A 144,179-nucleotide genomic window follows, 5' to 3' on the forward strand; every position below is an offset into this window, starting at 1 on the left:
ACTCAAAGTGTCATTAAGCAAATTTACCAGGATCAAGGAGCAAATTTTAAAATCAGCATTTTGAAACCCAAACCATCTTCCTACTTTTTTTTTTTGTTAAGTCACAAAACCATCTTAGATCAGACTAGGGTTCTGAAAACAGTGAGTGTGAAGTTGGAGCATGAAACAAAATTCCCATGATAGATAGCACTGCTCCTGGATTGAGGCCACAAACAGTGTTTTCCTGTTCTAATAGTCAGTGAAAACTTTTGCCCAAGACCCATACATTTTGGGCTTCCCTGGGGGCTCAGCTGGTAAAGAATCCACCTGCAATGTGGGAGACCTGGGTTCGATCCCTGGGTTGGGAAGATCCCCTGGGAAAGGGAATGGCTACCCACTCCAGTATTCTGGCCTGGAGAATCCCATGGACTGTAGAGTCCATGGGGTCAAAAGACTCAGACAGGACTGAGCTACTTTCACTTTCACACTATGTTGGATTTTTTAGTATAGAGATAAAATAAAAGCTGTGCTGACCACCAGGCAAAAATTATTTCTAAGTGATATCCATTCAGCTATTTTTTCACACTTAAAAAAATAAAGGAATAGAATTATTTTAGATAAGATAAACTTTTTTAAGCCAAAGAGAACAGATAGTTTCTGTGCTTGCACCACTAGCATTCATAGCAAGGGTAGACTTGAGGGAGATTGATTAATATATATATATGTATACACTGATTAGTTTGTGTAACAGGCAGAATTTGAATAAAGATCACCACTGCCACACTGCCCAGAGGAACCAGTGTGCCTGACTGGAGTGCACCAGCTCTTTAGCAGGGTGCTTTAGTAGCACTTTTTTTTTCCATCGGATGTATGCACATATCAAGATATCAAAGATGATTAAATTACTAAAAAGCAGGCTTCTGATTCTGATTTTAAATTTAATTAGCTATTTTAATTAAAATAAATTAGCTTTTCTAAGGTTGTTCACCAGAACTACATAACAACATTGATATTAAAGGGGAGGAGCTTCTGCATTTCCTTTTTCACTGAAGGAAAATATTTTCAAGATTTTAAAAATGTTGGTAAAAATGTAAATCAGTTAAATTATAAATGACCAATCCAAGCAAGCTGACCATGGAAGATTATCATCCTTGCTCACTTATAAAATGCTTGCCTAATGATAAATAACTGTCAGGTATGTGAAAGAATAAAATTTAGGGTTCTGCTGGAGGCAAGGGAAAATTTTGAAAATAATAGTCCATGACAATGCACTTATGTGAGCTTATACGCCAGAGAAGAGTTTTCTATACAATGAAATACTTGACCAATGCAGAAGGCAGCTAGTATTAAAATAACTAGCAGAGATTCCTTGGTACACATACAATGAAAACAAAAAGACCCTGTAGAGATGTAAACAAGCTAAAAAATGACCTTGGCAAAGTATCTTCATCGATTTAAAAAATACCAAAAGCATGCAACTTAAAATTCCCTTCCTTCCACAAGAATTTACCCCAAAACCAAAACAAACAAGCAAGCAAGCAAACAAACAAACAAAAAAACCAAACAAAAACAGTTGGAACCATCTGTCTCTGTCAGTAGAAAACAATAATTGATACATTAGGTTCCAGGACAAATAAACCTTTAAAATACTAATATTGAAAAAATACAATTAAATTTTTATTAAAAAATACATACTCCTTACTCATTCTTTGTGTACATTTTGTTTTGTGCGAAAAAGAAGAAAAATAATAATAAAGTAGGAAAGGCATTAGACTACCTAATTATTTATACTGTATTTGGTAGAAGCATGTTTCAGTCAAACTTTGAACAAAAATAAGTTATTCTGTTTTCATTTGCTCCCGGACATCAGAAGGCAGGGTTTCAAACAGAGCGTCTTCTACAACTAAACCAGCTCGCTTCAAAGCCCGACAGTCACCCAGTTCAGGAGGGAGGATTTCAAAGTGATTGCCTTTAACATCTAAATAGGAAAGAAATAACAAATTTCCAATTTTGGGGGAAAGTACTGATAGGCTGTTTTTCCCAATCTTCAGGGTTTTCAGTTTCTTACAGAAGTAGAGTTCATCTGGAAGGCTCTCCACTTTGTTACAAGTGATGGAAAAATACTGTAAACTTTGTAGAACTCCGATCTCAGGTGGGATAAATCGAATGTCATTGTAGGACAAGTCCAGGTAACGGATTTTGTTGCATAGGAAGAGGTGGGAAGGCAGCACCTCGATTTTATTGTGACTGAAGGACAGACGCTCCAGGCTGGTGAGCTTCTTGATGTGCTCTGGGATGTAGGTGATGCTGTTATGCCACAGTTTTAGCACTGTCAGCTTCCTCAAGTGCTGGAAGCTAACGATCTCTTCTATGGATTTCAGATTATTTTCCTTGAGGTCCAGTTCCTGGAGGCTGAGCAGGCTGAATACGGCGTGGGGGATGCGCTCCAGGTCACAGTGGACCAGCTCCAGCTCCGTCAGATTGGTCATCTTCTTCAGGTTGTTGAGCATCACCAGCTTGGTGCCATCGTTGTGTATGCACATCTTCTGGAGATGGCTGGAAACATCAACCACTGCCTGTGGGATTTTGGAAACGTTGCTTTTGATCGAGAGAATTTTAAGGCTTTTGAGATCCCGCAGAGACTCCAGGGTGACATTTCTGGAAATATCGTGACTCAGAGAGCCAACCAGGTAGAGCTCCTCCAGGTTCCGGAGGCCATACATCCAGGGGGGCAGCTCCCTCATGTCATCAAACTTGACGCTCAAGACCTTGAGATTCTCCTTCAGGAAAGACAATGCCGCGCTGTGGATTTTGACTGAGCACTGGTGTAGAGAGAGCTCCTGGAGATTGTCTAGCTGCGCGATGGTGGCTGGTATCATGACGTTCTTAATGATTTCAAGTTTTAGGGACTGCAACTCTGTGATTTCAAAAACAGTGTCTGGAAGGCCAGAGAGCATGATGAGAGGCAGTTCCAAGCGGTTATGGGCATTTGTCTGCAGCTTCTGCCTCAGTTTATCTGGAGTCCACTCATTATTTAAGTTCAGCTGCTTCAATTTGTTTTCACTCACTTCGGATAGGAACACCGCGAATCTCTTCGAATACAGAGGGTCATACTGATCTATCATATGAAGCATAAAAGCAAAGTCATTTTTCACGTCTGGAATATCATCAATTCCAGTCTCCTGCCGGACATACTCAAAGGAGTACTCCTTCAGAGAGCGGTAGAACAGCCAGTACAGCGTATAAAGGCACGTCAGTCCGTAGATACTGACAAAGCACAGGTAGCAAAAGGAGAGCTTTGAAAACAAGTGCGCCATGGTGTGATTGCAAGAAAAGTTCTTATATCCAGTCATGTCCTGAATGTCAACATCACAGTCCACTGTGAACTGGACTTTGGAAACCAGGGCACTATTATATGCAATGATGATGAGGAATTTTATAACTTTAAGCACAGTCTGACGAACATACATGGCATAGAGTATATCACCTTCTTCTACGTGCAGCCGGAACTTCTTTACCTTCTCAAACAAAGCTTTTGCCTGCTCACCCTCCTTCTTATCCAGAGCCCCTGCAGTGGATTTGTCAACCACAAACTTCTCAGGAATTGACTTTAAAGACTGAGAGTTGACCAGACTGCCTTCTGGACCAGACTGGGTGGTGTTGGACCTGCTCATGTTGTTCTTCCTGTTGTCCTTCTCTTCTGAGTCCTCCCCAGAAACTTCAGATAAGGCTCGTGTGGTCCAAGGAGAGTCAAAGCACTTGCCCAGGATTGAGATGAAATGCTCTATTTTGGAGCTGGAGCCAGGGAACTTGAACCAAAAGTTGCTGCAGAGCATGAAGACCAGGGTATGAATGAGGACCAGGTATGGGAAATACTTGGCGTACCAGTGGAGGGCTCGCTCATAGCACATCTGGTTAATAAAGCTGTACTGCTGAAGGTCCAAATCTGTCTTCAGCCCTTTCATTTCCACAGTGACCGGGTTAGAAGGAGATGGTTTTGGTGGAGGCAGTGGGGTGGTACTGGCCACTGCTTGAGAGACGTTTGAAATGGAAGAGTGGTTCTGAGAAGGCTGTACTCTCTTCGGAAGGCAGATTATCTTGTCTTGCATAACCTGAAACACAGAAATAATATTTTCAAATTATATTACTCAAAGAGCTTTCATAATGTCGTTAGTGAGAAGGAAAGCAGCAATAACATCCAATAAATGTCCATTTCCTTTGCCTGGAGAATACAATGTTCAATTCCAGCACCGACATTTTTATTCTTAGCCCACAGGTTGGGAAAATGAAATGCATATCTTTGTTTGCCACATCTAACTCATGTCACAAAATGGAGCAGTTTTCTCAGGACATGGAACAGTTCATGACAAATATTTGAAGAACATTTCACGTATTTTACAAAAGTTTGCATTTCTTCTTTCACCGAAGCCTTGGGGAACCAGTCATTGGTCTGGGAAGTACATCCTCTTATCAGATTCAGTCTTGAACTGGATGGCTCCCAACATTATATTAGTTTCTGTATGAGAAATAAAAGGATTAAAAGGAGGAAATATGGGAGAAATTCCTGTCTTTATCATTTCCTCTTTTCTTTCTACCCATAACCTATGCATAGATGAATATGACTAGTTTTAAGAAAATGGGAATTTACTATGCTTTTATAAAAGCTATTTATTCAGAGAGAGATGAAAGACTATAGAAATGTTTGCGAGTAAAATAGTTATGTCTAAACTTGCTGCTTTTCACACAAAATATCACATCAACTTCTATTCCCCTACTAATGCTTCAGTTTGTTGAAAATCATATTAAGCCCTAATAAGTCCAGCAGTCTCATAAGATTGCAATTTCAGTAAGAGAGAACACTTTCTTCCCAAAGATGAGATAGGATGAGGCAAACTACACTTTGAATCAACCCGGAGGAATCATCTTCAGGAAGAAGAACACGTTAAGTATACACTGAGTCTATTACGAAGTGCACTGTTAACGGCATGAGGAATATGACCACGCGCTGTTGACGTGGGAGATACAGCCCCCTAGAGGGAAGCGTTGTACAAGGTTTGACAATGCAGTGGCGCGTCCAGCCCTTAGCTGAGTATCTGATATATAGGAGACCGCCAGTATGTATTTGCTGAGAAAGTGGATGAATCTAGAACTGACACCGATGCTAGTCCTTCCCATTCATAGTTCTGGGCGTGGATCTCTCCTAGGGATAAAGTTAATAAGAACAGTGATTACAGTGATGACAGCAACAAACTTACTGTTGTGTTTAATATGCATTTCTATTCCAAAAATGTCAAAGATATTACTTATTTTGTCACCTTAACCTGATGAGGCAGATTACTCTTTTTACCCCAGTTTCACAGATGAGACGAAAGCACAGAAAGGTTAGGCAACTTGCTTAATGTCATCCAGGTCCATCAGCCACCTGGACCCAGAACCCTGATTCTTATTTTATTTTATTGAGTTTCTAGGATTAAACCAAAAAGATCTCAATTTTACTTCATCCTAAGTAACAAATTACCTTTTATAAGTTATACATGTTTTAGGGGAAAAGCTTATCTCTTCCCATATCCTATGTGGATAACAATGAAAGAATGAGGTTAGGGGGAAGAGAGGAAGTTTTGTTTATAAAGATATATAAATGCTCTGTAGACTAGAAGATATACCAGGGGCTACCATTTACTATGGAAATCAGAAGAAGGCAGGGAAGAAAAATGTGACTGCATTCAGAGGGTTCCATGACTACAGTGGTGTAAGAATGTTTGAGAATGTCTTCAAACAAACATTTTAATCACTTACCTGTATCAGAGAAAAAAAGTGTTAAACATATCCATATTTGTGGGCTTATATATGTCTATGGGCTTCTCTGATGGCTTGGTTGGTAAAGAATCTGCCTGCAGTGAGGGAGAGCTGGGTTCGATACATGGGTTGGGAAGATCCCCTGGAGAAGGGAAAGGCTACCCACTCCAGTATTCTGGCCTGGAGAATTCCATGGACTGTATAGCTCATGGGGTTACAAAGAATTGGACACAACTGAGTGGCTTTCACTCACTCACATATGTCTATTTATAATTATAACCATAAAGTATTGCCAATCCATCAGCCAAATATTAGGAAGCTTATTTTTCCTTTAGGTTTAAAATAAATATAAAGTTTTCATTTTAATCTCATATTTCAATAGGGCATCCTTTATATTTCTTGGGGTCAAGCACTCTACCATGGAAACCCCTGGAACAGAAAATAGTAGGAGAAAGCCTATATGGATGTTAGAGTCTACCCTGCAGAAATATCAAACAGAAAAAGAAATTCAGTGGCTGGGGTCATGTTCTAGCTGTTTTCCAAATTGTAGTCTCATTTAATGCTCCAATTACCTATGAAGCTTCAATTATCTGGAGAAGGAAATGGTAACCCACTCCAGAATTCTTGCCTGGAAAATCCCATAGACAGAGGAGCCTGGTGGGCTACAGTTGATGAAGTTGCAAAAAATCGGACACAACTGAGCCATTGAACACATCTGTGAAGCAGGCAGAAGGTGGAGGCTAGAGACCAGTATGAACAGACATGTTTCCCCAGCACCTGCTCCAAGAGTGACACCTTTGAGCTGCCATGTTAATGCTGTTCTGTGCTCAGTCATGTCTGATTTATTGCAACCCCATGGACTATAGCCCACCAGCCTCCTCTGTGTATGGAATCTTCCTGGTAAGTATACTGGAGTGGGTTGCCATTTCTTTCACCAAGTATGTTAATATGACATTGTTAATGATGTAATGAAAACAGAGACGCATTGGTGTAAAGCAAGATCAGTCAGAAGGTAAAAAGGCAGGTAGGTACCTTCTGGAGGTTCTAGGTCCCTACCAAGCACCCAGATGGTCCCAGTACTGCCTCCTGCCCTGCCCTTCTCCAGACTGGCTCCTCACGGGGGCAGATGATTAACCTCTGAGCCTGGCTGCTGCAGAAGGTTTTAGGTTATGCTGGGCACCAGGGTGTCCAGCTGAGGGGCAAGTGTGGTCTGAACTCCTGCTTGCATCTCCCTGGCTCAGTTGTGTGCCCTCCTGCGATACCTCTTTATATTCAGGACAAACGCACTTGACTGACTAGCATGTGCCATGCTACAGAAGTAGGTCATTTTCTCCCCATTCTACAGAAGAACCCAACTAAGCTTCAGCGAACTTCAACAGCCCGCCAACCTTCACACAGCTATGAAAACAGCACCACTTCAGACAGTCTCCTCGTTTCTCCAAACTTCTGCTACGATGGCTTTAAGAGAACAGCCCAATGTAGGAAGGTAATATATAGATAAACTCTGGAAGTTCCTCTCAGCTTTCCGAGATCATATTTCTTTCAATCTTTCAAGATGTCATTTTAAAATGTGCTTATTTAAATCCCAGGAAGGTAAAGATAGTGATATCCTTTCCAGAAGCTGTTAACTAGTCAGAAATGAGCAGAGAGTAGAAAAAGATGCTGGAATTTAGTCACCAAGAAAAATAGTTGCTCATACTGCCAAGAGGACACATCACAAGAAGACTCCAGCAGGGATACAGCTCAGAGTTGAATTCCCAAAGATGTGATAGCAGGTTGTCTATCTGGCACTATGAGAAGGAAGAGGGCAGGCTGCAGGGCACTATGAGAAGGAAGAGGGCAGGCTGCAGAGCCCAAGAGAAAAGACTGTGGGGATTTAAACAGTGAAATAGCCATGGGAGAGAGGCAGGAAGTTACTTTCTATGATTAGTGTAAACACTCCAACACTGAGAAGAACTGAGAGAAGCATCAATGTTTTCAAAGGTACAGTAAAAGAAAAAGAAGACAGAAAGGCTTCCTTTAAAAAAGAAAAGGATAAAGGGTGTTTTGTGGGATATTTGTAAATAGAAGCTTGTAAGAACTTAAAAGATTTTGTTTCAACTTTTCTGCTGTTTTGAGAAGCTTGCCTAATTAAACCTATACCTCACTTCTCTTTACCTAATCCAGAAATTTAAAGATTAGAGTACAAAATAAGCCTTAAAGGAATTTTTTTTAAGGAACAATGATAGGGTTTCAGGCTGCAGTGCAGGACTAAGGAAGAATGCTTAAGGTAAGAGCAGGAAGAACGCCCCACCACCATATCCTGTTCTGCAGAACATCAAGGCTCAGACCATCACCACCAGCTTGTACCACACATGCGTCACACAGACGAGAAATCCAATGCTTTTCTTCTAAGGACAACTCTCAGACTGCCTCTGGAGGGGAAAAGCATCGAGACTAGAGCTACACCTACACAGTGTGTCTATGTAGGTGAAGGGTGAGAGAGAGGGGAAAGAAACGGGGTCAAGGGGAAGAGAAAAAAATTTAAAAAGCAAGATGAACAGACTCTGATCCAAGATATATGAAGGTAAGAAAGTTACCACCCTAAGAACAGATTTGAGAATAGTCATGTATGGATGTGAGAGTTGGACTGTGAAGAAAGCTGAGCACCAAAGAATTGATGCTTTTGAACTGTGGTGTTGGAGAAGACTCTTGAGAGTCCCTTGGACTGCAAGGAGGTCCAACCAGTCCATTCTGAAGGAGATCAGCCCTGGGTGTTCTTTGGAAGGAACGATGCTAAAGCTGAAACTCCAGTACTTTGGCCGCCTCATGTGAAGAGTTGACTCATTGGAAAAGACTCTGATGCTGGAAGGGATTGGGGGCAGGAGGAAAAGGGGATAACAAAGGATGAGATGGCTGGATGGCATCACTGACTCGATGGACGTGAGTTTGAGTGAACTCTGGGAATTGGTGATGGACAGGGAGGTCTGGCGTGCTGCAATTCATGGGGTCACAAAGAGTCGGACACGACTGAGTGACTGAACTGAACTGAATAATAATAATTATTGTTTGGCTGTGCAGCACAGTATCTTAGTCCCCCAGCCAGGAACCAAACCCATTTGCTCTGCGGTGGGAAGCCCTGAGTCTTAACGACTGGACCACCAGGGAAATTCTCAGAATAATTCTTGAATGAAATCATCTAAGTTAAAGCAAATACCTAAGTTAGTTTCAGAATAAGGACAAGCTGTACACAGAAGGGCATGAGTCACTGAGGGCAAAAGTGAGATGAAATCAGCAACAAAGATGGCTAAACCACCCATGCTATAGTGGGATGAATGGGGTTGGGGGGGCGGTGAATCAGCAGAGGAGAGGTAGAATCGAAGGAAACGGGTCAAGCAATGTGGTAGGAGGCCGCAGCGTATACTCATTATTTCCATTTGGAGATGTAAACACCCTTCACTCTTCCCTAAACCTTTGGTGAAATCTGTTACACACACAGACACACACACACACAGACACACACACACAGACACACACACACACACACCTCTGTATTATGAATGAACTGTAGAAATCACAGGCAAAAGGATTAAATAATTTTATGCTTAGATCAAAATTGAACAGATAAGGAGATTTTGCCTGGGATGCTAAACGTTTATAATCTAAATTGTTTCCATGGAAGCAGGAACTGGGACCATGAGAACCTAATTCTTCCAGGAGTCTGTTAGAATGCAGAGAGCTCATGGACTGGAATTTGATACAATATCCTCTATATCCTATGGAGCAGCTGACATCCAGGTAACAAAGTATATAAAATGTTCTTCAAGACTTTACAACTAAAGTTCCTAGAAGAATAAAAAATATACATGTAAAATCATTCCATCGCTGTCCCAATACCTGGATAATATTTCTGGAAAAGAAACACAAAGGTTGCAGTGATTGGAGAAATGGGCTCACTAAGAGCCAAATTCATGAATTCCCAGTTGCAAATTATTTTCAGATAACACAACAGCTGTTTTCGGAAAAAAATTGTAGGGTCAATGAAATAAACTGCATTTCCTGATTTTGCTTTCTACACAGTGTGTTTTTAAGAGAAACAAGGTAAAATTCGAACTTCCTTAAAAAATGAAGCAACCTATCTAAACTATGCCCTGGAATGCTGCTCTGAGCTAGAAAAAGAAATCAAATATTTAAAATCATAACTGCCAAATTTATACCAGCAAAGAGATACATTTTTACGTGGAATATGTACACACTCGATCACATATTGAAATATCTTGCATGGTCAATGTAAATTAGGACCTTTTAATAGTAACTTTCACAATTTTAAATTATTAATGTTCACCTACATCTTTGATTGTATTTTTGATGATGGTTATTTGATTCTCAGTCCCTTTGTTAGAATCATAACATCCATCATTACAATGTAAAAAAGTAAGATCTACTTAATTGAGGCAGTTTCCAGAAAAGCAGTGTAGTGAGAAGCAGCAGGGACCAGTGGTAATCTACTGAAGCAGTTCAACATGTGCTTGAATGAGACACCGAAGGGCTGAGATTCAAACCCAATCAAACAAAACCACTCAGCTTCAGAGAAACGGCTTGATAAAACAAAGACAGGGAAACATAAATAAGGGCCAGCTTATCTTCTACATGCAGGAGACATAAATGACATTGATGGGGGAGGTGTGGGACGTGTAGAACACAAGTGCTAACTAGTTTTGAGTGTGCCTCAGGAAAAGTCACTCCTAGTGAAGGGCCTGCTGTACGTCAGACATCATGTCAGAGATACCAAGAGCAATGCACCCTTCAAGGTTCCAAACAGGAGATAGGTGACTAAATCAGTAATGAGCGTTGTAAGTGCTCAAATTCATGCTTGTCTTTCACAATGAACTTTATAATCAACTTTATAGTCTAGATGCAAAAAAAAAAAAACCACCTTGGTGGTATTTTCATTGGGATTATATTACATTTATAAACTAAGAAGCACTGACATCTTTATGGTGTTGATTCTTCCTCTCCATGTGTGTGTTTCCACTTGGCTTAAGCTAATTTTGTATCTCCCAGGAGTGTTTCATATCTTTCCTCAAATAGATTTTGGGCATTTATTAAGTTATGCCTAAACATTTTATTTTTTGCTATTATAAATCTTTTTTTAAAAAGATGCATATTTAGCATAGAGGGGAGCGTACTCCCTTCACTTTCCCACTCCCCTGCCATTCCTTAGGAAGCCCTGATAAGTTTGGTGGGTACTCTATATCTGTGTATTGACAGCAAGACCTCTCAGGTGGAGCTAGTGGTAAAGACCCTCCCAATGCAGGAGACATTAAGAGACATGGGTTCGAACCCTCGGTCAAGAAGATCTCCTGGAGAAGGAAATGGAAACCAACCAACTCTAGTATTCTTGCCTGGAGAATCCTATGGCCAGAGGAGCCCGGCAAGCTACAGTTCATGGGGTCACAGAGTCAGACATGAGTGAAGCGACTTTGCACACACGACATATAAACATGTGGGATCTTCCTACATGCCTTGTTCTTGCCCCTTACATTTTTCACTTTCATAGGATGTCTTATAGACCCTAGCACACCCACATGTGGAGATCTACTTCATTCTAAGGGCTACATTACTACATGATGTGGGTGTGCTATAACTTATTAAACATATTCCAATGGTGATTGCATTCAGGCAAGTTTTAATTTAAAAACAGTGCCAGCCTCAGAAACTACATGCTGCCTGATTTTTTACATGACATTCTGTAACCAGGTCAGAGAACAGATCAGTGGTTGCCAGAGGTTCACTGCAAAGGTTCAGCACCCAGGAATTCCTCGGGGTGTTGAGATTCTTTCGTATCCTGTGTGGTGTTATAAGAATTTATGCATGTTCTAAAATTTAAAAATATACTTTGCTTTGATAAAGAGTGCATTTTTGAAAATGGAAGGTCTAAATACTATCTAATATTAATAGAGCTTCATCAGCTTTTTCCTGTTTTTTAATATCCTCCTTTAATCTCTATTTAGAAACTTTGTGATTTTGTTATCTTTTTTAGGTATCTGTTTTATGGACTTTTAAAAAAATCTAAATGAATCACCTCTTTCTTCTTACAAATGAATTTAATCTATTACATTTTTGTAGCTCACCTCACTCATATTTGGATATTTAGTGATATTTGGATTTACGTCCATATTTTTATTTTTGTGTATACCATTTCTTCCTCCTTCCTGCTTTCTGTTGCCCTGATAACATTCTCTGTATCTCCTATTTTCCATCCTGCCTCAGCTGGTTGGGAATGTGTAGATTAAATTTCTGTAGTGAAGGTTACATATAATTTCTTAGAATGTATACACTTAAAACTTTTCAGAATCCTTACCTCCTCTTCCAAGCATGTTTTAACTATCCATTGAACTATCCTGTTTTGTTTTTCCCAGAATCTGTTTTAGCTCTCCTTTGAAACACATAATATAAAAAAATAATCTATATTCATTGTGATTATCTACATATTTATTAAATCATGTGCTCACCCACTGTCTCAGATCCTTTATCTTCCCCCGAGTTCCTTTGCCTATGGGTTGAAGTGTATCCCTTAATAGTTCTTTTAATAAGGGCCTGTGGATAGAAAATTCATATGCCTCATACGTCTGAACATGTCTATATTGCTTTCACTCTTGAGTAATAATTTAGTAAATTATAAAATTCTGCATTGACAGTAATTTCCTTTCAGCACTTAAACATATTATTCCATTTTATTCTGGCCTCTTTTGCTGATGAGAAGCCTGCTGTCAGCTTGAGTTTGTTCTCTGAGGAGCAATCTCTCTTTCTCTAGGGTAGCTTTGAAGATTTTATCTTAATAAAAGATCTTTTACATTTTCACCTTAATTTTAAATGTATGTAGATGAACACTGCTCAATATTTGTAGCTAAGGACTTGACTTTCTTCAATTTTGGAAAACTTCAGGAAAGTCTCTTTAAATAATTGCTTCAAAAATTGCTTCATCATTTCTTCCATTTTTTCCTGCAATCCCTATCAGATATATGTTAGAGTCTCTCAACTGATTTTCCACAGGTGTGTCTGCACTTTTTAATTCACATCTCTCTGTGCTGGGCTCTGGGTAACTCGGAATCCTAATTCATTACTTCTTCTTGCAACTGAGTACAGTGTTATTCTTCTGCCTGTTGATATTTTAAATTTCAGCAGTTTTGTATTTCTATGGTTTCTAAATTTTTTATATTCATTTGATCTTATGACGTATCTACCTACTTTTTTATGTTTTATCTCCTTGACCACTCTAAATCTATTTTTTCTGCTTTTTATTTTTTTACACTTTAGTAAATATATTTAACTTTATTATTGTTGCAAAGCTTAGTTTCCTCTAGAGTGGAGTGAATCAATATTCCAACTGTCAATTTTGCTGAGAGACTTTCTTAGCATAGCTGTCTTCATGCGTTCTGGGCGGTAGGCTCATTCTGAGGAGACTTTTTCTCGCGCGAGCTCTTCTGTGGTTTCCTGCACCCAGCCTCCCAGTCCACCATTACGACTTGTCATGGTGTTTTGCTGCTCCGCTGTGATGTCAGGCTCTCACAGTTCCAGGCGGGCTGACTCAGTTCCTGGTTGGGAGGCACCCCAGATGCATGGTTTCCTCTGAAGCACCAGCTCTAGCAGTCAGTTAATCGCCATTCTTTTTAGCTTCCTCTTGGAAATGAGGGCCTTTGGCTACGGTGACCGGACTCCAGTCTCTTATCTTGCTTGGTGCATTTTTAGTTCCTTTACTGGCAGGAGCTGAACTCCTGGCCGCTACTGCCTACATTTGGATGAGAGCCCGGCTATTGCCTCAGCCCCACTCAGTATTCCATTTGTGCTCCACAGAACCGTTTATCTTGCTTTTAAGTCCATGTATGTGTTTTTAATATCTCTCTTTATCATGGCTTTATCGTGGCTATGCACATTGAACAGAGAGTGTTTTCAAGAATAACTCTTGCTTTACTATCTTTTCAGGAGAGGGAGGCAGTGTGTTGAAATTTAAAAAAAATATTAGTCTCATGACTATTATGAGCTTCCCCACTGGCTTAGTGGGTAAAGAATCCACCTGCAATGCAGGAAACAGCAGAGATGGGTTTAATTCCTGGGTCAGGAAGATTCCCCAGAGAAGGCAATGGCAACCCATGGAAATCCCATAGACAGAGGAGGTGTGGGGGTCACAGTCCAAAGGGTTGCAAAGAGTTGGAAATGACTGATGAGCAAGCTACCATTATGAATAAACAATATTGCTTGGGTAGTACCAAACAAGGTAAACTTACAACGTCAAATGCTTCTCCCACCAAGAAAAGTCTGGATTTCTTTATATACATCTCCCCTTAACACCATATGAGAGGTCTCATTTTCCTACAACTTTGCCAATTAAGTCCAGTACTCTTTTTCTATGAATTATAACTCCTAAATCATTTTTCTGGTTTAGACTTTAAATCATAGTTATGACTGTATTATCACTGAAAGAAGTGAGAAAACTTGCTGCATATGATAAATCAGCAGTCATCATTCCAGTATGCTAATGTGTGACTCAGGTATATTCTTTAGATGGTGGCCTGTTCTTTTAAAAGATGATGCTTTAACTTGGTTATGGCAAGTTGGACATGGACAGGTAGACTGCAGTCACAAAGTGACAGATGGGCCAACAGGAAGGTGATTAACTTTATCCTTTACCTTCCCTCCACTCTCCAGATACAACTGGTTCCAGAGGGTTAGACCCTGAAGACCAAGCAGATTTGTCCCCAGTCTGATAGAACAAGTTATCTCTGCTGATCTAAGAATGATCTAGTAAGAAACAGATCCCAAAGATCTATTCCCTGGGGCTTATTCAGAGATACTAAGGACAGGCTATCCTTTATTAACTAAAACTTACTGAAGATCTACTTTATGCTAACCATCATAGGAAAATCAAGGAGGCATAACCAATATTCCCTGTTCTAAAAGCACTTACATTCTTGTTGGAGAAACATAAACAGCCACATGAAAAGTCAAACAAGGGTGCACACAATGTTGTATACACATCAAGGGAATGACGTGGTAAGCGCAATAAGCTAAGGCTTGCAGCGGAGAAGGATTCATGGAGTCGGAGCAACTTCACTGGAGCCTCAGAGCTGCTGGACCTGGACAGGTTTAGGGGGGAAGATAAGGTCAGAACCCTGTGGGATCCAGAGATAGGAGGCAAAGGACTGCATTTGCAAAGAACAAGGGATAAGGTTAAAAAGATGGAACTTCCCTGGCAGTCCAGTGGTTAGGACTCTGTGCTTCTACTGGAGGGGGTAGGGGTTCAATCCCTGGTTGGGGAGCTAGGATCTCACATGCCTGTGTAACATGGCAAAAATAAATAAATAAATAAATAAATAAGATTTTTTAAAAAAAGATTAAAAAGACAGACTGTCGCCATCCTTCCTGAGGTAGACTCATTTCTCCTGGGCAAAAATGATGGTGATACAAGGGAAGGGAATTAACTTTCATGTCACTAAGTTATCAGTTAATGTACAAACTGCATTAATTATGTTCTCTCAGAAACACGCTAGGAGACAAAAGCATCTATCCTCAAGAGACGTAAGATTTACCCTCATCAGTGACAGGATTAACTCAGAATGCCAGAATTTGTTTCAAGGCCCACAGAATATTTTAAGAACCAAACATCTTATTGAGAAACAAAAGGAACTGAAAAAGGCATGGAAGATGGTTCTAAAAGGGTGAAGACTTAAACGCTTTAATTCTCAGCAAATGTCTTATTCATAAAGCTTGCTAGTCTCCACGCCCAATACATGTGAACTTGGGGGCAATCACCGTGGGGAACAAAAATAGACACGCATGAGCCACCACACACACGGCATCACTCTCACCAACACAAACAAGTCCTTGTCTCCAGGGGAAATGGAAAAGCAAGACTGCAAGGGTGTGGCATCATTTCCTGCCTGCTATGCACATGGTATCGTCCTTATTTAATGATGATGTTTAAAACTTATGTGATGGTCAGGAAATAACACCCTGTGTATAGAGGAAGTTTAGACCCAGAGTGTAAAGAGGGAAAGAAAGAGACAGAAAGAACAGTATAAAGAAAATTGCCAAATTTTAAGATGTTTATTAATAAACATAAGGACTGAGTAGAAAGTCTGTTTTTATTGGTTGCTTATTTCCTCAGTAGCAACAGGAAAAGGAGAGAAAAAAAATCATACCCTGGCACTTCTGAGGCATGGAATCGATGTCCTCGCAAAAAAAAATCTCAGGGATATTGGAGGGATGAACTGATTAAAACTTAGATTTTTGAGTTACTGAATTCTCTTGGTGGTAAGGTATAGCAATAATACACATGCTGTAGGATTCATCTGTACATGATTAAAAACTGGACGTCAAGCAGATCTTCTCTAGCGAAGTGTCATCAAAAATTTCTCTGAGGAACATCAAATGCCACTAGTCTGGTGTAAGAATTAAACTCTGAAAAGGTTAAAGCATAATTACCTGGGTCATTACTGTATAGAACAAAATTATACAGTTAATGGGAGCAGTTTTTTAAGTCTGGATTTTCCCTCTATTGCAGCACCTGTGGAAACATAGTCTAATTTTCTATTATCACTTTACCTTCTAGACCAGTAAAGATACAGATAAGCTCCATCCTATTGACATTGCTTGGTACAAAGTAAGTGCACAATAAACATGAGGTGACTAAACAAACACTGTGCCCTCTCCCCAGAGGAAAACAAACCACAACAGTGCCAAGTACACACATGTATAAAATCAGATGCCAGTGAACATCGGGAAAAACTGGCCTTCCAGCTCTCTTCGTCTGAGATGAAACAGCTCATTGCACACAACCTCCAAACTGCCAAGTGATGTCAGCCTAGTGATTCCTAAAGCCGGAGCAAAGTGCTGACTCATTGAAGATACACAAAGAGAGTGCCAGATTCGAGAGGCACTACCCATTCATTTAAATCCCAAGTAAAAAGAGAAACCAACACATCTACATTAGGGTCCTATCTGCATTTTGATATCTCGCTTTAATAGAAGCAATTCTCCTACCACTATGAATATACATACACTGACTTTTCGAGGTAAGGATGACTATACATACTGTGAATGTTAATCGTTTTTAACCCTGGTTAGCCTGAGACTTCCTAGTCATCAAGAATGTTTTCATTTCCTACATCTTGAATTTCAGTTGTATCTACATTGTTTTCATCCGTTTACTTTTGAGGAAAGCTTCTTTAGGACACACAAAAAAAGAAAAGAAAAATGAGGAAGTGGATAAAATTAAACACTGTTTTCTTTTTGCTTCATGGTATTTTCAGATAAGCCAAGTCAGTCAGCCAGTTCAGTTGCTCAGTCGTGTCTGACTCTTTGCAACCCCATGAACTGCAGCACGCCAGGCCTCCCTGACCATCATCAACTCCCAGAGTCCACCCAAGCCCATGTGCATTGAGTCGGTGATGCCATCCAATCATCTCATCCTCTGTCGTCCCCTTCTCCTCCCGCCCTCAATCTTTCCCAGCATCAGGGTCTTTTCCAATGAGTCAGTTCTTCGCATCAGGTGGCCAAATTACTGGAGTTTCAGCTTCAGCATCAGTCCTACCAATGAACACCCAGGACTGATCTCCTTTAGCATGGACTGGTTGGATCTCCTCGCAGTCCAAGGGACTTTCAAACACCACAGTTCAAAAGCATCAATTCTTCGGCACTCAGCTTTCTTTATAGTCCAAATCTCACATCCATAACATGACCACTGTAAAAACCATAGCCTTGACTAGATAGACCTTTGTTGACAAAGTAATGTCTCTGTTTTTTAATATGCTGTCTAGGTTGGTCATAACTTTTCTTCCAAGGAGTAAGTGTCTTTTAATTTCATGACTGCAATCACCACGTGCAGTGATTTTGGAGCCCAGAAAAATAAAATGAGCCTCTGTTTCCACTGTTTCCTCCACCTATTTGCCATGAAGTGATGGGACCGGATGCCATGATCTTAGTTTTCTGAATGTTGAGCTTTAAGCCAACTTTTTCACTCTCCTCTTTCACTTTCATCAAGAGTACAAATGTACAAATCTGTACAAAAAAGATCATGACCCAGATAATCATGATGGTGTGATCACTCACCTAGAGTCAGACATCCTGGAATATGAAGTCAAGTGGGCCATCACTACAAACAAAGCTAATGGAGGTGATGGAATTCCAGTGGAGCTATTTCAAATCCTGAAAGATGATGCTGTGAAAGTGCTGCACTCCAAATGCCAGCAAATTTGGAAAACTTACCAGTGGCTACAGGACTGGAAAAGGTCAGTTTTCATTCCAATCCCAAAGAAAGGCAATGCCAAAGAATGCTCAAACTACCTCACAATTGCACTCATCTCACACATTAGTAAAGTAATGCTCAAAATTTTCCAAGCCAGCCTTCAGCAATATGTGCACCATGAATTTCCAGATGTTCAAGCTGGTTTTAGAAAAGGCAGAGGAACCAGAGATCAAATTGCCAACATCTGTTGGATCATCAAAAAAGCAAGGGCATCTCAGAAAAATATCTATTTCTGCTTTATTGACTATGCCAAAGCTTTTGACTGTGTGGATCACAATAAACTGTGGAAAATTCTGGAAGAGGTGGGAATACCAGACCACCTGACCTGCCTCTTGAGAATCCTGTATGCAGGTCAGGAAGCAACATTTAGAACTGGACATGGAACAACAGACTAGTTCCAAATAGGAAAAGGAGTACGTCAAGGCTGTATACTGTCACCCTGCTTATTTAACTTATATGCAGAGTACATCATGAGAAACGCTGGGCTGGAGGAAGTAAAAGCTGGAATCAAGATTCCTGGAAGAAATATCAATAACTTCAGATAAGCCAAGTAGGCTAATGAATTATTTCATCTATCATGAGTTAAGTGGAAAGCATTCCACTTCAAGTCAAAACCATATGAGAAAATTCAGTGCATATACAAAAACTATGGATAAACAATAGGAACATACTGTTAGTGATTCATAACCAAGGCAATTTGTTTTTGTTGCTTAGAATTTTGAAATATTTAAAATTATGCTCTCGAAATAATGAAGAAAAAGCTCTTTCTGATACAATGCTCAGGGACTGAAATCTTAGTTCTCTGTTCAGCTGACTTATCTCTGGACATCCTGTAGTTCACTGACAAATTTGTGAGCAGGAGTTAAGATAGAAACTGGAAGAGTCCAAGGGAAACATAAATCTTCTGGACTATTCACACCAATGTACAAACAGCACAGAGATACAGAATTCTACCACTGGCACCAACCAAATAGACAAAGAAGTACTAAAAGACTCTTTTAAAAAGTGATAATTTATTTCAGAAACTTTCTATAGTAATCAAAGAATAATTTGTTCTACTATTCAGCAAATGAATGATGTCAATTGCCAGGCTGTGGGTCAATCCATGTGAAAGAAAAGATGGTATTATTTATAGGAGAGAACAGCTATATCTTGCTATGACATCACTAGGGCTACCCTGGTGGCTCAGATGGCAAAGATTCTGCTGAGACCCAGGTTCAATCCCTGGGACGGGAAGATCCCCTGGAGAAGGGAATGGCAACCCACTCTAGTATTTTTGCCTGGAGAATTTCATGGACAGAGGAGCCTGGGAGACTACAGTTCATGGGGTCTCAAAGAGCTGGACGTGCCCAACGACAAACACTTTAACTTACATGATATAGAAGGCTTGCAGGTAAGGCAAGAGTCATGCCAATCCTGAGTCATTCAGGTGTGATGGATGGTTGGAGAATTCTTTTTTCCAATCATTTTATGTTTTTTTGGAAGTCAAGCTATCTGGACTCCAGAAATACCATTAATTTGGTTCCACACATTCCAGGCGAATAGATCTTTTACCATATAAGGTGAATTTTAGCTGTGGATTTTTTTTTTTTCTTTTTTCCTAACTCATCTGATGGTTGATCTTTGGGCAGAACTCAAGACTCTACGTTCTTCCTCCTTTTCTAGGAGAAAGAGGGCTGGTAGAGATGGTAACATTAAAGGAAAAGGTATTGAACCTTGGTACTTAAGGGGTTGGGGGTTAAGGCTCTGAGTTTGAGCAGGGGCTCTCTCGGAATTTGTTTGTTTGGAGTCTCTCTTTAGAGCTTCTCATAGGAGTCATCACTCTGAAGTCTCTCTTATTCTGTGAAGTTGATGTGATAGGTGGGTCTGGAGCTGCCCCCCTCTTAGAAGTGGATTATACCCTGGAAGAGCCTGAGGGAGGATTGCTCAGACAAGCTCCTCCTCATCCAGTCTCTTCTTTGCCCAGCTTCCCCTTTTCTTGCTCCAGGGAGACAGAGATTAAAGTACAGGGAAAGAGGATAAAGGAGGCTTTCTGTGCTCTCCTACCCGCTTCTGGTTCAGCCTTCAGTGTTTAGCCAAAGGAAGTCCTTGTGACTTATCTGAGTTCTGGCCTAGCTCACTGGGAGAGTGACAGTGAGGTCTGGGGCCACAGTTTAGTTTTGATCAAATGTTCTTTTGTCTGTCTGTCCTTTGCCTGTATAGCTCCTGAAGATCCTTTGGAAGAGGGAAGCAGACAGCTGTGAGAGGGAAGATCTGGGCATTTGGACCTTGATCTTACACATCTTTCAATCTCTTTGCCAGAGACTCAACTAATCACACCTAAGACATCTAGAAATGCCAGATGAAGAGAAGGCTTTTGAAGTCTAGAGTTAGAGACCAAATATAACACATTTCTATTTTACCATTATGTTTCTCCCATCATCTGTGAAATGAAAATGATGCCAATGTTGCTCATTTAATGAAACTGGCTCAGAAAGGCCATGTGTTTTACCCAACATCATATGGCAGAGTCCCCATTTTTTTTGCTTGAAGCTCTGAGGAAAGCTTCAACTTTTCTCTTTAATTTTACTCGACCTAGCCGAAATTATAAAAATTAACCCAGATTTAAGATTTCCACGGAGCATATGAGGTTTCTTATAAGGTAAACTGATGACGCAGTTGATGGTCTGTTTATTAGACAAAAGATTGTGGCTGATACTACAGAATTTCTAAAGGTTTAAAATTAAGTAACTGACCAATACAAATGATGCACAGAAGTGATTCAGAAGAGGCTCTCTGCAACATCGTCTCCTCCTGCATTAGGCATTTCCCGAGTCCAGCTCCAACACTTTAGAAGCTTACATTAACATCCCAAAACATAAGCTAACACATTTGAATTTAAGATTACACAGCCTTAGTTTTAGGTATTGGTCCAAAGAATCTCGCCAGCTCTTAAGATTAATGTACCTTGAGTAGGGAGATACCAACTCAAATCTAAAGTAGCTAATTATAATACTGCCAGTTAGAATAGTTTACTTCTTAGGAAGCCTAAAGATTTTAACTTGCTATTACATAATAAGCAGTGATGTATACATTTCAAAGCCTCTATTTCTTTATTCTTAGAAATAAAATACTGTTACATCTAAAAAGTTGAAAGTCTTTATTTGCTAGACACTTCCACAGGACATTTATTAAATTTTATTTTGCCTTACAAGTTTTATTCTTTATAATACACCACAACACTTTTTTTTTTTTTTCAGGAATATAATTTAAACCATCCTAAACAGAATATGAAGAAACTTGATTTCCCCAGGTAGACATAACTACTCTTCCTCTTTGGCAGCTATTGCAATCTATGGTCATTACAATATGAACATGCACACATGCGCGCGCGTGTGCACACACGCACATGCACAAACACACACACACCAGCAATTATATTGTGTTTTAGAAAGATGTATTTGAGTGTCTATCTTTGCAACAGTTTAAACATCTTCAGGGCCAAGAGCAAGTTTTGTGTTATCAGAACTTAGCACAGTGCCTATAACACCGTATACTGAATAAACTGGCACAATAAATGAATGTGTTACTTTGCTTTCCAACTATTCCTTAAGCTTCTCAAGAGATGGAGCCTTAAATTATTTTTACTCCCAATAATATCTAACAGTGCTGGGAACCTAGTCAACATTCAGTAAATATGTACTGATTTACTTGCAGTTTCATAGCAAAAATGTGATTAAACAGCACACTTCTCCCTATTACCAAATTCGCTCAAATAGAAACCAGATATTAATTTGTCAAGGATGCTGTAAAAGAGATTTCTATACTGGATGAGAACTTGTACTAAATCACCTCTAAATTCTTTTCCAATTCTGAAATTCTATTACTTTTGTTTCTTTAAAAGAATTTCAACTAGTGCAAGACCTTCTTAGATTAGAATGACCTTTTTAGATTAAACCAATATCATGAAAATATCACCATTACTCAAAAACCACTAAATTTTAAATAAATTTTTTTTTTTAATCTCTGAAAGACTAAAGTATACTAAATAGTTAATGAACATAAGCAAGCCTTCAAAAGTTTGTTTGAAATCTGGTTGTTTAGAAAGAAGAAACCATTTTCCCACAACACAACAGGGAGGTTTTTAGACTCTCAAGGCAGCTTGTAAAATCTATTTCACGTGGACATGGTCAAGCACTAACACCATTACAAGACTCAGTCAGCACTCACAACGAGGCTTAGTTTGGGACGCCCTAAAAATATTTCTCCACCCAACATCCGTATGAGTGGACAGTCAGCTGTACAAGAAAGACCTGATTTTCACCATGGCATTCAATTTTATTCGAAAACAACCACAAATGGCCAAAACATAACAAATTCTTGGTTCAGTAAAAATATACTTCATTGGCTTCACTGCAGTGATTCTGTACCTTGCTCTTCCAAGGTGCCTCAGTGTCTACAGTTTCTTAAGCCTCTTTGCCATAAAAGCATGATTTTATTTTTTTTTACACAATTTTGGTTGTGATTTTCTAACACGTGAGGGCACATAATATACAAGTCAGGAATTGTTGATCTATTTTTAGCACATTTTTGCAGTACATCCTCAAAGAATTTTTTCTTTCAAGTTTATTGCTCAAGCTTAAGGGCCTGTCTCCTTTCTCCGGCACTGGGTTTATGATAATTGTTCTAGAGAGGATGCTCCTCGCATTCCTATCCAGTTCTGCAGAGGGCTGTGCTTAATCTCTGATACTCCTAAAGAAAGATTACTTGCTACTGGCTGCTTTTTCTACTTCTTTGCAGGGGAGATCTGATTTTTATCACCTCTCATTAATTATTCCACACAAAGCTTTCCTCCATCAGTTTATGATCCAGTTTTAAATTAAGAGTTTGTACAATTGTTTTTACTAAGACAGTTAATAAATTCTTAAAGCTGCTGAAGCACATTGATGCATTCACTCAACACACATTTCTTGTGTGTTAGGTCTAAGACATAATAGTGGGTACAAAGATGTACCAGTCACAGATCCTGCCTTTGAGCAACTTGAAGTCTTGAATGGGCAATGAGATATGTAGTATTTTCTTCTAAACACTGTGATTAGTTGTCAACAAAGAGGTAATACTAATTGCTTTGGGAGGTCATAAGGTCCCAAATTTTACATACTACAGGATTAAATTCTTTGTCTTAACTCCGACAAGTCTGAAGCTTAAATCTCAGGTGCCTGACATTTGTGGTAATGCCCCACTTAGGTCAAGACTGCTGTCAAGCCTCACACGGTGGATCCTAGCAAGGAAACAGTGGACGCACCACACTCGCCTGTGCCGTCTCTGTACCTGCCACACTGGCCTCGTGTTTCCTTTGCCTGGAATGTTCTTCTTCTGGATACCCCCATGCCTCCCCATCTCAGCTCCTTTGGTATTGTTCCAATGTTACTTTCTCAGAGTGGATTTCCTTGACCACCTTACTTAAAGTAGGGCCCCTGTCTCTCTCTCTCCTTACACTGCTTTTTTACAAAGCACTTAAAATACACCTGACATTGAATTTTAAATGTATCAGTTGATAGTTTTTTGGTAGGGCCTTGTCATTTTTATCCCTGCCTAAACTCACTGCCTAGAACTTGATCGTATGTAGAGGACAAACACCCACAGTTCTCGACACGTGGATTGTCCTTGTAGGTTCCCCTCTGCCCGGCCGTTCACTCTCTGCATGTGCATCTCCAGTAATGGGAGACTCCCAGCTGAACATGGTATTTTCAGAAAGAGCTTAACTTTTTGAAAGTTGGGTTTGTACTGAGCCAAAGCCTTCCTTCTAAAACGTCTGTTGTTGGTTCTATTTGGTGTCCTAGGACACATGAAATCAGTTTAGACCATTTACACTTTTCACATGGCAGCCCTATGAGTACCTGCTATCTTTTCTCATGATCTCATCAATTTTCTCAGCTTTAGGCTATGTGTACCTTCAACTAGGTCTCGTACAGGTTTTTGGTCTCTTTTTTCTACTGGTCACAGTCTCTTGAGTTATGGTGTAAAATACCCAGAAATTAGTACAGTATCTCGGTAGTTCAAAGGTCTCAGTCCCTTTTCAAGGCTGTTAAGGTGGCACCATGGGTAAAGAACCTGCCTGCCAATGCAGGAGACATAACAGACACAGGTTCGATTCCTACATTAGGAAGATCCCCTGGAGAACAAAACGGCAACCCACTCCAGTATTCTTGCCTGGAGAATCCCATGGACAGAGCAGTCTGGCAGGCTATGGTCCATGGAGTCACAAGGAGTCGGACACGACTGAAGCGACTTAGCACACAGATGCTCACCGTACATCAGCACACGGCAAAAATGTCTCATGCTTTCTTCCTCACTCATCCTGTCATTCCACAGAATGAACTCTGGTGAGTACTTACTTATCCAGGACCACTGCTGTCTTTCCTTCTGGGGACACATGAATGAACCTTACAGGTGAGGCCTGGTCTTACAAGGTTTCTATTCCCAACAATTAGAGATAATTCTTTCAGCTAGAGTTTTGCTCTTGAAACAATGGGATGCTACATCTTAAGAGTTAATGATGTACCCACTTGTGAAATTTAGAGTTAGGAAATTTCCTGCTTGTAAATAGAATATTTGCACAGAGATTTAGAAATTTACAGTTGGGAAAGGAATAAGAATTAGATGGAGCTTCTGACCCATCTTCTATAAAGGAAATCTGAAGAAATTAGTTTATATAGTCAAGGTGTTTTGTCATGTGTGTGGTGGGCAAGGGAACCCTCAGGGGCAGAGGGCTGAACTTTCCTTAGTCCTCCAAGCACAGTATTTTATCAGCTCCTGCAAAGTCCCTCCCTCCCCATCTCCTCTTCCTCCTCTCTTTTCTTTCCTTTTATCAGCTTACACCATTCTATTCCCCTTCACCACCGCAAGTGAGCACTCTTCATATACATTTTTATATATGTTCACCAAGTTTCTCAAAAAAAACTAACTAGAATATTCTTAATATTGCTTTGAATTTATAAACTAATTTTTGAGGACTGAACATCTTTGTAATGTCAAATTTGTGCCATCCAAAAACACAGTGTCTTTCCATTAAAATTGTCTTATAAGTCATTTATGAGGCATATCAAAGCTATTAGTGAAGTTCTTGTGTAGTCTTGATTAGCTTAATTTCTAGATACTTAATAGCTTTCATTGCCACTGTGAGTGGGATCTTATATTTTGTTAAATCTTTCAGTTGACATGTATCTTTCTAGTTGGGAGTGTTTAAATTAAAGTAAATACAAAACAATAATACTAGATTTAAAAAATACTATAGGAAGGCCAGATGTTCCAAAACAATAAGAACTGTAAAATAAAAATAACAAAAGTGCAGGATTTTACAAAGAAAAACAGTAGCATGGGGACAAAAGAATAGCACACATTATGTAGGTTAAATATAAGATTCCAGATATAATGTAGGAACTTACAAGCCCTGCAATTAAAATGTAGTGCCAAGTGTTAGCCTAATCCTTCGCACCAAGACCCTGCGAAGGCCGAGAAGATCTGGACATGCTCAGGGTTCTCAGTGAAATGGGAAACAGGGGTTTTGGGGAGGAACCAAGCGAGGGAAGAGGAGGAGTGAATCTGCTTGCCTGACATATGAAGGATGGAGGAGGGTCTCCAAATCAAAGCTCCAAATCAAAGCTCCTTGTATTAGAAATACAAGGTTATCTCCCTCCATCTCATGATAAACCTGCTTAACAGAGATTTTTAAACACAGACTTTGGTGATTTACAACATAGGATCTACAAGAGACTGGGATTGAACCTGGGTCTCCTGCATTGCAGGCAGGTTCTTTACCAACTGAGCCACTCGGGAAGTCCTAACAAGAGACTAAATATAAGTAAATCTCAGTTGCTTCACAGAAGAAAAAATTCAGTACTCTTGTCTGTGCTTTGTTATCTGAGGGAAAGATGTATTATTAAACAATCAATAGGCAACAAAGTCACAACAATCCATAACAGTGAAATAAAAGGAAACGCTCCCCATTCACTGAGTGGCACTGGGCGGCACCAGATGGTCTAAGAAAAGCATTTAGATTCATGTCCTGTGTTAAACCCAAGAGAAGGAGGTGAAAGGCACTCATATATTATTCTTGTGGTCAGGAATTCACTGCACATTAAGTTGTCAAGGTGATAGATGACAAGAAATAAAGTTCTAGGGAAGAAAAAGTATCAGTTTGAATAAACCATCATAACAAGGAAATCCTAACTAAGGCATATTTTTGTTACCAGATGTAACAGGGATTTTTGAAACAGTGTTTCTCTCACAGCATCTACCACCATGATCAGATGAGAAAGGCTGCTCTTTAAAATTATTTTCACCATCAAATGACTTTTGTTTTATAGTCCACAAAGAGTGAAGTAGAATGGTGACGTGTTGTGGGTACACAGAAACTTAATAAAACATATCTTAGATGAGGTCTTCATTTTAAGCCTCCCCACTGGTACTATCTGCTGTTATATTAGGATTCTGAATTTCACTTTAAACAATAGGCTAGTCTAAGGGAGAATTTCTGAGTCTCCATCTGCAAATTCAGATTTGGCAAAGGAGAAATCTACTAGAGATCCTGGGTAGTATGGAACAAAGGGTTAGGGGAGAGAGGCAGAAGCAAGGATTCAGGGCGCGTAATCACACAATTCTGGGGACTTCCCTGGTGGTCCAGTGGTTAAGATTCCAAGCTCCCAATGCAGGGGGCCTGGGTTCAATCCCAGTTTTCATGCTGCAACAAAAGATCTCACACATAGTAACCAAGATCCCATGTGCTGCAACTAACCCCCCCGCACAGCCAAATAAATTTTTTTAAAAAATGAACTACTCCGAAGTCACTAATTTTTACCACCTGTGCTTTCCAGTGACCTGCCTATGGGTACTTTCAGTTGAAGGCCGTTTGCCATGGAGTCGGTGCTGATGTTCTAAATCAGAGCAGTTGAGTACTGAGCAAAACAAGTGAGGATCAGCGCCAACCAGCAAGCTCCGACGCCCCAAACTCTTCTCGGTGTGACTCAGCTGGACAGTTTGCTCCTGGCCATTGGCTTGGTCTATGAGGACTTTTTTGTAGGTGATTTCAAGTTATTGAAATCATTCTCTTGGCTTTTTTCCCCTCTAATTCAGAAAGCAGGAAATGTCTTTCCTGTGTAGCAGTCACAGAGCAGTCCCCTAGGGTTTCTAGGGGGCTTATCTTCCAGTTCCTGTTGCTGGTTTCTAACTGCTAACTCTATATTTGGTAACGGCTTGACCATGGGCTGTTTTGGATTTGGTCATAATAAGATAACCTGGAGTCATGGAGCAGAGATCTAAGGCAATCTTATTTTTCCAGGAAGCAGCGTGTTGACCTTTCAGGATTTCGTCTATTTTATTGAATGTGAGTATTTGAATAGTATTGTTTATAGCACAAGGTTGGGTGTTTGTGCTATTGGTCCTTGAGGGTGTGTGGCTGTACAGAAATAGGATACATACACTCTCCTGGTTTACAATGAGTTTATATTTGTTTGTTATGTGGACTGATACAATCTAAGGAATGCTCTTTATGCGTGCTCTTAGTCCATAGCAGCCTTGAAAATAGTCACTTGCTCAGAAATGAATAAATATTTGTCAGATGAGTAAGACAAATGTTGATTTTGATCCCTTCACATCGCTAGGCAAGAATCAACACACCATTGACAAGACAATATCTTCCTCCTTTCCCCAGTCTTTTCAAAGCTGCATAGTGTTAAAGCTATATGCATACCATCTCTTTTGGGATAAAGAGAGAATTATATACATTACCATGTGTAAGATAGCTAGCTAGTGGGACGCTGCTGTATAACACAGGCAGCCCAGGCTGGTGCTCTGAGATGACCTAGAACGGTGGGATGGGGGTGGGGTGGGAGGGAGGCTCAAGAGGGAGAGGATACATACATACATATATATATATATATATATATATATATATATAACATATATATATATGACTGATTCACATTTTTGCATGGCAGTCATCAACACAACACTGTAAAGCAATTATCCTCCAACTTAAAAAATAAATTAGTTTAAAAAATAAAGTGAAAGGGTAACTGTATAATGATTAAAAAAAAAGAGATAATGAACTATTGTTCGCTATTGGAAGAGGCCGTTTATAAAATAGTAAAAAAACTGCTCGAATCCTATTTTACCACCAATGAGTACTCTTCTAACCCTGCTGAGATTTTGCTTTGCTGTGTTTTCAAATCCCAAGAGTTATCTTGTTTTATAAACATGATCAGAATGAATGACTGCACTTTCATTGCACAAAGGGAAAATCAAGGCATAAAAACATATTGTGATTATTGTAAGATCCCCTTAGAAACGGGAAAGGATTTTGAGCTTCAAAGAGAACCTTTTGTTTATGAATTTATCAGTCATTAAACAGGATTATCACAGCAGAGCTAAAAGAAGAGCTTAAATTCTCCCCCTTGGGAACATTACTTTCATTTGCAGCATGAATACTGGGTGGTTTTACTTTCTTTAGTAATTTGTATTGTATTTCTCGTCTCTTTAATGTTCACTATAGGTTAGAAGTTATTTGTTAATAGTAGGTGTACAGTGAATAATCTTTTAGAGAACCTAAGCTGTAATTCAGAAAAAAACCAATCTTGTTATAACTTTCTATTTTCTCTTTCAGTCATCTTGCACTTATTTTTATACTTAAAATTCTGTTTTACAAGTCAAAATTTGGCCATTACAATTTGCAACTGTAATGATTCCATAATATCCCACCCATAGCAGGGTACACAGGAGTGAAAGTTACATGGTGGAGAACTGACCTGAGATCTGAACCCTGGCTGCATCTCTCTTGGCTTTGGGACATCACCTAACCTTTCAGATGAGAATTCTCATCTGAAGATGGGACTGATCTACCTCCCAAGGGTCCTTATAGGAGCTAAACAAAATGCATACAGATTCTGTCACAGGCTCCTTACCAGTGTCACTCAATGGGAGTGCTATTAGCATCCTGGATTCTGTGGGAATGCCCCACCCAGAGCAGGAAGCCCCTGAAAAGGCTATGAGTATGCAGGTTCTGGATTTACTCTGACTTTGATGCCTTATGTTCCCAAGGAGCCAACAACTCTTGTAACTTAGTAGATAGATATTTCCTGTGTCAAGGGACATGCCCAGTTACAGGTGTCACCAGAATCACAGAAATCCCATCTGTGTCTTCCTACCAGGCATTTTTATCATTCTCTGAGCCCAGATGTAGTTGACCAATCAGCAGCCGTTGATGCCATAAGCAATGTTGCCTAGAAACACAATTAACGTTCTACTGTATCAGGCACATTCTACTGTATCAGGCTCAGGGAAACTGAGATAGAAAGCTGAGAAAGCCAAATGCCAGTTTCTCCTGTAGAAGGGGCAGGCACTGTGACTGCTTGGTTCACCGTGTCTTTTGCTTCATCTGTTCCCTCTGATAGGACGGCTCCTCCCCGGATATCTGGATTAGGCTGCTCTCGCACTGACTTCAGTTCCTTCTTCACAAGTCACCTCCCTGGCGAGGGCACCCTGTTTGAGAACCGCAAGTGCTAATCTCAGCTGCTGGGATTTCCTACCATTCTTGTATGCTTTATTTTCTTTTCCATTGTTCTTATTACCTTCTAACATGTATATTGATGCTGCTGTTCCGTCGCTCAGTCGTGTCTGACTTTTTGCGACCCCATGAACTGCAGCATGCCAGGCTTCCCTGTCCTTCACCATCTCCTGGAGTTAGCGCAAACTCATGTCCGTTAAGTCAGTGATGCCATTCAACCATCTCATCCTATGTCACCCCTTTCTCCTCTCACCCTCAGTCTTTTCCAGCATCAGGGTCTTTTCCAGTGAATCAGCATATAACTGACTGATTTTGCTTATTTTTTTTCCCCATAGAACTTAAATTTTATAAGGCTAGGAGATTTGTCTTTTATTTTTATCTCCTGCATTGACAATGCCTGGCCTGTACAAGTGTCTGTCATACAGTAGGTTCTTCAACAACGAACTGTTTTATTTATGAATGAATTTATGCCCTTTCTTTCAAACTCTAGTTTTTCACTGGCATCATTTTATTGGTATGGGGAGGAGGCCGAAATATTTTCAGCCTGCAAATAAAATGCAGCCTGGTGTTAGGGATTAGGATACGGACTTGGGGCCAAACTGTTTGGATTTCAACAAGGGTTTCGTCAGTCACCTTGGAAGTTTTCCTAATCTCTTGGTGCCTTAGTTTTGCATCTATAAATGGGGATAATAATAAAACATCCAGGGTTGGTATGAGGATGAAATGATTTAAAACATATGTAAAGTGTTCAGAAGAGTGTCTGACATGTAGGAAGCACTGTGCTTAGACATTTAGTCATGTTCGACCCTTTGCGACCCTATGGGCTGTAGCCCATCTTTCTCCATGGGATTTCCCAGATGAGAATACTTCAGTGGGTTGCCATTGCCTTCTCCGGGATCTTCCTGACCCAGGGACTAAACCTGCGTCTCCTGCATTGCAGGTGGATTCTTTACCACTGCACCCACCTGGGAAGCCCCAGGAAGCACTAGATGTTAACTATTATTGAAATCAACAACAAAAAGGTCTTTATTTCTGCACCACTTCCAGCTACTTTCCTCTTTCCTGACTTTTCCTCTCAGATGATCTATCAATACATGAAAGTTCCATCTACCCCACAGCCTTTAACTTCCATTCAGTTTTCCAACCACTTGCACTAAGGTTTCTAAAGGCCTAGTTTTTCTAAAGGCTGTTTTTTTTTTGTTTTTGTTTTTGTTTTTTATGATTGAAGGATTTTTATTTATTTTTTTTATTTTTTTTATTTTTTTAATTTTAAAATCTTTAATTCTTACATGTGTTCCCAAACATGAACCCCCCTCCCACCTCCCTCCCCATAACATCTCTGTGGGTCAGGCTGTTTTTCTGTCCTCAGCCTGTGAGTTAGTTGAACCACCTGCCTTCACTGACCACACCTGAGCCTCTCCTCTCTCCTGGTTTGCACCTGTCCTTAGGGCTGCCTTTTCCAGAGGTGCCTCAGTTTCCATCACTCACTTTCTACCACCATTCCTGACGTTACCTTACCAAGCACATCCTCCTGGTCTGACTCCATTCCCAGGCGCTGCTTCAACTCTCACACTGAAGACACCCAAAGGGTGCCAGCCCTACAAACTGTCTCCCAGAGGCGGCATGTCCTTTTCTCACATCCATGACTTAGAGCTTTCTTTCTTCTTCCTAGCACTTTCTTTCCTCTTCCTAGCACTTTCTTTATTGCCAGCTCCCTCTTCCTGACTGGTCCTCAAGTTTTAATATTGCAACCATTTCTCTGGTTCCCCTCCTTTGCACTCAAAGCTCTTCAGAAGCCTCTATCACAACCTGTTCTGACCTCTTGTTTAGTTTCCCTCTAGAAACGAACTGCTTATGGCCACAAAGGATAGTGCCTGACACATAGATATGCAAAAAAAAATCTAGATTCAACATATGAATGTACAGTATCTATATAGAATAAATTATGATTCAGTTACATTTTAATTCAGAACTAAAGCACTGGGTGTGAAAACATCTCATCAAAATGTCAGTTCTTTCAGAAAATCTTAGGAGTAAAAATAAGAGATAAAGAAAAAAGCTTGATATTAACAATGTAAATGGCACTGTTGGTATCTATGCTATATTTTACTGTAAAGCCAACTTTGGAAGATAAAGGACTCCCTTTGATATTCATGACATCAAATATTACCTGACTACACTCAACTGCTGTTTGAACTCAGCTAAATCTTACAAATACCCTATTTACCTTATTAGGAAAGTTCAGGAAATTAGGCTTCAGGCTCCCTGCCATGATTATAAATACCACACGCAAACAGAGAAAGAGCAACGAATGTATACATGGTTAAAAATCACACACTTTTTAAAGAGGTTTTGATGGGTTAGTGCCTTGCTCTGCCTCTTTTTTGACATGAACCTAGGCACCTACCTGCAAAGTGCATCCGAACACACCGATCATCAGCATGGCCACAGACAGGTAATCAGTAAACACATCCCACCATGGCTTCAGCACCCGGAAGGCAGGCTGCTGCTCAGAGAACTGCCGGAACTCTGTCACCGGAATCATGTTTCTGAGAAGAGAGAGGTGACTGGTGAATTCTTTATCTTTACACACAACATACTGCATTGTTCACAGCATTTGAAAATTCTGCTCCAACCTGTTGTATTCAGTGGTCTGAATTAGTCCATGAGCTGTCACTGTACTTTAGGGTTTTAACAAGTCATTGAGAAATCCACCCCTTGAGGAAATAAGGAGCCCCACATGGAAACAGCAAGCACCTTTACTAACTCCTGTCCAATCAGCGGTGCCCTTTAGCTCCAATGGGCCAAAGCTAAAGGCCCAGAGAGAGAGAGCATGACCAAAGCTGCCTGTTATTTCCTGGTCTCTCCCTTTCCTCTAATGTCAGAAAGATGTGCCAGAAAGAGCCAGAAGATACCAGAAAGAGCACAGCCCATCTTTTAAAATGTTTTTCCTATTTATCTTGTCATCTTGGGTTTTTTTGCTCTGAACTATTTTTAAAGTATAAACCTCAGCATTTGTTTGTATTAATTATTTACTAAGTCCTGAAAGGCAAATGACTTTGCCACTAATCTTCTTCTTATAAATGGGATCATCTCATATGGGGAGGAGGTGTTGGGGGGAACTTTTTTCTTGCCCGATTTATTTTTTGTCTCTGTGATTTTTGACTTGATTTTTTTCCCCCTCTATTTCCTAAACACTTAATATTTCACTGTGAACCACAAACGTATCCTCTGTGAAGTCAATTTTCCCTGGAAACACCTGTTGTTTGTTGTTGTTTAGTTGCTAAGTCATGTCTGACTCTTTTGCAGCCCCATGGACTGTAGCCCTGCCAGGCTCTTCTGTCCATGGGATTTCCCAGGCAAGAATGCTGGAGTGGGTTGCCATTTCCTCCTCCAGGAGATCTTCCTGACCCAGGTATTGAGTCCCCTGCATTGCAGATGGATATATATATATATATATATATATTTACCATTGAGTCACCAGGGAAGCCCCAGCCTCTCTCTCTGAATAACAGAAGATGAAAAGGGTATACTGAGGCTCTGGGAAAAGAGATACATCCTTTTCTTCGCCTGCACTGTTCTATCTTTTGGCTTAATCCCATTGCCTGTATTATGACGTAAGACTTCATGTTAATCGTCTGGCTACTGGGAAAAGGAATATTTTTTCCTTATCTTATGGCAAGGAAAAAGGGTGGCCAGTGAGGGCCAAAAAAACAGTTTCTCTTTTGCCATCTTTGGATCCAATAATCTCACTCTTTACAGCTGCCCTTGTTACATAGTCTGATTAAAGAGCAGGGAAAAGGCTGCATTTGGTGCTCGTCTTCCCAAGCCTTTTTGTTTGGATCTTCTCTTCCCTAATATTGAATTAAAGCCTGTACAATAAACAGCCTAAAGAAAATGAAAGCCTCTTATTTGGGTTCACCAGTGTTTATCTTTGGAAATTATTATAATATGTTCCATTCCATCTCACTGCTTTATCTGACTTTTTCTTAAGCAGTAATTTGTCTTAACACAACATGGAAAATCCAACCGCTTGGCATTCCTTTTACCTATGATCTACCTACTTGACATCTGTGCAGCATTTGATAAAATTTCCTCATTTTACTGAAGCACAACTTTCTTAACTCCACTTTGTTCCCCAACTGGGTTGCAAGCGTCTTGAAGGGAGAACCTATATGTTATCATATGTGTGTTTTCACAACATATGTTTCAGGCAAGCCACCCAAGCTAAATAACTTTGCCTACTCCTAGTGTTATTAACATTTCAGACTAGTTCAGAATTTGATTTTCCTGACACTTTAAGACCTTTTTCTTCTCAATGGATCATTATAATCTCATGGCCCCAAGTGTTTTCTAGTCACAGCTGTCCAGTGGCAGTCACAGACAGGCACTAAACCTCGTCGTAACTTCCACTTTCTGCCGAGAAGCTGCTGTTTTGTTCTATTTTGCACCTGCATCACTTACCACAGTGCCTGGAAAACAAGAGGCCCTGAGCAACTGTCTGTTAAACGGATGAGTCGATTCAGATGCTTGTTCATGGAGCAGTTCTCACCTAATCAAATGAGGAGTGGCCCGAGCCAGCTGCAGTGACAGCTCTAACAAGCACAGTACTTGTGCTACAGTTTACGTCTTTTGATAGGTTGGTTATTGTCTCCTTCGTGATAAGTTTCCTGCATACCTTGGAGGGAACTGGACTTGTTCTTCCATGCAAGGAACAATTTCAGGAATAAAATACACCAATGAAAAGCTGTGGTTCTCAAGGTTTTTGATCTTGGGAATCCCTTCATGTCCTAAAATGTAGGAGGAGGACCTCAAAGAATACGTTTTAGGTGGGTGATACCTATCAATACTTACTACATTAGAAATTAAAATGAAATTTAAAAAATATATATATTAACTCATTTAAAAATAATAAACTCATTCCAAGTTAACATATATTATGTTATTATAAAGATAACTATATTCTCCAAAACAAAAACAATTAATGAGAATAATGGCATTTTTTCACATTTTTGCAAATCTCTTTACCAGTGGACTTAATAGAAGATAGCTGGATTCTCATATCTGCTTCTTCAGTCTGCTCTGATATGTTGCTTTGATTGAAATTTACGAATCAAATATATGCAGTTAGAGAAGGGAAGACTATCTTAACAGGCTTTTATATAATTGTGGATAACTATAATTTGATAATATATCAAATTAACTTGGTAAGTTGCACTACAGAGCCTGAAAACTGTATTAATGAACTTTTCAAACTCCTTGCTGTTAAAACTCATTCATCAGTCTTGAAATTTAAATGGATCTTTTATCCATATGATTTGGTAATGACACTGGTCATCTGGAAAATATGGGAAATACTGAATCACTTAGTCATGCAGATTTTTCCAAATGCTGACAAATTATACTTAGAAATCACATTCATTGAAATCACTAATGCTTTCATCAGAAAATTTTTTAAGTAACTGGAGCTTGTCAAGCTCATGGTGGTGTATAAATTTTCCAAAATTCTAATCATCGCTTGAAAGTTTGGATTTTATTTGTGGCAGCAAATATTATGTTCTTGAAATGTCAAGCTCGCTTCATTCGTTTTGAGAAATTATCTTCCACATACGCAAGTCTGAATATCAGTTGTTTTATTCAGTTAAAAACTGTACATTATGATAAAGTGGCTAATTCAACTTTCAACTCAAATAAAGATTTCCCTTGAGATACCTACCTACTTTTCTTGGAATTCAGCAGACATGCTTTATGTATTCTTCCCTTTCATCACTTCATGTATTATTACAATAGGTAGTCAAGGGTCAAGAGCTATTAAAATAATAATTTTTATGGATTCAACCAGGACATTAAATAAAACTGGAATTTTTTCTTTTAAGTTGTAAATGTGTGCCAATGAAAAATACAGTAGAATTTGGTGCCTCTACCTTGATTCACACTAAGATGACTTACCCACCAATGATTTTGTACCATCAGTGAAAAATGCAAGAAATATCTTGGCATTAAAAACTAGTTTTGATCTTTGTCAGTTCAGTTCAATTTAGACGCTCAGTTGTGTCCGACTCTTTGTGACCCCAGTGACTGCAGCAGGCCAGGCTTCCCTGTCCATCACCAACTCCCGGAGCTTCCTCAAATTCATGTCCATCAAGTCAGTGATGCCATCCAACCATCTCATCCTCTGTTGCCTGCTTTTGCTCCTGCCTTCAATCTTTCCCAGCATCAGGGTCTTTTCAAATGAGTCAGTTCTTTGCATCAGGTGGCCAAAGTATTGGAGTTTCAGCTTCAGCATCAGTCCTTCCAATGAATATTCAGGACTCATTTCCTTTAGGATTGACTGGTTTGATCTTTGATCTTCTGGACCCTCTAAAAATGTGTAGGTGACTGGTGTTCCACAAACCACACTTTGAGAACCACTGAGGCAGAGGTTCACTGTTCCTTCATCTGTGGCTTGCCTGGAAAAAGCGAAGGCCTAGGGCACTCATAATGGCGAGGCTCTGCTAGTCCTCGGTGGCTCACTGGCATCCTTCTCTTAATGTGGAAAATAAAGACAGACTAAGCAATCTAGGAAACTTAAGTATTGTCTACTGCTTCCTAATACTGGTACAGCCTAGTTAAGAGGGATTGTCGGAGGAAACAGTCAAGGGGAAACAGACTTTAGAGTTATAAGTCTACTCTTAATGTGCTGAACCTCTTTGGGGTAAGTGTGTGTATGTGCATGTGGTATGTACATGCCCTTATATGTATGTACACACACACTACATATAAATGCATGTGGACACATGTATAATACACACATGTAGACTTTGTTGTTTTAACATAACACAAGGCTTAAAGCCAATATCCAGTACAGATTTAATCCTTGGAATTATTTTTGATGCAAAAAAAAAAAGCAGGGGAAGAGAGGAAATATAGGAATTGACTTAAAACCTCTTGACTTAAAACTAAAGAGAGGGTGAAGGAATCTTGCACTTGCTTAACTGAAACAAAATTTTGTGTACTTTCTCCAATTTCAGTGCTTTCCCTCATTTTTTATTTCAATATTTTAAAAACTTTTTACAGTGTTGTGTTGGTTTCTGCCATACAATAGCGCAAATCAACCATAATTATATATACATTCCTCTCTCTCCCTAACCTTCCTCCCCTCTTTGTGCATTATAGTGACAACACAATTTCTCTTTCATTATCATTGTACTTTCCAAATGATTTGTGACATTTTGAGAGTTATCATATCAAGTTGAAGAAGCCACTTCTGAATAAACTGCTAAGTTTACATAGTTTTTTCCCCTAAAGATCAATCAGGATAATTCTATTTATATTTTTTCCCTATTTTAGAAATATAAATGATTATATTAATATTTCTCCCAACTCTAATTTCTAACTTACTATGTAAGATTTTTGCTTATCTGATAATGCCTTTAAAAACATGGCATTTCAAATTAAATCAAAAGATTCTTGTATCCTAATAAAAAATATATAAACTTTTACATTGTTATATATTTGCCTCTGTATCCTTTTGCAGAAATCCATTTGTATTACTTTTATTAAAAATACTTATTACTAAAACTAGTTAGTCCAGATTTGATGCATGAGACAGGGCGCTCAGGGCTGGTGCACTGGGATGACCCTGAGGGATGGGATGGGGAGGGAGGAGGGAGGAGGGTTCAGGATGGGGAACACATGTACACCCATGTCTGATTCATGTCAAGGTATGGCAAAAAACACTACAATATTGTAAAGTAATTAGCCTCCAAATAAAATAAGTAAATTTAAAAAAATACTTATTATTAAAACTCATTTTAAAGGACTCATTGTTTATAAAATGTTACCTCTCAAAAATATACAGATCTATAATCCTTTTTGTAAAGAATATTGATAAAGTTAGTTGCAAACCCAGAGTTTCTTTCTTTCATTTATTTCGTTCTCCCTGAAACAATGTCTTCTTGTCCATCTCAGGAGAATTTTAATATCTTCTTCTCAAGAATTAATTATACAGAACAAATTCTACACTATTTATTACCCAGGACTTTAGGAAAATCAAATATATTCTACTCTGATTCAAATCTGATCGCTAACACTGTTTTCCAATGGCTATTAGGTGGGTATATACTACCAGTGCTTTGTCTCACATTTTTCTGGCTGTTGGAAAATAGCATTAGACATCAGACAGTATAGTACTGCTCAAGAAAACAAGAGCCAATTCCAAGTGATCCTAGTAATCACATCAGTAACACAGTGAGTGGCCCCTTACAAAAATGACTGTTAAAAATTCAATAATTCCTGAGCACAACAAATGTGACTTCTACAGGAAAGAAACCCACATATATAATTCATCTGTGTGGCTAACTAAATCTGATGGTCAGTTCTCAGCCCTCACCTTGCCTGCTCTATCTGAGGCATCTGGTGTAATATTCTCTACCTGGCTTTCAGGATGCTATAGCCTTTAGGTTTTCCTCCTGTTTTCCATGCTGTTCCTTCTTTTAACTCCTTGACTCTTTCCTCACCTTCTCCCTGACCTCTGGCCTTGATGTGCCCAGTGTTTAGTCTTTGGTCCAATTCTCTTCCCTACCTCATTTACTCCCTTGTGAGCACATGAAGTCATCATGCTTTAAATGGTCGACCCAGCTGCCAACTCGATATCTCCATCTGGACACCCAGTAGACACATTAAACTCAGGATATCTGGAACCCACTCCAGTTTCATTCCCTTATCCCTGCCTCTCCTGTCCCTGGCAAAGCCCTGTTCCTCTTGCAACTTTCCTCCCTTGATGGCAACTATGTCTATCCAGTTGCTTAGACCAAAATTTCTGGAGTCATCCTGAGTCTTCTTCATCTCTTACATCCCACATCCCATCAGTCAAAAATAATACATTCCTTAATGTATTGTCTGTCTCCCCTCAAAGAATGTAAGTTTCATGATGACAGGAATTTTCTTTGCAATTTTACTTTGTATATTGATGTGTCTCAGCACCTAGAAAGTAATGCTTGACATATGGTAGGCACTCAATATTTGCTGAATAAATTACTGAGTAACTAGTAATTCTGATAGAGATAGGAGGGGTGATTGCCTTTTGGTTTGGAAATAGTGATTATAAAAGCAAAGCGGGTGTCTAAGTATTGTCATGGGAGGAAGATCCCACAGTGCAGGGCCTTGATATTGGCACAGCCAAGGCCAGTGCAGAGGAGCGCAAGAGAGGAAGAGCACAGGAGTACCATGATTTATTTATGGGTTCTTTTCAGCAGTACCAATCAAAATAAAGTCATCGGAATATGCTCAAAACATCAATTATAAAACAAATTACTTTTCCTTTAGCAATGCAAAGATGGAAATAAAAAACGACAAAAAGCCAAATTTCCTAATTACATAAAAGTGATTTATTTCTCTCTTAGGAGAGCATGACTCTGGATTGTATTTTACTCTGCAATTGCAGTATACATGACAAAAATTTTTTTAGAAAAATCCACTAAAGAAGACCATGATCTTATGGTTCTACAGAAATCTATTTAGTTTAAAGAAACTCAGAGGTGGGTTATAACTGTTCAGAATCTGAAAGGCACTTTCACAAGTCATCCACTCCATAACTCTCATTTTATGAGTAAAAACTTGAGCCGAGAGAGATTAGGTGACTTGCCCAAGGAACACAGCTAGTGGTGTCTTGACTTCTAATCACACCTTACCTGTTACTCTACAGCTCTTAGTCAATAATACATCACGCTGATCTGAATGCAAAGAATCTAAAATATATACTAAGAAACAAATGGCTTAAATAAAATTTCTTGTTTCATGTCTCTCTTTGAAAACATAAAATGAAAAGTCAACTATTATTAATATATTTAAAGGATTCTTAAGCTCTAGGCTCTCCGTCTCATAAATGAGAACTTTAGACTCAGAAGGCAAGTTGATCTGACAACCCAATGGATACTTTGGTACTATCATCTCCTTGAATATTTCCATGATGTCATGTGTTAAATTAATGGCCCAATCACATTATTTGGGAAGCATTCAAAATGAGCTTAACCTGTTTTTCTAAGAGTGGTAGGAACAAAAATTACTCCTTGGGGACTTCCCTGATGGTCCAGTGGCTAAGACTCCACGCTCCCAATGCAGGGACCCGGGTTCCATCTGTGGGCAGATCCCGCAAGCTGCAACTAACAGTTCTCACCCAGCAGCTAAGAGATCACAACTATTAATGCTGCAACTATTAATAAAGGATCCCCCATACTGCGACAAAGACCCAGTGCGGCCAAATAAACAAAAATATCTTAAACATTATTTTAGTTGGCAATTTTAGTTCTTTGTCAATTAATATATAACGTTTTTCTCATTATATATCCTTCCCATATTTAAAGAAAAACCCTTTAATCACTGCTTCAGACCATATATCACAAGGCTATTGCTTTACACACCAGTATCCAGTTATCTTTAGCATAGTCATAAGCTTTTAATTTACTAAAATTTTGTTAGTACTATTATCAGTAGCTTATTTTTCTCTCACAAGCTTAATTCATTTACTTGTGCACTTGCTATAAATAATTATAGCATTATAAGAAATATATATTAAAATGTATATTAAAATGTACACTAAAAATATAAAGTTTAAGATATGTCAAGCACTGTGCTGGGTGCTGGAGGAATAAAACAGACAAAGTGCCTGCCTCACCCCTGTGTACGCTTCTAGGAGAATGTGCATTAAACAAATTTCCGCGAGAGCACGAATCGTAATTGATCTTCTTTGATTACTGTTTCCAGTGCCAATGGTGCATTTAAAGAGGTTGCTGTTTTTATTTCACTGAGGACAGGATTTATATCTTGTTGATCTCTGCATCTTCTAGAAAACAGCACAATGTCTTAGAACAGACCCTTGACATATTTTTGTTAAATTCAAAGAGGCCTAAACATGCAAACATAGTCGTAAACAGACACACACCCAAATGAGCATTTTGTAGTAAAGATAATTTTCTACTGTTATCCTCTCTTATAGCTTGATACTACAATAAGAGTGTGACTATCGCCACATAGCTTCACAATCATTGATTAATGATTATTCAAAGAACATCCACTACTGAAGAAACTGAGAAGAGAAGAGAGTGAGAGTCAAGAATAATTTATAATTTCAAAGTTAAGGGTCACTGAAAATTTAATGTACGATGTCTGTCGTTAGTTACAAAGAGGATGTATCGATCGATGATGACTTCTAAAGCACCAGCCAGTATCCAATGGCCATGTTTTGTGATTCCCTTCTCAGAACATTACTCTATTATGAAACAAGTGACAGAAACAGATCCAAACATAAAAGCCTTATTTACAATATAACAGTTTAGAATACTGCATTTATAAGTCTTGGTGAGATTTTTACTTCTTTGGAATTTTTGTCAAAGAACTTCAGCTTCATCCAAATGACACTAGTAATTATTTAATGCTTATTCTATACATTTGAAGTAAACTCAGAAATTTTTTCCAAAAATGAGGCTAAAGAGTGATCTAATAGTTTCTTAAAATCTGACCATAAAAGATTATCATCAAATGTTATTCATTCTCTCCCTCATCTGTTGTTCTAAATACACCTAAAGTCTCTCTGAGAATTAAGGCTTCAGCTCTCTGCACCTCTCTGCTCTTCCCAGTCATCTCTTCATTCCACACTGTTTCCGCCTTCCTTAAACCAGGAATAGTCTTACAGGAAGTTAGTGTATACTTAACCCCCACCCCCATCCCATAGGATTCTAAACCCCTGAAAAGACTGGGTTTCCGTTTAAATGGTTGATATCATTCAAATGTAATTTAGACAAGATTTCAGTTATCAGTCTCCACATCCAAAAACCAAGTCTAGATTTCAACTGAGTATATGTGTAGTGATTGTTTTGAAGCTGACATCTCTCTTCCTTCAAAGGGCGAAAAGAGACTGAGGTTTATCTCCAGTTAACGTTTCCCCCTTGAATAAAGAAAGCACAACAGTTCTAAGCAGTTGACACACCATGAATATATAGCGCAGGCCAGAAAATTCAAACAAAATAAGTGCCGGAAGCCATTTACCTGGAAAGCGACTTTCCAAGGAAAGGACGAAAGGACGGGGAGGAGAGGTGGAGAGGACAGAAACATTCCTGCTCTCCACAACATTAAAACTAAAGTTTTTTGCTTATTTTTCACAAAATAGAGTAGATTGAAAAGGCAGGGGTCATCTTTTATTTCATATTGCTTGCTCTGGGGCCTAAAAGGCTCAATAGTTTGTTGAGTTAAATTCCTAATGATTCTACAGGGGTCTGTGGCAGGGGGCTGGGGTTGGGGGGAGTGGGGGAGTTGCCTTTTCTGTTTCAGTAGAAAGTTTGATGTGTTTTACAAACACTTTTCACACACATAGATGGTCTGGAACTGATAAAAACAGAGTGCCAATCAAGAGTGACCGGGAAGTTAAAGTAACCTGTTATCAAAACTTTGTCACTAAGCTCTTTTTTTTGTTGTTTAATAGGGTAAAACGTTAAATTTCCAGCCATGTTAAATACAGTAGCAGCCAAAGCAACACTCCTCAGTAAACAAAGAGATTGATGGTTAAAGTGAGAGACTGAAAGACTAGAGGATTTGTAGTATCATCATTTTTATCCTCTTTTTTATTAAACTCATCTTTATAAGAATCTACCACTCACAATTCCCCTTTTAAGATCAGGGAACATGGTAGGGTTGTTAATAGCAGAAAAATATTAAATGCTGAGTAAATCTCTTTTCAAGAAAGTTGGTCTCAAGAAGTCAACTCTTGGTTTGTCTTTTTCTCTTGGCTGTGCTCAGTAAAATCCACGATGGAAGAAAGAAGTTCAGATCCTCCAGCCTCTGGGGAGGTGGATGAGAACTACAGGGGAAAATGACCAGAATCTTACTGTCAGACTATTAAAACTACCTGGAAATTGGAATATTTGTTTTTACCCATACAGCCAATAAATATTTAATGCAAAGTTTTGTGCTTAAAAGAAAAATATCTGTTGGGTTTAGCTCTAAAGTTAACATATTGATTTAATGGCTCATCTTTTCCAAGTTAGACATTATATGAGTTCCCCCTTCCAACTTTTTTCTCACAGCAAAGCTAAATAAAATCTAACATGATGATATTCAACTTTCCTCGAGTCTCACTTCTGGAAGCTGACAAAGGGCATAAGAAGTTTCTGTATATGAAGCTTCTAGGAGAATATGGTCAACGTCTACTTGTAGACTCTCAGTCAGACTGAGAGTGTGCCAAAAATCTAAATGAAAAAAAAAAAAAAACCAGAAAATATAAACCAATTCATTAAAATACATCTGTTTCTGAAGATGATATATTCTTTACCAAAAATAAAATAGAAAACATAATAAAAACACCCCTCTATTTCCCCCACTCCAAAAAAAGCAAAGAGTGAAACTAGGTGCTATACATTATTTGATTGCAAAGGTTGAGTGTTGTGTGGGGCTCTTGAGAAGTCACCACAAAGGAGATACCAGCAACTATAGCAGGTCCATGTGGTGCTAACTCTATAATGGGGATGTTTTGTTAATTTCTCCTCACTTTTCAGACTCCTGTGCCTCCTGCAGAGTGGGTTTCTAGTACTGCTTACTCAGGGAAGCCATCCTTGGTCTCCCTGATTAGGTCAAATCCAGCTCTGCGGGCTCTTACAGCACTGTGGATCTCTCTTGTGGCCCCCATCACAGGCACCATTTCCCATTCGTTTATTTGGTTTCCAAATGAATGTTGGTCTCCATTGTTTTCCCAACACCTAACAGTCTTGGCACATAACAGGTGCTCAATATATCTTCATCAAACAAATGAATAATTCATTAAAAACAAAGTTCCAAAAACAGTTCCCAGCATGAAATCTCAGATTTATTCATTTGAATACTTTGTCAGCAAAAGGAAAGGAGAGGGAAAAATTTAGAGCCCATCAGATAACTAGGAATGAGACCCAAAACAGTGGCCATCTTTATAGACAAACTGTATAGTATCTTAAAATCGTTTACTCACAGTCGCTATTATTACTAAGAAAGATGGCTTGGGGCCTGAGAAAACTATCTCAAAGATACTGAGTCCTGTCAAATGCATTTTTAAATGGTTCAGAGACCTAGAAAACAAGATACTAAAGCTCAGTAATAGATCAACTTGTGTGTTGACAATTAGTTATCTAAAGCATCTAGTTATTTAAAGCAGTTTTGTTCAAACAACCTCATCAATAGGATGAAAAGGTAGATTGAGGATGCTCGAAAGGAACAAAATTGATTCAAGAGTTGTTAAATTGTGAAGCTTTCATTGTTAATCACAAATACTCAAAAGCCTTGTAGAAAAGACAATCATTGGAAACAGTGAGGAAGAAACAAGCAAAAAGTTATTTTTAAAAGTCAAACATTTCCACTTTGTTATACAGCAGAAACAATATTGTAAAGCAATCATACTCCAATAATAAACTTTTTTTAAAAAGTAAGCCAAAAAAAAAAAAAAATCAAACATTTCAAAGCTGAGAGAGTTCTGGAAGTTCTGAAGTAAAATGGGATTTAGGAACGAGTGAACGATATTTTGGGTAGCTTAGGGCCAACGGAAAAGACAAATTTATGGAACAACTGTGGGTATTTGTTTGTTTTTACTTGTCCTGTAATGTTTAATCCTATTTTCAGATGACCCATGTTAAAAACTTAACAGACCAATGTTCTAGGGCCTTAAAAAATAGTTATACAGACATAAATCAAAATTGTTTCCAGAAAAACAAAATAAATGTCTATTCAACAAAGGAACAGAAATTGGTGAGAAGATTAATTGGTTTGTTTCTACTCAGTGTTTTTAGATATGAAAGATGCATTTTTGCGGGAAAGAAGTGGGATTTAGGGGAATGAGGTGTCAAAAGCCACAGGATTTTGATTCATCTTTCATCTTTCCTTTCTGGAGGCTGAGAGAGGGATACATTATCATTAGAGATAGCTACTCCAGAGGCACAGTTTTTCAAAGATAGATGCAGTGCCTTTGAAAAGCTTTATTATATCCCTTGCACCTACCACACACAGTGCCTGGCAGCTATTCAATCTTTCTACAGGTACCACAGTAGCTTTTATTTGCAGGGTATTGAGCTCACTAATGTGGGTATACCAGTGATTAAGACAGACATAACCTTTGTCCGATGGACCATATATGATGGTGGAAAGACATTCAGTACAAAAAAAAAAAAAAAAGAAAACATGACATACCATCATTTAATCACAACTGTGACAGGTACAATGAAGTGGAAGTTTCAGATCCCCTGGTAGTGAGTATATGGAGGTACCTGAGATCCTGGGGGTTTAGGAAGTGAAGCCTGCATGAAAATAGGAAGTAGAGGTAGGAATAGTTACTCTGGTAAAGTTGGAAGGGCAGGGCCTGGAGAATATCCGGGCAGAATGAAAGGTCTACAAGGTGATCTCTTTTGTTCCCCCTTGAGACGTTTATTTTGCCCTCCATCACTCTTTAGAAAGGTTCTGTTTATTCAAATAAGGTTGAACTTGGTGTTTTCTATCTCGAGACAATGAGGGTAGGGGTAGCCTGAGCTGGTTCAGATTCTGTGAGACAGAGGGAGCCCCCAAATTACATGTTCCTAGACTGAAAAGGGCAAAAAGTCAGGAGGACTTCTAGGCGGCAACTGTGAGGACCAGAGGCTGCTCCTCTCACCTGCATTTGGATGCAAACCTGCACCAGCCTGCAGAGCAGCATCTCACTCAGCATCTCTCCAGAGCTCCTCCTGTGGAGCTGACTTCTGAGTCACACAAGAAATTCGGTCTTTAGTCAGAGGAGCGTCTCCTTTAGTCTGTTTTATTTTTTTTCTCCTTTCCTCCCTTGGGTAGAACCTTCTTACTTTCACTTCTTTCTTCCTATTCCCTCCTTTTCCTCCCTCCCATTCTCTCTCTTCCAACATTTGTTATCCAACCACTCTGTATCAAATACTGGGGATAAAAGAGAACTAAGAAGTGATAGTTGAGTATGTGCTCTCAAGGAGACTCAAAATGTTATCCCTTCTTTTTGCTCCTGAGCTCTTTGTAAGGATTCAAACCCAAAGGGTTTCTGTGAGCCCGACCTGCATTAGGAAAGAAGCATACCAACTAACCATTTAACCTCTGCAGGTAGTTTGCCAAGAGACCTGCCAGTGAAGGACAAAGATATAAAAAAAGGCATGAAATTGTCCTGGGATGAAGTAAAAATAAAAGTGGAAAAAGTAGGGACCTTAATTTTGACAATCTGAACTGGAATAGATTGAGATAGATTTTTGCTATACAAATTCTTGCAATTTGCTATTCAAAATCCAAGAACCAAATACATTTGGGTAAACGTGACTATTTATTGAATATTTCTATCCATGATTTCTTTTTGTAATGGAGATATACTTGACATATAACACTGTCTTATTTTTAGCTGTATAACATAATGATTTGGTATATTGATATTATATATTGTGAAATAATTACCAGAATAAGTTTAGTTAATATCCATCACCACACAATTACAAATTTTTTCTTGTAATGAGAGCTTTTAAGATCCACTCTCTTAGCAATTTTCAAATATTCAATACAGTCTTGTTAACTACAGTCACCACGTTGTCTATTATGTCCCCAGAATTCATTTATCTTATAACTGGGTACTTTTCAAACCACCTCCACCCATTTCAGCCACCACCCTTTACCCTCTGCCTCTGGTAACCACCAGCCTGTTCTCTGTATCTATGACTTCATGGATCAGCTTTTTTTCTTTTTTTAAAGAGTCTACATATAGGCGAGATCACACAGTGTTTCTTTTCCTCTGGCTCACTTTTTCACTTCGCACAATGCCCTCAAGGTCCATTCATATTGGTGAAAATGGCAGGATTTCTTTTTTATGATTGTATTTCATTGTATATATTTATAGCTACTACATTTTCTTTATTCATTCATCCATCAAAGGACACTTATGTTGTTTCTCTTTTGGTTGTCGCAAATAATGCTGCAATGAACACGGGGGTAAAGATATCTTTTCCAGCTAGTGTTTCCATTTTCTTCAGATAAAGACCCAGAGGTGGATCATATGGCAATTTTTAATTTTTTGAGGAACCTCCACACTGTTTTGTATAGTAGTCTTGCCAGGGAAATCCCATGGACAGAGGAGCCTGGCAAGCTACAATCCATAGGGTCACAAAGAATCGGACTGAAGCAATTTAGCATGCAAGCGCACACCAATTTACGTTCCTACCAATAGGGCACAAGGATTTCCCTTTTTTCATATTCTAACCAATACTTGTTATTTCTCATCCTTTTGACAGTAGGCATTCTTTCTTTCAATATAACTATTTATTTGTTTTGGCTGTGCTGGGTCTTCTTTGCTGCACAGGCTTTTCTTCGGCTGAAGCGAATGGGAGGCACTCTCCAGCTGCGGTGAACGGGCTTCTCACTGTGGTGGCTTCTCTTGTTACAGAGCATGGGCTCTGGGGCACGAAGGCTTCAGTAGCTGTGGCACCTGAGCTCAGGAGTTGTGGCTTCCGGGCTCTAGAGGACAGGCTCAATAGCTGTGGCACACAGGTTTAGTTGCTCTGCAGCACGTGGGATCTTCCCAGATCAGGGATTGAACCCATGTCTCCTGCATTGACAGGCAGATTCTTTACCACTTAGCCATGAGGGAAGTTTGATAACTGGCATTCTAATTGGAGTGAAGTGAGATTTCATTGTGGTTTTGATTTGCATTTCCCTGCTGATAAGTGATGTTAAGAACATTCTTCATGTGCTTGTTGGCAATTTGTATGTCGTCTTTGGAAAAATATGTATTCAGATCCTCTGACTGTTTTTAAAAATTGGATTGTTTGAGTTTTTCTATTGAGCTGTATGAGTTCTTTATATTTTTTGGATATTAATCGCTTATATATGATTTGCAAGCAATTTCTCCCATTCCATATGTTGCCTCTTCATTTCTTGATGGCTTCCTTTGCTCTACAAAAGCTTTTTAGTTTGGTGTAATCCCACTTGTTTATTTCTGCTTTGGTTGCCTTTGCTTTGGGTGTCAAAAGCTCACTGCTAAAAAACTGATGTCAATGATCTTATCCCCTGTATTTTCTCCTAGGAGTTTTATGCTTTCAGGTCTTTCTTACACTCAGGTCTTTAACTCATTTTGAATTGATTTTTGTGTAAGGTATACAATAGTGTTCCAGTTTCATTCTTTTGCATGTGGTTGTCCAGTTTTCCCAACACCATTGATTAAAGAGACAATCCTTTCCCCATTGTATATTCATCTTTTTTCTTAGACTGCTGTTTTTTTCTGGTGAGAAAGTTCATAGTCTTTTTCTAATCCCCAGTGGGATTTGTAATCCCCCCAATACTTAATCACTACACCGCAGTCCATCTGCTATTATGATTATAGAGAAGCAGAAAATGTGTGTGTAAAGAAAGTAGCTGCAGGAATTAAACCAAAAAAAATAGTAAGAACATGAATGAGTCAGCATGAGGGTATAAAAACTTTAAAAGGTATCAACTTCAAAGAGAAAATGAAATTATTTGGGTTGCCCTAGTAACACCAAGATAAAATGTGGAAGTGAAAATACAGGATTTAACATTAGGAAAACCTTCTTTGGCACTGAGATCTTTCACATCATGGAATGAGCTTTACCATAGCAACAGGCGAAAAACATGTAAACAGATTAAAGAAAGAAAATATCCAAGGGAGTGGAAGCACAGTAATAAAGACTAAGCTGATCTAATAAATAATCTGTACCTTTCTTTTAACTCACAGAATCAAATAGGGGGAAAGCAAAGAGTGTGCAGGGATCAAATGAGACTTTTCTCAGTGACATGTGATCTTAAATGATTTTAAAAGTTCAGTTTAATGCATTACTTTCACCCACTTATTTTTTCCCCAAATGGTACAGAATCTCTCACCCAGTCTAGAGCTCTGGTTTTATTATAGGAAAAGGCAAAAGAAAGAAAAACAGAAAGAATAGGTTACATTTTCCATGTCCAATCTCCACTTTTAGGGAAAAGTTATGTCCCTGATGATTAAAGCAAGAAGAGACATTCATATTAATGCAATTCTTGAGTATGAAAGGATTACTCTAGTATTCATGGCGTAGCACTGAGGTCAAAGTACCTGGGTCTGAATCCTGGCTCTGCCACTGGGGAGTTGGATGACCATGAACAAGTTACTCAATCCTTCTGCTTCCTTAAAATAGGGAAAAGGATGGCATTTTCTTTCACAGAGTTTCTGGGAAGTATATAATTCTGGCAAACACTAATTGTTATTCTAGGTAGGAAATCAGCACTCAGATATGACAACTGCTAATATTACCAATAGAGCTAAGAATCCAATTTGGTGGATGTGACAGGGAATTTACTATGAAGAATAAGAATTGCTTGGCATTTATGGCCTTCAGCTCTAACTTGAGGTATCACACTAAAACAAATCTTTATAAAACAAAAGAAACAAACCGAGAGCTCACTTTTTTTAAAGGGGAGAGGAAAGGTGTAACAACAAACATTTAATATTATTATGCCTACCACACAGCAGGTATTAATCAAGTTTTATCTGTTGAGCTTCCACATTAAACCCATGAGGTAAGGTATTATCTTAGCTCTTCAGAAGAATAAACGTGCAAGAGCGATGAAATGATTTCTCCAAGGTTACAAAGCCTGTGAGGGTAAAGCAAAACTCCCCACTCCGCTGTCAGATTCCAATGTTCAGACTCATTCCACTTCACGAAAGAAATTTTTTACATCTCTAACAACCTCCTTAATGGGAAATTCAGCCTTGTCATCCATTGACAAAGACTCCTATTTGGGGAGTTAGCTATTATCTGAGGACTAAATCCAGGGCAGTCAGATTTGTGACTAGCATCCCGTTGTCTAAAATCTGGCACTGAGAGAGACATCCGCTCTGAGGAAAGATCTTTTTAAAATTTATAAAGGACTCAGTTTCTCTTAAGGGAGTGACTAGTATGCCACTGACACGTCTGTAGTAAATAGCTAGCAAGACCGAATTTTATCAGAACCACAGAAGGACTTTCATGTGATACTTTTGGTTACACCTATTTTTCATTTAATGGTAAACCCTTAGGTGGAGAACCTGCTGCTCTGCTCAGTCGCTTCAGTCCTGTCTGACTGTGACTCCATGGACTGTAGCCCGCCGGGCTCCTCTGTATGAGGGATTCTCCAGGCAAGAGTCCTGAAGTGGGTTGCCAAAGCCCTTATCCAGGGGATCTTCTTGACTCAGGGATCAAACCCACGTCTTCTGCATTGGCAGGCAGATTGTTTACCACTGAGCCACGGGGGAAGCTCTGGGTGGAGAATGAAAGTTGCCCAATTTCACACTGTTCCAGTCTCGTTCAGGGATTCTACATGTGACTTTTAGGAACTCAGTGGAGCAAAACAGCAAAAACCTTCTGTACTGAGAACCTGAATACTGGGAACCATATTCCAAATTAAAACAGAAGGACAGTGAATACTTACTTCCTTTTCATTGTTCTTATTCAAGTTAATTTGGTTGAGACACTGTTAACCGTCTCTTGCCCCTAGAAAAGCACCAGAACCTCCTTTCCTTGATGCTTCAGCAAAGTGTTTTGCTTTCCTGCAGATATGCCCACAAAGAGGATTTGTTTTTTTAAACATGGTTCAATTGTTCATTGTCTTTTTAAAATTATGATTCTGAATTTCTTGCTTCCCCATTCAGGTCACACGGGGGACAGAAAATGCTTCAGGTGCCATTTATGTAAAAAATTCCCATGGGTACTTAAAGTCTTATCCCAACATGTGGAGTTACAGCCTGAGTTCTGCCAACTAATTCTTAATGCTAAGACATATCCAAACAGGTGCACCACTCTGAGATTGTAGCTCTTTTAGGAGAATCTGACTTATGATGTGATTTTATGTCAACCTGAGTTCTAGGGCACATGATCCCTTAGCTTCATTTTCTTCATATCATCAAATATCACCTGCAGATACTTCTATTACTGTTCTGCTTTCTATTAATATTTAACCTCAATTTTTTCATCCTAACTCCCCAAATTTCCTTCTTTTCTAGTTTTCCCCAATATAAGTAACTCATGATGTATATGATGGATCAGATGTGGGGTGTGAGACAGAAGAAGATAACACCAAGATTTTTTACTTGAGAAACTTAACGGACAGAGATGACAATTTCTGAAGAAAACAACAGAAAGAGCTGGTTTGGGGGAGGGCATGAGTAGTTTAATTAGAGACATACTATATATGAGACAGGGCTTCCCTAGTGGCTCAGATGATGAAGAATCTGCCTGCAATGCAGGAAACCTGGGTTTGATTCCTGGGTTGGGAAGATTCTCTGGAGGAGGGAATGGCAACCCACTCCAGTATTCTTGCCTAGAGAATTTCATGGACAGAGGACCCTGGCGGGCTATAGTCCATGGGGTTGCGAAGAGTCAGACAAGACTTAGTGATAAACAACAACAAATATGAAACATGCTACTGAAGAAGAATAGAGAAATAACTCCAGAAAGAATAAAGAGATGGAGCCAAAGCAAAAACAACGCACAGTTGTGGATGTTACTGGTGATGGAAGTAACATCCGATGCTGCAAAGGGCAATATTGCATAGAAATCTGGAATGTTAGATCCACGAATCAAGGTAAATTAGAAGTGGTCAAATAGGAGAGGGCAAGAGTGAACAATAACATTTTAGGAATCAGTGAACTAAAATGGACCAGAATGGGCAAATTTAATTCAGATGACCATTATATCTACTACCGTGGGCAAGAATCCTTTAAAAGAAATGGAGTAGCCCTCATAGTCAACAAAAGAGTTTGAAATGCAGTACTTGGGTGCAGTCTCAAAAATGACTGAATGATCTCTTCTCGTTTCCAAGGCAAAGCATTCAGTATCACAGTAATCCAAGTCTATGCCCCAACCACTAATGCCGAAGAAGCTGAAGTTGAATGGTTCTATGATGACCTACAAGACCTTCCAGAACTAACTCCAAAAAAGATGTCCTTTTCATCATAGGGGACTAGAAAGCAAAAGTAGGAAGTCAAGAGATACCTGGAGTAACAGGCAAGTTTGGCCTTGGAGTACAAAAGGAAGCACGGCAAAGGCTAACAGAGTTTTGCCAAAAGAAGCCACTGGTCATAGCAAACACCCTCTTCCAACAAACAAAAGATGACGCTACACATGGACATCACCAGACAGTCAATGGTGAAATCAGATTGATTATATTCTTTGCCGCTGAAGATGGAGAAGCTCTATACAGTCAGCAAAAACAAGACCAGGAGCTGACTGTGGCTCAGATCATGAACTCCTTATTGACAAATTCAGACTTAAATTGAAGACAGCAGGGAAAACCACTAGGCCATTCAGGTATGACTTAAATCAAATCTCTTATGATGATACAGTAGAAGTGACAAACAGATTGAAGGGATTAGATCTGATAGATAGAGTACCTGAAGAACTATGGACTGAGGCCCATGACATTGTACAGGAGGTGGTGATCAAGATCATCCCCAAGAAAAAGAAATGCAAAAAGGCAAAAGAGTTGTCTGACGAGGCCTTACAAATAGCTGAGAAAAGAAAATAAGCTAAAGGCAAAGGAGAAAAGGAAAGATATACCCATCTGAATGCAGACTTTCAGAGAATAGCAAGGAGAGATAAGAAAGCCTTCTTAAGTGATCAATACAAAGAAACAGAGGAAAACAATAGAATGGGAAAGACTAGAGACCTCTTCAAGAAAATTAGAGATACCAAGGGAATATTTCATGCAAAGATGGGCACAATAAAGGACAGAAATGGTTTGTACCTAACAGAAGCAGAAGAGGTGGCAAGAATACACAGAAGAACTGTACAAAAAAGATCTTCATGACCCAGATAACCACAATGGTGTGATCACTCATCTAGAGCCAGACATCCTGGAATGTGAAGTCAAGTGGGCCTTAGGAAGCATCACTATAAACAGAGCTAGTGGAGGTGATGGAATTCCAGCTGAGCAATTTCAAATCCTAAATGATGATGCTGTGAAAGTGCTGCACTTAATATGCCCGCAAATTTGTAAAACTCAGCAGTGGTCACAGGACTAGAGAAAGTCAATTTTCCTTCCAATCCCAAAGAATGTTCAAACTACAGCACAATTGTACTCATCTCACATGCTAGCAAAGTAATGCTCAGAATTCTCCAAGTGAGGCTTCAACAGTACATGAACTGAGAACTTACAGATGTTCAACCTGGATTTAGAAAAGTCAGAGGAACCAGAGATCAAATTGCTAACATCCGTTCTATCATAGACAAAGAAAAACATCTACCTCTGCATTATTGACTATGCCACAGCCTTTGACTGTGTGGATCACAACAAACTGTGGAAAATTCTGAAAGAGATGGGAATACCAGAACACCTCACCTGCCTCCTGAGAAATCTGTATGTAGGTCAAGAAGCAACAGTTAGAACTGGACATGGAACAACAGGCTGGTTCCAAATTGGGAAAGGAGTATGTCAAGGCTGTACAGTGTCACCCTGTTTATTTAACTTATATGCAGAGTATATCATGTGAAATCCTGGGCTGGATAAAGAACAAGCTGGAATCAAGATTGCCAGGAGAAATATCAATAACCTCAGATATGCAGATGACACTATCCTTATGGCAGAAAGTGAAGAAGAACTAAAGATCCTCTTGATGAAAGTGAAAGAGGAGAGTGAAAAAGCTGGCTTAAAACTCAACATTCAAAAAACTAAGATCATGGCATCTGGTCCCATTACTTCATGGCAAATAAATGGGGAAACAATGGAAACAGTGACAGGCTATTTTCTTGGGCTCCAAAATCACTGCAGATGGTGACTGCAGCCATGAAATTAAAAGATGCTTGCTCCTTGGAAGTAAAGCTATGACAAACCTAGACAGCATATTCAAGAGCCGAAACATTACTTTGCCAACAAAGGTCTGACTAGTCAAGGCTATGGTTTTTCCTGTGGTCATGTATGGATGTGAGAGTTGGACCATAAAGAAAGCTGAGTGCCGAAGAAATAATGCTTTTGAACTGTGGTGTTGGAGAAGACTCTTGAGAATCCCTTGGACTGCAAGGAGATCCAACCAGTCAATCCTAAAAGAAATCAGTCCTGAATATTCATTGGAAGGACTGATGCTGAAGCTGAAGCTCCACTACTGTGGTCACCTGATGGGAACAACTGACTCATTGGAAAAGATCCTGATGCTGGGAAAAGTTGAAGGCAAGAGGAAAAGGGGACGATAGAGGATGAGATGGTTGGACGGCATCACTGACTCAATGGACATGAGTTTGAGCAAGCTCTGGGAGTTGGTGATGGACAGGGAAGCCTGGTGTGCTACAGTGCATGGGATTGCAAAGAGTCAGACACGATTCAGCAACTGAACTGAACTGAAGTGATTAAGACATTTAAGGGGAGGGACTCCAGAAAGTCTGATATACTAAGCTAGATTTAGGAAAGATTTGCCCAGGAATATAAATTAGGGGCTCATCAGGGTACAGGAAGGGATTAAAGCCATGGGACAGGACGAAGTCACTAGGAAGTACAAGATAACTACCTAAGGACTTCCTGCAGCAAAGAGCGTTTTCCTACCAGATGTGCGATTGACTCACTCTGTTACTTCCCTTAGGTTACTGTGAAAACGTCATACCATCATTATGATGATAATGTAACACTGTCTCTGGTGACCATCTTTAAAATATTAATACTAACTTTCCACCATCATTGGCACACTATCCCAGCAGTCCATTTTTTCATTCTCCTAAGTGACTTTTATCAACAGTATTATCTTTATCAGATGTACTACATACAGGCTTATTTATTTGTGTTTTGTCTTTCTCCTGCATTATAAGGTACATTTCCTAAGAAACAGGGACTTCATTTGTTCACTTGTGCCTCCCAGTGTGCAGAATAGTGCCTGGCACATAAAAAGGACTCAATAAATGGTTGCTGTCATATGTCATAAATGAATGAATAATGAATACGAGTATACACATGTTTTGGAATTCTCTCAGTTGTTAAAAATGAACAGGTATACCTGTTTTATTGTACTTCACGAATACTGTGATTTTTTACAAATTGAAAGTTTCTGGCCTCCCAGCATCGTCAGATGATACTTAACATTTTTTAGCAATAAAATATTTCTAAATTAAGGTATGTACATTGTTTTTTAGACATAATACTATTGCTCACTTTATAGACTACCGTATGGTATAAGCATAAATTTTATATATACTGGGATACCAAAAATTTGGTGTGACTCATTTTTATCATGATATTTGCTTTATTGTGGTGGTCTGGAATCAAACCCACAACATCTCCAAGGTATGCCTGTATAACAAAAATATTTACATGAATACCAGAATTTAAGAGTTAGGCGTATTTAGTTTTGAAGAAGAGAATCAACAGATTTTTTTTTTTTTTTTGCAACACTCTGCATTTTTCTCATGATTCCTACACTCTACTTTGGGGCAGAGAAGAAAGGAAGGCATAAAAGGCCACCTGGGAGATTTACATGGAGGTTGAAAAGGAAAATTTTCTCTGATTTGTTGAGGAAGTTGGAAGAGGGAAGACAGGGGAGGAGTGGGAAAAGAGGTGTTTTCGACCTGATTTATTTTGAACCTTGGGCTCTTATGTAATAATGGTAGCAGTATCACGTTCTTCATTCCCATTGCCTGTCTAAATCACCTTCCAGGGACCTACCACTGAATAAGGTAAAGACTGAAAGAAGGGAAGGACAGGTACTTGTTAAACAATAGCAGGCAAGAGTGATCATTGATCATTGATAGTTTAGGTTAGAATTCTCAATGGCAAATGGCCAGCAATGCACAAGAGCAGAAAAATGGGAAAGTCAAGACTATGGGAAGCCATGGTGCATCTACCATCATTCTGTAAAAAAAAAGAAATCAGGGCACTGAATTGGTGGTAACAAGAGCCTGCAAGTCAACCTTTTGTTATAACTAGCATTACTTGGTCCCTAACTGGAGTCTGAGTTCTATCTTTCAAGAGAAATGTGAAAATCCATTAGACACTTAAGAGAAACAAACTCTACCTTCAAAATATATCCAGATTTCGATATTTCCAACTCAGCTCTGTTGCTATTAGCCTGGTCCAAGCCATCATCTCTCAGCTAGATTATTGCAATATCCTCACAACTGGTCTCCCTGTTTCTATCACTGACACATAGATTTGTCTCACCTGAGCAGCCAAAATGGTCCTATTGGGTCTCTCCTGTGCTCAAAACCCTCTAATAATTCCATCTGACTCAGAAAAAGTCAAAATGTTCACAAAAATCTTCATAGGCCCTATGTGATCTGCCTTCTCCCCACCCTCAGCACCAGTGTCACAGCCTCCTTCGCTCTGGCTTGCTCTAGCCAAACTGGCATTTCCTGCAGTTTCTTCAACACCCCAGGTTCACTCCTGCCTCAGAGCCCTCGTATTTGCAATATCCTACCCTCTGCCTGGAGTCCTCCTCTTCCTGATACCTGCAGGGTTCAATCCCTGGAGTCCTCCTCTTCCTGATACCTGCAGGGTTCAATCCCTTGCCTTCTTCAGGCCCTGCTGAAACTTATGCAGACGCCAACCACTTTTCACCCTTTCTGTCACTACCACTCTAGTCTGGGCCTTCACCAGCTCTCGCGGTTAATACTGCAAAGCTGATTTAATATATTACAAGCCCACCCCAGGCCCAGCAGTCCCTTTCTTCCTGTGCTGCCTTATTTTTCTCCATAGCATGTAGTACCTTTGAACATACTACACATTTTACTTACTTACATATTTCTCTTGTCTCCTTCCCCTTGGCCATAAGTCCTATGAAGGCAGAAATTTTTGTCAGCTTTAGACACCACTCTGTCCCTAAAGTCCAGGAGAGTATCTGGCCCATATTTGTCATTCAATAGATACTTTTTGATTGAAAGAATAAACCAGTAGAAACAGAACTTATACAGACATGTTATTAATATCAAAATCGAGATAGCAAAGGAATATGTAAAACAGATGATGTAAGAACCTAGAAGTTTATGGATTGACGATGGCCAAATACAAAGTACTTCAATTTTGACGTAAAAACAGGTCTCAAATTGCTGCATAATAGATTTAGGGTAAACAGGGAGAGCCTGCTATTAAATGATTCAACAGAAGGTTCTAGAACAAAACCTGTGGGTTGGTCATGCCATGGAGACATGAAAAATGGGTGAGACTCACACTCAAAACCCAGAGGCGGAGTGCTAGCTGAGAAAGCCCCCTGCTGCTCTGCTCAGAGCCTAAGATGGATGGGTATTTCCCCAGAAGCCAGTATCACTTATTGAAACAGCAGAGAACGCCATGTGTTCCCAAAGGGAAGTCACACAGACTGCTGTTAAATCAGGAATGACCCATCGGAAAACCTGTTGACAACATCTGGGCTGAACCAGGATCCTGAAATAGAAAATCTTGGAGGAAATGAAACCCAGGGTACAGAGAGTAGAGGCTCTCAATGTGTGTAATCAGCTGGAAAGCTTTAAAAATACTAACACCCCAGGTCTAGTTAGATCAGAAAATCACTCCAGGCAAGAAGTTGCTTCTTAAACATGCCCAGGTGATGCCAACATGCAATTGAGGTTGAGATCTAGTTCCCTAGAAACCTACTTCCTCATTTTGTGATAAAAAGTAAACCTATGAACCAGGCAAGGTCTTAAGGAAAAATGAGAGCTTCACCTTGGCCTACCAAAGCAGAACTTGCTTACTTTAAATGACTTCAGTGCTCTATGGACTCACATTTTCATTTCGTGTCTGCAGCTAACAGGCACCTTACCTCTCCCTGGATTAGCACATCAGGACTGACAGGCTCCTCCAGGTGGCCCACCCTCCTGCAGAAAGAGCATGCTGCTAGGATAACATCAGATAGGGTCATGACCGCAACTGCAGTGTTCAATTCTGGAAGCCTGTGGCTGCATGTCTTCATATGTAGGCCAAGATCACCTCTCTCCCCACCTGGTCTGTTCACTCCTTCACTCCCCTTGGTTATTGACATATGCATCTATTTTCCTCACCCACACCGTTAAGTTCTATAAAGGCAGATACTACCTTACTCATTTTGGCACTCTCAGCCTCTGACCTCGTCCTCTGAGCATAATGACAAGGAGCTCCACAGGCATGGCAATGATTTAACCCTCAAGAACATTTTCTAAATGAGGATGATGCTTTAACATTAGAACTGTAGTTCTGATGGGGTCCATTTTAACTTTATAGGTGTTTTACTTGAGAATAACAGTGAGTGTGAATCTTAACAGCAAAGATCCCTTTATAAATAAAAAAACTGCATCTCCATCACAGTATGAGCTAAAGTTTAGGCATGTACATGTATCATATCATTTAATCTCAAAACAACCTAGGTTCTGGGTACTCTTACAGAAGAAATGGAGACTTTACTAGGTCAAATGTCCCCAGGGTTACACAGCAGTAAGTAGAGGAGCCTGAATACAACCCAGGTGATCTGTTTTAGAGCCAATTATTCTAAGTAAGTCACTAAACCTAACATTTCATGGATAACAGAATTGAAAATTAAATTTCTTCTTGATTTAATTTAGGAATTAGCAAGCAAGGGTGTTTTCCCCTACTCTACAGAAGAGTTTCTGAAAAACTAGAAATGTGACTACTTAAAATTTCCTCTCAAAGCAATTTATAGATCCAATGCAATCCCTATCAAGCTACCAATAGCATATTTCAGAGAACTAGAACAAATAATTTCATAATTTGTATGGAAATACAAAAAACCTCGATTAGCCAAAGCAATCTTGAGAAAGAAGAATGGAACTGGAGGAATCAACCTTCCTGACTTCAAGCTCTACTACAAAGGTACAGTCATCAAGACAGTATGGTACTGGCACAAAGACAGAAATACAGATCAATGGAACAAAATAGAAAGCCTAGAGATAAATCCACACACCTATGGACACCTTATCTTTGACAAAGGAGGCAAGAATATACAATGGAGAAAAGACAATCTCTTTAACAAGCGGTGCTGGGAAAACTGGTCAACCACTTGTGAAGGAATGAAACTAGAACACATTCTAACACCACACACAAAAATAAACTCAAAATGGATTAAAGATCTAAATGTAAGACAGAAATTATAAAACTCATAGAAGAAAACATAGGCAAAACACTCTCTGACATAAATCACAGCAGGATCCTCTATGACCCACCTTCTAGAGTAATGGAAATAAAAGCAAAAATAAACAAATGGGACCTAATTAAAGTTTTGCACAACAAAGGAAACTATAAGCAAGGTGAAAAGACAGCCTTCAGGATGGGAGAGAATAATGGCAAATGAAGCAACTGACAAAGAATTAATCTCAAAAATATACAAAACAGCTCATGCAGCTCAATACCAGAAAAATAAACAACCGAAAGAAGGCAATGGCACCCCACTCCAGTATTTTTGCCTGGAAAATCCCATGGATGGAGGAGCCTGGTAGGCTGCAGTCCATGGGGTCCCAAAGAGTGGGACACAACTGAGCGACTTCACTTTCACATTTCACTTTCATGCATTGGAGAAGGAAAGGGCAACCCACTCCAGTGTTCTTGCCTGGAGAATTCCAGGGACGGGGGAGCCTGGAGGGTTGCCGTCTCTGGGGTTGCACAGAGTCGGACACGACTGAAGTGACTTAGCAGCAGCAGTAGCAATCAAAAAATGGACCGAAGAACTAAACCGATACTTCTCCAAAGGAGACATACAGATGGCTAACAAACACATGAAAAGATGCTCAACAGCATTCATTATCAGAGAAATGCCAATCAAAACCACAATGAGGTACCATCTCTCGCCAGTCAGAATGGCTGCTATCTAAAAGTCTATAAACAATAAATGCTGGAGAGGGTGTGAAGAAAAGGGAACCCTCTTACACTGCTGGTGGGAATGCAAACTAGTACAGCCACTATGGAGAACAGTGTGGAGATTCCTTAAAAAACTGGAAATAGAACTGCCATACGAGCCAGCAATCCCACTGCTGGGCATACACACCGAGGAAACTAGAGTTGAAAGAGACAGTGTACCCCAATGTTCATTGCAGCACTGTTTACAATAGCTAGGACATGGAAGCAACCTAGATGTCCATCGGTAGATGAATGGATAAGAAAGCTGTGGTACATACACACAAGGGAATATTACTCAGCTACTCTTGCTCAGTCGTGTCCGACTCTTTGCGACCCCATGGACTGTAGCCTACCAGGCTCCTCCGTCTGTGGGATTTTCCAAGCAAGAATACTGGAGTGGGGTGCCGTTTTCTTCTCCAGGGGATCTTCCCCACCCAGGGACTGAAACCGGGTCTCTGGCATTGTAGGCAGATGCTTTACTGTCTGAGCCACCAGGGGAGTCCAATTAAAAAGAATGCATTTGAATCAGTTCTAATGAGGTGGATGAAACTGGAGCCTATTATACGGAGTGAAGTAAGTCAGAAAGAAAAACACCACTACAGTATATTAACACATATATATGGAATTTAGAAAGATGATAACGATGACCCTATATGTGAGACAGCAAAAGAGACACAGATGTAAGGAACAGACTTTTGGACTCTGTGGGAGAAGGCGAGGGTGGGATGATTTGAGAGAATAGCACTGAAACATGTCTATTACCATATGTGAAACAGATCGCCAGTCCAGGTGTGAAGGATGAGACAGGGCACTCAGAATTGGTACACTGGGATAACCCTGAGGGATGGGATGGGGAGGGAGGTGGGATGGGGGTTCAGGGTGGGGAACACACATACATCCATGGCTGATTCATGTCAATGTATGGCAAAACCACCTCAATATTGTAAAGTAATCAGCCTCCAATTAAAATAAATAATTTTTTAAAAGTCCTATTAACTTACATTATAAAATCAGCAATGCTTTCTTTTAAATTCATATTATTCAGAATAACATATTAAGAGATGTTTTCTTTTAATTTTCTGTTTGCTTTTCCATTGGTGTTGGCTCCTAACTTTTTGGCTTTTGGCTTTAAATCTCTTAGCTCTTCAGTCTCTTGGTCAAGCCCTTAATAACTTTAAACTTTAAAGATTTTTAAGAGTAGAATCTATCTCATCCTAAATGCGTCCAGCTATTCCATTTTCCTATTGTATTTCCATATTTTTAAATTTAAAAATTTATAGTTTATTACTTGATAATGAAAGATAATACACAGGTTCAATTTTTATATCAAATGCTGTGTGTTTTTTTAAAGATAATGAAGGTTTCTTTAATCTTTATTGGTGATTCTAATATAAAAATACTGATGATGCTTAGGTATAATTTTCCTTAAAAGAAGGATATAACTGTCTATTTTCAAGTACAGTATGTCTGTTACTTTCCATAATTTCACTAAATAAATGATTTAGTTGGTATAGGAGACACTGAAAGATAGGGAATGACTCTTTTAAAACGTCAGAGAGGTTTAACATTTTCTGACTCTTTCTCAGATTAGTCTAAATGACAGATACACTTTAAAACAGGCTTCCAGGTTTCCAAGCAAACACACCCAAATATATTAATTAACATATCGTAGCTGTAGACTGTTTTCAAATGCTATACTTATACTGCTTATGATGTCACACAGATAATTTTGATTCAGGTTGAATGTGTCAACAGGAAAACATAAAAATTCTAAGCAAACTAATTTTGAGACTCAAGTGATTCCACTGCCAGAAATGCTAGTTAAACCAAACACTGGTGCAGCCAAAGAACATCAAGGAACACCACTGTTTTCAAGATTGTGGTTTCCTCGTATAAGGGACCTATTCTGCTCAGGTTTGGATGCGGCACAAGGGGGCTTTTTAAAAGCAAGGTATATTTCAATTTTTAAAAAAAATCTCAGTACAGCTGAGTGAATGTAAAGATGCTCTCAGATACATTCTTCAGTCTCTACAAATATGTCTGCTTCTTGCCACCTTGTTGCCTCACCTAAAACTTCCTTATTTTTGCATATCAAATACTCTAATGGGATATGGTCCCTTATGCATGGCTCCAGTTTGGGTCTAAAATTCTTTTCCCTTCTAGTGAAGAATGTTGTTGTTTTTTCAATTGCTAAGTCATGTCCGGCTCTTTTGTGACCGCATGGATTGTTGCCCGCCAGGCTCCTCTGCCCATGGGATTTCCCAGGTAAGAATAGTGGAGCAGGTTGCCATTTCTTTTTCCAGGGGATCTCCCAACCCAGGGATCAGATGTGCATCTCCTGCACTGGCAGGCAGAGTCTTTACTGCTGAGTCACCCGGGAAGCCCCTAGTGAAGCAGAGGTCTCCTGAAAATTCTGCAGGAACAGACTGTCATCATACTAAGTATCTTTCCTCTAAACCACTCTGACCACTGCTGACTGAGCTTACCAGGCAGACCATTCATAAAGGTGGGGTATGTTCCTTCTTGTGGCACTGACAAGTTATCAATAGTATTTTAACATAAAACTTCAGGGCAATTTGTACAAATTCTCTTCTCTATGAAATGATTTCATTTTCACACATTAAGGCTGATTATAAAATCCTTAGTCCAAAGCAATATATGCCAACAGTAAAACTAATAAAAGTATTAATATTATTATTTTATGGGTATATACTACCTCACTGAACATCTATATTCTGAGAAATCTAAGTTTAGTCATAAGCAGCCACATTAAAAAGTAAAAATGGAAGTAAGTTATCTTCATTCACCATTTTCAAAATAATGCAATGGCTACAATGCAAATTTTCAAGCCAGAAAGACCTAGGCTTGAAATCTAACTCTGTGGCAGTCTGTTTAAAGCATGCACACTTGGAGAAGTTCTTGGCAGTAATATAACAGTTATCAACCTCATTATTTAATTAAAATATTAGTTAGGCTTCTCTCCTAGGAAGCTTCTGGATTCTAAAAATTCTATTTACTGCATGTTTTTCTATATCTACCATTCATGGAATATGCCTAAAAGTACTCCCAAATTGCGGTGTCCTCTTTGACACATTTGAAATTCTTAGTGAAAGTTGTTGTCAAGCTGGAGTTCAACATCCAGCCAAACTAACTTTCAAATCTGAAAGCAGAATAAGTAATATATTTCAGATACTGAAAAGCTCAGAAAACTCAGCTTTATGCATCCTTTCTTTTAAAAGTACTGAGGGATGTAAAGGCGATAAAAAGTTTCTCTCTTGAACTCGACATATATCCAGCTGGTAACTTGACATTTACAATTGGATGTTGAATAGGCATTTAAAAATAAGTAAGTCCAAAACAGAATTCACTTCAACTCTAAATCTGCTGTCCCCACAATCTTCTACATTACGGTTCCCCTGGTTTAAAACCTTGAAGCTAATTTTGACTTCTTCATCTTGCACCCAGGTGTATTCTGTCAGCAAAGCCTAATGGTTCAACTTTTAAACTATATCCAGAATCTGACCATTTCTCATTAATTACCCTGCCAGTTATAGTCCCAACCACAGTATGTCTTCTGTGGTTTTTTGCAGCAGTCTCCATGTTTCCATCCTCTTCTCCTACTGTCTAGTCTGTACCACTTTATTTTTCCTCAACATGTACCTTTTTAGAAAGTCAGTGAGGTCAAAACTATTCCTGTACGAATACTACACGTGATTTGCCTTCTTAAGTCACACTCTCTGGTGAGTGTAAAGAGTTTTCTTGAGGCTATATTATGCCAGTGAATATACTGAATGCCAGGCATTAAAGACACGTGTAACAATATAAGACAATGACATTGTCTTTCTTTGGGGGAAAATGCAGTTATTTTCATAAAAATACATTATGTGTTTAACATGTTTTCTTGTTATTTTAAAATAAGTTAAATACTTAACAGTTTTAAATTTCTCTTTGTCATCCCATGGACTATAGCCCGCCAGGCTTCTCTATCCATGGACTTTTCCAGGCAAGAATACTTGAATGGGTAGCCATTCACTTCTCCAGGGGATCCTCCCAACCCAGGGATCAAACTTGGGTCTCCTGCATTGCAGGCAGATTCTTTACTGTCTGAATTACCAGGGGAGCCCAATAAGGTAAATATTTAGAGGTATAACCAATGTAAAGCTCTTTGGGAGTCTTCAACAATACTTTAAGATTACAAAAGCACTGAAGCCACTGGCTAATGGCTTCTCTATACAGCAACCAGAGTGATCCTTTTAAAACTCAAGTCATACAGGACTACCCTGTGGTCCAATGGTTAAGAATGCTCTTCCAATGCAGGGTATGTGGGTTTGATCTTTGGTCAGGGAACTAAGATCCCATGTGCCACAGAACAACAAAGTCTGTGTGCCTCAACTACTGAGCACTTGCACTCTAGAACCTGCACACCACAACCAGAGAGAAGCCCACGAATTCCAACCAAGATCCCGCAAGCTGCAAGGAAGATGTGACACAATCAAATAAATAAATACATATAATAAATAAGTGAAATAAAACTCAAGTCATAGTTTGACCCTCAGTTGCTCAGAACCCTCTAATGGCCCCTCACTGCACTCACAGGAGAGGAGGACACACACTCCATGAGCCCACAGCCTCCTCTCCTAATAGCTACTACTTTCCCCAGTGCCTTCCATCCACACTGGCTTCCTTGCTGTTGGCCCATCAGGCCAAGGATACGCTTTTGTGTTTGCTGTTCCGTTTCCTGGCTCTCTCTCTCCTCAGATATGGGTGGCTCCCTCCCTTCCTCCAGGTCTCTGCCTTATGAGCCATCGTTTTATTGTTTCTCTTTCCAGATATTTAAATACTTGTGAATATTTCCCTGTTCTTCTATGGCAGTACTACCCCTTATCTTTGCCACACAGATATTTGTTTACCCTACCACATCTGTTACAGAGTATGTTAAGAAAGATAGTGTCTGGTCTTTAATTTCCTCAATGGAGAGCAGATTAGCTGGTGGTTTGCACCCAGTATGGTCTTCAAAACACATGGCTGATCTCAAGGGATTATCTGTCTATACCTTCAGGCAAGAACATACTCAACGCAGGACAGAGAGCCCCAACTCTGTTCAGTTTTTAAACAAAGACACAGCCTCTATGAAAATTTGTGGCAAGTCTGATGACTTGGTGTCAGCAAATTCTTTTTAAATTCTTATGGTGAAAGTTAAGCTTCTATCTCTTTTCAAAAGAGATATACAATCACTCTTTAGGTTCAACTGAAGATCCCTTTATACCACTGGAAGTAATTATTTAATTTCTCCTTGTATTCCTCATTTTGGCTGAAATATCCCAGGTCCTTTCATTTTTTCCACATAGATATCGCTTTTCCAATCTTCTAATCCTCTTTGTGATGGTCTTTTGACTCTTTTCCAAGTTTTTCATCTTCCTATTTGTGTAGTCCTAAATTGTAATATTAATAATGTGGTATCAAAAGAATCCTAGAGTCTAGTTTTATTGTAACCCATTGTATGTTTTTAATATATACTAATACATTGCCTTATAAATGAAAAAGTGTGTCAAATCTGTTTGTGTAATATAACTTCCAACCTCCTCCCAAAAAGAAATTAATATTCCTGATACAATGCTTAATTAAATTATTCTAATAAACTTTAATGACATTAAGATATTCTGGGAGATTAGTTACCAACCCAAGCAGTTGATAAATTGTCAACCACGAGTTTAGTAGCCTTTAACCAAATATTATTTTTTTTTCTGATGTTGAATCTAACACTTTTCTAACCATTCTCTTTTCCTATAAAATATCCCTACAAAGAGCAAATCTTTGAATCAGCCTACTAGAGAGCGTTTTTAAAAAAATACCAGTGATAAGTCATTAACCAAGAGTTTAGTAGCCTTTAACCAAATACTACTTTCTTTTGATGTTGAATCTAACACTTCTCTAACCATTCTCTTTTCCTATAAAATGTCCCTAGGAAGAGCAAAGCTTTGAATTAGCCTACTAGAGAGCTTTAAAAAAAAAAACAAAAAACACCAGGGAATCTATTGCAATTCTTCGATACATGCTAACAACAAAATTATCTTTTTTTTTTTTTAATGCAGGCTTCAGTAAACTTACTCTACAGAGGGAAAGTGAAAGTGAAAGTCCCGTTGCTCAGCCCTGTCTGACTCTTTGCCACCCCCATGGACTGTAGCCTACCAGGCTCCTCTGTTCACGGAATTCTCCAGGTCAGAGTACTGGAGTGGGTAGCCGTTCCCTTCTCCAGGAGATCTTCCTAACCCAGGGATTGAACCCAGGTCTCCCACATTGCAGGCAGATTCTTTACCATCTGAGCCACCAGGGAAGCTTTACAGATAGAGAGGTAGTAAATATTTAGGCCTTATATATCACATCTGGTCTATGTTACATATTCTTTAAAATTTCTTTAAACAACCCTCCAAAAATGTAAAAACCAATCTCAGCAAGCAGGCCATACAAAAACAGGTTGCAGACTCAAGCTACACGGCCCATAGTTTGCTGATTTTTGTTGTCAGGGTTCTTGGAGGTCCCATGGAGATGTACTCATTGTAAAACAGCAGCCACTGGATCAAGGAACTTCATGGCATGTACACTACTGAGATCCCTTGCTTCTCTTCCTGAGCCTGGAGTATTTTTTTGCTGATCTACAGCAATTTTATCTCTTGAATGTCAAAGTCTGGTGGCTACCTGAAAGGACTCTTGTTCCACTGGGTTTACAATGATTTACTATCTGAATTGAGAGCTTGGAGAGCAGTCTGGACCATAAGAATTGGTTAAACTTGGGGTTGGAGTTAAAGAACTCCTCCCCAAGATGAGATCAGAGAGGTATTTTGATATTTGAGTGACGTAAAGGACTCCCAAGAGATGGAGTCAAATGTAGAATCCAAAGTTTCCATGCCATATTTTAAATTTGAGAATTTCAATGACCAGTGTTTTGAATTTGACACATTCCACAGCCAAATCTCTGTTATAATACTAAGGAAAACAAAAGCCCTTCAAAAGGAAGCTTAGGATGAACAAGTATGCATTTTTAGGGGGGAAAAAGTATCTAAAACTTGGAAGTGAGGAAAAAAGAGGGCAGATATCCTTTTATTATTATACTGCAGAACTGTTTAACTGGCCTACCCATGAATAATTTAGGGAAATATATTTTGTTTGACTTGCTAATTACTACTAATTACATCCCAGACTTGTAGATTTTTGTTCGGTAGAAAAGAAAACCCAAAACATATGTTTTTTTACTGCCCTGAAGGACATTACCTAGTTTTGTATCTAACCTAGTAATGTTATTCTAACATTCCTTTTTCAAACAGTTCCTGGAATGCTCTTTAAACTAAATGCTTTGCCATCTTATCAGCTCCCTCAATAAGGAGTTGAATAAATCTTTGACAGGTTCATTCTATATTCATCAAGGCATGTTTAACTTTTTAAAAATTATCCCTTGACAACATTCACAGAAGTCTTGTGTTTTCTTACAGTGGGTTTGTTTGTGTATGTTTGCACTTGTATTCACATTCGTCTAACAGTTAAAACACTGTATGCGGGAATTGGTTCAGAGGTTGTTTTGTATATTTGCCTGTTCCTATAGTTATTTACAGTGATCTGTTTTTTTGTTTGTTTGTTTATTTTGTGGTCAGTGAATTCTTTGGCCACTTACTACAACTATACATTTTCCCTTGCTTTGAATATCTCTAAGAATGAAGGTTAAGTGGTCAGAGTTTGTCCTTTTTTCCCCTAGAAAAACACCTCCTTAAATAGATTCATGTTGAAATAAAGGGAGAAGGGGAAATCTGCTTGGGTGATTTCATAAGGCTGTGTAGTAAAGAGTAAAGGGAAATTTCTGTCAGGAATTGGTCTGACAGTGGATTAAAAGAATAGTTCAAATAGATAAAAAAAAGATAGAATCTACAATTTAAGAAGACAGCCCCTCTCTCACTCTCCTGGGCAAAAAGAGTAGTGCCTGAAAGAATGTTAGCCAAGGAAAGGTGTTTTACTTTTAAAAGTGCCTTTCCCTCTTTCCAGAGGGAAATTAACAAGACTGTAAAGACTAAAATGAATTCACATATCCCAAGCAGGAGGCAATAAACATATATACCTAGAATAAGGAAACACAAAAAATATTCACCACTATCTTACAACAAAAAGAAGAAAAATGCACAAAAAGGAAGTTTGGAGGTAATGGGTGGAATTGTCAGTAAGGATGAGGAACTAAAACCTATGCAAATAGCTTTCTGGTCACCCTTCAACAGCTCTTTCTATATTTCTCAATCAGAATGTTTAATTCAAAGAGATTTAGCAAGCTTTATAGTACTCTGCACTGAATTACATAAAATTCAAAGTTCAATTGATATTCCTGATAATGAGTACTCAGGACAAATTTAACTATTTTCTTAAATTTCACTAAAAGACAGTTAAAAGTCTTAGCCCCAATTTTATTCGAGATTGGGAGATCATGAAAAAATTATACCTCAATTATACCATAGTGTTAAACACAGAGACACCAGATAACCCAGCAATTCCACCTCTACACAGATCTACCTAACAGAAATCAAAACATGTATCCACACAAAAACTTGTATGAGTGTTCATAGGAGCCTTACTCCTCACAGCCTCAAAGTGGAAGCAACATGAATGAATGCCCATTAATTGAAGAATGGAAAAAGAAAATATGGTATACCCCTATAATGGAATATTATTTGGTAATTAAAAGGAATGTTGTACTGATACAGGCTACAACTCAGATGAATCTTAAATATATGCTAAGTGAAAGAAGCCAGTCACAAAAGATTATATATAACATGATATCATTTACTGAAATTTCTACAAGCAAATCTATAGAGACTGAGGATAGACAGCTGCCTAGAGCTTGGGAGAAGAAATGGAGATATGTTGGGGAGTGATAGTTTATGGGTACAGACTTTTTGGGGAGGTGATGAAAATGTTCTAAGACAGACTATGGTAATGGTTGTACAATTCTGTAAGTATTCTAAAAACCACTGAATTATATACTTAAAAATAATAAGTGTTATAGAAGGTGGGTTATATCTCAATAAAGCTGTTAAAATGTACTTTAGTTCCTGCATGACTGACCTGTTCTCTGATAGGATGCTTGTATAACTGGAAGTTACTAACTTCTTTGTATTTGTCTCATGAAAGTGAAACTGAAATTGTTAGTCACTCAGTCATGTCCAACTCTTTGCGACCCCATGGACTGTAGTCCGCAAAACTCCTCTGCCCATGGAATTCTCTAGGCAAGAATACTGGAGTAGACTGCCATTCCTTTCTCCAGGAGATCTATCTTCCCAGCCTAGGGCTCGAACCTGGGTTTCTCACATTGCTGGCAGATTCTTTACCGTCTGAGCCACCAGGGAAGCCATGGTCAGATCATTTTTGTTGTTGTTGCTGAGAATTATGTTTTATTTGGCATATAAAACTGAGAACACAGCATCTCAGACAGTTCTGAGAGACAGCTCCCCAGATCATTATTTACACTAAAAATTTATGTCTTTGTACATATGTTCAGCAACATTGAATTATAATTAGTGCCAGTTTATTTAATGGTTGTTGTTTGTACTCCTATAGCAATGTGAAACCATGAAATGTCATATTTCTCTGATACATTCTAATATGAACTGTGATTATATCATTTTTAAATGGCAGTATAAACTAATTAAAGACAATATGAAGACTTAGGACTAATAATTAATTAATGAACAACCTTTGGCAAATAATATATGATAGTTTTAACCTATGTATAATATCTATACATAAATATAATTTGTTCTTTATAACATTTAAATAATAATACTATGATTATAACATGCTTTGTAAAATTTATTTTATCTTAAGAACTGAAGTGTAACACTTTAAATACTGTCATCCACCATTGTTTAGCTTATGTGATTTACATGATAAATAATACACTGAAATAAAATTAACTGTTTTTAATTAGCTTAATAGAATAGGTAACTGGTAACTCAGAAAAAACTTTTCCCAATATGAAGATGTAAAATTATTTATTTACCATATATTCTACCTAATTGACAAAAGATATTTTTTCCTCACTCAAACCAAATGTGTTCTTTCAGAAGGGGCAATTAGCTTTCCTGCTTTGGGGCTGCTTTTTGAAATTTCAAAATCATAAATAACTAAAAGCAAACAAGCAGAACAATAAGAGATTCCTGGACTCTAAAGAAATTAAAATTCTGAGATTTCTTAAACACTTTCTTAATTGTAGTTAATAAGCCAGTGACCCATATGGCCTTCTCTTAGCACTGGGCATCTGTATTCTTATCTGACAACATTTAAAAATGTTGGTTTAACATTGTTTCTAATTTGGAGCAATAAAAAAGGAGCAATTTTTTGGTAATATTCAAAACATGCTTGAGACACATTAGCTAGCCTCTGCTGCTGCTGCTACTAAGTTGCTTCAGTCGTGTCTGACTCTGTGCGTCTGACTCTGTGCGACCCCATAGACGGCAGCCCACCAGGCTCCCCCATCCCTGGGATTCTCCAGGCAGGAACACTGGAGTGGGTTGCCATTTCCTTCTCCAATGCATGAAAGTGAAAACTGAAAGTGAAGTCGCTCAGTCGTGTCCGACTCTTCGCGACCCCATGGACTGCAGCCTACCAGGCTCCTCGGTCCATGGGATTTTTCAGGCAAGGGTACTGGAGTGGGGTGCCATTGCCTTCTCCTAGACAGCCTCTAGATAACACCAAAGGTGTGCTCCCTCTCCTATAATCCAGGATGTGGTACTCAAAAGTAAAAGAGATGCTGGAAATAATTAGTTTTAATTGATTTGCTCCTTAAATTCCTTAATTAGGGCAACAGTAGGCTGTTCTGTTTATTGCAGTCACATTATGGGGAGAGCTGTTAAGTAAACAAGTTAAATAAAATGTTATTAATGTGATTATGTTATTAGATACCCTTTCAGGATAAGTAAAATCATCTTCAAGTTCAGGTACAAGGGCTGACTGGAAGTTACTGACAACAGATTTATTTCAAAGACTTTGTCTCTAAATTTTAAATATACACATCTTAATTAGAGATGACTGTGGCATTTATCTTTAGCTGTTGTTTGTAGATTCCTTGGGATGTGGAATCCTAATTTCAAACACCAAGTCTGTAAGTAGACATACTTTTACTTCTTCCTTTCCAATCTTTATGTCCTCAATTTTTTTCATCCTTATTGTACTGGCTAGTCTCCTACAAAATACAGTATAATGCTAAAGGGGGAGAAGACTTGTCTCTGGAAACCAGCTAAAGAGCTAATCAGTTAACTGTCAACTGTTAGGCAAAAATCCAATGACCTTGAACCCACATTTTTTATCTAGCCTAACAATAATATCTAACCATCCACTATGCTTATAAAATGTCCCAGGTCAGGACGAATTTTTAAACTACTTCTGACCTACCCGAAGTCTTTTACATGGAAGACTAAAATAAAACTGTAACACAGATTCAAAAATGAGTTGTCCAAAAAGTGTTTTCTAACAGTTTCTTCAGTCTACTAGTTATCCATTACCATCTCCACAGGATTAACTTTACTTTTGCCCTAATGGCATGCAGTTAGTCTGTCCATCTTGCAGTTCATTCATTTATTCATTCAACAAATATTTAGTGATCCTTTGCGAGCGTATTAGTTGCTATTCTAAATACTGGTGATATAGAAATGAACACAACAAAACAAATAGAAGTCTAGTATATTTTATGTTTGGTTTATTTCTTTTTTCTCAAGGTACAATCCTATACTTTCCTTAAGTGAATATCAGTGCTCAGTTTTGACTGTTTCCTTCATTTTTATTTTATTTTGCCAAGCTCATTTCCAACTCTTGCTTCAACACTACATTATGCACCATGGGGCCACATACAGAAATATAAGATACACGTTATACCATCAGCTCCTTAGATAAAATGCTTAAACACTCAACAAAGATCCAAACCCTAGATACACCCCTAGTGCTAGCTCCTCAACTTTCACCATTTTCTGGTTACAGGGATCTACATAGCTGTGCATTAACTAGAAAGGTATTTTTGTGCGCCATATATAGTATTTCCTAACTTTGCTGATGTGAAATTATCCTGGACCTTGCTAATTTCAGGGCACATAATATAAATTAGCTTGAAGGTGTTTTCCTAATGAAGCTATTCTCACAGTTATTTTTAAAAATCAAGGTGTTATTAGCTAAATGACCCCCAAAATATTTTTCCAGAAGCTGGATTTACAGGTTATACCATTCCTATTTAAAAAAAGATATTTGAATCTGTTTCTAATTTTAATACATTCCTAAGGTATTCGAGAAAGAGTAGTTAGTAATTTGTATTGATTACTGGACCCATGAGTTTTCATCTATTTAGCTTATGCAGTGCCTTTTATTTAGGATTTGTTTTGATGTTCTGGCTTCATGTTTTATATAATACTCCAAATTTCCAATGACATATATAAATATTTCTGTGTACATATGTCACGACCCTATTAAGAAGAGTAACTTATAATTGCACTCTTAAATTTCATTTCTAGAATTTAAAATAACAGAAAGGGATATACTGTAAGATGGCAGGTTAGAAACTTTAGTGCAAAATGTATCATTAAGTGTTTATTCCACAACTGTTTCTTGAGCAGCTCTGTTCCAGTCACTGCGCAGGTGCTGTGGATACAGAAATGAACAAGACCAATATGGCCAAATGGCCTCTGCCCTCATGGGACTTTCAGTGCAGCTCTAAAAATCAAACAAAGAGAAAAGATGTGGAAAACAAAGATATTTCTGAAGTCTTGATGGGAAAGGAGAGGGGGAAAGAATAATATGGTTAAAATAAAAGCTGAAAGAAGATGAGTTGTGGTGGAGGAAGGAGCATGCAAAGGCTGTGTGTGTATGTGCTCAGTGGTGTCCAACTCTTTGCAACCCCATGGACTACAGCCCACCAGCACCCTCTGTCCACGGAATTCTCCAGGCAAGAACACTGGAGTGGGTCGCTATTCCTTCTCCAGGGGATCTTCTTGACCCAGGGATCAAACCCTCAGTTTTTGTGTCTCCTGCACTGGCAGGTGGATTCTTTACCACTAGAGCCACCTGGGAAGCCCACAGCCTCCAAATGCCAAAAGAAGCCAATATATCAAGAAGTCAAGCTCCTCTAACCCCAAAAGCTCTGAGATTCCATGTCAGAAGCCCAGGCGTATGATCCCTATGGAACCAGAGCATGGAAACAAACACGAAAAAGCTAAGAGTGACTTCAGAAGTCCCACCCCCACTACCAAATATCTACTTGTTGTGAGTTAAGATTTCTTTGATAGGGAATACAGTCTTTCATAATAATAAACAACTGCCATGAAATGCAAATGCTCTAATAAAGACAAACTAATTTATACTCATTAAAACTGAACAATCACAAGAATGAATGGTTAGTATCAGAGCCTTCCCAGCATAACAGAAGTTAGTAAATAAAAGATGTTGCACATTTAAAGTTTGGGGAGGGTTTCCCATCCCTGAAACAAGAGAATGCAGGTAGAGGCAGGTCTGGAAGATAACTTAATGAATGTAATAATGTTGCCAAGATGAAACTGGTACAAGTGGAAGATATATTTTTACAAATACATTTGAGCTTAAGAGCCAATGAAATATGATTTCTTATAAAGGAAAAATGTGTATGTATACACTGTTCTTCATGTCTTTTAGTTTCACATGGCTCATTTGTGATTTTCAAACATAATCTAGAATCACGTCCCTCCATTTGCTCTCAATAGGGGGGCAATCTTGTCCCTGTCAAACACTTGGTCTGCTGTGTGCTATGCTTAGTTGCTCAGTTGTGTACAACTCTTTGTGACCCCAAGGAGCGTAGCCCATTAGGCTCCTGTGTCTGTGGGGATTCTCCAGGCAAGAATACTGTAGTGGGTTACTGGGTCTGCAGGGCAGAGTAAAAGAACCTTCAGGTTGTAGCCTGCCAACAGGCCACAGTACCTAAGTGGGTAGACAGTATCTGTGGCATTACAATGTATCTAAAAATATGTATCTCTGGAAGGAGGGTAGGCATGAACTAAAGGTTGAGAAATGCTTCCCTAAGAGCTTCATTACTCTCTCTTGCGCTTCTAGCCTTTGGGCAGTGTTTGAGTTCAGCCAAAATAACTTTCCTCCTTGCTCTTCCTTCCCACCCATCTCCAGTAAGGACAGAGCTTTCATTCTTCTGAGTTCTTTAAAGAATCTATAGTTCTCCTGGATGCCTTTGACCTCAAATACCCAGTCATCTGGAACACTTTCAGTTGTTTCCCTAAGCTTTATAACAGTTTTCTTAAAACTGGTTCTTGAATTTTGCCTTTTTCTGTTTTCTTAACTGTATTCGTTTTCTGAATATTACCATGTCTCTACTGACTTCCATTCACAGACTATAGAATCATATTCTAAAAGGACAATCGATCTAACACCAGAAAAGGATTTTAAATTCACTCCCTAAACTTGTAACAGTGCGTTACACTTTTAAGTAGGTAGCCCAGGCTATTTTTTTATTTCATGCCTGATATTGGAAAAGAGTTCAGGTATTCTCTACCTTTTAATACGTTTAGGAGTTTTTCACTATATATGCCAAACTATCTGCTTTACATAAAGCTCTGAGATTACCCTCTTGCTCTTCTGTGACTGTGCTGAGAGCGAATGGGCGTATGTTATTATTCTAGGCATTCGAGGCCACACTAGTTTCCTCTCTTGCCCATCTTGACTCCACAGTCTCTTTCCTATTTCTATAACCCAGGAATGACCCATATCTAGCAGACTTATTATTAATAATAAATAATGGTATTTGTTATTATTGTCTTAGGGTGCTATAGTGTGATATATATATATACATACATACATACACACACACACAGACATATATAGAGAGAGAATATAGCATAGTATAGTAATATTATAGTGTTTCACTTCTTTTACCTGTTCCTTTAAAATTTTTCCACCTCTGATATTTGTGGTGAGACTATCTGGGTCTTTTCCCCACGCTAATTCTCTCATTATTCTCTCATAATTCTAACAGAAGCAGAAGATATTAAGAGGTGGCAAGAATACACAGAAGAACTGTACAAAAAAGATCTTCATGACTCAGATAATCGTGATTGTGTGATCACTCACCTAGAGTCAGATATCCTGGAATGTGAAGTCAAGTGGGCCTTAGGAAGCATCACTGTGAACAAAGCTAGTGGAAGTGATGGAATTCCAGTTGAGCTATTTCAAATCCTGAAAGATGATGCTGTGAAAGTGCTGCACTCAATATGCCAGCAAATTCGGAAAACTCAGCAGTGGCCACAGGACTGGAAAAGGTCAGTTTTCATTCCAATCCCAAAGAAATGCAGTGCCAAAGAAGGCTCAAACTACCTCACAATTGCACTCATCTCACACGCTAGTAAAGTAATGGTCAAATTCTCCAAGCCAGGCTTCAGCAATACGTGCACCATGAACTTCCAGATGCTCAAGCTGGTTTTAGAAAAGGCAGAGGAACCAGATATCAACATCTGCTGGATCATCAAAAAAGCAAGAGAGTTCCAGAAAAACATCTATTTCTGCTTTATTGACTGTGCCAAAGCCTTCGACTGTCTGGATCACAATAAACTGTGGAAAATTCTGAAAGAGGTGGGAATACTAGACCATCTGACCTGCCTCTTGAGAATCCTGTGTGCAGGTCAGGAAGCAACAGTTAGAACTGGACATGGAACAACAGACTGGTTCCAAATAGGAAAAGGAGTATGTCAAGGCTGTATATTGTCACCTTGCTTATTTAACTTCTATGTAGAGTACATCATGAGAAACGCTGGGCTGGAAGAAGCACAAGCTGGAATCAAGATTGCCGGGAGAAATATCAGTAACCTCAGATATGCAGATGACACCACCCTTATGGCAGAAAGTGAAGAAGAACTAAAGAGCCTCTTGATGAAAGTGAAAGAGGAGAGTGAAAAAGTTGGCTTAAAGCTCAACATTCAGAAAACTAAGATCATGGCATCCGGTCCCATCACTTCATGGCAAATAGAAGGGGAAATGGTGGAAAGATGGCTGACTTTATTTTTCTGGGCTCCAAAATCACTGCAGATGGTGACTGCAGCCATGAAATTAAAAGACGTTTACTTCTTGGAAGAAAAGTTATGACCAACCTAGATAGCATATTCAAAAGCAGAGACATTACTTTGCCGACTAAGGTCCGTCTAGTCAAGGCTATGGTTTTTCCTGTGGTCATGTATGGATATGAGAGCTGGACTGTGAAGAAGGCTGAGCGCCGAAGAACTGATACTTTTGAACTGTGGTGTTGGAGAAGACTCTTGAGAGTCCGTTGGACTGCAAGGAGATCCAACCAGTCCATTCTGAAGGAGATCAGTCCTGGGATTTCTTTGGAAGGAATGATGCTAAACCTGAAACTCCAGTACTTTGGCCACCTTATGTGAAGAGTTGACTCATTGGAAAAGACTTTGATGCTGGGAGGGATTGGGGGCAGGAGGAGAAGGGGATGACAGAGGATGAGATGGCTGGATGGCATCACTGACTCGACGGATGTGAATCTGTGTGAACTCTGGGAGTTGGTGACGGGCAGGGAGGCCTGGCGTGCTGCGATTCATGGGGTCGCAAAGAGTCGGACATGACTGAGCGACTGAACTGAACTGAACTGGTCATTTTTACAGTAGTCATGTATGGATATGAGAGCTGACCTATAAAGAAAGCTGATTGCCAAAGAACTGATGCTTTTGAACTGTGGTGTTGGAGAAGATTCTTGAGAGTCCCTTGGACTGCAAGGAGATTCACCAGTCCATGCTAAAGTAGATTAGTCCTGGGTGTTCATTGGAAGGACTGATGTTGAAGCTGAAACTCCCAATACTTTGGCCACCTGATGAGAAGAGCTGACTCTTTTGCAAAGACCCTGATGCTGGGAAAGATTGAGGGCAGGAGGAGAAGGGGACGACAGAGGATGAGATAGTTGGATGGCATCACCAACTCAATGGACATGAGTTTGGGTAAACTCCGGGAGTAGGTAATGGACAGGGAGGCCTGGTGTGCTGCGGTTCATGGGGTCGCAAAGAGTTGAGTGACTGGTTTGTTCTCTCATGAAAGTAAATTTGATTGTATCCTCCATACTGTGCCATGATTAGTCCTATTTTCAACCAAAGGGTTTGAAATCCTCCTTGCTTATTATCTCAACATTCTCTCTAAGGCAGGTACAGGTATACCTGTTTTTTGAAAGTTTCCTTAACATCACTTCACTTTTATGAAAGACCTATAGTGGTGCCTGTTTTGACTAACTGAAAGAAATCCAAAACGGATTTTTGCGCTTATGAAAAAGAGAGGCAAAAAGCAAAGCTAGTGTTCAGCACTGGTTTTGCCTCAAGCAGAAATACAGAGGCAGGGAACACCCAGGGCAGCAGGGACAGTGGTGCCACCAAGCTCCTTCCCAGGAACTAGACTCAGCATCTCCACATCAAGCCCCATAACTTGGAACAGTATCTGTGAGCATCTGTGCTTTATCTCCATGTATTCTGTGCATCGGTTAGTAAGATGTGTCCTAAGATAACTGTTCCTTCCCTCTATGCTATTTCAGCTTACATAAATTTTCAGAGGAACTCTGCTTGCAGATCATGGGGGAAACCTGCATTTCTTTCCCATAGGTAAATTATAATCCTAATTAAAGAAATCCATCGGGGTCATTACCCCATCTAAAATGCCAAACTACTCAAATACTATTGATATACTCAATACATTTACAACCTAATGAGGTTACTATACCACCACAGCAGCAATTGATCAATGAAACATAGCTATCTTACCTGGTACCTAATGGCCAAGGCTTTGAAGAACTGTGGCCTTCCAGTAAATGTAATGCCAGTTAAAGAAGTGAAGAAGGCTGGGATGAACAAGTCTCAGAATAAAGAGGAGGGTACCACTACTCATGTAACAGAGACAAATAACTTGGGTGTGTTTCCTAATTATTCTGAGGATCTCTCTCTGAATATCTGACTCATCTTTCATGCAGGAAATTGAAACTATGAGCACCGAAGAATTGATGCTTTTGAACTGTGGTGTTGGAGAAAACTCTTGAGAGTCCCTTGAACTGCAAGGAGATCCAACTAGTCCATCCTAAAGGAGATCAGCCCTGGGTGTTCTTTGGAAGGACTGATGCTGAAGCTGAAACTCCAATACTTTGGCAACCTCACATGAAGAGTTGACTCATTGGAAAAGACCCTGATGCTGGGAGGGATTGGGGGCAGGACGAGAAGGGGACGACAGAGGATGAGATGGCTGGATGGCATCACCGACTTGATGGACATGAGTTTAGGTGGACTCCGGGAGTTGGTGATGGGCAGGGAGGCCTGGTGTGCTGTGATTCATGGGGTTGCAAAGAGTTAGACACAACTGAGCGACTGAACTGAACTGATGTTTTATTTGAAGCAAAGCATATAAAGAAATAGAAAAACGTCCCTGTCTTCAAAGAGTTTACAGTTTTGTAGGTTATTACCTAGACAAATAACCTTAAAAAATGTAAAAATCATTAGGGGGGATATGTTATCTGAATTATAAGTAAACTGACAAATGATTAAAAATGGAAGGTCTATGGCTCACCTAGGAGGTATCATTTAGGTTGGGCCTGGTGGCTCAGAGGGTAAAGTGTCTGCCTACAATGCGGGAGACCTGGGTTCAATCCCTGGGTCGGGAAGATCCCCTAGAGAAGGAAATGGCAACCCATTCCAGTACTCTGGCCTGGAAAATCCCATGGACGGAGAAGCCTGATATGCTACAGTCCATGGAGTTGCAAAGAGTCGGACACGACTGAGCAACTTCACTTTCACTTTTCACTTTAAGTAGATGTAGAACATCAGCTGGTAGAGACTCGGCGAAGGGTGAGGTATGTGGTGGGGAGATACTAGGATTGCCATGGTGCTCTGAGCAATAAGCAAGGCTGAGATATCAGCCTCTGAGATATCATCAGATATCATCAGCCTCTGAGATATCATCAGATATCATCAGCCTCTGAGATATCATCAGCCTCTGAGATATCCAGAGGCAGAAAACAGGATAGTGCATTTGCCAAGATATACAAATTCCATCCCATTGAAAGATGGCTATTAATATTCTAAAAAATGTGCAGAGTAGGGCAAAGGAAAAACTACATAAGGTGAGTAAATGTTTATAAGTCAAGACTACAAAGACAAGGATGTGATTCAAAAGTTAAAGATGCTAAAAAGCAGATAAGGCCTTTATATAAAAGAGTGAGTCAACGACAGTGCTGACTAAATGCTATATGCATGTAAAATATACAAATGTAAAGTTAAGCAGAAATTTCCATCAGTGGTAGAATACAGTAATTCTTACCATTTATTATGCACCTACTAGGTGACAGGACCACATTTTGTCCCACTGTGCTAAGTCGCTTCAGTCGTGTCTGACTCTGTGATCCTATGGACTGTAGCCCACCAGACTCTTCTGTCCATGGGATTCTCCAGGCAAGAATACAAGAGTGGGTGGCCATGCCCTCCTCCAGGGGATCTTCCTGTCCCAGGGATCAAACTCACTTCTCTTACGTCTCCTGCCTTGGCAGGCAGATTCTTTACCACTGGTGCCATCTGGGAAGTCCTTTGTCCCATCACTTCATGGCAAATAGAAGGGGAAAAAGTAGAGGTAATGACAGATTTTATTTTCTTGGGCTCCAAAATTACTGTGAATGGTGACTGCAACCATGAAATTAAAGGATGCTTGCTCCTTGGAAGGAAAGCTATGACAAATGTAGACAGTGTATTAACAAGTTAAGACATCACTTTGCCAATAAAGGTCCATATACTCAAAGCTATGGTTTTTCCATTAGTAATGTATGGATGTGAGAGTTAAACCATAAAGAATTCTGAGCGTCAAAGAATTGATTCTTTCAAACTATGGTGCTGGAGAAGACTCTTGAGTCTCCTGGACAGCAAAGAGATCAAACCAGTCAATTCCAAAGGAAATCAACCCCGAATAGTCATTGGAAAGACTGATGCTTAAGCTGAAGATCCAATACTTCAGCCACCTGATGCAAAGAGCTGACTCACTGGAAAAGACCCTGATGTTGGGAAAGATTGAGGGCAGGAGAAGGGGGTGGCAGAGGATGAGATGGTTGGATGGCATTACTGACTCAATGGACATGAGTTTCCGCAAACTCCAGGAGATACTGAAGGACAGGGAAGCCTGGTGTGCTGCGTCCATGGGATGGCAGAGAGTCGGACACGACTTAGTGACTGAAGACACAACACACAGGTTTCAGGAGCTGTCCTTTGTAAGCATTGTTACATTGAATGCACACATGATCCAGCTAGGTAGGCTTTACTTATAAGAAAGCTGTGGCTCAGAGAAGCTCAATAATGTGAATTAGTTGGCACTTGTTCTATGCAGTAGAGCCAGAATCTGTACCAGCTTTTCCTATCTTGAGGCCATGCCCTTTACCCCATACCAGTCTACAATGATTCATATTTTAAGAGACATTAAGTGAATTAACAATACCTGCATCAGGATACATCAGGATATACCTCCTTGGTTACAATATGCTTTCATGAGTATTCTGGGCCTGGAGACATAGCCAGCACTCCAGGGATTGAGTATAAAGTATTTGGGAGTGTGTTGCAGCTCACGAGGGCATCATTATCATGTGAATGAGGATGGCTGATGAGCCGGAGTGAAATGTTCATTAGGTTAAGCTCTAAATCAGTCATTTAATAGACAGCAGTGGCAAGAAGAGGGGTTTGGGAAACAGATGGCCCTGATTCCAAATGTGAATTCTGCTATATACCAGAAAACCCTGAACAGGTGACCTGACTTCCTTAATCCCCCATTTCTTCATACAGTCCTTATGGTAAGTTAACAATAAATGTATTTAGAAAAAAAAAAAGAGAGAGAGAGAGGCAGCTTTGAATAACAAAAAAGTAAATCATTAAGACTAGAGGATTTGGATATATGTATTTGTGTAACAGATTCACTTTGCTGTATACCTGAAACTAAAACAACACTGTAAATCAATTATACCCCAATATAAATTTTAAAAAAAGAAAAGACAACTAGAGGCTTGGCTTCATTCAGACATTAACTCAGCTGTAGGGTCTTGGATAAGTCACACACTCTGAGCCTCTCTCTTCTGTGATGTGTGAATGGCCATCTGCCTTAAGGGTTTGTTGTCAGATTTTGAGGTCACGCATGTCAGGCATCTAGTGCAGCCTGTATTACAGTAATGCTCCATACTAGATTATTAACACCACACTTGGCAAAATAAGTGTGTATTTCCACTCTATTTCTTTTTCAAACTTGGGTTTTACTATGAAGTTATGGGTGACTACAACTTAAGTACAGACTATTAAGAGTCATTAACAAATTGGTAAAAATTAGATACTTTTTACACTTTTCAAAACACATTTCCTGAAGTGCCTAGTCCATCTGAGAAATAAGAGATTAGTACTGTTAACAAAGGCTTTGATCATTTTATTACTAAGAAAGTTGTTAACATGCTTGCTATCTCTGATACTGCTGGTGGGTGAGTGGGCCTTATCTGTGGTCAAATCTGTTATGTGAACCATGAAAAGCATCCATCCTTGCAAAGCTGCTCCCCACCTCTCCCTCAAAAGCAAACAAACAATCTGACCTAAAGAGAGTATTTGATCACTTCAAAGTAAAGCCAGTCTGGGTTAGGTCCATGGTCTTCCCTATCTAAGCAAGTCACAAGAAGGCAAATATCACAGATTGGAGCTGTAGACACTTAATCTGTTACACATGTCCACAGGTTTATGAATCTGAGCAAATTTTGTAAAGTATGGCTTACCTTTGGGGTTTACACAAATCATTTAAAAATAGAATGTAAAGAAAAATAAAAACTATAAAGCTGACGGCTGAGGTGATGGTACCCTACTGTGCCAAGAGCGTTAAGGCCAGTTGCCTACATCTCTCATCTGGACGGCATTTTAATAACTTGTCCATGAAGAAGCCTCCAGTATGCCTTAGGAAACCACTATATAGCTGTCCGGAAATGTGACCGTTGGCTAAGGCTACATTTTTTACACGATTGAGAGCTTGTAAGAAATGTGTGACTAAAATAAGCCTTGCCATTTCCTTTACCTGTTCCTCCCCCATAAGTCTGCGTGAAATAGTCATTCAAATCTCCCTCTGCCCAACGCTGCTGGCACTCACACGGTTTGATGGGGGCTTATTTTTTACTTTAAGGTGGATAGGGACTTGAAAGTGTTTCCTAACCGGTTTGCTGCGAGTTTAAAATGCTTAAAAAGAATTCGAAAGTGAAGTTTGGCCTTAACCCTTTGAAATATCTGTCCTGGGACGTGGGCTAGGTGTCCGTGGCACCCAAAGCTAGGTAGAGAGCAAGGTTTTGAAGGGACTAGAATCCGATGTATACCGTGGGTGGGGGAGGGAAGAACTGGCAGAGGGAGAGAAGAAAAGAATTAGCTTCTACAGAGCACATCCTAAGGTCGCTGAGTTGCTGACTCCATCCCTCGCCGTGTCGTCGCCGAGAACCAGCTGGAAAGGGAAAGACCAGCGAGCCTGGGTTTGTGTCGAAAGCAGCGGTCTTGGTCTCAATCGCCGGCCTAGACACCTGGTTTCTGGGGCCCGCGAGATCCGGCGAAACCCTCTCTCCCCTCCGGTCCTGCTGGGGAGCAGGCATCGCGCTCTCGTTCCCTTCGGAGACCTAATTCCTCTCTCTCCCCAAAGTGCCAACTTCAGGGGCTCGGGGGTGGTGAGGGAAGAGCAGACCAGTAGGTAAAGACCCTGAGGTCTAAGGGAGGTTTAAGGTTGAAAAGAACGACGACCTCCCCCTGCGTGGCCCCGTTTTCTCCCGGCCCCCCAGCCCCATCCCCCCAAGTCCGCAGAACCTGCCGCGCTGCGCTTGGCGCCAGGCTGGGGTCTCTCCCCCGACGCTGGGCTGCCGCGGAATGGGTGGGGTAAGGATTGGCGGGTCCCCGAGCTCCGGCAGCGGATGGCTCCAGGGACCACACGCCGGGCAGGAGCCCACAGTCCGCCCGCCCGAGAGCCGGGGGAAGGCAGGGACGCGAACGAGGCGGGGCGAGTCGTGGCTCCAGCACACCTAGAGGACCGAGCCCGCGGTCCTCGGCGGGCCGTCCCTCCCCATCGCATCCCATCCCATCCCTCGGCGGTCCCCGCCCTTACCTCTGGGCGCGAGGCTGCCGGCGGCGAACGGTGCTGGGGAGCGGCGAGCCGTCTCCCGCCTGGGCTCAGCGGCGGCCAGCGGCAGCGGGGTCGCCCGCCGGGCGGCTGCTCATGGCTCGTCGCGCCCCGAAGCCCTGCGGCCGCGGCCACGGCGGCGCCTTCCTCCTAGTCCTCTTCGCGGGCTCCGAGCCGGGACGCAGCTAACGCCCCAGCCCCGCAGCCCTCCTCCCCTCCGCCTCCCCGGCCGCGGACGGAGCCGCCTCCAGCGCCGCCCCGCGAGCGGCCCGGCCGGCGGCAGCCAGCGCCGCCCAGCGCCCGGCCCCGGGGTCGCCGCGCCGCCCGCCCGCCGGCTCCGCGGTGCCAGCCCCGCTGTGACGCAGGCCGCCGGGCCCGGGAACTTCCTCCCCGCGGAGACCACCCCGCGCCCAGGCCGGCCGCCGAGGACCGCCGCCGGCCGCCGAGGACTTCCTTCAGGGCGCCCAGGAAGATCTCCCGCCGCTTGCCGGTGGAGCCGCTCCGGCCTCTGGAACGCCCACCTGGCGGCCAGCGCCTGAGGAATGGACCGGGGCCGCTACCTTCCCCATCCCTAACCCGAGGCTTCCCTGCGCTGGGCGGCCGCGCCACAGTCGCGGCTCCACCCCGGGGTAAGTTGGAGGGGAGCCGCTACCACTAAAAATAGCCCTTCTGGGCACTCCTCGGAAGGACTGGGGAGGATGGAGATAATCCTTCCTCATTATCCTGCTCCCCTCACAGATGAGCAGAAGGGTGGGAGGGGGTGGTGGGGCACACTGAGACAGAGAACAAAGACAAAAACCAGTGTTCCTGGACCATAAAGCCCAGGAGCCGTTCCCTTGACACCTGAGCTTGCTGTCCGCTAGGAACCTCCTTGTTCCCGCATCCTGCCAACCTGGCGCCAGGTTCTGGGGGACTGAAATCGAATGCTCCGCCTGCAGTTTCGTACTGTGCATGGAGTTGATCTTTCTCGTCAGAACCACCTGTTGTTTAAAGAGTACGGGGGAGGGGGTTTCTTTCTCCCCCCCACCCCCCGTCTTAAACAGACCTAAACCACGCTTTTCTTCTCCGCCTTTCTCTACCCAATTTCAGGATGAAAAGCGAACTCTGCCTTATTGAAAGCTGAGTCACCTGTACACAAAATCTCCCCAGTGGAAAAGTGTATAGACAAGATTACTAAGTAATATAAGATCTTCTGGAATGCCTTACCAATATGAGTTTTTCTCAGCGCACCAACAATTAAACTATTGCTTTGTCTTGGCATTCAGGAAAAGAGGGGTGTATGCCAACAGAGCAATTCATAGACAGCTAATCTTTTTTTTTTTTTTGCTAGTTGGTTTGTTCTTACACCCCAAACCTTAAGAAAGCAGGCGTCTCTCCTTCTGCCCCATTTTTATCTCCAAGTCAAAATTAAAATTTGTCAAATGTTGATTTCTTAGTCTTAACTGATTTTTCCATGCTCCTCTGGCAAATTCCTACACTTTTTCCAATTCCAGTACTGTTGTTGGGTGTCTTTCACAGAAGAAAACCTGCAACCCTCTTAGTCTTTAGGAGATGACCCTAACACTAGCCTTAATTAACCCAGTGAACAACACTTAATTCTAAAGTGGGGCCTTCCTCCTAGATAGCAGGTGGGAAAATTCCTGGAAGTTTCCTAGAGAAAAGACAAAGGCTGACTAGCAATTTGCTAAAAAAAATTAAAAAAATTTTTTTGAGTATCTTGCAGGCCACCAGGTATTAGCTGAGTTAACTAATTAACTCAGTTAAGTTAAATACCTTACCTGGATTTAAACAGCGATATGAGCACTAAGGGCACAAATATCCTGTGGAGGGCTTTGTTCTCCAGAGGCTTTCTGCCTGCACCTCTATCTTCCTTGTGCTACTAGTACCCTAAACTCAAGCTTAGTCCTCCCTGAAATGCTGCCTCACTGCCCAGTGTCAAGGAATCACAATCCTAGACTTTGGACTGAAGTGAACCAGGAAGAAATCCCTGCTTTTCCTGTGTAAATGTAAGGAAATTACTGTTACTTCCCCCCACCCCATCAACAATGTGACTATAGTACTATAGGGTGCTGTGAGAATTAAATAACACACTTAAATCACCAAGAACAGGGCCAAACACTTTATAAGTACTTAGTAAATGGTAGCTGTGGTATTTACTACAACTCATTGCTGAGACAGTAAAGAATCCACCTGCAATGCAGGAGACATGGGTTCAATCCCTGGGTTGGGAAGTTTCCCTAGAGGAGGACATGGCAACCCACTCCAGTATTTTCGCCTGGAGAATCCCCACGGACAGAGGAGCCTGGTGGGCTACAGTCCATGGGGTAGCAAAGAGTGAGCGACTTGCACTATTGCTCAGAGAACAAAAGGACCAGAAATAGCGGTGAAGCTTGCAGATGGACTTGAGTCCCTGCAAGTTGAGTCCCTCCCCGCTCCACCCCATTAATTGCAATACCTTTGTCTACTCTGCCTGCTTCTAGTAGGATGAGCTGGACAGTTCTGTGTGTAGTCTGCTGATTTCCATGCACCCTGAAGTCTGAGAGGCACTAGTCTGAAACTCATTATATTGTACTGCTTAGGTCTCCTTTTCTTATTTTACAGAACGTAAGCCTTAAGTCTATAGTCACCTCACTTCAGTCAACTTAACTGAAATCAACACACACACTTATCAAGCCCTCTGTAAAACACTAGGTGAATTAGCCATCAGCCAGCTTCTGTGATTGCTGGACCCTGTGGGTCTCTAAGAAGGATTACGTTTATTCCCTGATTTCCAGGTGTTCACAGTTCATGGGAGAGGGAATCTGGCATGCACTTGACTCAGTATAAACCATTTTGAACTAAATGTGGTTGAAGTTCAGAGAAAAGAGAGGGCCCTGTGGGCCAGGGCTACCATTTTGATCTTTCATTTAATATTCAGGTCTTTAGGCCAAAGTTTGGCATTCCAGATGGGCTTCCAGGGTGAGTTCCATATAGTTACAAGTTAACCATATACTGGTTGACAATAGGGAACAGAAGTAGATCTTTCTGGGCGACTCATGACCATGGTACAAAATTTGGAATGATGTAGTGTGTGCATGCTAAGTTGCTTCAATTGTGTTTGACTCTTTGTGACCCCCACAGACTGTAGCCCACCAGGTTCCTCTGTCCATGGGATTCTCCAGGTGAGAATACTGGAGTGGGTTGCTATTTCCTACTCCAGGGGATCTTTCCAAGCCTGGGATCAAACTCATGTCTCATGTCTCCTGCATTGGCAGGTGGAGGCTTTACCTCTAGTGCCTCCTGGGAAGCCTGGAATGATGTATATCTGGGCTCAAATCCTGAATCTGCCATTCACCAGCTATGTGATCGTGAGTTTCTTAATTTTTGAACCCCATTCCGCATATCTTTATTGGAAGAATAATACCTTCTTTTTAAGGTTCCAGTGGACATCAGTTTGAGTGAACTCCGGGAGCTGATGGACAGGGAGGCCTGGCGTGCTGCAATTCATGGGATTGCAAAGAGTCGGACACGACTGAGCGACTGAACTGAACTGAACTGAACTGAGCCTTAGAAAGAAAATATGCAATTGCCATGGTAGATTGTATGGAAATGGTGATTATATTACATTATCTTGTTATTAGCTACAATAAAAAGCAGCCTGAGCTATCTCATTCCTTGAAAGCATGTTTCAAAAGTCACCTTCTCTGTAGAGCTCTGCAGGCTCCGGGCAAGCGTAATTCTCTCTTCCTTGTGCTCCCATAGAACTTATTTTTGAATCTCTGTTTCACTGTCGCATGCTGCCATTTATCTCTTTACATTTTGCTTCTCTACTGTTTCTTTATTCACTTTTATATCAATACTAGCAGAGAGCCTGGCAATAAATTTTGAAAGAACAAGTTTAAAAATATTTCCATTTCCTGTACTGGTTCTTTCACTATAATTTGTATTAAACTGCATGGACTGAGGAACTTGGTAGGCTGCAGTCCATGGGGTCGCGAAGAGTCGGACACGACTGAGTGACTTCACTTTCACTTTTCACTTTCATGCATTGGAGAAGGAAATGGCAACCCACTCCAGTGTTCTTGCCTGGAGAATCCCAGGGACGGGGGAGCCTGGTGGGCTGCCGTCTATGGGGTTGCACAGAGTCGGACATGACTTGGCAGCAGCAGCAGCAGTCTAAAACCTCAACCCTTTTGTATATACTAAAATGATGTGTTATGTACATGTATCTGCTTAAACCTTGATTTTTCAATGCTGGGCACATTCTTTAAGATCAACCTGCTATGCTTGTGTGTTTTGTATGGGATGTCACTTGATCCTGCCCAGTAATAGTGAAAGTAAAATCTTAATTCTAAACCCAAACCACCAGCAGAACTTTACCCAGCATTCTCTGCCCACCCTCTGCACATCTGCTCAGCAGACCTCTTCTGAGCTTTGTGGGAAGGATCCTGAACTAACAGGAAACTTGGTTGTTTTTAAGTTTCAGCTGTTAACATTGTTGCAACCATTAGCACTTTCTGAGTTAATAGCTGGAAGACAAAACCCATCTTTAGCTACAGTTTTTAAATTCTTGACTGTATGCCAATAAAAATGCTCAGACAAGAGAAACCTTCCCTAGAAAATGTCCTGTGAGCAGGAAGTTGCCCAAGAGGTAATGTGGTCGAATGTGATCTTGATCCTAAAATGGCAGTAGAATTGTGCCATAGGCGAGGGCAGTGTTGCTGAGGATTTAAAATAGGATTCTAGAAAAGTTTGGGTCAAATTCTTCTAAAATCATAATTTAGACATCTCCCTCAAAACACATGCATGTGTGTGCACATGCAAACACAATAGGTAAGTGTTTGGTCCCACTAACTTGTGAGATATTCTTTGGAAATAATGGTGTAATAAGCACTTACACAGTATATGCTAATGTGCTAAGTACTAGCTTTATATTAATATTTCTATGTATTATATCATTTAGTTGCTGTCCCCAGCTAGTAGGCAGTGTTATTTTCTCTTATTGATAGAGAGGCAGATTGTAGTCAAGTAACTAGCCAAAGGCCACATATTAACTAGCCAAAGGCCATATGACCCATGAATGGAAGTGTTAGGATCTGGACCCAGGCGAGCCTAATTTCAGAGTTCTCAGGCTTAACCACTGTTCAATCACATGGGAAAGGAATATGTATTTTTAAATTGACTCCATCAAGTATCTCCAGTAAGGTTTATGATGTACTTTTCCAATACTTTTTGAAATTGCATTGATTTGTGCTTTTCCCAGTAGCATACTCATATCCTAAATGTGCCTTCCTGGGATGATTTTACAGCTTGCTCTTTAATTGAGAAGCATTTTATGATTGAAAACAAACTTAATGAAAGAGCATGAAGTGTCTGTGGTTCTGAGCTTAGGCAATATGAAATATACCAGGCAGCCTCATTCTTGGAATTTTTATTCTTATACAGTCAATGATAAATAGCTTTCACATGATGACATGTAGTATAAGTTTTAAGTAAAAATGAGTTTGATAGTCTCAGGAGTGACTTTTTTGGTATCCAAATGTAACTGCTATAACTGCACTACTAAATAATATTTGCGTGCTACTACTTTTAATCATATACATACAGCCACTGATCTAAGAACTTTACCTGTATTAACTCGTTAATTAAATCCACAAATGACTGGCTCTAGCCGTGAAATAAATTATTCTAAAGATAATGAAACACTGTTAAGAGGGTTAGAACTTTCTTATTTATTAAACAAACTACATTAGGATTTATCTCCTAAGGAAGGTAACTCATTGTTTTTCCCAGGACTAAACATTTTTACACTTTTCTTTACACCATATCGTATTATGCATGTAGAATGTACCCTAGAACATCTCAGATCACACTTTACCATCAACTTGCTTCAAATTTCAGTGACATCAGCCCTGACAAAGCACCTGATTTCAGGCCTGAAGAATTGCTTCTCTCCTCAGACTAAAATGCTGCTCTTCGCTGTCTCTCTGAGGCATGATTATCCATGGCTCAAGACACCTTATCTGGGTAGTGAAATTGCAGATGCTCTTGTTACATAAACATGACTCTGTCTTTGGAAAAGTATCATGGATGGTGCTTTGTTCACTCAGAAAATGCTACAGCCATGCCTGGATGCTGTCTTCTTAAAGCTGCCACCTCTACTGACGCAAGGTACATTTTCTTGAGACTTTTTGGAGTCCATTTATTAATTCCCTAAATTTACTCACATTGTTTACCTCTCTGGAGAAAGAAACAAGAAAGCCTGGTTTGCCTTCTCAGTAACAGTGGTAAGATCTTTGGTGATCATGTTTATTGCTAGTAATATTTATCCTCCCTAGATTTCAGGAAGTAATGGATGTAGTCACCAACATATAATCAAAGATGCAGGAAGGCATTCTTTGTTGTTATCTATGGGAAATATGTCTAGAGTGGGGTAGACCAGTCAGGCAGTTTCTTCCCAAAGCACCTGTGTCTTCCACCATCCATTGCCACTGAGATAAAGCCTTTCCTGTACTGAGGCATTTCCAAGTAGCGTTTTGTAGAATTATAGGGGTCTTTGGGTCCACTGGGAGAACACTCTATTGGGGAGCCATTGGGGAACACTCTGTTCCTCTTGAGGATTCACAGTGAATATTAACATGCTAAGGGCTCTGAGAAGTCCTGCTCTAAAAATACTTGTTGACTTTGCTGAACTTCAGTTCAGTTCAGTCGCTCAGTCGTGTCTGACTCTTTGCGACCCCATGAACACCAGGCCTCCCTGTGCATCACCAACTCCCGGAGTCCACCCAAACCCATGTCCATTGAGTCGGTGATGCCATCCAACCATCTCGTCCTCTGTCGTCCCCTTCTCCTCCTGCCCTCAATCTTTCCCAGCATCAGAGTCTTTTCCAGTAAGTCAGCTCTTTGCATCAGGTGGCCAAAGTATTAGAGTTTCAGCTTCAGCATCAGTCCTACCAATGAACACCCCAGACTGATTTCCTTTTGGATGGACTGGTTGGATCTCCTTGCAGTCCAAGGGACTCTCAAGAGTCTTCTCTAACACCATCGTTCAAAAGCATCAATTCTTCTGCACTCAGCTTTCTTTACAGTCCAACTCTCACATGCATACATGACTACTGTAAAAAACCATAGCCTTGACTAGACAGACTTTGTTGACAAAGTAATGTCTCTGCTTTTTAATATGCTATCTAGGTTGGTCATAACTTTCCTTCCAAGGAGTAAGCGTCTTTTAATTTCATGGCTGCAATCACCGTCTGAAGTGATTTTTCTCTAATTTCATTTACCTTGAACAATTTCCTTCGTCATATCTATCAACATTCCAAGAAGAATAAAATCTCTCAGAATAGAATGTTTCAATTGTTATTCTAGAGTTAAAGACTTCAGAACCTTCATAAGATTCTCCCCCCTTGGGAAGAAAAGGGAATTATAGGCCCTATTAACTATTAATTTAATGAATGCCTACAAAGATAAGCCCTCCTGGCAGATGCAATCTGCAGGCATTTTCCTTACAAATAGCCATAATAGAGTACCTGTCATCTTTAATAGGATAAGGAGCCCCCATTCTCATTGGTAATAGTGTGGCCTTGTTCCTTTACACTGGGGAATATTCCCTTGCTTTTACATGTTTGTGTTAGCCTTTAGGTTCTTTCTATGGCCTTCCCTGGTGGCTCAGAGAGTTAAGAATTTGCCTGCAATGCAGGAGATCCAGGTTCTACTCCTGGGTTGGGAAGACCCCCCTGGAGGAGGAAATGACAATCCAGTATTCTTACCTGCAGAATCCAATGGACAGAGGAGCCTGGCAGGCTGTAGTCCATAGGATTGCAAAAGAGTTAGACATGACTGAGCAACCTACACGTTCCATGCACTTGAAGGGATAGCACAGAATAATTTACCAATTATTGGACAGGAGACAACTGTCCATGCCTCTATAATATTTCTGCACATCTTGTGAGCAAGACACTGACTGCCCTTTCTTCCAGACTAGATTTTCAAAGACATTTGTATAGTGAACAGTTTTGACAGTAGTGATAATGCCTCCCTCTGGAGCAAAGGGCAAGCACAGTGACTGCTCAGTATAATAATATTATAACGTCTCTCTCCAGAGCAAAGGACAGGCAGACACAGTCATTATAAAGGGTTCACACTACCTAAGATCATGGCTCCTCTTCTGCAACACAATCTGCTGTTAGTATGTTGAAGCTCAGGGAACAGACACACAGAAAATGCTGATATTCTGGCTACAGCTATTGCTGTAAGAAATGAACTTTTCCCCATCTCTGATCCAGGAGTTTAATGTCTTCTACCAGCATCCAAGAAACTGGGGCAGGCTGACTTTTTTTAGCTTGCAAATAATAGCATCTCCAGCCTTTTACAGTCCTTGACAGTAACTGGCTTTTTCCTCCCTATGAATTGAACATGGGTGGAATAATTCATGACCTTAGGTGGTCTCCCTCCCTGTTATTGTGAACACACTCTCCTATGAATGCTTCTCTAGGCCTGTTATAACATTTAGAGCTGTCCATCCCTGTTTTTGAGAACATTCAATAGAAGGCTGATAGAAATGATGTGCTCTGATTATGAGCTATCAAAGAAAGGCACCATGAATTTCTCAACAGCATGTTAACATTTCATTAGAATGACTATAAAATATCTTATGTTCTAGCTTATTATTTTAAAGGAATTTAAAAATTAATCCTCAGTGCAAAGAAATTTACCATATTACAGTAAAGAATAGATATGTGTGTGTGTGTGTGTGTGTGTGTGTGTGTGTGTACTTCTGAGTTAACTTCACTAATTGCTTCCAAAAGTAGTGTAAATAAAGGAAAACTCTGGAGTTTAGGTAGATAAATTGCTTCACGTGGCTAAAGGGAGGATCATTTTACAATAACATGAAAATAACAGTGATCACATTTAAGAAACTGAAAACATCCAGATTTCTTGAATGTCAACGATATTCTTCAGCTTGTAAGATACTCCTGACAACAACAGTCTATTTACATTTAATCTGATGTCACTTCTTCATGTTGATTTCATTGACTAAACCAGAACTCAAACTTTATGTGTTCTATAATAATGCTTTTGATCAGTTGCTTTGAAACGAACGTTTTCTGATCAAAAGGGTTTCAGGGACTTTAGAATACAACAATAATTGATTTGTGAGCAACCTAGCCTGGAATTTTAAAGAGGTTGTCTGATAATTTGCTACAGTGATCTGAATGCTACAAATAGGGTAGTATCAGTACATTAACATTTGTTGAGTGCTCTCAGCCAGGCAGGGCTTAAAGCATTTTACATTTACTGTTTCATTTAATCCATGTACCGACAGTATGAGGCAGGTACTATCACTGTCCCCCCATTTCACAGACAGGGAACTTGAAGGCACAGATAAGCAATGTGTCTTGCCCCAGGACACATGTACTCAGTTGTTTCCGACTCTTTGTAGCCCCATGGACTGTAGCCACAGGCGTCCTCTGCCTGTGGAATTCTGCAAGCAAGAATACTGGAGTGGGTTGCCATTTCATTTTCCAGGGAATCTTCCTGACCCAGGGCTTGAACCCATGTCTCTTGGCGTCTCCTGCATTAGCAGGTGAATTCTTTACCTCTAGTGTCACCTGGGAAAGTGGCAGAACCAGAAATGGAATCAAGGTACCTGACCCCAAAGCCTAAACTCTTACTGCAGTCTTGTATCTTTTTCTGCCTTATAATGTCAGAATTTTTTAAACTTCTAGAAAATGTGATTTTTTTTTTCTGGACTGCTTAAGGGAAATAAACATCAATTTCTTTGTTTCTTTGTAGCTTTATCTCTAGAATATCTTCCCAGATATAATGTTTTATTCTTCATCTCTCCATAATGAATACATTTCAGGACCATTTAACGATGAATTACGTCCATCATCAGCCCACAGTGACTGAGAAGGGAGATAATGTGTGGCTCATTTTGAGTAGGGAGATACTCCAGTTAAGCCACTTTGAAATGTTCCATTTCAATGCATGTCAAACTCCTGACACAAGATGCATTTGAAAAATATTTTAATAATCTAGAACAAATATACAATAGATGTTGCATGTTTATCTTACAGTCTGTATCCAGTGAAGGAGGTAAAAGTAACAATATTTTTTAAAGTTACCAGTTCTTTACTTGGGCAAGCTTTAATTTTTGATTATCAGGAGTGGTATTACCAGCCTACAAGTCACCCACAATTGCCATAGTCCCCAGATGGGCACATTGTGACTGTGTCTAGGCTAACAATCACATCACATCACAGTGCTTTTCTTCAAATCAGACTGGAGGCTTATCTGAGTGAATCTTCTCAAAGAGCATGGAGGTGGGCAATAGCAGGGGACTTCTGAGTGTTTTAAGGAGAAAGGAATTTAAAAAATTTTGGCTGGCTACTTAGAATGATGAGATCATTTAATGCACCGCATTTATAGATTTCTGGCCAGTCTCTAAAATTCCAAAACTATTTCTGAAAATTAGTGATAGGAAAGTTTCCTATAAAACCTTCTGCAATGTTAGATCTGCTCAGTATCTGATTAATGAAGACAAATGGTACAGCACAGATTTCAGTTGTAAGAACAAGATGCACTTCTGCATCCCCTGCCACCATTTTCACAAGAAAATACAGGAGTCATCATGGGCTTTGCTGAACAACTTTTTTGGAGATTGGTTGGTATTTTTCTTTTTCTGTCAAGGACTGGAAGAAGCTTCTTCTCAAATCTGGAGTGAATCTAGAGGTCTAAGAGAAGTGAGTTGATGGTTCACAAACCTCCCTGGGAACTTCCCAGGTGTGATCTGAAACTGCAGCCCATACCCAGAAGTCAGGGAGAGAAGGAACAAAGAAGCAGACCACTCCAGATTGGTAGGTGGCAGGCTTCATAAGGGGATTTTCTATAAGGCTTACATTGGACAGACGCAGGACAAGTAGATTTCTGCATCTGGCCACCAGAATCTTAAAAGCCTATATGGAGTCCTCAGCTAGGTTCGGTTGCATGCAATCTAGTCTCATCACTAGATTATTGTCTCAAGGCTTCATCCTTGGGAACAGCAGGGTTTTTTTTTTTCTTTTGGCTGTACTTAGTGGTATGTGGAATCTTAGTTCCCCCAACCAGGGATCAAGCCCCTACTTCTGCAGTGGAAGCATGAGGTCTTAACTGCTGGACCTCTAGGGAAGTCCTCTTGGGGCAGCTTCTGGGAGTAGGGGAAGCAAACAGAACACATATTCCAAGGACAGGAGAGGAGGTAGGGTACCTCCAACTGCTTGGGTCCAGTTTGCAGTTCAAACCAGTTGTCATGTCTTTTTCGATGATCTCCCCCAACATAAGTAGGGTTCCATCTTCTGGTTTCTGTAAGGCCTCAAATAGCTGGACAGAAGTGGTGTAATTCCTCAATGAAAAGGATCTGGATTTATCTGCATTTTAGCCTGCATTGCATGTTTTTCTAATATGACACCTGAATGCCCAGGGACCCAATTTTTGTCCAAATCACCTTCATAAGTGTTGCAGTCGTTTTCCCTGAGGTGCACTCTCACCCCATGGGCACATGCCTTCATTGGCTTTGTGACTACTACCACTTTGACTTTCTGCAGGTCTTCACACTACCTTCTGCCTTCTCTCATTTATTTTCTCATCTCTCTACTCTCTTCCAAATCCCATCAGTCTCTAAATGTCCTATCCAAATTCTCTCTCCATACAGTTTTTTTTAAAAGCACTTTCTTTTTTATAAATGCTTATAGTAATGAATCTTTAGCTGTGTGAAATTGGATAAGTTGCTTAACCTCTGAACTTCAGTTTCTCCATAGTTTAATGGGGATAAATTATAGTATTAATATCTACTTTACAATGTGACTGTGATGATTAGCACAGTACCGGACACATTGTAAACATGCAGTAAATGTTAATTTTTATTAATATTCAACAGCTAATTACATCTTCTTTTTTTTTGACACTTTAGATTTTTTTCTGTTTCCCACCTAGTTGAGGTTCAAAACCTACTTGTTCACTTAATTATTTTAATATAATGTCAAAGAAGCCTTTTCTCCAAATATTTTTAAGCATATTGACAAACATGAAGAGTTGCCAGTTGCCAATTTTCTTAAAAGTCAACATCTAATAGCTTATATATAATTTAAAAATTTTAAAGGAAACATTAGGACTGCAAGGGGATCAAACTAGTCAATCTTAAAGGAAATCAACCCTGAATATTCATTGGGAGGGCTGATGCTAAAGTTCCAACACTTTGCCAACCTGAAGTGAAGAGCCAACTCACTGGAAAAGACCCTCATGATGGGAAAGACTGAGGGCAAAAGGAGAAGGAGGAGGCAAAGGATGAGATGGTTAGATAGCATCACCGACTCAATGGACATGAATTTGAGCAAAATCAGGGAGATAGTAAAGGACAGGGGAGCCTGGTGTGCTGCAGTCCATGCAATCTCAAAGAGTTGGACATGACTTAGCAAATGAAAAATAACAACAAAATGAATGCTTATTGCCTGAGCAAACTATATATAATTTTTATGATTTCATTTCTATTTCCATACATTAAAATAATCATCATTTCTCTTTGCTCCTAAATTTAAATCTGTTAAATTACTTTATTTGAAAAATTCTTATCTAAAATATCTGTCATATTCCAGAACTTCTACGGGTATGAGTAATTCACTATTTTAATAATTAGTGTGAGAAAAACATACACACAGAATTCTGAAATATTACTTTTATTGTTTACTGAAATCTGTGTACAGGAAGAAATAGCTCGTTTTTAATGCAACAATATTACAGGTTCTCTTTTAGACATAATTTATTCAGGGATGCATCATGAATCTTTGATCTAAAGGAGAGAGAGGGTCTTGAACTTAGAAGTGAAGAAATTTCAAAAGCCTGCTTGAAAGATGAAAACTGACAATATTCATTTTAAAACAGAAATAAGTGTTTCATTTGAAGACAAGGGGAGTCCCCATTTTTTGTTCAGAAGAATGAATGGGAATATGGCATTAATGATGAGGACAGGGTTCCTGAAATTTATTCAAGAGGTAAAGCATTAAGATCCCTAATGTTAGTTGAATTTTTCAATGTTTAGAATACAAAGTTCTGTTAATCACAGAGGAGCTACTTTGTCAATATTACTTGGATATCTTTAGAAGGTAGTTTGACTCTTCAAGTAGTTCTGATTTATCAGTCCATTGGGTAGTCTCTTGTAATGGAAAAAAAAACTTTAAATGGTCCATTGAAAGCTTCCTTCAAAATCTCTCTCAACGCCTCCCTTTGCATTTCCACTTCTGCTCCCCTAGTTTAGCTCTCACCACTTTGTGGCTACACAGCAGCCACTGCCTCTTTCTCAGTCTTCCCCATTTTAGCTTCAGCCAGACCACCCTCCACATAGTTGCCCAATTTATTGTCCAAATACTACTCTCAGCATGTATTGTGAATGGCTGGCCATAGTCGTTTCTCAATACATGATGACGTCAACTTATTTCAAATCTCTCTCCACTGCCCCAAGGAAAAAGCTTAAACTCAAAACCCTGATGGTTTGTGAATATTAAGGGACTGTGATATAATGAAGAATATATCTGATGTTTGTCCATTCCTGGGACAAAGGTCCTAAAACCTTTGGAATCTCCTGAATGATGAAGTGTCTCTGTTAAGTTAGAGAACTGACTCACCTGGGCCTCTTGATAGTTTCAGGATGAGGGATGGACATCAGCAGGAACAACCATGTGATTAGAGTGTTGGACCCATAGGCCAGCCTAACCTCTGGGATCGGGGTACTTGGAGATTGAGTTCAATCATGAGGCCAATGAGTTAATCAATTTTGCCTATGTAATGAAACCCAGGTAAAAACCCTGGACACTGGGGCTCAGTGGAGCTTCCTGGTTAATGAACTCATAGATGTGCCTGGAGAGTAACATGCCCTGACTCCATGAGGGGAGGGCACTGAAGCTCTGGCTTCTCTCCTGGACCTCATTTCATGCATCTCATTTGGCTGCTCTTGGTTGTATCCAATAAAGTTGTAAGTCTAGTACTTGAGCTCTGTAAGTCTTTCTAGCGAATTTTTCAAGTCGTTATATTGTTTATTGTGCTCATGCTCAGTCATGTCTGACTCTTTGCAACTTCATGGACTGTAGCCCGCCAGGCTCCTCTGTCCATGGGATTTTTTAGGCAAGAATTCTGGAGTGGGTTGCCATTTCCTCCCCCAGGGATCAAAGCCACATCTCTTGTGTCTCTTGCATTGCAGTTGGATTCTTGACCCACTGAACCACTGGGAAAGCCTGGAACCCCCAAATTTGTAGCTAGTTGGGCAGAAGAGTGGGTGGTCTGGGGACCTCCCAAGACTCATGTCTAGCATCTGAAGTGAAGACAGTCATGTGGAGGACTTCGCCTTTAACCTGTGGAGCGTGTGTCAACCTTGGGTAGTCAGTGTTAGAACTGGGGTAGGGGTAGAAACAGACCTGGCAGTATTGAGAAGCTATTACGGGAAATCTGCAGAAATAGATCAAGTCACCAGAGCCTGATTTTGTATAGCAGAGCTGTGATGGAAAGATTGATTTACTGAAAGCCTCCCCAGGACCACAGAATGATAACACTGCATGTGTCCTCTAATCTTGATTACGTGGAACCTGTAAGGATGGCCTCATGGTAAGGAATCACGCCTGTGAGTCATTTAAAGACAAGAGGAGTTAAAATATTTTGACCAGCCTAGGGGAAGGCACTTGGAATGCATTGTGATCTATGGTCTTAATTCCACAAGGACCTCCCAGGGGTTTATTTTGGCAGAAGATGACACAGTGTCCTTTTCTGCTTAGTGTCTCTGAGAAACATTCCACCTAGGCAAGACAACCAAGCCTGGCTGATGTGTTGCCGGTGGGATAATATGTACAAGGATTTGGAGTCCTCTGTACTATCCGCATCACCAGTAGTAATTCTGAGAAGAATTGAACTGCTAGTGCTGGTAATAATGGTTATGGGAGAAATGAGGGGATTGCCTATTTATTGCTCACCAAGCTATCTGTTTCCAGTTTTGGCAATAAAACATAGCAACAGAGGGAAAGAAGAGAGAAGCCACAGGCACTGAGCACCTATTGCCTACCAGGCTCAGTATGAGTGTTTTTACTTAAGTTAGTTTATTTCATTCTGGTAACCTCACTGAGGAAGAGGTATTGTCATCACCACTTTAGAGACACTCAAACTATGACTCTGAGTTCCCTGAGGTCTCCCAGACAGTAAGTTAGTAAGCTGTCTGGATCCAAATATAAACTCTACTCTCAACTTTACTGCTGAGTTTCCAGCTTTGGGCCTCACCCTGGCATGCCTGAATTACCTTACGGGTTAGGAAAGCATAAAAAAGTTATTTTTTTTCACCCTCAGCTTGCCTGATGGTTGAGGGAGAGTGGTGGTGTGGTTTGATCAACCCTGAACTTAAGCTACGGCTTTCCAGGTTGGTTCAGTGGCAAGGAACCCACCTGCCAATACTTCCTGGTCTGTGGGTCGAGAAGATCCTTTGGAGAAAGACATGGCAACCCACTGCAGTTTTCTTGCATGGAAAATCCCATGGATAAAGGAATCTGGCAGGCTAAAGTCCATGGGGTCACAAAGAGTTGGATACGATTTATCAACTAAACAGCAACTTAGGCTAAGGTAAGCACCTGAGCCAGTTTTCCCAAAGAAGATAAGACTGCCACTGGCAAGACAACACTGAAATCTTTTTGCAGCCTTTTCTCTGAACATTCTCTCTTTTAGGCAAATTGGTGCTATTTCTGGGGCAGGCAGGAGCAAGCAATCATCACAGCCTTCTAGAGACATCCTTCACAGCCTTCTAGAGACATCCTTGGTGTAGCTGCCCAGGGCCCCCTTGCTGTTTTGAGGCCACTCCTCCCTCTTCCCCAAATTACCACTGCCTGCTTGTGAGTAGTCAGCAGTCAGTCTGCAAACAAGAGTCCTGGAGGGGGCATCCCCTGGTCCACCAGAAGACCTGCTAGTGGGCTCAGCACTCACCGAAACCATGCTGGAAGGATGAGGCCAGAGGCCTGTTCAGTGTCTGTTTGTCATTAGTAAGAGGCCCTTCCTGTGTGGTTGGCCTGGGATCCAGCACTGAAGGGCCCGGAGTAGAGTGTCCAGTCCCCTGGAGGCAGGAGGCTCATAGGAGTTGGATAAGACACACTGGTCTTCGTGGTGTCACTTGGCTGCCAGCAGGGTGGGCCACCTAGGACTACACCCCACCCCCACTCCCCCGCCTGCCCAAAATGTTGAACAGACTGGAGGGAAACTTAGGAGGCAGAGTGCAGCCACTCCGAGACAGCACCTCGAGCTGAACAGTCTCCCTCCCTCCTAGTTTCCTAAGGTTTTGGAGCAGTTGATTTCCCATGGAAACAAGCAGAAATCTGTTTTAATCATTGGGCATTTTTAGTTTCCTAATTTGTATGGGAACCTGGAGATACTGACATATGGTACATTCATCGTCCCGGAAAGCTACAGCTGAAAGAAAAATAGTTAAAGCCAGTCTTAAAACTGGAACGTTTCTTCATATGCCTTCAAATGACTTTCCTTAAGCAGAGTCTGTCAACAGTGCTGCCAAAAGACTTGGTTCTGTTTCAGCTCAGCCCTTCTAGTAGGATTTGCATTTGAACCTTGGTGAGTGCCTCCCCCACAGTATAGCCCAGCCAGCCAGCTCTTATGGTTGGATGGGGAGTCCCCCCTCTCAGCTGCTAAATCAGATTTTTTAAAATATAATTTTATGTATTTAATTTTTGGCTGTGCAGGGTCTTCGTTGCTGCTGGGTTTTTCTCTAGTTGCGGCCAGCAGGGGCAACTCTCTTGTGGTGCACGGGTTTTTCATGGTGGTGGCTTGTCTTGTTGGCAGAGCATGGGCTCTCGGGCACATGGGCTTCACTAGCTGTGACTCATGGGCTTCGTTGCTCCACAGCATGTGGGATCTTCCTGGATCAGGGATTGAACCTGTGTCTCCTGCATTGGCAGGCAGATTCTTTGCCACTGAGTCACCAGAGAAGCCCCGAACAAGGTTGAGAGAGTGCAATGAGCTCTGGCTGAGTTCTAATCCTGAACCTTGCACACACTAGTCCTGTGATCTTGGGCTAAAACTGAGCTTCTCTCTGCTTCATTATCCTCCTCTGAGGATTTCATTCAATCATTTAACAAATATTTATGGAACATCTACTTTGTGGCAGGCATTGTTTTAAGAACTGGGAAGATAGCAGTGAATAAAATAAGGTCTCCACCTTTGTGGAGTTTAGATTCTCTTGGAGGGATATAAACACTAAAGCAAATGAGTAGAAGGTAAAATATGCTGGTGATAAAGGTTATGGAGCAAAATAAAGCAGGGGAAGGGAGTAATTGGGAAGGGCAATTACAAATTTAAAATATGTGGGTCATGGAAGAACTCACTGAAAAGGAGGCAGCTGAGGAAAGGCTTGAAGGAGGTGTGAGAATGAGCCGCATGAATATCCGGTATCTAAGGAAGAGCATTTGGGTGGAGGCCTTGAAATGGGAGAGTACCTGCTGTTGTTGAGGAATAGCAAAGAAGTCCGGTCCCTGCCCCTCCACCTGCCCAAGCCCCCAGTGCTTTGTTAGAGCAGCTCAAATAGACTACAGTTCTGGTGGGAGGATAAAGCAGTTCTGGTGGCAAAAGGAAGGGATTTTCCTCTCTTGCTTTGTATTTTTGTGAGCCTGGCATGTGACTGCAGAAACATGGTGTCAGTCAGGCTCAGATATTGCTTGTTGTTTTGCTTTATATAGCAAGCGGCTATGCAGTTGCTATTCCCGTACATGTTGAAAATAGGATCTCAAACTGTCTTTATGGCGTAACCACTTGGAACAGCACACTGCCCTGCAAGTCCCCCTGCTTCACCTGCTCTCAGCGCCCGCAGGTAGAAACACAGCCCAATCAGAGCCACCGAGGACGATCCAAACACAAAGCTTCTGCTTGTGCGGGTGGTCATCCTAATAGCTGCACCTTAAAATATTATCTTTCTCGGATTTTATGTTAAAAATTTCTGTGATGGGGGAGTTCCCTAGTCGTTCAGTGGTTAGGACACCAAACTTCCACTGCCTGGGGCGTGGGTTCCAGTCCTGGTTGGGGGACTAAGATCCTGCAAGCCATATGGCAGGGCCAAAAAAAAAAAGTCTGTAATTGCAAAGCGTAAAATGCTGGAGGAGGAGGAGTGGCACAAAAAATTTATGGCAGGAGACCTTCTAGGAAGATCTAGGAAATGGCATACATAGGAAATAAAAACAAGGAAAACTATCTTAAAAAACATAGGACTCTTTTAAGTTACAGAATAAATGGGACCTTAACATATTTCAGTTTATAAAAATGACTTCCTGTACTTTTGCTGACTTGCACTTATTTCTAACTTACAAAATTCCTCCTTGACTCCAAGATGTTAATGTTGGTACTTAGTGAGAATGAATACTTATAAGAAATTCTGTTCTAAGCACTTAAATATATGAATTCATTTAATCCTTATAATAGTCCAATGCCCCTTGTCATAACCTACAACAGGTTTGACCTATAAAAACAAATAAAAATACCAGAATAAAATGCTGGTTACCAGAGGACTATTGGTAGGGGTATAAGACTGATAGTGTTTAAGGGTACCAACTTGTAATGAGTAATTATAAGTAATTGAGATCTAATGTACAGTATAATATAGATGATAATACTATAAGTATGTAATGTGATAAATATCACCTTAAATTTATACAATGTTACCTGTCAAACTTATCCAATAAAAAAGAAACATTAAAAACCCTTTAGTAGGTTTGAATCTCAGCTCTGTCACTTGCTAATTAGGAAACTGTGAGACTCAACTTTCTACTATGTAAAATATGAGTAATAATGACTCAGTTCACAAGAATGTTGTGAAATTAACTTGATGTAGTGTGTGAAATATGCACATAACAGTGCGTGACACAGTGAGCTCTCCATTAACATTACTCCTATTACTGGTGACAAATGGTTTCTTTGTACACCTTGAGGTGAGAGGTTATAGATGTTCTACAGCAAAGAGGCCACAGAATTAAAATCTCTTCTTATAGCCTTTAATAGGCTATTATTAGACAGTAGTTTTCAGCTGCAAAAACCACAATTTCCCCTATCCATATATTAGAAAGTTTTGGAGTTTATGCTAACCTTCAGGGCATTGGAGAACTCTTTCTAGAATATCCAAATCAAGAAAGTATTCCCATATCACTGACGTTTTTTAAGTAATTTAAAAATAGTTATTACATGCACATGATGCAAAATTAAAAGAAAATACAGAAAGATATGCAGAGAAAAGGGTCTACAGTGTTACCTTTTTTGTGTATATATCCACCAGGGATATTGTGAATATCCAAGCTTATACACTCTCTCTTTAAAATATTCAATCAGCATATATATTTAATAAAGTCTATTGTTTTTACTGAGATACAGTATTGATAAGTATTTCCCCGAGCACAGTAGCTGCTGACTTTGTTGGTGATCATCTCACCAAAAGCCCTGGAGAGGTGTCAATAATCAGGTGAAAGAAGTGAGCAGGGATGATCCAAGAGCTCCAGGAAGGAGGGTGAAGCTGGTGAGTGGCCCTGGCTGACAGATGTGGCTCTCAGAATTTTAAATGTACTGCCTTATTGACTTTTCCCAACCAGGTGGTCTCTCCCATTTTGCATATGAGAAAATGGAGGTGTGGAAAGGTTAAGTGACTTGATCAAAGTAACACAGAAAGTCGGGGAAGCAGGCTTCAAACTTAAGTTTGGCTGGTTTTAAAGCCCTAAGCCCAAGGACTTCCACCTTATGGGCAGGACAGATGGATCAGGTTCCCAGGAAAGTAGGAGGAGCTGGATTGCCACTTGTTTTAAATGTGGTGGGGGTGGGGATGGGGATGGGGAGGAGGTGAAATATGAAAAACCTAACAATTATAACAGACAAACAATACACGATAGGTGGAGACCATAGTCAACAACCCTTTTCTGCCTCAGCATCTCTTCAGACATGTGAACATTAAATGCTCATGGAGATCAGCACTAACTCACACACCTAATGTGTAATGGTGATGTTTCATTGGGGAAGACAGATGGTGTAGCCTCAGTGCTCCCTTAGTCTGTCCCAGAACCCTTACTTCAGAGGCTGAATGGAAATCAGTTATCATCACTTGAGCACATAATCAAGACTTTTGTAAATGAAAACTTCTCAAAAAAAGATTAGATGGTGGTGGTGTTGTCTTGGACTGTTTGGACTGCTGTCACACAATATCACAGATTGGGTGGCTTAAACAACAGCCATGACTTTCTCACAGTTCCAGAGGCTGGAAGTCCAACGTCAACATTCAGTTCTTGATGAGGGCCCTCTTCCTGGCTTGTAGACAGATGAATTAAGATGGGGAGGGGAGGATACAAAACTAATACACAGAAATCACTTGCATTCCTATATACCAACAATGAAAAATCACAAAGAGAAGTTAAGGAATCAATCCCATTCACTATTGCAACAAAAAAGAATAAAATATCTGGGAATAAATCTACCTAAGGAGACAAAAGAATAGTGTAGAGAAAATTATGATACTGATAAAAGAAATCAAAGGTGACATAAACAGATGGAGAGGTATTCCATGCTCCTGGGCAGGAAGAATCAATATTGTGAAAATGACTATCATACCAAATGGAATCTACAGATTCAATGTGATCCCTGTCAAATTACCAATGATACTTTTTATAGAACTAGACAAAAAAATTTCACAAATTTCACAATTCATATGGAAACACAAAAGACCCTGAATAGCCAAAGCAGTCTTGAGAAAGAAGAATGGAGCTGGTCCTTCATTCTTCAGGAAGGACATTCTCCTGAAGGACATCCTTCAGGAAGTCAACCTTCCTGACTTCAGATTATACCAGAAAGCTACAGTCATCAAGACAGTATGGTACTAGCATAAAAACAGAAATATAGACCAATGGAACAAGATAGAAAGCCCAGAAAACTTATTTTTTACAAAAGAGGCAAGAATATACAATGGGGCAAAGACAGCCTCTTCAATAAATGGTGCTGGGAAAACTGGACAGCTACATGTAAAAGAATGAAATTAGAACACTTCCTAACACCATACACAAAGATAAGCTCAAAATGTATTCAAGACCTAAATGTAAGACCAGAAACTATAAAATTCTTAGAGAAAAATATAGGCAGAATTCTCGATGACTCAAAGCAAGATCTTCTATGACCCACCACCTAGGGTAATAGAAATAAAAACAAAAGTAAACAAGTGGGACCTGATTAAACTTAAAAGCTTACGCACAGCAAAGGAAATTATAAGCAAGATGAAAAGACAGCCCTCAGAATGGGAGGAAATAATAGCAAATGAAATAACTGACAAAGGATTAATTTCCAAAATATACAAGCAGCTCATACAACTCAATACCAGAAAAATAACCCACTCAAAAAGTGGGAAAAAGACCTCAACAGACATTTCTTCAAAGAAGACATATAGACGGCTAACAAGCACATGAAAAGATGCTCAACATTGTTCACTATTAGAGAAATGCAAATCAAAACTACAATGAGATATCACCTCACATCAGTCAGAATGGCCCTCATCAAAATCTACAAGCAATAAATGCTGGAGAGGGTGTGGAGAAAAGGGAACGCTCTTGCACTATTGGTGAGAATGTAAATTGATACAGCCACTATGGAAGATGACATGGAGACTTGTTTTAAAAACTAGGAATAAAACCACCATATGACCCAGCAATCCCACTCCTAGGCATACACCCTCAGGAAACTAAAATTGAAAAAGACAAACGTACCCCAGTGTTCACTGCAGAAATGTTTACAATAGCTAGAACATGGAAGAAACCTAGATGTCCATTGACAGATGAATGGATAAAGAAGTTGTGGTACAGATACACAATGGAATATTACTTAGCCACATAAAGGAACACATTTGAGTCAGTTCTAATGAGGTGGATGAACATAAAGCCTATTATACAGAGTGAAGTAAGTCAGAAAGAGAAAGAGAAATATCGTATACTAATGCATAATACTAATGGAATCTAGAAAGATGGTGCCAAAGAATTTATTTGCAGGGCAGCAATGGAGAAACCAGAGAAGGCAGTGGCACTCCACTCCAGTACTCTTGCCTGGAAAATCCCATGGATGGAGGAGCCTGGTGGGCTGCAGTCCATGGGATCGCTAAGAGTTGGACACGACTGAGAGTCTTCACTGTCATTTTTCACTTTCATGCATTAGAGAAGGAAATGGCAACCCACTCCAGTGTTCTTGTCTGGAGAATCCCAGGGATGGGGGAGTCTGGTGGGCTGCCGTCTACGGGGTTGCACAGAGTCGGACACGACTGAAGCAACTTAGCAGCAGCAGCAGCAATGGAGAAAGAGACAAAGAAAACAGACTTATGGACATGGGGAGAGGGAAGGAGAGGGTGAGATGTATGGAGAGAGTAACATGGAAACTTACATTACCATATATAAAATAGAGAGCCAGTGGGAGTTTGCTGTATGTCCCTGGGAACTCAAACAGGGGCTCTGTATCAACCTAGAGGAGTAGGATGGGAGGGAGATGGGAGGGAGGTTCAAGAGGGAGGGGATATATGTATACCTATGGCTGATTCATGTTGAGGTTTGACAGGAAACAACAAAATTCTGTAAAGCAATTACACATCAATTAAAAAATTAATTTAAAAAAAAAGAGAGAGATGGGGAGTGGGAGAGAAGAGAGAGCTTCAGGCTCTCCTTATAAGGACACTAATCCTATCCTATAGGCTTCACCCTCATGACCTCACCTAAATCTAATTATTGCCCAAGGCCCCACCTCCTAACATGATCACATTGGGAGTTAGGGTTTCAACATATACATTTTGGGGAGACATTTACATTCAGCCCATAATATTAACAATGACAAAATAATGCTAATGCTAAACACTTAGAGTTTGACAGTTGGCAAATATATTTCACATAAACCAGCTCATTTGCACCTCACAAGTTAGTTTTGATACCAAACAGGGTGCTACGGGGGCTCCTGGACACAAAGCCTTTCTGTGTCCCCCATTTCTTTGATTATAGGAAATAACTTTTATACAGCCTCCATGACCTTCCTGAGTCCCAGTGGGCAGATTCAAGCCGTTGTTAATTAGGGAAGGGAGGGTAGTCGAGACTAGGGATAAACAGTCAAGAGAAACAAGGTCCTGTTTCCCCATCAATGAATACACACAACAATGTCTGAGCTGTTTTGCAGATACTGAAACCCCTCCAGGTGGACGAAGTTACAATTAACCTTGGTATGCTGCCCACAAGCATGTAGACCCCAGAGCGATTGAAACCTGAAGGCTGATGATGCAGACTTCTCCTTACTTCACCACCAACACATCAGAAGAGTGTCCATGAGCTGATCACAAGCCCTCTTTGAAGCATTACTATAAAACTTCTCACTGTCCTTTCCATGTGGGGGACACATAGTTTTCTGAGGCAGGCACCTGCTGTATTCCCCTTTGCCTGGCAAAGTAATAAAACTATCTTTCTCTACTTCACTCTTGTTTCTGAGATTTGATTCGGCAGCGGTGTGCAGAGAAGTTGAGCTTTTGGCATCAGTTTTTATATTCCTTCTTTTATGGTGAGGAAGCTGAGTTGAGGAGGATACAGTAATTTCCCCAAGGCCACACAACTAGTAAGCGGCAGTGGCAGGGTGCAAATTCAGGTCTAATTCCAAATCCCGTGTTCTTTCAGCTGCCTGAGAAATCAGCCCAATCTGCCCGAGGATTAACAACAGCGACGATGATGTAGGAACAACTGATGTTTATTTAGTGCCCGACTAAGTGTCACTCAGGCTTCCCTGGTGGTTCAGATGGTAAAGAGTCCGCCTGCAATACAGGAGAACTGGTTTGATCCCAAGGTCGGGAAGATCTCCTGGAGAAGGGAATGGCTACCCACTCCAGTTTTCTTTCCTGGGATATCCCATGGACAGAGGAGCCTGGCGGGCTACAGTCCACAGGGTTGCGAAGAGTTGGACATGACTGAGCAGCTAACACACACACACACACACACCACACACACACACACACACACACACACACACGTCATTCTCTTTGACAGCGTTATCTACCAGGGCAGGTACAATTATTCTATTTTACATCCCTGAGAAAATCTAAAATTATCAGGACTGAGTCACTTTCCAGGAGTACACAGCTATGACATGACAGAAAAAGTATTTGAACCAGGTCTGGTTGAACCTAAAGATTATGTTCTTATTAAATGCTTTGCACTAGTGGCCTTTGAAATGCTCTTTGAAAAACAGTATGTAAGAGGAAAATATTCTGTTAGACATATTTATGGAGATTTTAGTCAGAAATGAATTTCTTGCCCTTTAAAGGCATTAGAGTCCTACAATGTCCTCTATTGAAAGTCCTATTTTTTAGGCACTGCAGATGGAGGACAGATGTTTCTTTATGCTCTGAAAGGTCCACTCTATGTCACTGACCATGATGAGATTGTATCTTGTTCTGAATGTTTCAGAAAAATGGCATCGGACAGATCACTCCAAATGAAAGCCAAATCAAAGGAGGGACTGCATAGATTTGATGAAAACAACAACAGGATGTTAGTCAGTGGTTTAGGTGGAAACTTTTCACTGTGAAGTTCATCCTGAGCCACACAGACATTTTCAGAGGCGCTCTACCCTAAGATTCAGCCTGAAGACAGAGAAATGCATTTATGTCTGATGGAGACTTATGGGATGGGGTGGGGGGAGGTCCCACAGGTCAGAGTAGTGCTTGCTGAACTTTCTTTCATTATGATACAGAATTACAGGTAGAATAAAGGCCCTAAGGCAGTAGAGAGCAAGTGAAAGCTTTGCTGTGACTTGAGTGTGACTATTTAGATAAACAGATGATTTCTGTGAATTCAACAGTCATGCTTTAGTGCCTGAGCATATTTTAACTGCCCATTTGGGAAGAATGATTAGACCTTTAAGATAAGATCATATTTCACAGTCTTTGTTGTGTTTTGGAGTCACGATTGCAACCTGTGAAAGTTTTTCAGGGCCAATACACAAGTACACTTACGTTTTGACCACACTGATCCCCAGATTAGGAAACCATTTGCATTCCAGAGAGAATCAGAGCCTGAAACTGCCTTTATAGTCACATACCTCAATGCTCCTCGTTTTACTGAAGAGGAAACTGAAGTAGGCATAGTCAGGGTTAGTGACAGGCTGGAGTCACTTAACAAGCTAGGAGAATGTTCCCTGAAGACCTAAAGGATGTTAGTTCAAGATGGTGTTTGCAGATTTGGTTGAGTTTCTGCATAATATCTAAGAATACAAACTTTGAAATCAGATCTGGATTCTAAGCCAGATTTGTTTACCAGCGGTATGAGTTTTTACAGAAACATTTAACATTCTCAAGCTTCAGTTCTCTCATCTGTAGGATGAGCATAAGATTTTCATACCATAACCTCATCATTCCCATTATACCCTCAAAGTCTGCACCCAAAGTTCTACTTCCTCATGTTGTTCACTTGCCCACAAGCCTTCGAAGGCGTATCGTATTCACAGTCTGTCCACAAAAAGTACCCACGAGCAGTTTCTGGCACGTGCACTTCTCCTTGGGCTTTCTGGCTGACCCCTGGTCCTGCGATGAGGTTTGCCAATGCCTAAACTTCTGCTTTTCATTCATTCTGTTAGTTGAAAGGGAAAGAAAGATTAACAAGATTTGGTTTCTGTTGTCAGTTTAGTGAGGAGGAAATCTATAAATAACTTCACTACATTTTTATAAAGTTTAAGAATAAAAGCACTGAACTGTAACTTGAGGGAAGGAAGGTGGTCAGAGACAAAATATTTTGTCTTAATCTTGAAAAATGAATGCAGATTTGAGAAGCAGATCACTAGGTAGATAAAGAGGTAGGGAGATAGATCAGTTGCTCAGTTGTGTCCCACTGTTTGCGACCCCATGGACTGTAGCACGCCAGGCTTCCCTGTCCATCACCAACTCCCAGAGCCTGCTCAAACTCATGTCAATTGAGTCGGTGATGCCATCCAACCATCTCATCCTCTGTCATCCCCTTCTCCTGCCTTCAATCTTTCCCAGCATCAGAGTCTTTTCCAATGAGTCAGTTCTTCTTATCAGGTGGCCAAAGTACTGGAGTTTCAGCTTCAACATCAGTCCTTTCAATGAATACTCAGGACTGATATCCTTTAGGATTGACTGGTTTGATCTCCTTGCAGTCCAAGAGACTCTCAAGAGTCTTCAACACCACAGTTCAAAAGCCTTACTTCTTCAGTGCTCAGCTTTCTTTATAGTCCAACTCTCACATCCATACATGACAACTGGAAAAACCATAGCTTTGACTCTATGGACCTTTGTTGGCAAAGTAATGTCTCTGCTTTTTAATGTGCTGTCTAGGTTTGTCATAGCTTTACTTCCAAGGAGCAAGCGTCTTTTAATTTCATGGCTACGGTCACCATCTGCAGTGATTTTGGAGCCCAAGAAAATAAACTCTCTCACTGTTTCCATTGTTTCCTCATCTATTTGCCATGAAGTGATGGGACCGGATGCCATAATCTTAGTTTTCTGAATGTTGATTTTGAGCCAACTTTTTCACTCTCTTCTTTCACTTTCATCTAGAGGCGCTTTTGTTCCTCTTTGCTTTCTGTCATAAGGGTGTGTCATCTGCATATCTGAGGTTGTTGATATTTCTCCCAGCAATCTTGACTCCAGCTTGTGCTTCATCCAGCCTGGCATTTTGCATGGTGTATTCTGCATATAAGTTAAATAAGCAAGGTGACAATATGTACTCCTTTCCTGATTTGGAACCAGTACATTGTTCCATGTCCAGTTCTACCTGTTGCTTCTTGACCTGCACACAGATTTCTCAAGGGGCAGGTAAGGTGGTCTGATAGCCCCATCTCTTTAAATAGTAGGTAGATGATAGATAATCTTCCAAATTTATATCGGAGGAAGGGGCCTCTGAGTGAGAGCACAGGGTGGGCAAAGGCATGGAGGCTTGGGAAGGCCTGGCCCAGTGGATTGCCATGCCGTTCCCTGCCATTCCTGTGGTGGGCCTATAGGAATGCATGTGGGAAGTCCAGCACTGCCCTGAGGGTTTGGGTGCTGGCCAGAAGCAGATCACTGGGGTCAGGTCACAGTGCTGCTTTGTTAAATCTCACAGTGCACTAGAGGGCAAGAAAATGAACATTTCCAGTGAATCACATGTAAAAGACTGCGTCTCTTTCTCAAGGTATTGAGGTGGGAGGCTGGAGGAGGCGGCTCCTGTCATTCCGGATGACAGAGTGAAAAGTCAGCATGGTTACATTTCTGCTGCTAATGCCATTCCAGTCATGTGGAGTCGGATTTCATTTCCTCAGCCTTCTTCTCTCTATAGCTACAAGAGACAAGACTTCCTCCTTTAATCACACAATCTGACTGAGGAAGAACAGACAAGTGTGACTGTGGTACATGGTCTCAGAGAAGGCTCTGCCTGCCCTGTTCACAGCAGTGCCCTGCGTGGTGGTGGGTACATGCTTGGTACCAACAGGGAACCCCTCTGCCTTCCTTTGCATCATAATGTGGTTACCTGATTGATTCCTGATATCAGGTAACTGATACCCTCCTGGTTACCTGATTGCTCCCAGGGAGATGCGGGTGCTGTCCAGGGCACGGCTGGTTTTCTCAGCCATCTCTTGGCTGTCTGTCCTCTTCATATGAGCAGAGAGAAAAGAGGGAGGAAAGAAAGGGGCCGTGTGCTCCCAGTGGATCAGGCTCTCCGTTTTCTGGTCTGACGTACTTTTCTGTTTCAGAGGAGAACATCCCCTCCACGTGTAGGCCAGTCCGATCGGCAGACATTCACGGAGAATCTCAAAGCCCCGCACTGACGCTTCAGGCAGCCATGGGTGCTGTCCACATCAGATTTACAGTCTAGTCAGGAACACAGACGTTAAACAAGTAGTAGTTACCAAGGGGATGGCTACCTCAAAGTAGAGTGCCAGTCGCTATGAGAACGCAAAACAGGGGAGCCTGAATGTGGACCTGGTCAGGCAGCTGCTATGCTGGGGAAGTGACCACTGAACCCAAGAAATGGAAGAACTCAAGTCAGTTAGACAAATGGAACATGAAAGAGAAATACATGTGTAAAGATAGAGATGAGAAAGAATACATTTTAAAAGATTTTCTACCATCTGTCTTTGGGAGGAAAACTCATGACCACTAACATGTAGTGAACACTCCCTGGGGTTGAACATGATGCTAAGCATTGTACTTAATCTTCTGGAATCCTCCTGAGACCAAGGGAGGTCTGTTTTCATGAGGCTGTTTGTCTTGTCCTTATTGATCCCACTGTATCGTCAATACCTAAGGTAGTCCCTGTGTGAGAGCAGGCACTAAATATTTGTAGGATAGAATCTACACTTTACAGATGAGGAAACTGAGGCTCAGAGAGGTAAGGTTACCCAGATCTCACTGGTAGAGATAAGACTCCAACCCAGGGTGCAACCAGCTGACAGCCCAGCTCTAAGGCAAGGGGCTTGCTTTCTTCTCTTAACACAGCAGAGTTCACACCTAGGCCTGTACCAGTCTTCAGCTGGGTACCAGGGTACAAACTAGGTGCACAGCACACAGCTCCAGGGCTGCCAATCATGGGTCAGATCAGCCAGACGAGTCTGCCCTTGGCGCTGGCACCCTGCTGGGGCTGTACCCTTAAAGCAGGGAGGAGCTGACACCTCTCAGCACACCCAAGCCTGGAAGCGTGTCTCTGCAGCTGGAGCCTGTTAGCTGATGGAACACGTAGGCCCAGAGCCCCATGAAACAGAAACCAAAGAACTGAAAACTTGGAGGCAGCAGTTGGTCTCAGGTTAGACTATGGGCTGGACATTAGTGGTGATGGATCAGCCTTGAATTTCATGCTTTGGTGTTAAAAGCCCATGAGGGGGGCTTCCCTTGTGGCTCAGCTGGTAAAGAATCTGCCTGCAATGCAGGAGACCTGGGTTCGATCCCTGGGTTGGGAAGATCCCCTGGAGAAGGGAAAGGCTCCCCACTCCAGTATTCTGGCCTGGAGAATTCCATGGACTATATAGTCCATGGGGTCTCAAAGAGTTGTACACAACTGAGAGACTTTCACCTGTCACTATCTAAAAAAAAAAAAAAAAAGCCCACGAGGGTCAAGTACCTCCCACGTCACCTTTTTACTCATGCCACCCAAGGTCTTTTCTGCTTACAGGGAACTGTAACCTGAGATGACATAGGACCTCCTGGGAATGTGCCTATCTGCCCTGCCCTCTATGGCTCCTTTTTCACCACACATCTGGTTCTCTTGATAGGAGGCTTGGCAGAACAACCCTTTAAAAGCATCCCAGCCTCCCTCACCTGCTGTTATGCAGTAGGTTCTTAAGTGAATAAAAGACTTGTTCACATGCCATAAAAATGAGTCATTTATAAAGCTAAAATTTAAATGTATGACACGCTCGAGCTCTTAGGAAAATTACTCAATAATAACCCTGATCAACACTTCCCACTTATGGAGCATCTTACGTAGATCAGAATACTGGAGTTGGAAGGCACCCTAGGGGACACCTAAGCTCACCCTTTCATTAGGCTCTATTAGATGGGGACCTTAGCACGCAGGCACCCACAGACCACACTGGAAATGGCAGTAGCAAGGGCCAATGCCAAATCCTAAAAGTCACAAGGATCCCACATTCTCTCCTGCAACGAGCTGGCCCCTGTCATCCTCAGCCTGTCCAGACTCCCGAGCCACAGCTCACGCCCAGAAAGGGATTCCCTGTAGCCACTCTGGCCAGGGGCTCAGCTGAGGCCCCTGCTGATTATCTGAGGCAGCACCTGAGCCATTTGGCTCATTTTCAATTTTGGAAAAAAAAAATCTTGGTGGGTGTTTTTTCTAAGCTGGGGGAATTAGACTCATCATCAGAAAGAAAAAGGGAGGCAGGTCAATTTCTTTCATCTTCTAGAAGACTATAAAAGTGGATAATGTGATGTTGCCAAGTCACTTGGTAAGCCATCTTCTGTTCCTGAGCTTAGCTTGGTGGCTGGGGTGGAAGGTCATCTGGGAGCTGCAGTTCCACTGTGTGAAGGGCCTTGGAGGTGGGCTGCTCACAGTGGGTCTGATATGCCCTTATCTCGAAGGGCAGGTGTTCTGAAGAAACCAAGGGGAAATGCCAAGTGAACCAAGGCTTCAAGAAGTGGGTTCTTAGAGCCTCAGGTGAGGCTTTCTCCATGTTTAGGGGTATGTACAGCCAATATGCAGAGCCAGGGGGGTACACATAACCAGCTTGGGGTGAGGAACACACCTCCTTATCCAGAGCACAGCAGGAATTCAATAAGGACAGCATCACCTACCCCTCCTTCGCACTCTCCAGAAGTCCACATCAGCAGAACGAATTTAGAATCAATTTAGCCTGAACTGTGATTGATAGTCATTTTGCAAGTCTAAAATGTCTGCCAGCATCTCTGTATAATAAACCAAGATTCTCAGGGAGTTAAACTGTAACAGCAATTCTGTATTAAACCCAAACTGACTGGGAGCCCCATGTGCACCTTGAAGCAAGAATCAAAATATTGACAACTCTTTTTTTTTAACAGGATAAGGTCTTTATCTATCATCTCCCACAGGGTCTGAAACTCAGAATGGCACTCTCTTCCTCTGATGAGAGCACATGTGCTCATAGTTTAGGTTAGGACATTGGAAGAAAAACTCTACAGTTTCAAAAATAACCACGTTTAAAATTACATTAGTCGTTTGGGTGAAATTGTTGTATTTATACTAAAGGGTGTTTGAAGCGATGTGTTTGTGTATATGGATATATCTGTGTGCATATCAATCCTTTCCCAGCATGTCTGCACAGTCTAAAGGACAGAACTGGATAAGATGCTGAAATCCTAGGCTGTTCTCACACCACCATCACTTGCTTGTCACATGATCTTGGCAGTGTGCACTATACAAAAAGCAGTGCTTTGGTGCTAGAGTCTCCAGTTCAAAACCTGGGTCTGTCACATACTAGCTATATAATCTAACATGTCACCTCATGTCATTTTACCATCCTGGATTGACTTCTCTTTTCTATAAATGGAGACCGTGCCTATCTTAACACATTTTAAACACATTTATAAAGTCTATGGCCATTGAACTCAAAAGTTCTCAATAATGATTAATTATTGATGGCTCCTTTCAGAGCCTAGCTGATAAGTGAAGTGGGGATAGGAGTCTCAAGTGCTTTGGGCCCAGCACTGCACTTTGCACAGAAAGTGTTGTCAGGATACAGGACATAGCTAAAATGAGTGCAGCTTGTTAGAGAAGGCACAGGACTTGCAGTTAGGGAGGAGGTTTGTGTGCTAGTCTTGGCTCTTCCACTGGGCTTTGGTTTTAACTAGTGGAGCTTCCCAAGTGGCACTAGTGGCAAAGAACCTGCCTGCCAATGCAGGAGGTGGGTTTGATCCCAGGGACGGGAAGATCCCCTGGAAGAGGAATGGCAACCCATTCTAGTATTGTTGCCTGGAGAATCCCATGGATAGAGGAGCCTGGCAGCTTACAGTCCTTAGGATTGCAGAGCTGGACACAACTGAAGCGACTTAAGCACAGCACACTCTAACCTTTTTGGCACCAGGGACTGGTTTCATGGAAGACAATTTTCCCATGAATCAGAAGGATGAAAGCAATGGGGAGTGATTGTAAATACAGTGAAGCTTCACTCACTTGCCCACCACTCACATCCTGCTGGGTGGCCTGGTTCCTAACGTGCCACAGATGGGTACTGGTTCATGGCCTGGGGGTTGGAGACCCCTATTATAGAATCCTGTGCTCCTGAGAAGAGCACAAACAGGGGGGTATGCAGATTTCAGTGCCACCTCTCTCAGGCAGTGGGCTTGTGATATTAGACAAGTCACCTAGGTTTTCTTCGTCTAAAAAGTCTCCATGGTTTCTTCTGCTGGAAAGTTCTGTGATCCTAGGAGAGGATGGGGGAAATAGTATGGACAGGAAGTGACTCATTGGCTCAGGAGAAGACAAACTAAAATAGATATGAAACAGGAGGAAGCAACAGGCTTAAAGCTACCAAAAGGAGACTAGTGAACTCTGAAAAAGCAGAGCATGATCTGTGCGTCTTCAAATACTCAGGTGGGTGAGAGGGTGAAGTGCTCATCCTGGATGCTGTTTATCTAAATCTCTGTAGAAAGCGCTTTGCAGACCTGTAAGTTAAACTAGATTCCTCTCCTGAACTGTCACAAGATGTTGGGGAAATTCTCATTTTTAGGTTTGCTATCTTATCTGTGAATTGGGAATAACACACCAAATAAGGTTGCTGGATGGACCGACAGCACACATGAAGAACCTACTAGAGTACTCGGCCGGTTGCAGGGGTGCTCAGTCGCGTCCAACTCTTTGCTACCCATGGACTGTAGCCTGCCAGGCTTCTGTCCATGGAATTTTCCAGGCAATAATACTGGAGCAGGTTGCCATTTCCTTCTCCAGGGGATCTTCCCAACCCAGGGATCGAATCTGTGTCTCCTGCATTGGCAGGCGAATTCTTTACCACTCCTGCCACCTGGGAATCCGCAGAGGGTAAATGATGCTATTGGTGTATCCCAAGACGATGTTTCCCCCGAGGTGGCAGACTCCAAGCTGTAGGAGCAGGGATGAAATGATTAGATTTTTATCGTTCCTCAGTTTGAAGCCATTAATGAGGTCTATAATATATTGTTCTGCCCAGGAATCACCAGGCCAGTGAATTTCCCTCAGGCCTCAGAATGCAGATTGAATCAATGCTTTTTCACTTGGCCTCTTCTTCTTCTGGATTTCCTTTTTCACAGAGCAGTTACCCAAGACTGGTTCAGTCTATTATGAAAAGGGTGACAGAACCGCCCTTTTCTCAAACCCAAAATAACCTGTGGCGTTTTTTTTAGGACATGCCATAGAAGCACGTTAAGACATAGGCACATAAGACAAGGATGTGAATCCTAACCCAGTTTAAGGAAGGACTAGAGGGAAACTCCCTTCAGACAGGTGGCATTTGGTCCCCCCAATGCTCCAACATTTGCCTCGGTACTAACTTACAAAGAACACCAAATATTATTGGAATAATTGATAATAGGTCAGGGCCAATTAACTTGGGTTTTCATATGCAATTTGTTAGGTTATCAGCCTAAGGACTGCAAATTGGTCCTACGTCCATCCAGCAAAGTGAATAAGTCTATCATTCGGAATCTGAAATTGTGACAGGAAACCACTTTGTAGGAAGGGAGAATCCTGATAACTGAAAGACATTTTTTTTTTTCCAAATGCATCCTATTTTATTCAGCATGTTATATTCAATGGTCCAAATCTATTACTCCTCTTCTGGTAAACCTACAACCTGAGGAACCTGGGAAACCATTCTGTCCCTAGTATAATCCCATTTGCCTCCAGTTCCTAGGGTTGCAAGCACAACGAGCCAGCTGACAGTCATATTCCTCTGGACACTGTGATGTCAAAGACATTTATTTTGATGAATACAAAGTAAAACATCTCCCTTGAAATGATGGGTATTTAATACTCTCAAAGTTGGGATTTAGTAAAGGGTGATTTATGTAAGCTTGGAATATGTGGTTAGGACAATGCTAAATGGTCCAGTCAGAGACAGAGATACTGAAGGGTGTAGCACCTGAAATCTGGGAAGGGAAAGAGTAGAGTCAAAAGAGAAGGATGCTCTGGGAGGAAAAAAGAGAGGGGAGACCTGGCAGCTGATGGGCCTGCTTGTGAGGCCTAGGAGAAGAGACTGTCTGTTGGGGTGTTTGATAAAAATACTATGAGGACTTACTTATTTACACTATCTCCCCAATCCCCACCTCTCTCTGCTCAGTCATCTTTAAGCTCTACCTCACTTTTTTGTGAGTATTGCTTTTGGAGAAGGAAATAATTAGCCTATTTAAGCTTCATATTTTTACTAGTAGAAAACCAGCTCCCCCATCTTTACCAAATACCTAATAAATGAACATTCAAAGCACGTTTCAAGGTTGCTGAATTGTTTCCTGCCCAGGCACCCAACATGTTCTGTCTGATCCTGGTGCTGGGCATCGCATAGGGCTTTCTATGTGCATCTCATTGGAGATGGAGTCTCTGAGATTAAGTGAGGGCCACTGAATTCTAAAGATCTTCCCTCAGAAGGCAGGCAAGGGGAAACTGAATAAAAGGGGAAGAAACAGGAACTAGGCAAGCTTCTATTTGATTTATTCTCTTCTCAGCGGCAGAGGGAGGCAGAGAGCAAAAAAAATGATGTGCCTGAAGCCCTACACAAACCAAGAACAGGCCTGTGTAAAAAGGCACATAAAATGCAAGGTATTTGCAATATAAGAAGTAATCTGAAAAGGCTGTTCTATAGAAGCACTGGTATTTAGGAGGCAGGACTTAGAACTCTCATCTGGAGCATAATGAGACAACACAGGGTGAAGAGAGACATATTTTCCAAAAAAGAGACTACACATGTTGAAAGATGACTTTTTTCTGATCCTTCCTTGGCATATAGATATTTTTCTGTAAATATGGGGCTGAGTTCAAGCTCTGGCTTTGTGCCTTGGATAAACTGCTTTTCTCTGGATCTCAGAGATGAGAGGGACACAGAAAAACAAGCTAGGAACCTGAATTTCAGAGAATCCAAACAAGGGGCAGAAACCCGACCATAAGCTGCAGCTCCAAAGCATCAGGCTGTGGCCTCAATAGCATGGCCGCAGCCTCTGCCTGCACAGCCAGGCTCCCTTCACAGCATGTTTGAAAAGTGATTTGCAAAGTGGAAAGGAGTGAACGTGGAGTCACCCTTGTTGCCACGATTGTGGGGGCCGGTGACTGCCTTCTGGGCTGTTAGGACAGGACTCAGCCAGAGTACCTCGCAGTGATGCCTTAGGTCAGGCAGGCACTGGTTTCATCTCCTCCACATATTCCCATTCCCAAGGCATTTAGAGGTGAGAGAAAGCCTTGCTTAAAGTACATTTCCAGGGAAAAATAGTGCCATCTAGTTTCCTTCATAACCTGCTTCAGTCTATATCGAGTTCTGCCCTCCAGCAGAGAAAAGTTCTTGGTATCTGCTTCCTAATGTGCTCCTGAAACTCTGTGTATGTGACTGAGAGAGGGGAAAGTCTTCTATCCCAAAGTTCAAACTATTATGTACCTGGTTTACCAGATAATTCCATCTCTTCTCCCTACCTAAACTTCAACATCTCCTGTCTTAGGTTTTTACTTTTTATTTCATCTGGTCCACTAGTCAATGTTAGTGCTAAACCAACAGCAGATGGAGAAACAGGAGCCAAGAAGAAAGGGAGCGAGATGGGTTGGTTTGTGAACCAGTCCCAAGGGACGAACACTGCTGGACAGATGAATCAGAAAGGTGACAGATTGCATACCCTCCCACAGTGTATTCTAGGATCAGTCCAGCAGTTTTCAGAGCCTTGCGGCCATTGTAGCACAGTTTAAAAACTCATATTACTGTTATGATAGTCATACCACCATTCCTTGGTGGCTCGGTGGTAAAGAATCTGCCAGTGCAGAAGCCACAGGAGACGTGGGTTCGATCCCTGGGTCAGAAAGATCCTCTGCAGGAGGAAATGGCAACCCACTCTAGAATTCTTGCCTCGGAAATCCCATGGACAGAGGAGCTTGGGGGGCTACAGCCCATGGGGTCGCAAAGAGTCAGACACAACTTAGCAACTGGAAGACAACTACATAAATCTGAAATCTATCATTTGGTGAACAATATAACTACACAACTGCACAGGGAACCCTGGGAAGAGGAGGGGCTCACTCCTGGAGCTTGGGCACGGATCAATGTATACAGGCAAGATTAGCCCAGTCAACTTCTTCCAACACTGAAGCTGTTTTTATTTGCTGTTTATAAAAACTGAATCTGCATATTACGTAAGTTATTTTAAAAACAATAAAGTTCACTCAAAAGTACTAAATCTCAGGCTGACGGGTTTAATACCAAAATCCAGATTTACATGGTAAACCTGAGGGCCAAAAGCATTCAGTTCACAACAAAATCTTACATTTTCTAATAATTCATTACCAGAAGCAAAAACCATTTATGTACATGTTTCAAAATATACGACAAAAACAAAATAACAAATGCTAGGATTCCCTGTGAAGCTAACTACACAAAATGTTTCTTCTCAGAACTGGCCCTTTATTTTGTTGAGTGTGAAACATTTGAAGAGCTTGAAAAATATTTAAGCATGAATATTTAGGTTAATACACAATACATATATGTGCAAACACACCCATTCTAATTCTATGCCCCTTTGAATTTTTTAAATTGCATCATCTCTGTTAAGAGATATGTAACATGCAGGAGGCATTCCTAATTGTTTTTCTCAGCCGGAGTGTATTATACAAGTCAAACGCAAAATTTAAATATGAATTCAGTTCAATCGGAAGGCATCTCAACTCAGTACTTTGGGTCTTATATTCTATGCTAATACTTTAGGTTTTGATGGAACTGTTCATATTTTTAAAAAGGTGAAGAAAATGTAGTTCTTTACCAAACGGTACTTAGTAGATAGGTCTCAGTGGATGTAGAAGTGATGGACCAGAGGCAGGAAGAAATCAGTTAAATTAGTTTCTTTTCACTGCTTCAGATTTCAGATACAGCTGAAGAAATTATTATATCCAGGGCATTTTGCAACAGTTATTAGTTTAGGCCATTTCATGTATATAATGTCTTCATAATTCAAACCAGGGTACAAAATAACTCCTCCCCAGACCAGACTTCCTCTTGCTTCTAGAAAGAAATAAACATAGATTCTGATGCAATATGCAGTTCCTGAAAACAAAGTGGATTTACAGTTATATTCTCATTCTCTCAGTTATATTGGTATGTATGAAGGATCACTGGATCGGCTCTGAACACTGCAAGGTTGGGTTGAGTAGAACAATTCAATTAGGCATAATTATAGGCTTTGGCTTCCCCCCAAATAAATACATGCTCCAGTAGTATTTCAAGTTCTCTAGCACAAATATATTCTGTTACTATATCAATTTAAGGAGGTGGGTGAGCAGAGAGGGAAAACAAAATAGCTTATGTGGATGGGACGTTACAAGAAAGTGAAGATGGAAAGAGTATTTGATTGAAAATGTAAGGAAATAAAACTAAACCCACAGAATAATTGTTTGATTATTTTAATGGTTTTGAACCCATCAATATTATGCAATATTTTAATTCAACATACAAAATTTAAATCATGAGACACCTGAAGAACGGAAACAAATATTTCCACTATCAAACAATAATTTTATACAGATAACAGCTCCCCATAGCACATACACTGGAGCTATGCCACAACAATGAGATCTTGGCATCTCTATTTACCCTGTTTAACACAAACGTTTGCTAAGTGACAGTGAAACATGGTGATATCAGGAGGAAATGGAGACGAAGGATGAACAATGAGAACACCTTATCTGTGTGCCATAGAGATGGACCTTGATGTACACATTAGGGTCAAAACCACTTAGGCTGCTGACCAAGTCTGAGCATTTGGTTTTAATAAGTATTCTTGGGCTTCCCTGGTGGCTCTGCTGGTAAAGAATCTGCCTGCAACTGGGAGACCTGGATTTGATCCTTGGGTTGGGAAGATCCCTTGGAGAAGGGAATGGCTACTTGCTTCAGTTTTCTGGCATGGAGAATTCCATGGACTCTACAGTCCATGGGGCTGGAAAGAGTCAGACACAACTGGGTGACTTTCATTTTCATTTTTTTCACTTTAATATTATAGCTAAGAGAACAGAGCACTCCATGATTACAAGTAAGGAATAAAAAAGAATTGATATTTTAGCATTAACCTACAACCACTTGCAACTTTGGAAAAATATTACACATATTCAAAACGAATAAATTTTGTACACATAGGCATGTGCATGCAAGCTAATCATTGTGTATCTGTGTGTATGTAAATAAAATGCATTTAGTCTAGCATAAGCCGTCAACTTTGTTCTGAATAACATCCATATTTATTTTTTGGAAAATGCACTACACATTCTTGGAAAGCAAGTGTCAACTAGTCTCAAAATTATAATTGAATAAACTTCATTTGCTTCTTTGAAAATCCTCTTCCAAAATGAAGATCTGCTCCAATATTGCATAAAGTTGGCAAACACCACAGTTTTGCATGTTAAGTGGTGGTCTCAGAGTTCATGACATCTGTGTTACATCATTCCCAAAGCTACCTAACACTGGTGTGTGGGATTGAAATAAAAATGTCAGCTTGAAAGGAGTTTGCACTAGTAACCACATTCTTGTGTTTGGAAAGCAGCTTACAAAACTCATTATGATAGTAACTTGCTTCCAGAAATGTAGACAGGTGATAAGGAAGATTTAGCTAGTGCCTTTTGCAGGTGAACAGAACCTGGTGACTAGCCAGGAGGGGCTGTAGACTGTCAGGGGAATGGTGTGTGCATGCTTAGCCGCTCAGTCATGTCTGACTTTTTGCGACCCTATGGACTGTAGCCTGTTAGGCTCCTCTGTCCATGGGATTCTCCAGGCAAGAATACTGGAGTGGGTTGCCATCTTCTCCTCCAGGAGATCTTCCCAACCCAGGGATTGAACCCACAGCTCCTGCACTGACAGGCGATTCTTTACCACTGTGCCACCTGGGAAACCCCAGGGGAATGGTAGTAAATCTGAAATTTGTTTTGAAAACTTTTCCTTATCAAAAGGGATAGGATTTTTCATACACATTATGAGTAATTATATGACCCAAAATGAACATATTTCCATCTATCATATTCATGTTCCAAACATAAGATAATCCTATCCAACACTGGAACTGGTACACATGACAATTCTACTGTGCAATACAGATGGGAAACATTAAAATGACAATGATCTCACATTAAAAGATTGAAAATAACAAAAAAACCTAGATAGAGTCAGAATCTGTTTTCTGAAGTCTAGAAGAAAGTTTCATCAGTTATGCCTGGGTCCCTGAGAGCTTGAATGTTCTGACTAAAGGCAAGTTTTGGTAAGAATTGCATTTTTACATTGTTCCTTCTCATTCAGAATAAACAGCAGTGTTTTAGGCAGCTTTTGGTGTTTTATGTTTTTTTTATAGCTATTACTCAAATTTTATTTGATATGAACAGTTCTTTTCTCTGAATGTCAGCTCAAAGGTATGTGGCAGGTGAGGGAAGCTACATTTGGCCATACTTTAAAAACTCATTTTCATCCTTCTGGAAGGGACAAAGCAAGGGAAAAAACATACCATACATCACAATTCCATGTTTACAGTACTCTTTACCCATAGTGTTTTCCAGTTTTGTCGAGGTGCAGTTAATAGATTATTTCCTAGTTTGAAATGGCATCACAATGCCTAGACACAGAGAAAAACACATCGAAAATGTACATTTCCCCAAAATGAGTCAGTCGGCTTTATTCATTTTACAATACGCATGATAATAAAAAGCCCAACACAAAACTCTTTATTGAAAAAAAAGAGCAAAACGTATTCTAGAAAAGTCAGACAAAGACATGAGATGAATTTCAGTTAATTAGATCTATTTCTTTGTGAGCTTTGAGAACTCATATTAAACAATGAATAGAGGCTGAATGTTTCACATTATAATCCTATCTAGAGATCATGCAGATGGAGAACACAGCATTTTGTTTAACTTTTACTTAATTTCTACAGAGTGATTGAAAATCAGTTTTATAGATCCAAATCTGTACCTCTCCCCTCCATCACAGTTTTCGAAGTAATTAAGAATGGTTACCCGTACAATAGCACAGCAACTAGGGAAGAGAGAGGTAGATGATGTGGCCATCCTCTTGGAAGGAAACCCCCAAATATTTTAGGGCATGAAACACAAGGCTTTTGTTATCCAGAAATAATTAGCTGCAGACTACAAAAACATTTTGGAGCCAAGTGCGCACAAACGTGAGACTCGTAAGCAGCCGAAACCATGTATATTAATAGTAAGTTCTTAAAGAAAAGGATGTGTTCTCTGTACCTTACAAAAACTATTCTCACAGATTTTGCATCCAAGATTACACAATATAAAATATTTATGTTTTACATTTGATATAAAAATTAGTAGCAAATAAAAAAGGCTCTGATGAGATACAAGAAGAAATTGCAGAGGATACATTAAAATTTCAGGATGGCCAGAGGATGACTTGTCCTAAATACCCTGCTCCTGTTCTGTGCAAAGGCCACAGGCAGGTACTTTCTCAGGGTTCATCACTGTTGTTAAGAGAAAACCAGATGAAGGAAGACTCAAACAAGCTGGGGCAGGAAGTAAAAATTAAGCCAAGGAGGAACTCTGCCAAGCGCAATGCATCCTGCCTAAAAGTATTTAAGAACATAAATCAAAGACAGTGCTGAGTGTACCTCAAGGGAATTTATGTTGATGAGTTTATGGCCTAGGTGATAAATATCAAAACAGGAAGTCAGTTAAAACAAGTATGCAAGTAAGTTATATCTCATCTTCAAAAGATAAAAACTGCAGTGTAGAGATTCAATAATTTCATGGCCCCATTCTACCCTCCAAGTGTACACTTCTCATATCTCCATAAGTTAAAGATCAATTATTCACAAAACTTTGTTTCAGTGTTAATACTTTTTACCTGTTTAATTTAGACACTGAGTTGCCTTATTATAATAAGACATTTGGTTATAGTTAGTGATAATTATCCATTGTTCATCTTTATAACTTAGGAAATTTTAGTTCTCATTTAAAGCCCTGGAATGTACTTTTAAAAATGATTCTCTCTTTAGGTCAACATTTATCCAGGCATGTTTGCAAACGTTCTGTTACAGGGGGAGGAAGAGTATTGAGCAAATTCTCCTCGACAATCAGACAGCTCCGTTTTAGGGACTGACACCCTTCCAGTTCAGGAGGAAGTGTTTCCAGGTAATTACCGATGAGCTCCAGATGAGTAAGGTTCGACAGCTCACCCACGTGAGGTGACAAGCTCATCAGGCTATTTTTCCCCAAGAGTAAACACTGCAGCTTTTTGCATTGAAACAGCCCATCTGGAAGCATCTCAATCTGGAAAGGGAAAAAAAAGAAGCCAGTAAAACTGGTTTTTGAGGGCCTATTATACTACAAGTATTTATTTATACCCCTACCTTTCCCCCAAAACATTTCCAGACATTTTAAATAGGTACATATAACATTGATGATACATTTGAAGTAGATGGGAAACTTACAGGAAAAATAAGGATGTTCTGAAATCAGGACTGAGGCCACCAAGAACTTCAAAACCCCTGCTGTATACGGGTGGGCAACAGATTAGCTCTAGCAAAGCAATTCTCAACTCTCAAAGGAAACCTATCAGTTACATATTCATTTACAAACCAGTAACTCAGGAGAAGCAAATCAATCTCAACAGTCCTCAAAAAGAGTTTACTGTGTGAGGTAATGAGCTGTCCCCTCAAAAACAAGACACAAGGCTATTTCTTAGGGTTTCACAGTATAGACTGAAAACCTCCTTCTGGTTTAAAAAAACGCTGACAGAAGCAGAGACAAGAAGATGCGATCGTATAAACATGTACGTCTCATTCTCCTCTACATGCACACTCATGAGTATTAACTCTTTTTCTACCTGCTCCTGAGTTTTAAGTCATATGAAACAGAGAAATCATTTGGAATATGATAAATAGCCTGTGACTAGGTCAATGCCTAGAAATGCTCAACTGAATTGCTCCTCTATCTGGTGAGAAGGTTGCATGTGAGTTTCTAAGGGAGCCACAGTGTGTATATGAAATGGGCTTATTGGGGAAATACACCTAGAGAAAGGGTTAGCATACTCAATGTGCTCAGCCCTCATCCTGCCACTGAACTGCAAGTTTGCTCCAGGCCAAGCTGGACTGCACAAACACCACCCTCTAATGCTTCACAAATTTATACAGGCCTGGACCAGGCAACTCTGCAACTATGAAACAACGCAGGCTCCCTAGTTCAAGAAGTTGCTTTGATAGAAAGGGGGATGAAAGGGGCGCTCTAGAGTTCAACTTCCTCCTCTGATGACCTAGTACAACCCCACTGAGCCAGTTCTCTGCAGGAACTTCCAGAGCCTTCCAGAAATATCTCTTTAAAAAGATAAACATTCCCTATACAGTGTAAAAGATGGTCAGACTGCATTAAAAGGCTTATTATGTTGGAATCTGCCCCCTCCTCTATCACTCATACATACATTCAGTACTGGATATCCTTGAAAATAAATCTAATGATCACTGCTTCTAAGACTATCATGCAATACAGCTCATCATTCTACATCAAAATACTAGGTGGTATAAGCAAAGGAAAATAGCTACCCTTTTTCATTCCTTACGAAGGTAGATACGAAACCACAGATATGTCAATTTTGGCATAGATATGGCAGAAAAATGAGAGAAAAAAACGTAACCTCATTCTGATCAGACATTATCTGCAGCTCAAAACTAGGGTCAGTGACATAAAAGTAGAGGGAATGATCAGTCCTGTGCAATGAATATGCTCAGGGTTGAGAGTGCCTGCTGGCATAAAAGGAATGACTTAGGCAAACAGGCTGAAAGGAGGGCAGACTTGTCTCACCTGTATTCAGTGGATGCCTGCTGAGAGCCTTGTTTTGTGCCAGGCTCCCAACCAGGTGCTGGGGATAAAATGCTGAGCAAGACAGATGGGTCTTTAAGACCCATGCAGGGTCTCTCCACCTTGGCACTGCGGACATTTGGGGTGGGATAATTCTTTGTGTGTGGGTGCCCTGTGCATTCAGCAGCATCCCTGAGTAGATGCCAGTGCCACTGCCCTCTCTAGTTGTGACAACAAAACATGTCTCCAGACAGATGTCTTCTGCAGGGTAAAACTGCCCCCCTTTGACAAGCACTGGTCTGCTGGGGAAGAGAAGTATTAAACAGTTATGGAGATCATTAGCCTACAGTGGCTGCTGCGAAGAAGAGTGCCTTCACCAGGGCTGCATCAAAGAATCCCAATCTCTCTTCTTCAGTCAAGCTTCCAGACTCCAGCGCGTATCTTGCTTAATTGTACTGACTTTTTTTATTGGGTGAAGACCCTAAGCCATTGTCCTCTCTGGCTATCAGCACTACCATGTCTAACTCATCTTCTTTCAAATCTCTGAATTTGTGATTTTAGCTTCTTCTCAGCCCCTAGTACAGGTGAGGGATTTCACCAGGCAATGAGAGTGAGCCTCTGGGGTTGGCCCCTCAGTAGTGTCACTGTTGAGAAAGTGAGTGAAAGGCTGTGGACAATGCACGCTTCCTGAGCGCTAAGTGTCCATCTCAGCCAAATGTACTGAAGCCCTCAGAACATCCAAGGCAGGATGGTTCTCTTCCTATATTCATGGCTGACACTGACAATTAAATATTTCACTGTTTCCCAGAGGCTGGGACCTCACTTCAGAATTCTTCTCAATGTCAGCTTTCCTATTTTTCTGGCCATTGACACATGCTATTTCAGAACATGCCAACCTAAATCCATAAAGCCCAATCATTTCAAGAGACAAAGCTGAGTATTTCCATATTTAAGTGATAATGTCAAAAACCAACATGGAACATTGCCACATAAATGATCTTTAGAGGGGATTTCTACACTATTCACCTTTGGGCTAAGCGTCTGTGAGTTAATAAAATTCATTTAAATGCAGAAAGAGAAAATTGGAAGACCGAGGTATAAGTTGGAGTCATTTTTAAGATTTGAGCAAAGTCATTAAATCCTCCTCCTTTCCTGTGCTTCTTGGTCACATCCAACACCGTCATAATCCAACTATACTTTGGCACTGGAGAGAGCTGGAGGTTGCCTCTTCCTACCCCATCACCCGCACACACCACTGCTTCCCACGGAGCATCATTTGGACAGATGCATCTGTGCTGCAGGAGAAAGAGCACTGGAGGAGGAGCTGAAGAGAGGTTCCGGCCCAGATCCATCACTGGGAAACTTTGGACCCCAGGCAAATTGCTCTAAGCCTCAGTTTCAGTATCAATAAAGTGAGGGCAGTGTTTTAGAACATAGGTTGGCAAAGATTTTCTCAAAAGGAGCAAGAGGGACCCCCCTGGGGAGTGGTTTAGACTTCACCTTTTAATGCAGGGGAGCTAAGACCCCATATGTTTTTGGGAACTAAGATCTCAAAAACCCAAAACAAAAAAATAGAAGCAATATTGCAACAAATTCAATAAAGACTTTAAAATGGTCCACATCAAAAAAAAAAAAATCTTAAAAAAAAAAAGGAGCAGGATAGTAAATATCTTGAAGGTTCTGCAGGCCAAATGTCAAAACGGAAAATACTATGTAGGTAATTATAATAGTAAAAGAAAAAATTTTCATATGTTTCTAAGTGATATAATGAAAAATATAACAATTATAATTTTTTTGCTAATATAGGCCCACTAGGGAGAACAATGGAATTTATTTATGGACACTAAAATTTGGATTTCCTATAATTTTCAAATATGAGGAAGTATTATTATTTGATTTTCTTTCCCCAATCACTTAAAAATTTAAAAACCATTCTGAGGTCAGGCTGTGAGTAGATTTGGCTCTGAGGCTGTACTTCGCTGACCTCAGGACCAATGATCCATAGTATTCCTTTCATACATGAGTCTCTTTTTAATCTATATTCCTACTTCTAAATCATAACTGATTAAAACTTGCCATGAGGTTCTGTTTCTTGACTGTCCTCTTCCAACCCTTGAGTATGCCACAACCAGCGCCTCCTTGGAGGCACCAATTCGGGTTACCTAGCACTGTCAGGCTCAAGCCTCACCTTAGTTACCACCCAATGACTCAGACTTGAACTAGCCTGGCAGAATTCAAGGCAGTCTCCATTCGGACCCCCTGTCTAAAGGCTCTCATCGCTTATTACACCTGGGCATGCCAGTGACAATCTTCTGGGCATGACTTCTATCCTTCCACATTTCCCCAGTTAGTGTTCTCAGAACACTCCTCTCAAGAAGTTACCATAAAAAAGAATGCCTTGCTCAAATACATGTGCCAAATGTTGCACACCCTATCCTCCTCTTGGAGAAGCACAATGCATGTTCATATGATAAAGGCTCTGAGGAATCCTGCCGCAGAAGCGTGCTAAAGTCTGTTTCATGGTTTTCGTGAGAAGACCTATCACTATCCTGTGGAGTAAAGTCTGGAGTGTCCTCTCAGTGAATGTCTGTCATCTGGGGGCTGCCCAGCATCTGCAGTGTCTGGAGAATTCTCTACCTCACCTTCCTGGGGCTCTTGGTGGGAAGCAGCGCCCACTTCCCACAAGAGGACTGACAATGCCAGATTCTTCTGTTCCAGATCTCTTGCAGCGCGAGGGTGAGCATTCATGAGCATGAGCATGTGCGTTTTCTCGGTTGTGTCTGACTCTGTGCTACCCCATGGACCACAGCCTGCCAGGCTCCTTTGTCCATGGGATTCTCCAGACAAGAATACTGGAGTGGGTTACCATTCCCTTCTCTAAGGGATCTTCCTGACTCAGGAATAAAACCAGTCTCCTGCATCTTCTGCACTGGCAGGCGGATGCTTCACCACTGAGCCACACGGGAAGCCTGTGAGCATTCACAAGCTCTATCAGTTGCTTAGATGTGGGGCTCAGGGCATAAGGCAGAAACCATGAAGAACTGATTTTGTGGGAGAGCAAGGGCCACAGCAACAGCAGCATCGTTTTCAGGGCGGCACTGGTGCTCAGTGCTGATATGGTCAGTGTCAGGGTACATCTTAATTTTACTTCTGTACTATGATTTTGGCTGCTTTTCTCTTGCTATCTAATTTTGTCCCTGTTTCCCAAGCCTGATTGTGTAGCCTTTTCAGCAATGAGACACATGACATCTTTTCAATAAACCCCAGGGTTAGCATTTGTTGCCTATGAACGTGACACACTGCCCAAGTCTTTAAAAAAGTGTTCTTTCTGCAATCTTTACCAACCTCCACTCCAGAGAGAGGAATCAACTCACATTTCTGAGTATAAGCATATCTAAATATTTACGCTGCAGGTTTGATGTTTTGTTTTCTAAGTTTTATAAATATTTTGGTCTACCTTATAGAGTCATGAGAACCTTAAGGTTTCAAGAAGAAATCTTCAAGTTAGTTAAATTCCCACATAAAACATGAATCCTCAGTTCCCTTTACCAATATTCCCACCAAGCAGCTGACAATTGATACCTGGACAGTTTTATTAAGAAAATCACTTCTCCCTTCTCAGATGTTCATTCAGTCTCTGGACAGCTTTCTTGGGAAAGATGAGGCGTCTTCTCTTGCTTGTCTGAGCTCTAACACCAACAACAACTCCCAACAGGCTTTCCTTCCTAAGTAGGGCTTCCGAATATTTGAAGACCAATAGTGAGGACTATTCTCTTTCCCTTCCCTTCCCAGTGCTTCCTATCACTAGGCTACACTGTCCCACCAGAGAGGAACCTTTCATCTCTCTGGCTGCTATCTTCCAATTTCACCACATCCTTAGTAGGTAAGTCTCTTCACAGTTCTGAGAAGACTGTTTCTCACCCAGTCCAAGATTTGCAGTCATCGCAACGGTTCTGAGGATGCTCACAACTGCTGTTATGACTTCTGAGACAACACAACCCAAGAGAGTATTGTTCTTGGGCCAGAAACTATCTTAAGCATAAGAATTTTCATATGCTACCAAGTACCCTTTCCTTCGTCAAGACAAAATATGTCTGATACTAACACCTAGTCTCCCTGTCAGCCACAAAAGAAGTCAATAAACTTAGTGTCAACAGTACCAACAATCTCACAGTTTCATGACATTAAACTAGAGAAAATCATTAACTTGCTTATACACTTAGATAATTATGGTTAGATGACAATTTAATCAGCTATGACTTTCAAAACTCCATGGAGTGATTTAATTGGACAACAACTTGGTGAAACCAGTACCTTTCAAAATAATTATTTATATTTTTTAGTACAGGTTTAACAATGGGAAAACGGTGACCACAATGCTAATATTAGTCAACTTTATAATTAAGCAACACTAATGCTAAATCTCTAGACCTGTAGTTTTCAAAGTGTGGTCATTAGACCAGGAGCACCAGCTTCACCTGAGATTTTCAGCGCTATACACTCCTGGATCCTACACCAGACCTACTTGCTGAATGAAAAACCCTGGGAGTGGAGCCATGAAATCTGTGTTTCAACAAGCCTTCCAGGTAATTCTAAGGTACACTGCTAACTTTTAAAGGAGTTTTAAAACCTCATAATCTTATAATGGGTTCTATCCTTCTACATATAGTGAAGCCACAGAGTTCTAAAAGTCAGCATAAATTCTGTTCTTTCCCCAGCTCTGGTATTTGTCCAACAAGCTATGGTTTCTAAAAACACTGTCTGATGATCAATATGTTTTTTGGCCAACTCCATGCTCACAGATATATTTAGCATGAAATATAAACTATTAAAAAGTCTAGGAGTAGTACATCTATGGCTAATTCATGTTGATGTATGGCAGAAATCAAATTAATATTGTAAGCAATTATCTTTCAATTAAAAATAAATAAATAAAAAAGTCTAGGAGATAATACCTTTTTGGGTGGGGTAGAAGAAAGTAGTTCCCATTTTAACTAAAGGGGAATCATTTTAATCTTTTGGCAGCCCTGATTTCTGACAGGTTTTTTTTTCTTCCCATATGGATATTACCATCACTCTCTTGCCCTTTCAGCCAACATGATTTTTGTCTTTTTCTTCCTTCTTCACATTTTAACCTAGGAAACTACTCATTTATTCTGTTTTTTCTTGTTTCAGCTAAGTTAAGTTCTCCTTAATTTGGCTTTACTGTTGCAAATTATGGTTCATTTTTAAAGCATGGATGCTGGAAAAAGCTTCTAAGAAGCCCTAGTGCTGCATTATAGAACCAGGCCTTTCATTTTGAATTGTCTTTCTAGACGTGCATGGAGATTTCAAGTCTTTCTTACCGCATCACAGAAAGAACTTATGAATAATTCACAGTCCCAGAATTTTTTTACAATAAGTTGTCCTCTGTCAGACTTGGAAAGCTGAAAAATTTTATGAAACTTTATAAATATTGTACTTAAGCCTTTTCTGAAATGAAAGTAAGCTCTGCCATAACTTTTGTGATTTTTATGTTAAAAAACAGGGAAAGAGGATAAAGAGAATATTTGGGTACCTACTACGTGCCAGAAACTGTGCCAAATGCTTATATATACTTTTTTCATAAAATCTCTACGACAACTTGTAAATTACATTAAAAACTGACTCTCAGTGTTTTGATAATTTGTCCACAGTCACATGTCTAATAAGTGGTAGTCAGGCCAAGCTCAAGATGCTTAGCATGACTTAAAGTCCATTATCTTTAGTGACATCACACACTGCAACAGCAGATGCTCAAATGACTGGCCATAAAAGGGGAAGAATGGATCTACTTACATTGTTATTGGTCACAGCAAAGTACTGCAAATTACTCAGATACTGGATTTCTTCTGGAATGAAGGTCAGGTGGTTATAGCTTAGATCCAAATAATGTAGTTTGGTGCATAGGAAAAGCTGCAGGGGCAGGTTCTCAATGTTATTATGGTCCAAAGAGAGCTGCTCTAGATTAGACAATGCCCCGATCTGGGCTGGAATATAAGCAATGTTATTGTGCCACAACTTCAAGCAGGAAAGATTCTGGAGGTGCTGAAAGCTAATGATCTCTTCCACAGTTTTAAGGTTATTTTCTCTGAGGTCTAACTCATGCAAATTGTTCAGACTGAAAATGGAGTGTGGAATACGTTCCAGGTCGCAGCTGATCAGCTCCAGGCTTTTCAGATTGACCATCTTTTTCAGATTGTTCAATACAACCAGCTTGCTCCCCTCGTTATCGAGGGACAACTTCTGCAGCGAAGGCAGGAGGTCCGTGATAACTTGTGGGATCCGGGAGAGACTGCTCTTCAAGTAGAGGGTCCTCAGGTTTTTCAGATCCTGAAAGCCCTCCAGCTGCATGGTGCTTACCTGCTCAGGCAGCACACAGCCTGACAGGTAAAGCTCCTTGAGATTCTTCAGGTGAAACACCCAGCGTGGGATTTTCCCCATTTCAGTAAATTTCAGGCGGAGGATTTTTAAATTCTCCTCTAGAAAGGCCAGGGCAGGGTGGTCGACCACCAGCGATGAGTGGTACACGTGGAGCTCCTTGAGGCTGACCAGCTGCGAGATCGCAGAGGGGAGCTTGACCTCAGGGATCAGCTCCAGGCTTAGCACTTCGATTTCTGTCAGCTCGAAGACATTGTCGGGAAGACCGTTTAGCATGAAAAGGTGCAGTTCTACCTTGTCCTGGGCATTTTTCACAAGCTTGCTTTTTAGCTTCTCGACCGTCCATTCATTGTTGAGGTTGATCTGTTTCAGTTTGTTCTCACTGACCTCTGACAGGAATATGGAGAAGCGTTTGGAGTAAAGCGGGTCGTATTGATCAGCCAGATGGAGGATAAAGGCGAAGTCGTTCTTGACATCTGGAATGTCGCTGTAGTTGCTTTTTTCTCTCAGTGCCTCAAAGGAATATTGCTTCAGAGAGCTCCGCAGCATCCACCACAAGCTGTAAGACGAGGTGAGACCGTAAAGTATAACCAAAATGACGTAAAACGAAGCCAGGACCTTGAATATTTCTGCCAAGGAGTACACACACTGGTAGCGCTTGTATCCAGTAAAAGCCTGCACATCCACTGCACAGTCAATTTCCAGAGTGATGTAGGTTAAAAAATACGGAACATAAGTTATGATGAGGACAAACAAAATGACTTTGACTATGATCTGCTTCAGGTACACTCTATAGATGATGTCCTTCTGCTCCACGTGCAGGCGGAACCTTTTCACTTTTTCAAAGATGGCTTTGGCCTGTTCGCCCTCCTTCTTGTCCAGGACGCTAGAGGTCGGGCTTTCTATGCCAGCTGACTCTAAGCCAGGCTGTGGGTAGGGCAATGACTGCTTGTTGGAATCCACGTCGCCGGCTGAGCACCCTGAGGATGAGAGCAGAACCTTGGATTTGGAGAGGGTCAGGGGCCTCACTGACTGCTCAGCCACTGTCTCTGACAGGGCGCGGGTGGTCCACGGAGAATCGAAGCACTTGTGCAGGATGGCCACAAAATGCTCGAGCCTGGAACTGGTGCTGGGGTAGTGAAGCCAGAAGTTGCTGCAGGCTGCAAAGATGAGCGTGTGCAAGAGCACCAAGTAGGGGAAGAACTTGGCGAACCAGTGGAGCTGCTTTTCGTAACAGACGGCGTCAATGTAGGAGTACTGCTGTCGGTGGAGGTCGTTCTGGATTCTGAGGGGCAGCGGAAGTGGCATCCCGGCATTGGAGGATGCGTTCACGCTGGCTTTCAGGATGTCCCAAGGCACGGTGCAGTGATTGTCAAATTCCACCTTACAGGGAAGACAGCACAGAACCCTGCTCTGTGTCAGCTGGAGGGCTCCAGCCAGCACGGCCACCAGCAGCATGATCAGGGTGATGTAATACCAGAAGACGTCCCACCACGGCTTCAGGATGTGGTAACACGACTGGGCGTCTGCTAGACATTTTAGCTCTGTTAGTGTGATCATGGCTTCCCTTGTAGGAGGACAGAAACTGGAAGAGGAAGATAAAACAAAAACCACTGAAGCAAGTACCCCAAGTAAGCTTAAACTCTAATGTCTGTACATATCCAAGTAGGATTTAGCTCAGGGGTGAAACCTGGCAGGCAGGGGTGATGATCAAAAAGTACCAAAGTCTCCTGGCTTCATTCGAAACCTTAGGCTATGCCAACTGAGAACTATAAAGTCCCTTAGATAAGAGACTATTTGGTGACCGCCAGACTGGATCTCTGCAAAGGTATTTGGGGTAGGACGTGAAGCAACTATCTACCTTCCTTCTGCATCTCCACTTCATGCTAATCTATTAAAAACCAGAAACTGAATTTTCTTCAGTCAACATTAGGAAAATCTGTTCCTGTGCTATTGATTTCTAACAACCACATGTTGTACCTTCTAAATGGTCCAAATAAGGTCTATTTCACATCCCACTTCCAAGGCTGGAGCATCAGTTACAGTCCAGGAGCTGTGTTTCAACCACTACAGGAACTTCCTTTGAGCGAGCACAACTTTATATATTATCCCTTAGGATTAGCAGGATCTACCAATCCTATCTATGTTCAGAAAAATTATGATTTAATATATTATCTCCTTTTCCCCTAAGCTCTAACTTTGTAACTTAAATTCACACACAACTTAGAATACTTAAAAGCTGACACATAATGGTAATGGCTTAAAAAAAAGGATGGGGAAGAAAGCCCTAGTTACAACACCCTACTATGGGGACTCTCTTGTATTTAGTGTTTTGACAGCAAAGTACTAACAGTACAAATGACTAAGGGCATATGCTATTATTATTTTTGCCTTCAGAAACAACAAGGTGGGTTTTTCATTTTCATATTGAAAAGTATTCAGAGAATACTCCTTACAGAAATGACTTACATGGTGTTCAGCCTTACACAGACCAACTGTTTAAAAATTGCTAAGTGGCAAAATCCAGACCACCTATATGAGAGCACAGAGTAAAGACAGATAAAAGGAAATATGTGGATCTATTAACAATTCTGGTTAAAAAGAATCACAGTAGTATGGTCATCCTTGCTAGGGGTCCAGCTACAACCTTCATCCAAGGACTTCTCTTGCACTTTTTTGAGTCTAAAATCTTACCGTCTTCCCTGGGTCTGAGTTTCTCTCTCTAGATACCCTAGTCCTGATAGCATCACCAAGAAAAACTTTTTGCTCTCATTAGTCCTCCTCTGAGGGACTGGTATCCTGCCTTGAACCCTAAAATCCCATTACAGAGGCTCTGGTACCTACGAATAAGTGTCTTTTCTTTTGCTGGTCAGCCTTAATATATAACAGGCCATCTGACTCTGACCCTATGCCTTCATGCTCTTCCCCCTTGCTAGGGCGTCCCAGGGCCTCTGATTTTAACTACTTGCCTGCAGGACAAGTTTCCACCTGCATCCTTTCTAGGCAACATCATACTATATGGGTTTTACTTCCTCTTAGGACCCATGACTTGATTAAATAACTCTCCAGGGCTTCCCTCCTTTACTCTGGTTTACTGGATCTCTTTCTAACTCTTAACTCCTCCCTTTCTGCCTCACTCCACTGCAGTTAATTATAACTGTGTCAAGACATGACAAAAACCCAAAACAAGAGGATTATAGGCAACAGATAGAAAGTCTGGACTTGGACCCCAAAATACCATAAATATGATGGGAGGGAAGGATGGCAGAAGACACTGCTGGGTCAACATGGGAAAAATACCTAAGGATTTTAGTCGACATGCATGCACGCTTTAAGCTAACTGTGTCATAGCTATTATGCAACATATAGCTATATTTATACTCCATATAGCTATAATATGACTGTAATCTGTGGCCATATTAATTCACGAACTCAGATAAAGGGGTAACAGTCCTTCTGTGCCTGCCTGGTAAGATCACACCTGGAACCCAACATTGAGTCACAGGTTAAAGACTAATTGGACACTGAAATAATCAGGAGCTACTTGTCTATGAACCATTTCCCTTGGAGGAACACAGGAAATTGATGATATTCAGCTGAGATGAAAGATGACTAGGGGAATCTAAGAATTCATCCTTACCTTTTTGAAGGACTACCTCTTGGATTAAAGAATAAGTAGATTTCTTCCAGAGGCAGAACTAAGAGGGTGCACATTTTAGAAAGTGATATTTTAATTTGTACTGGGACATCCACAGAAATAGTTCCCTGAAATAGTTTGGGCCCTTCTCCCTAACAGGACTGAGCTAAATAAGATGACCATCTGTCAAGGATGTTGTGAAGGCATTTCTTGTAATGGATAAAGAAAGTGAAAGAGATCATCTCTAAGGGCTTTGCCAGCTCAAAGTTTATAGCTTTATTTGTCCTCTCAAAGATCCTCAGAGTTAAATTCATTAAAGCTATACAATAAACTATAGAATAATATAAACAGAAACAGCTTTAACAATAAGGGTATTTGACAGAGAGCAAATATTTATTCAACAAAGAATACAAGTCAACATTGGCCAAAACAATATACTTTAAATGTTTATACTTACTATAATGAAAAAAAAAATGAATCCAGTAAGTTGACTGTACTTCAATCAGGAGGCCTACACCTTTTGAAATTTCTTAGACACACCATCTCTGTGATTGTCTTCATTCTAAGAGAAAGTATAGGTATATTGAAATAGCTGTGATAATTCAAACAAAATTGGAGATACTGTCTTTAGAGACCCTCTCCATCATAAGACATGGCAAGTGGATTTTCATAGCTCAGTTTACTGTTCACACTGGAGGACATTCTGGCAAAGCTACTTATATAAGACCCCATCCACAGACCAGATCACATATGGCCTCTGACCTCCCTTAATTTATAGAGATGTTTCTACAGAAATTTACATGTTGCTAATAACATATTTTAAAGTGCCATAGCTACAACAATTGGGTGAACACAGCTTTTTCCAGGCAGTCTACATACTCTAATTTTGCTCATTCAGTTGGTCTTATTTGCATTCATCAGATGGCCTGTCAAATCATATAATTTCTGCACTTTATTGCACATCTATCCAAATGAGATTCAGTGCTCTTAAAATTCAGCCTACTAATTCATTAAATATAGTTACAGGTTAATAACTTACACAGCTCAGAAATAAGACTGAACTTCTCTGAAATTATATTATTAAATGTAGCTATCCTTTACATTAATAGGTTTTTGTTTTGTACATAGCAAGTTAATAAAAGCCATTCTTAGCATCTATTTCAATCATTTTCAATAATTTAAATTACACACATATATATACTGATTTGTTTGAAATGTGAGAACATTTTAAAACATACAAATTTTTTTTAGTTGGGTGTGAAAACTGTATTTTTTAGTGCCTATGTTTCCTCTGAAAAGCTGCTGAGAAGGCTTATATATTTGCCTGGAATATACAATCCATTTTTTGGTTTATTAAGTACTCGAAATTCAGCTCAGAGTACTGACCCCAAATTATACTTAAGGTACTTTTAGCAATACTCTTGTAACCTTGTCATTTTCAAAGAGCAAAAAGTTAGCATGTCTGAAATTTACTTTGGATTTACCAATCCATGTGTAAAAGCTTCTTTATAACTACTACTCAGGATCAAATTATTTTTCAGGCCAGAAAGCACAGTTAGTGTGTGACAACCCAACTGTGTATTAACTCAAACTTAGCACCACTGGAGTATGAGTTTCTTATTCACAATTCATTTTTAAAAGTCTGACAACATATGATAGACAACTGCATTTATGTGTAGTAAGTGCGATAAAGACATTTGATGTGTGAAACATCTTACATATTGTTCCACTGCATTGCAGCTGTAATGTGCCAGGAGAGAATTTATTGCATAATTCTAAAATGCTGCCCAGACATCACAATACTCACTATACAACACAGTTTCCCTAAAGACTGAAAATACATTTTCTACTTTAGACATAAGAAGAAAAAAACAGAATCACAAACTTCCAACTACTGTAATGGTTTTAAAATAATCAGAATGAGAGATTACTATAACTAACCTGTTAGAGGACCACAATTCACTACAAATTTGTGACATTTATTTGTAAATCATTTTTCCTGTTCATCTTTTTAAGAATTATAAACTTTTCCTCTAATCACCTAATTTAGACTTCCTTGGATAAGTTCCTCATCAATAAGAGAATAAATATTTGTTATTAATATCGGTTTTCTTACTGTCAAAGCACTTTCACTTACATTAGTTTTATACCTGCAACAAGCCATTATAATAAGTATGATTCATTACATTTTATAAACATGGAAAATAAGGCAGGCCCAAAGGTGTTATCTTGTCCAACGTGACAAGAACAGTAAGAAATAGTTACAACTAGAACCTAGGTCCTCAGGATAAAATCTCAAGGCTCGTCCACACCAGACCACATTGTCTAGGCCACTCAATCCACTAAACTATGCCAATCTCAGTTCTTTCAAAAGCTAAGAAAAAGTTGAATATTTAACTCTTTCCCCCACTACAATGGACTGAATATTTGTGTCCCTGAAAAATATGTATTTTGAAATCCTAATGCCCCAACATGACAGGATTAGGAGATGGGACCTTGGGAGGTAGGTCATAAGGATGCTGCTTTAGTGAATGGATTTGGTGCCCTTACAAAGGGTCTCCAGAGAGCGCTCTCCCCTCCACTTTGTGAGGAAACAGGAAGATGTGGCTATCTACCGGCTAGGAAGTGAGCTCTCATCAGACACTGAGTCTGCTGATCTTAGACTTTCCAGCCTCCAGAAACTTTGAGAAATAAATGTTTGTTGCGGTAGTTTGCTGTATGGCAGCCTGAGGGACTAAGACATCAACTTACACCAACAGCTGCACTGTAAGTGGGCTCCATTTTAATCTTTGGAAAGACCAGGCTATAAATGTATAGCTTTCTGCAATGTCTCCAGTTACATACTATATAATCTGCTTTCTCAGCTAAACTTTTTCTACTAAACATGTTCCACTGAACTATTTAAGACTTTATATAAATATATAGCATCTGCATTTAACGCTGTATGAAGTCTCAAGCATTCCTATATATTAAATGATGCTAATTTTTCTAATTGAAGTGCTTAACTGGAGAGTTAGAACATAGCTGTCCTTTGTCGTTACAAAGCTGAATACTGTTTGTGTGTCCAGGAAATTTTTTCCAGACCATATTTTTGCAAACAATGAGGATTCAATCCAAATCAGACCTCTATTTCTAATATACAAATGCACTAAATCAGTTCAAAGAAACAATGTAAAAAGTAAAGGATTTTATGGTCTTAATCCCATTCCTTTAGCTTTTAAACCTCATTAAAAAATCATAAAAGCTTTTCAAAGCACATGAATTCATTTGACAATCTCACCTCAAATTCTCTAAGACTGGAACAACAACATTCAAGTTAGACAGACGGTCTTTACTTCCCACTAGTCCTAATTTTACTTTGAAAGCATTTCCAAAATAACCAGTGCAAAAATAAACAAATGATGATCAGATGGTATTTAGAGTCATTCTATGCTGAGAACTGGACGCTACTTCAAAGATCTCTGTCTCTGGCTCCAGGCAGGGACATAGCCAAACAAATCAAAATGGGGTTTCTGTACACTACTCTCACTGATTATTAACTTAAAAAATCACTTTATAGTCTTTCAAAATACTTAGTCTCCATGTTCTCATCAAGATGTTTCTTGGGTCTAACATATCTTTAGCTGAAATATAAATTCACTCCGGGAAACAATGCATTAGTGTCCAGGACTCATTTGCTCCCTTGCTTTATACTACATAATCCTCTAAACCACTATTCAGAGGTCTGATGACAATTATTTAGCATTCCTCAAGCACTTGCACAATCACTAGTTTTGCGATCTAGAAGGGAACTATAGGATTCATCTAGTAAAGTGTTTCTCTAACACTAATGCTCATAAATCACTGGAGAGCTTGTGAAATCACGTGATAAACCCCACTCTTGGAGTTTCTGATTCATTAGGTCTGCAGTAGGCCCCAAGAATGTGTATTTTTAACAAATTCCTAAGTAATGTTGATGCTACTGGTAAAAGACTACTTTTTGAGAATCACAAATCTAAGACAGTGGTTCTCAACTTTGGTTTCACATTAGAACTACCTGGAGCACTTTTATAAGAAACTTAAACCCAGATGCCACTCTTAAAGTTGGTGGAAGTGAGGTTGGGGGGAGAGCTCACAAGATAGACTGGCAACAAAATAACCGGGGAAATTGCCTTTCTTTTAAATCTTCCTGGAAGTTTCAGACATGTCTAGAGTGCTCCCTCTCCCCAAAGACTACAAAGTAACAGCTACCATCAACCACAGGAACCTTCAGGTGAGAGGGGGGAACCATGAGTTATTGAGCTACAGAGATTTTCAGGATGGATTTAAGGTGGAGGGGTTAGAAACAGGGAGGCAGCTGAAAGGTTATTTCAATCATGTAGGCCAGAAATAATACTGAAAACCTTTGCAATATATTTGAAAAGAAGCAGTGAATAAAATAGTCATTGTAAATGAAAATTCAACACCACTTAGCAACATCAAATATCCTAAGAGAAGACCGTGCAGAAGCAGGGTCAAAAGAATTCTGATTCTGATCCTATGGCATTATAGAATCTTCCACAGTTTCTAGCACATGGTGTACAGTAAGTATTTGTACAGTAAATAACTGAGTGTACAAAAATGCATAGGGCAGAAGAGTATTATGTTCACACGTTAGGCAGGATGTATCTAAGGGATTAAGCCTCTCCTTGGAGGAGCAAGATCTTGGAAGCATATAGATGGGAAGGATTTTGGCTAGTTAGTCTGTACATTCCAAACCTTAGTGGCTTAAAAATAAGTTTATTTCTTGTGATTCTGTGGGTGGTTCTTTCACTTCCTGGAGTTGGCTGGCACAGAGATGGCTTGAAGGTCCAAAATGTCCTTATTCATCAGGCTGGTACTTGGTGCTGACTGGAACTTCATGTGAGATTTCCTGTGGTTGTTCGAGTGTCCTCACTCAGCATGGTGCCTGGGTTCTATGATGGTGCTTTCCAGAGAGGTGAAAACTGCAGTTCTTTTATGGCACAGCTTTCAAATCACGGTGTCTTGCCCAGCATATGCTACTGGCCAAAGGAGTCAAGTACCAGCCCAGATTTATTCGAGAATAAATGCCTCCTCTCAGTGGAAGAACGGCAAAGAATGTGCAGACATCAGTCTACTCTCTACCCACAAATGATTTACATTCCTCTCACATGAAAGCCTCGCCCTCTCCCAAGTTCTGCCCTCCATCCAAAGTTTTATTCCACTATGGCATCAAGTTCAGGCTTAAAGTCCAGGATCTTGTCATCTAAATCATGTTCGGAATACTATGGGACAACACCCTTAAGATTCTTAGAAGCCTTTCTATCGAGCTGAGAAGAGGCACTGCCTTAAATCTTTCTGAAGTCTTAGTACAGGGCCCTATACCTGTGCCCTGGCCTTTATTCCTACCTTAAGACCAAGTTTTACTGCACTAGCGCTGCTCTGGATCTGATCTTTGAGTACCTTTTGCTTGGAAGAGAAGCTAGGAATAAGAACAGTTTTATTCATGATCCCAGAAAATTCTGAATTGGAAATATGTCCTAAAAGTCTACTTAAAATCCAAACTGTTTCTTCTATAATTAATCTCTCTCTTACTTTAGTCATAAATGTTTTTAAGAAGTCAATTAGTACTTTCAACATTCCGAAGGAAAATCTAAGCTAGATATACAAATCGATTAGGTTCATTTTCTATATTCCATGTTACTGTGTCAGTCTTGTCAAGTTTTCTGCCAATACATAACAAGGGTACTGTTTTGTATCCTCCAGTAGGAATTTCCTTTCTGCCCTTCCAGCCACCATTAATAATCTTCTTACTTCCCCTTCAGGTTCACTGCTACCTGGTCTCAAAGCCAATGCCAGATGTTTTGTTGTGGCAACACCTCACTTCCAGGTACCAAGTATTATTTTGGTTCTTTATTGCTATGTAACAAACCAGCCCAAAACTTAGCAGCTGAAATAACCATTCATCATTTCTGATGATTCTTTGGGATGAAGAGGCAGTTCTGTTTTGCATGGTGTTGGCTGGAACATTGGGATGTCTGGAAGGTCCAAGATGCCTCAGTCACAGGGCTGGTGTGCTGGCTGGCTGCTTGGCCTGGACCTCAGCTTCAGCTACTGACCAGGGGCCTTGCCACTCCTCCACATGGCTGTTTAGGCTTCCTCACAGTAAGGTGGCTGAGTTCTAACTAAGAAAATTATAAGCACACAAAAGCAGAAGTTACAAATCCCTTTAAGGCCCAGCCTTATCCCATACGATTTCTGCCACATGTGACAGGTCAGAAAAAAATAACAGGGCCAGCCCAGATTTAAAAGGACAGGAAATGGACTCCATCTCTTGATGGGAAGAAAATCACAAAGTATTCGCAGCCATCTTTAACCCACCACAGGAAGTCCTGAGCATTTAAGTAGCAGATAGTGCCAAAGAAATGAATTGTTTGGAAGAATTTGGTGAAGTAAGCCTAGAATCTCTCCCTCCTTTGTAACGTATCAGATGAGGAAGGGCTAAGAGTAGAGGTGGGTAGAGAAGCAGGTAAAAGAGCAGCAGTGTTTCTGGAGCACAGAAATCAAAGGATCTGACATCATAGTCAAAACAGAGAAACCAAAGGAGAATAGTGACGGGTAACTGTCATTCTGCAGCTTCTTAACCAGAGCTGTAGAGTGGTCAGGGATCTGTGAAACAATCAAATCATATGCTAAATATTAGAAAAATTACCCTAATCATCTGAAGCCCCAGGAGAAAGTTCTGAATATGACAATTGAGAGCATGTGACCATCTCTCGAAATCCTAATTAAATCAGAGTTGTTGAACTTTAAGGAACATTGCTTCACTTCTTGTTTCTGATGGTTATGAAATACATCATGTATTTAATTTACATGGTGATTGTGCTTTCAGAAAAAGACCTCTCAGTTCTTTGATGCTTTAAGTAAGCTACCAAATCTTCTAGAATAAAAAGAAGAGAAGCTGCAGCCCTATTACTATCTCATTAACAGTAGAGCATAAGCCACCAGTGGCTACACAATTCCTAGAATGTGTAAATAGACAACAACCTCAAACCCTTCTCTACCATCTTCATTGTTTATAAAACTGCTTTCCTGACCCCCTCTCATCATCCCAGGGTCAGCAAACCACAAAGCTGAGCCAAACTCATTCCCTGCACAGTCCCTGGGGAATCACACATGGTCTTCTTTTAAATGACAACAGCAGTCATCAGTCGATTTCCTTCTAATTCTTCCACAGGTGACCTACCTTTCATAGGAGCAGAATCATATGGGCTATTTAACCCAAGAAGAAACCATAGAGATCAGAGTCTAACTCTTTACAAATAAAGAAACTAAATTTCAGAGGTGTTTAAGTAACTTCTCTAGGGTCACAAAGCAGTACAACATGGGTTTATTGCCTAATTTGAAAAGAACTGGGAAGTTGAGAGCATTGCTTCTAGTCACCTAGGCTAAGTAATAATAGGCTTTCTTAAACAGTTTTAGAACATGAAGCTGAAAAAATAGTCCAGAGTATTTCTCTGTTATAAATATTTTAAACCATAAATTAAAATGAGAAGTTTTTTTTTTTCTTTCCCTGCTCTAGGACACACAGACCAGAATTATATTTTGGTCTTAACCCTTTCTCTAAAGTTAACATTTACATGCATTCAATCATGGAGTTTAGGACTTTACAAAGGTATACTAAGGAAACATGAGGCCTTGTTTCTGCTTTCATGGGATTTAAAATCCTATTGTGGAGAGATGACATGCATAGTTGAGAGTTAGCAACACCATCTTATACTGTCATTTCAGTGCCAAAATGAGTAGGATGGTGGCCAAAAATAAGCAGTGCATTTGGTTCTACACAAACAAAATACCCAAAGAGAATGGGTGAAACATTACAGAGAATAGTAAAGCAGTGCTTGTCAAAGAGAGGTCAGGATTTTAGTCTTATGCAACCAATATTTAGAACGTCTACTATGCGCCAGAGTTCTAAGTGTTAGGGAAATACAGAAATGTGCAAGACGGACAAGATCTTGGCTCCCAGGGACCTTACTGTGTAGTAAGGAGAGATAGGAAATTAGATACATGCACATGATAAAATCCGAAAAGCTATGAAGAAGACGTGGCTACTTTAGACCAGAGAGTCGGGCAGGCCTCTCGCTTTAGAGGGACTGCCACTAAAATGTAGATGAGAATGGAGTCAACCATGTGATGATATTGGGGGAGATCATCTTAAGCAGAAGGCGCAAGAAGCTTAGGATGTGTGCAGATCGGAAGGGAGGACACTTGGCCTCAGTGTCAGAAGCCTGGGGAGAGTTAAGAGTAACAGAGGACGGCAGGCAAGGTAAACAGTTCAGATAACAAGTAGTAGAGGAGTGGTGGAAAAGCCACCGAAGCGTCATAAGAAGGGAAGTGGCTGACCTGTTATTAGCTTCTCAAAATTCACACTGAACTTGATAATTTAACAGTAAAATGTGGATATACTCAAGAAGTCCAAGTGTCTACCTTCATCTGTAAAAAGAAGGATGCTCAGAAAACAGTAGGAGACAGGTCCACTGTCCGCAGCACTGCTTTACCAGGACTATGTTCAGAGCCGGGTGACACAGCTTTAAGACATGCCATATTCCGAACACTGGAGAGCCATGCAGTTTAACACATAAAAATTAATCATTCATTGTGTCCAAGTCAAAAGCTCTGCTTCCACAACTACAAAAGATGAATGATGCTTGCAGGAAGCAACAGGAAATGGGGCTTGTTTACTTCTGACTTACCTACTCGAGGAAAGCAAGGCCATCTTTTTTTATGGAAACATACCAAACAAACCAATTCTATGCATTAGAAATGCTACCTTAACCAAAAATCAGAAAAATAGAGACATGGAGTCATTGAGTCTAAGCCTCTCATAAACATTTATTATATTCTTTAGATCTCTAACGTGAAAAAATTACAAATATCTAACACATACATACACATATATTCTTTCCTACATACAAAATAAACAAAGGATAGGAAGATGATATTTTACCAAAATGCATACAGATTTAATTTTCTGTTTAATTGGTTTTAAAACATCAAAAGAATTTTACTCAAAACATCTGTAAGAATAGTAATCTTTTTACATAC

At 40.5% G+C, this 144,179-nt stretch overlaps 2 protein-coding genes across 2 annotated transcripts; both read right to left on the reverse strand.

Moving 5' to 3' along the window:
- Positions 1-1,726: 1,726 nt before the first annotated feature.
- LRRC8C (leucine rich repeat containing 8 VRAC subunit C) lies at positions 1,727-82,589 on the reverse strand. The gene is made up of 3 exons (XM_052637538.1): positions 82,545-82,589; positions 32,011-32,152; positions 1,727-4,091 (listed from the first exon to the last, which is right to left on the reverse strand). Exons 2-3 carry the CDS (start codon positions 32,146-32,148, stop codon positions 1,818-1,820), a joined length of 2,412 nt encoding a protein of 803 aa, XP_052493498.1. The 5' UTR covers positions 32,149-32,152; positions 82,545-82,589; the 3' UTR covers positions 1,727-1,817.
- Positions 82,590-123,262: 40,673 nt separating this feature from the next.
- LRRC8B (leucine rich repeat containing 8 VRAC subunit B) lies at positions 123,263-133,018 on the reverse strand. The gene is made up of 2 exons (XM_052637868.1): positions 130,877-133,018; positions 123,263-123,535 (listed from the first exon to the last, which is right to left on the reverse strand). The coding sequence occupies exons 1-2, from the start codon at positions 133,016-133,018 to the stop codon at positions 123,263-123,265; spliced, it is 2,415 nt and encodes an 804-aa protein (XP_052493828.1).
- Between the last annotated feature and the right edge of the window lie 11,161 nt (positions 133,019-144,179).

This window comes from Budorcas taxicolor, chromosome 3 (assembly GCF_023091745.1).
Source record: "Budorcas taxicolor isolate Tak-1 chromosome 3, Takin1.1, whole genome shotgun sequence".
Lineage (NCBI taxonomy): Eukaryota > Metazoa > Chordata > Mammalia > Artiodactyla > Bovidae > Budorcas > Budorcas taxicolor.

Coding starts and splice junctions, on each gene's coding strand:
- LRRC8C (XM_052637538.1), bottom strand. CDS start 32,148: ATGATTCCGGTGACAGAGTTCCGGCAGTTCTCTGAGCAGCAGCCTGCC. Junction 4,092..32,010: donor TGTTCGGATGCACTTTGCAG/GTAGGTGCCTAG, acceptor TCTGTGTTTCAG/GTTATGCAAGACAAGATAAT.
- LRRC8B (XM_052637868.1), bottom strand. CDS start 133,018: ATGATCACACTAACAGAGCTAAAATGTCTAGCAGACGCCCAGTCGTGT. Junction 123,536..130,876: donor TTGCTGTGACCAATAACAAT/GTAAGTAGATCC, acceptor TTCCCTTTCCAG/ATTGAGATGCTTCCAGATGG.